At 39.4% G+C, this 137175-nt stretch overlaps 23 protein-coding genes, 1 long non-coding RNA gene and 1 other non-coding gene across 32 annotated transcripts; 11 read left to right on the forward strand and 14 right to left on the reverse strand.

Moving 5' to 3' along the window:
* The first annotated feature begins 10835 nt into the window (after positions 1–10835).
* On the forward strand, positions 10836–18031 carry Hen1 (Hen1 methyltransferase). The gene is made up of 4 exons (XM_068287922.1): positions 10836–11189; positions 11249–11296; positions 17005–17174; positions 17241–18031. Exons 1-4 carry the CDS (start codon positions 11007–11009, stop codon positions 17995–17997), a joined length of 1158 nt encoding a protein of 385 aa, XP_068144023.1. The 5' UTR covers positions 10836–11006; the 3' UTR covers positions 17998–18031.
* On the reverse strand, positions 11450–16855 carry bsd (back seat driver). Of its 3 annotated transcripts, none has more exons than XM_068287921.1 (5): positions 16705–16855; positions 15390–15963; positions 15172–15327; positions 13110–15094; positions 11450–13053 (listed from the first exon to the last, which is right to left on the reverse strand). In XM_068287921.1, exons 2-5 carry the CDS (start codon positions 15781–15783, stop codon positions 12520–12522), a joined length of 3069 nt encoding a protein of 1022 aa, XP_068144022.1. In that variant the 5' UTR covers positions 15784–15963; positions 16705–16855; the 3' UTR covers positions 11450–12519. The 3 variants fall into 3 exon arrangements, with proteins under 3 accessions (XP_068144022.1, XP_068144019.1, XP_068144020.1); XM_068287918.1 differs by having other exon boundaries at positions 13110–15097; XM_068287919.1 differs by having other exon boundaries at positions 13110–15097; positions 15390–15966.
* Positions 18032–18663: 632 nt separating the features above from the next.
* LOC137575372 (dynein axonemal light chain 4) lies at positions 18664–19579 on the forward strand. Its single transcript, XM_068287923.1, has 3 exons — positions 18664–18928; positions 19000–19083; positions 19141–19579. The coding sequence occupies exons 1-3, from the start codon at positions 18860–18862 to the stop codon at positions 19303–19305; spliced, it is 318 nt and encodes a 105-aa protein (XP_068144024.1). The 5' UTR covers positions 18664–18859; the 3' UTR covers positions 19306–19579.
* On the reverse strand, positions 19536–28412 carry Prp8 (pre-mRNA processing factor 8). The gene is made up of 12 exons (XM_068287917.1): positions 28316–28412; positions 27459–28113; positions 27190–27405; positions 26907–27119; positions 26716–26841; positions 25762–26181; positions 24429–25698; positions 24171–24363; positions 23365–23938; positions 23143–23293; positions 22905–23081; positions 19536–22848 (listed from the first exon to the last, which is right to left on the reverse strand). Exons 2-12 carry the CDS (start codon positions 28094–28096, stop codon positions 19612–19614), a joined length of 7215 nt encoding a protein of 2404 aa, XP_068144018.1. The 5' UTR covers positions 28097–28113; positions 28316–28412; the 3' UTR covers positions 19536–19611.
* On the reverse strand, positions 26292–26474 carry LOC137575639 (small Cajal body-specific RNA PsiU2-55). Its single transcript, XR_011032213.1, has one exon. It is a non-coding gene; the product is annotated as a small Cajal body-specific RNA PsiU2-55 (non-coding RNA).
* A 1086-nt stretch (positions 28413–29498) lies between the features above and the next one.
* LOC137575321 (uncharacterized) lies at positions 29499–30184 on the forward strand. The gene is made up of 3 exons (XM_068287835.1): positions 29499–29639; positions 29709–29765; positions 29835–30184. Exons 1-3 carry the CDS (start codon positions 29631–29633, stop codon positions 30057–30059), a joined length of 291 nt encoding a protein of 96 aa, XP_068143936.1. The 5' UTR covers positions 29499–29630; the 3' UTR covers positions 30060–30184.
* A 3536-nt stretch (positions 30185–33720) lies between these two features.
* Positions 33721–37722, reverse strand: Oda (Ornithine decarboxylase antizyme). Its single transcript, XM_068287607.1, is given in 4 exon segments — positions 33721–35063; positions 35138–35189; positions 35191–35374; positions 37368–37722. Coding segments are annotated over 4 exon segments (846 nt in total). The 5' UTR covers positions 37445–37722; the 3' UTR covers positions 33721–34530.
* SmD3 (small ribonucleoprotein particle protein SmD3) lies at positions 35855–36611 on the forward strand. The gene is made up of 2 exons (XM_068287608.1): positions 35855–36288; positions 36349–36611. Exons 1-2 carry the CDS (start codon positions 35970–35972, stop codon positions 36480–36482), a joined length of 453 nt encoding a protein of 150 aa, XP_068143709.1. The 5' UTR covers positions 35855–35969; the 3' UTR covers positions 36483–36611.
* Positions 37723–43038: 5316 nt separating the features above from the next.
* CCT5 (chaperonin containing TCP1 subunit 5) lies at positions 43039–45529 on the forward strand. The gene is made up of 3 exons (XM_068287590.1): positions 43039–43252; positions 43697–44678; positions 44746–45529. Exons 1-3 carry the CDS (start codon positions 43145–43147, stop codon positions 45282–45284), a joined length of 1629 nt encoding a protein of 542 aa, XP_068143691.1. The 5' UTR covers positions 43039–43144; the 3' UTR covers positions 45285–45529.
* Positions 45392–46563, reverse strand: EndoG (Endonuclease G). The gene is made up of 2 exons (XM_068287591.1): positions 46532–46563; positions 45392–46482 (listed from the first exon to the last, which is right to left on the reverse strand). Exon 2 carries the CDS (start codon positions 46475–46477, stop codon positions 45545–45547), a length of 933 nt encoding a protein of 310 aa, XP_068143692.1. The 5' UTR covers positions 46478–46482; positions 46532–46563; the 3' UTR covers positions 45392–45544.
* A 67-nt stretch (positions 46564–46630) lies between these two features.
* Positions 46631–49299, reverse strand: LOC137575170 (F-box/LRR-repeat protein 14-like). Of its 3 annotated transcripts, none has more exons than XM_068287588.1 (3): positions 48868–49299; positions 48721–48789; positions 46631–48598 (listed from the first exon to the last, which is right to left on the reverse strand). In XM_068287588.1, the coding sequence occupies exons 1-3, from the start codon at positions 48892–48894 to the stop codon at positions 47042–47044; spliced, it is 1653 nt and encodes a 550-aa protein (XP_068143689.1). In that variant the 5' UTR covers positions 48895–49299; the 3' UTR covers positions 46631–47041. The 3 variants fall into 3 exon arrangements, with proteins under 3 accessions (XP_068143689.1, XP_068143688.1, XP_068143690.1); XM_068287587.1 differs by having other exon boundaries at positions 48721–48812; XM_068287589.1 differs by having other exon boundaries at positions 48689–48812.
* Positions 49300–55250: 5951 nt separating this feature from the next.
* LOC137575173 (uncharacterized) lies at positions 55251–56775 on the reverse strand. The gene is made up of 4 exons (XR_011032125.1): positions 56136–56775; positions 56023–56076; positions 55747–55917; positions 55251–55678 (listed from the first exon to the last, which is right to left on the reverse strand). It is a non-coding gene; the product is annotated as an uncharacterized lncRNA (long non-coding RNA).
* A 4409-nt stretch (positions 56776–61184) lies between these two features.
* On the reverse strand, positions 61185–69287 carry LOC137575335 (uncharacterized). The gene is made up of 10 exons (XM_068287866.1): positions 69173–69287; positions 68095–69083; positions 67602–67658; positions 63497–64705; positions 63091–63435; positions 62709–63026; positions 62511–62658; positions 62252–62457; positions 61768–61951; positions 61185–61700 (listed from the first exon to the last, which is right to left on the reverse strand). The coding sequence occupies exons 1-10, from the start codon at positions 69277–69279 to the stop codon at positions 61403–61405; spliced, it is 3861 nt and encodes a 1286-aa protein (XP_068143967.1). The 5' UTR covers positions 69280–69287; the 3' UTR covers positions 61185–61402.
* Positions 69288–80700: 11413 nt separating this feature from the next.
* LOC137575606 (polyadenylate-binding protein 1-B) lies at positions 80701–82077 on the forward strand. Its single transcript, XM_068288217.1, has 3 exons — positions 80701–80787; positions 81165–81226; positions 81819–82077. The coding sequence occupies exons 1-3, from the start codon at positions 80767–80769 to the stop codon at positions 82075–82077; spliced, it is 342 nt and encodes a 113-aa protein (XP_068144318.1). The 5' UTR covers positions 80701–80766.
* A 492-nt stretch (positions 82078–82569) lies between these two features.
* Positions 82570–83372, reverse strand: LOC137575402 (cuticle protein 1). The gene is made up of 2 exons (XM_068287964.1): positions 83233–83372; positions 82570–83167 (listed from the first exon to the last, which is right to left on the reverse strand). The coding sequence occupies exons 1-2, from the start codon at positions 83245–83247 to the stop codon at positions 82703–82705; spliced, it is 480 nt and encodes a 159-aa protein (XP_068144065.1). The 5' UTR covers positions 83248–83372; the 3' UTR covers positions 82570–82702.
* A 2190-nt stretch (positions 83373–85562) lies between these two features.
* Lnpk (zinc-ribbon metal-binding protein lunapark) lies at positions 85563–88249 on the reverse strand. 2 transcript variants are annotated; one of them, XM_068287728.1, is made up of 6 exons: positions 88073–88249; positions 87740–87969; positions 87500–87632; positions 86272–86692; positions 86003–86203; positions 85563–85951 (listed from the first exon to the last, which is right to left on the reverse strand). In XM_068287728.1, exons 1-6 carry the CDS (start codon positions 88097–88099, stop codon positions 85722–85724), a joined length of 1242 nt encoding a protein of 413 aa, XP_068143829.1. In that variant the 5' UTR covers positions 88100–88249; the 3' UTR covers positions 85563–85721. The 2 variants fall into 2 exon arrangements, with proteins under 2 accessions (XP_068143829.1, XP_068143830.1); XM_068287729.1 differs by having other exon boundaries at positions 85563–85948; positions 88073–88247.
* A 412-nt stretch (positions 88250–88661) lies between these two features.
* On the forward strand, positions 88662–91221 carry LOC137575522 (mitochondrial intermediate peptidase). Of its 2 annotated transcripts, XM_068288107.1 has the most exons (4): positions 88662–88818; positions 88887–89311; positions 89393–89659; positions 89714–91221. In XM_068288107.1, exons 2-4 carry the CDS (start codon positions 88908–88910, stop codon positions 91146–91148), a joined length of 2106 nt encoding a protein of 701 aa, XP_068144208.1. In that variant the 5' UTR covers positions 88662–88818; positions 88887–88907; the 3' UTR covers positions 91149–91221. The 2 variants fall into 2 exon arrangements, with proteins under 2 accessions (XP_068144208.1, XP_068144209.1); XM_068288108.1 differs by lacking the exon at positions 88662–88818 and having other exon boundaries at positions 88839–89311.
* Positions 91168–91644, reverse strand: LOC137575523 (uncharacterized). Its single transcript, XM_068288109.1, has 2 exons — positions 91424–91644; positions 91168–91357 (listed from the first exon to the last, which is right to left on the reverse strand). The coding sequence occupies exons 1-2, from the start codon at positions 91483–91485 to the stop codon at positions 91261–91263; spliced, it is 159 nt and encodes a 52-aa protein (XP_068144210.1). The 5' UTR covers positions 91486–91644; the 3' UTR covers positions 91168–91260.
* Positions 91645–93638: 1994 nt separating this feature from the next.
* Cog8 (conserved oligomeric Golgi complex subunit 8) lies at positions 93639–95619 on the reverse strand. Its single transcript, XM_068288131.1, has 2 exons — positions 95014–95619; positions 93639–94944 (listed from the first exon to the last, which is right to left on the reverse strand). Exons 1-2 carry the CDS (start codon positions 95551–95553, stop codon positions 93772–93774), a joined length of 1713 nt encoding a protein of 570 aa, XP_068144232.1. The 5' UTR covers positions 95554–95619; the 3' UTR covers positions 93639–93771.
* A 129-nt stretch (positions 95620–95748) lies between these two features.
* On the forward strand, positions 95749–97296 carry l(2)09851 (WD repeat-containing protein 1 l(2)09851). Its single transcript, XM_068287680.1, has one exon. The coding sequence runs from the start codon at positions 95840–95842 to the stop codon at positions 97211–97213; it is 1374 nt and encodes a 457-aa protein (XP_068143781.1). The 5' UTR covers positions 95749–95839; the 3' UTR covers positions 97214–97296.
* On the reverse strand, positions 97288–106535 carry Pms2 (mismatch repair endonuclease PMS2). Its single transcript, XM_068287674.1, has 7 exons — positions 106143–106535; positions 105950–106093; positions 105333–105892; positions 104685–105276; positions 103898–104620; positions 103576–103829; positions 97288–97431 (listed from the first exon to the last, which is right to left on the reverse strand). The coding sequence occupies exons 1-7, from the start codon at positions 106399–106401 to the stop codon at positions 97336–97338; spliced, it is 2628 nt and encodes an 875-aa protein (XP_068143775.1). The 5' UTR covers positions 106402–106535; the 3' UTR covers positions 97288–97335.
* Positions 97520–99337, forward strand: LOC137575230 (solute carrier family 2, facilitated glucose transporter member 3-like). 2 transcript variants are annotated; one of them, XM_068287676.1, is made up of 4 exons: positions 97520–97674; positions 97732–98598; positions 98654–98866; positions 98931–99337. In XM_068287676.1, the coding sequence occupies exons 1-4, from the start codon at positions 97579–97581 to the stop codon at positions 99309–99311; spliced, it is 1557 nt and encodes a 518-aa protein (XP_068143777.1). In that variant the 5' UTR covers positions 97520–97578; the 3' UTR covers positions 99312–99337. The 2 variants fall into 2 exon arrangements, with proteins under 2 accessions (XP_068143777.1, XP_068143778.1); XM_068287677.1 differs by having other exon boundaries at positions 97564–97674; positions 97738–98598.
* On the forward strand, positions 99433–101117 carry LOC137575315 (solute carrier family 2, facilitated glucose transporter member 1-like). Its single transcript, XM_068287809.1, has 4 exons — positions 99433–99593; positions 99661–100623; positions 100684–100786; positions 100842–101117. Exons 1-4 carry the CDS (start codon positions 99453–99455, stop codon positions 101096–101098), a joined length of 1464 nt encoding a protein of 487 aa, XP_068143910.1. The 5' UTR covers positions 99433–99452; the 3' UTR covers positions 101099–101117.
* A 676-nt stretch (positions 106536–107211) lies between the features above and the next one.
* Positions 107212–111627, reverse strand: dup (double parked). The gene is made up of 3 exons (XM_068287675.1): positions 111369–111627; positions 110602–111290; positions 107212–108966 (listed from the first exon to the last, which is right to left on the reverse strand). Exons 1-3 carry the CDS (start codon positions 111447–111449, stop codon positions 107571–107573), a joined length of 2166 nt encoding a protein of 721 aa, XP_068143776.1. The 5' UTR covers positions 111450–111627; the 3' UTR covers positions 107212–107570.
* A 119-nt stretch (positions 111628–111746) lies between these two features.
* Positions 111747–117971, forward strand: SRPK (SR splicing factor protein kinase). Its single transcript, XM_068287673.1, is given in 5 exon segments — positions 111747–111898; positions 112348–112417; positions 112660–113281; positions 115058–116002; positions 116064–117971. Coding segments are annotated over 3 exon segments (3102 nt in total). The 5' UTR covers positions 111747–111898; positions 112348–112417; positions 112660–112749; the 3' UTR covers positions 117689–117971.
* The last annotated feature ends 19204 nt before the right edge of the window (positions 117972–137175 follow it).

The raw sequence follows: 137175 nt of genomic DNA on the forward strand, positions 1-137175 counted from the left end.
TGTGTGTGAGAGTGTTTGTGTGTGTGTGTGTTTGGGTGGGTGGGTTATATTGGTTGTGGATATGTGCGTGCGGGTGTGTGTGAGTGCTTAACAGTGGGGACAATGCCGAGGCTATTATCCTGCTCAACTCAACTTTGTCTCTCTTTCTCCGTCTCGTTCTCTCAATTTGGCTGGCTATACGTCTGTCTGACTGTCTGTCCGGCCTGCCTGCCAGCTGCTGATAAAGTTTTGTGTGTGCGAAGGAAGTGCAATTCAAATGAGGTCACTCAACGGCCAGGACCAACATCAGGACAATGACAATGGCGACGAGAATGAGTATGTGGATGTGGATGTGGATGTGGATGAGGATGACGATGACGATGAATGCAGGCAACGCTCGACTGCACTTCGTCCCACTCCAATGTTCGATGCATGTTTGATTAAGTGCATGCAATTTGAATGCTGACAACTCGGCAACAACAGCAACAGAAACAGCAGCAGCAACATTTGCATAATTGGATATGTATATGGATCCTATATGCTTGGAAACTCCCAACCCTCCAACCCCCAAAGAAACTTGATCTGCAAATGCAAAAGCAAAGTTTCGCCTGTCGTTGACATGTCACTACGTTTTGCATTTAATCAATATCACTTTGAACAATGCCAAAGGATGGGCGGATGACGAGGGAGAACGGCAAATGCATAGAAATTATCGAGGTCAAAGCAAAAAAGTTTTATCAAAATTTTTGAGTACCTCCCAAAAATATAAGCAAATAATTTATAAATTGAGTAGAGACTTCAACTTTTAGCAACAAACTTTTCAACTTATGCATCTATTAAATGAATAAACGGTTGCTCAAATCTTCCTCTTACTATAAGAATATGCAATCGCATTTACATATCTTTCCATACATACACACACAGGTAGTTATGCATTCTGTTTAAAGTTCAGTAAGTTGCAAAAACTTGCATAAATTATAGAAACATGAAAGTTAACTAAATAGTCTCTAAAAAAGTCATTGAAAATCATGATTAGAATGAAATACTGTTCAAGTTCTACAAATCAGAGCCCTATTTTGACGTCTAAGGCTAAAAGCGAAATCCTGTTTGGATTCCCTCCCGGTCTTTTCACTCCCTTGTTCACATGTTTGCGAATTTGGTGTAAAGGTTCAGCTTGCGTTGATCCAGACGGACGGACTTGGCTCTATGAACTCGTCTTGTTGAGCTGATTAGAAATATATACATACATATGTAAGTTACGAGTCTGGAGTACTTTATATGATTCTTCGGATACACATAGAAGAGGACACACACGACTCTTGCTTTGACCGCTAGTTTACCATGAAAATAATTACACAGAAGTTTCGATTCAACTGACATTCTTCCAGAAATCGGGGCCTCAAATATAACTCAAGAGCGCCGATCTTGAGAGTAGATCGCTCTTCCGGTGAAGTCAGGAGAAACGGGTTGGTTACAATGGAAGATAGAAAAGTGCTTATGCCATGTGATAGGAAGTTAGTATTGGGTCAGGCGTTAAAGTGTTTACTCCAGGTATAGATAGTCAGAAAGGAAAGAAGCGGATAGTTGGGGTTGAGATGGGTGGTGAGGGCAGTTGTACTACTCGGAACTCATTCAGCGGCTTCTGTGTTCCATTTAAATCTCGCTGCATTTGTTCTGTGGAAGGCATGGTATCACGGAGAGATGCTTTCTTCTAGGATAATTCCGGTCAATTCTGACCAAAATTAATGTATGTCTTTTTTGCATGGGTATAAAAAGAGCAAGGTTAATTCGCCGCCGAATTGCCTACATATCGCCGAGCTCACCTTATTATTTTTTCCTTGAATCGTTCCCTTACACACATGTACATAAGGACAAACTCAAAGTAAGTCGACTTACTGTTGCTTATTCGGAATATAGCCAACTCTTTTTCTATTTTATGGGATACTAAGGACATGGAGCCTAAGTTTTTAATAAACTAGCTCTATTTGTTGGTTCTTAGGCGTCGGTTGTAGTTAAATTTTTGTAATAAATCAAACTAAGAAATAGGAAAGAATATCTCTGCTTGTGACAGATGTTCAATGACTTTGGCCTAATGCTGATTTTTATCTCTCTTTCTAGCTCTCTCTCTGTGTGTGACGTTTGAGAATCTTGTTAGGCACAAATTGCCCGAAAAACATTCAATAAAAACTGCAATAATAGACTACATTTTTTTGTGTTTGCCAAACTTTTCCAATTAGAGAACAGCAACAACAACTGAATTATTGGTACCAACACACACAGGGAGCCACGGATCCACAATCCACCGTATCCAGACGATACCGAAGGCATGTCCTTGCTGATTATGGGGGCTAAGTGCCTTCAACTCGAATGAAACGCCGTTTTCACGCATTCGCCTCATTGCGCTTCGCCTAGCAGAGTTTTTGTGTGGAATTAAGGAGGGGAGGGAGCGGGATGTATGGGTGTGGGGACTTTTCCTACCACCACTTCAACGCCTTTTCCTTAAACCAATTAGTCGAGTCCCCTTTGCCAGAGGAGCTAGCAAAGCATTCACAAAATGTTGCTATGCCATTTTCCACTCTGTATCCATTTGGATTAAAATGTTTGTGGCTGGTAATCAAGGAGATAATGAACCTTATGATGATGATGATGCTGATGATACTTTTGGGGCTGCAGTACCAACCTTTGCTTTGAGTTTACCTGGTTTATGTGGTTTACCTTGGTTGCAGATGTTGCAGTCAGAAATGTTGTATGCACAAATTCCCATTTAGATCATTAATATTGAGCAATATTCTCTTTGTCTCTAACACACACAATGTCTTTCTCTTTCTCTCTTGGATCAGTTATCTGTCTAAAATTCTGACATTAATTTAAATGCCTATCTTATGGTCCATGCTGGACCACATAACGTATACGTGATTTGCATGTTCAACACTTTGAATTCATCATTAAATTGATTTTTCACTCAATACACACACACAACCACCCTGGGAGGCTTTAATTAAGAAAACATTCCACCATTTCCCCAACCATCTTTGCCCCCCTCCCATCCAATTCAAAACGAACTAGGCGTGAATTCTTTGAACATTTTTCGCACCCTCAAAAGAAGAGGAGGAGAAAAGAAAAAGAAATCAGAAAAGAGAAGAGAACTATGCCAAACAAAAACTTGACCTGGTTCTTCCTTTTCGGCGCCTGGCGGCCATTCATAATAACTTAATGTTCCTTCTCACACAGAAATATGTATTTATGAAGAGGCCAAAATGAATTTAATTATCTTTTGATTTCCTAACAAAAAGTTTATTTTTCAAATGCAAATCATAGCAAAGCGACAGCTGTAATTGGAACTAAACCTTCTGATTTTTCAAACTAATTCAAGACAAATTCAATTTGCATACCATTAACTGAATGCCTTAATTTGGCCAACAGACTAGATTGTCTTACACTGAAACAGAGAAAAAACTCACCTGCGATCTGCATACCTGAAATTGTTTTTTTTTTTTTCACTTTAGAGTTTAACTTTTAAACTTAGAAATATTTCACAGAGTGAAAATAGTTTTTCATAAATTCAATTAAAGTGTCAACCCAACTTCAATTTGGGCTCATGTTACACCCACACACCCACAAATAGCTATACAAATGTGTGTGTATATACATATGTATGTGTGTCGTTACCCCAAATTAAAGGAACGAATGAAGGAGAGGAATTTCATTTCGTATGCCCAGATATTTCATCCAAACATTTTATTCCACACTTTCACTAAACATCTACCATATGATCCGAGCTCTATTGTTGTTTGGCAGGTGCCAGTTTGTGCGTGTGTGTGAGCAGGTGTGCATGTGTGTGTGTCAAGTTATTAAAACCATTCAAAACGTTTACTTTAGATTCAGGAACCCCCCTCAACTCCCATTCATTGTATGCATACATAATTATGTGTGTGTGTGTGTGTGTGTGAGTGCTGGAGTCATGTATGCGTGTGGGCGTGACATTTGCATAACAGCATACACATGTTAGAAGGCACCCCACGTCTCAGACGTCTCCCAATCGGGGCCTGAACCAGATCCAGATGCTAAGCCTATTGGACACAAATAGGTGTTTAAGGAATAACCATTTCCAACCCCATCGATAGATGAGGCTTGTTCCTGACAAGGGTACACAAAATTTTCGACAAAATTACAAAACCGTTGCAAATTAGCAACAATAGAATACATATATGTACATATGTATGTATACACTCATACAATAACAAACTAACTCGCAAGAAACACCCGAAGATGGGGGAGTGGAGGAGTCACTTTTCCGAAATGATTATTGCTATTGCCTGCGGATGAGTTGCCCAAAAATGGAATAATAATCAAATCAAATTAGTAAGATAGACAAGGCTTGCTTACAAACCGACTGCCAGATACCATGTATCACAAAGTTACCTGCAACAACTGTGATTTTTAATTGTGTGGCGGATTCTATAATGTTTTGGAACTGCTCATTTTTAAGTTTAGAATGTAAAGTTTTTCGTAACCCCAGAAAAATGTCATGAAAACTCCACAAGCTAGATATGCATAATATGAATTACATATGTGTGTGTGCCGTGAAGATTTAGTTGAATCCGTCCGTATAATCAGAGCTTGCAGCTGGGATCAGAAGAAAGACAGAGAAACACAAGTCAAGTTTATGTCAAATTTTAGCCACTTCTACTTTCTCTACTCTAATCTGAAAGACTAGGGTAGTGCCCGATATAGTATCCTTTCGTGGGGTTCCCTCAAATGATATCTATATCGATCTGTAATTCGATTCTCGGCCCGACACGTCTGCTTTGACGGCAACTTGAAAGATGTTTCTTAACGAGCCGAAAATTCATGATCTTGTATTGAAAGATCGCCGACTAAAAAAACGTACGCAGGATATATATGGGTTTTATTTATTTTTAGTTTGATCTGCTTGGCTATTAAACTACTCTTTTTAATTTTAATTGAAACGTAAAGCTTAAAATTGAAACTTAAAGTTTAAAGCCGTCGTATGTCCTTCTGTCCAGTTGACATTTGTGCAAGTTCATTCGAGTTTTATGTGCTACAACTGATAAAATGGAAACGGCAACGATAAAATCCCCCACTGACCAGCATTTTTGTCCGTTTTATTAAAGATTCCATTACGTGGCCCTATTCCTTTCGTTTGCCCAATAAAATCACATATTTATGGCGGACAAAAGTTTGCTTTCATCCTTTGCTCCCTGCGGGTGGATTGCCATTTCAATTTCACCACCAGGCCACACACACACAGGTGGGTGACAGGTACCTGGCAGCTATGTACTACACTACTAGCCAACCAACTAGCACCAAGTGGGAGAGACAAAGCCAAAGCCAATGGCTTTTTTCTTTTGCCAAACTGCATGAGGGAAAAATGTGTCACGGACAAAGTTAACTTGTTGCCCCAGTCAGGAGCATACAACACGTAGGATGCATTTTTCCTTCTCGTTTCCTTTTTTCGACTCACTCGCCACGGACATGGGCATGAGCTTGGGCATGGTCACTAGGGCTCAGGCAGAGGCACAGACGGAGGGAAACGGGCAAACATGAATGTTATTTCATTTGCGTAAATGTTTTCCATACTCGCTCGTCGGGATGATGAATTGGTTTTGCGGTCTTTCCAGTCAAATGCACTTTGAATTGGTTTTTGTTTGATTTCGGGTTGTTTTATTTGCCTTCATGGTGAGTTCTGTTCTGGGTGGAGGGTCAAAGTGAAATTCATTAATACCAACATACACACACACCACATCCAGAGAGTCGGCCGGCTTACAAAACTAATTTCGTTCGGGGCTAACCCAAATGCAAATGCCTTTTGTGTGGTTTTTAGTTTAGTTTGTATCCCATTTTACTTCTCTCTGTCCCTTTCCATGGGTGCCCTTCACCTCACATAGCTTCTCTTTCCCCTTTCACAACAAATGTATGCCACACTGCATAAAAAGCACATTTGTAATTTGTTCCATTTTTTCTCGCTCGTCTTTTTTGGAAGTGAGCAAGGATAAGGATGAATGAAGTCAGCAGGGAAAGGGAAGCTGCGATTCAGATTGTGTTTGTCGCCGCCGTCGCGGCCAACGCCGCGACCGCCGCCTGCATGTCGTTGCTCCTTGCATAATTTATGCGAAATCAGCGACGTGGCTGGCAAACAACCCGCACACACCGGCACCGGGACGGGACGAGACGGGACGAGAACGACACCGTGGTACTGGCTCGAACAGCTGCCGGGAGGGCACTTTATTTGCCAGCACGTAAAATGCTTTATCCACGTTTCATTGTCACCAGCAAAAGCAACAAAAAAACCCAAAAGTAAAGATCCTATACAGATGTCGAGACTAGTAATCGACTTTCAAATACCATTTAGCAATGACGTTATTAACATAATTGATTATTGTTTTGGGACCAAGTTCAAAGATTTTCCATCCTGAGTTTCCTAATTCCATTTGATTCCTGGCAACAGCAATGCCAAAATGTATATTTCTTTCAAGTCCAAAGCCAGTTTGGAAGTTTTGAACATTTTTTAAGTTACTGGACTAACAGATTTCGTTTCAGTTTCGAGACATCTTTGTCGAGAAAGAGAGCCCATAGCAGACTCAGTAAGATGATTTCTGGTAAAGCAATCTTCCAGTAGGTAGTATGATAACGACAATTTTTACTTCGGAAAATGTCCAAGATGTAATATGAAATAGTATTATGAAACAGCTTCTAAAGTATTTTCTACCACTAACAATAAGTGAGATTCAAAATAAACTTCTTTAAGACATATATTCTTACCTAGTTACCTTACGATGTGTTAAGATCAAAGGTCATGAAAAAATCAAATGAACTTGTTTCATAACATCAAGTCTCAATTAATAACCTCATCATATTTATTACCCCGAACGTTGATAACAATCAAAATGACACACAGACTTAGGAAGAGGTCTCTTACCTGCTTTTCGACTACACAAATATTCCATTAGCACCTCCCTGGTGCAGGGTATAGCAAGCAAAGAAAAACAGAGATGCCTTATCTCCGCCCGACTACAAATTTTTGCGCAGCTAAAAATATTAACGCTTGAATCTCATACCTGTCTATCAGCGGTGAGGCTGAAAGGCTCTAGGGTTTCCAGGAGATGACAAAAACTTTGTCTTTAGTCATTCAGACTTCTATTTTTTCAGCTTTTTTGTTTCTTTTTTAATGGGGGGCGGAGTGTATGGAGATTATGGATAATCGCCCTTAAAAGAGAAAAGCACGCAGGCACAGAGGCAGACGTGAAGGCACAGGATCGTTTGTTTTTATCGCACTTTTCACTTGATTTTTTCTTTTTTCGACCCACTTCGTGTTTATTTTTGCATAATTTTCTAAGCGCCTGTGCCAAGATTTTACTACATTTTCATTTACCTGCTGCCTGTGGACATCTTTTTTTGTTTTGTCCCGCCTCCTGCTCCAGCTCCAGCACTCCGTCGTGTGCTTCTCCTCGTCCTCTTGCATGTTGCGTGTGCAACTTTTGAAGTTTCCATTTCGGGGAGAATGGGACCCTCTTTGTGTTGTTTTTTTCATTTTTTTGGGGATGGAAATGTTGAGACTTGCAAAACGTTTGCACCAGCCTTAACTTATACTCTGTCCTTGGTCTTGGGCGGTTCGACATGGCTAAACTCCAGTAAACTCCATGACGTGGACATCTTTTCATTAATATTTCTTCTAATTCTGAGGAGAAACACAAAAAATGAGACTAGATGAAAATCGAAACACTGACCTAACATAAGGAATTCGTTTCCTTTTTGTTACTCTTACTTTTTGTTTGATATCTGTCTCATTATCCAAAAGTTATGTTACGAAAAACAAAACAAAGAAACACAAAACGAAAACAATTTCATTTAACAAGAGCAACAAAAAACGGTTAACCATTTTATACCAAATTGTATTATTGCTCTTAAAAGGGAGCTGTATCTTGAGGGTCGGAGTGAGTCAAATGGGGATGGATTCATTTTCTTACTGGTGGAAAATGTTTACTTTACTTTATTTTTGCCAACTTGGCCATTGGCATTGTTATTGCTCCTGTTCAGGCGTTCAAGGCAAATGAGTTTATGAGCCCCAAAACACAAAAAAGGGAACTAACATCTTGCTAGGATGTTCGGTACTCGATGTTACATGCCTTATGCTGGGTGCTCTGGCGCCTCCTACCCAGTCATCCCTTTAATTCTGACGGCAAAAAAAAGGAAGACTTTCCAACGTAATGAGGGTCAAACAACATTTGGGCTTTGGTTTTCAGGCTCGTGCTCTTGGCTCTTGGTCGTCTTGGTTGTTGCTTCTTGTTTGTCTGGGTAAACACTGGAGCCTTTGCCCGAGGACTCAAAAAGTGGCCACAAAACAAAACACAGATTTTATGTACAGTATACATACATACATACATATGTATGTTTATACAAGCTGTACGTATGTATGTATGTAAGTACTTTTTGAAGTCAAAATTTGTTAACTTTAAAGTATCTTTAAAAATAGAATTGTGTGTGCTTTAGAGTCTTAAATTCCATGTCTAATCCCGATAGGTAGATATAGACAATCATGGTTAGAATAATAAGTAAATAAGCAAGCATTTCATTTGAAATGTCATATTTCAGAGTTGTAGTGTAATTAATTTGCGATTCCTGAGCAAAACATCACAATTTTGGTAAGAGCTCTAATCGTTTTTCCTTATAACTTAGATGGATCTAAATTTCTTTTAGATTTAGTAACAAAATAAATAAAACAAAAAACCATTTAAAAAACACAACATTTTCTCGAACATTACAGAAGGATGAAACCAAACATGTAAACTTCTTTTTTCATTATATGAGGATCTCTAAATCCCAGCGTAAATGAAATTTGGAATGATTCCTCATGGATTAACAACAGATCCTCATATATATATGTAATTAGCATGAAAAGAGATTCAGATGTTCATTTTACATAACTTTGAATTATTTCTTCCAACAAAAACAACCAATTTTCAATATTTTATTTTAATGAATAATATCTCATTCGGCATAGAATGCATTTTATTTTCATTCATAGTTCAAGAAAACAACAAAGCTACGATAATTTTATACTCTATAAATGGAGTGCACTTTACACATTCTACATATGTATGTACATTGACCTACAACATCCTCAAGGAAACAGTGAGACATCGTCAAACAATGCAATATGTTAATTTTCTTTAACATGTACATATGTACATACATATATGTATATGTATGTATGTACATAGTTACATAAAATAACGACGATGTCCTTGAATGTTGTGAATATTTATCACAGAGTGAACATGTGTAAATTGTTTATTTTAAGTAATTCATATAGGGTTTCCACAGGTGTTCCATTTCCTAATTCAAAGAGCTATTCAACTAATTCATTCAATCTATTCTGGAGGCGTAGTAGTCTTTACATCGTTATATCTTGTAAATTGTGTTCCATAATGACAGCTCAATCCTCTTTGCTATTGATATCCTAATCTGTAATGCAGGCAGTAATGCTTAAATAAACAATTTACAAATTAAGATATTATTTTAAAAATATCAAAATCTATTCTTATACCCTAAAATCATTCCAGATTTTTATAAAATTGTTTAGATGTTTGTTACGCAAAGAAGAATCCAAATTCTATGATGGTAGGCCGACATTTGGGCTCCACTCCTTCCATTTAAAAGCTACTGACAACTTTATTGTTGAAGAAAAATAAATTGTCGGAGTCAGACAAATAATTAAGTTTAACCAAATTCAATGGAAAGACATAACTATGTTACCCCAAAAATGTCATCTTTGGCATCATAAATGCAATGTATTTTAAATGCAATTCACATTTTCTTGTTTTATTCATTGGGATTAAATTTAAATTTAATAGTGGTTTTTTACCTTATAGTGGGATTTTGAGAACTTGGTAACTATCGATGGCTGGGAAACTATCGATAGTGATGTCTGGGAATTCTAACTTCAAAGCATTTTTTATTTTATATCAGCCTTACGGTTTTGCTAGGCAAGGTAAATGTTTACTACTACTACTCGGGCCCAAAACGCGCTTAAACTACATCATTTTGGTATCAAACGAAAGAGAAAAATTGCACGAGCACGACCTCAGGTGCGCCTTGGCGATTTATTTCGTAGTTTTTGAGGAATTAACAAAAGAAAATTAATATTTTTAGCGGGACTATAGCTAAAAGTAGCTTTTTCCGGCTAAAAAAAGCTGTTCAATTTTGAGATGGTGTTGCCAAATGCCGAATTTAGGATACTCGAATACGCGGGCTTTTTGAATCTTTTGTTCGCACTATTCTCAACAAACGAAAATATTGTTGAGTTTACAATATTTCTTGATTTTATAGAACAAATATAGTTTAGAATACAATATTCGGCTGCCAGAGCAGCCGAATATTCCTCGACTTTTGAGTTTAGATTAAAATATTTGGCTACCAGGTCAGTCAAACAGCGCGCCAAATAAAAAATAGCGATTGACAACACTGAAATCTAGCTTTACCCGATTTTTCCACTTTTCAACACTGAAATCTCGAGTAGTAATAGTAAACATTTACCCTAGGCAATTATAAATTATAAGCTTAAGCTGGTTTCATTTCAGTTTTTAAGTAATACATAAATATATCAGATCAATCTAAAGATACTATAGGCTAGAAATACTAAGGATCAACTCTTTCAAGAATGAGAAACAATTTTCGCTATAACCGAAAATCCTACAATTACTGATTATGATTGAAAAAATCTCTTTATTAAAAAATATTTCTGTAGAAATAAAGTAGTCTAAATAAAGAAGGCTTTGTAAGAAATTTTTCAAAAAATTCTTCTAACTATATAAAACAAAAAAATATTTGAATAACAAAAGTTTTAATGGGATTTTAAACTAACCTATCGATAGGGGCTCAGAAGTTTAACCACCGATACCTCAATAAAGCCATCGATAGTTTCCCACCACTATGTATTAATCCAGCAATAAAAACAAAACTTTTATTAAATGAAAATTGAAACAGTGACTTTCAAATATTAAAAGATGTTTTCTTACAAATTGCCTTGTGGATCTACACACACTGACACCAATATGACAGACACGGGTGTCACCTTTACACCGAGATTGTGGGAACAGCGTTATTGCACTGCTCTACAAATTTTGCAAGATCCCCGTTGGGCGCAAAAAATTAAAAGTGTTGTTGACTTTGGATGCAGCGAAATGCGGGTACTAAACTTTAGAGATTTTCGAGAGCTATTTGTAATTTTTATTTTTTTTTATTTAAGCTATTCCAATTGATGAGACGCATTGAGACTATCGAGAAAATTCTTGAGGTATGTACATATTTATGCATCCTAAATTGAAAATAGGTCCCATTATGCATTAAAAATAATCCTTAAGAAATTTTCCAAGGAAAGGTTCCTATTCTCTAAGGAATGACCGTAATATGGGTGGTAGAATTGTAAAATAAACAAAAAAAAAACCAATTGGAATCAAATTATCCATTTATTATTTTTACAATGTTTTTAAGGAAACTTTGATCGTGCCTTGATTTCAAATTTAATTTTTAATCATTTTAGTTCTTAAACATTTTTTAATGACTTCCTTTATTCGCTTTATAAAAAAATAAATCATATTAAATGATATAGGAATTGGTTACAAAAACGATTTCCAGTTATCCATGTTTATCTACTTATTTGGGAAATGAATTGAAAATGTAGTCCAAGTAAATTAAATTTTGAACATATGTATATCTGATTATTTTTTTGTCTGTTTTATTTTGTATCCGGAGTTTATGTTGCTTTTTATACATATTTATATCCTAATCTTAGACTTAAACATTTTTACGAAATAACCTTTTATCTAGTTTTTTTTTGTTAGTTTTATTAAATACTTTTTCTTCTTAAGGAGACTATGTATCCAAAGGGGATTTTGGACGAGTGTAAGTGGGTGTGTATATGCGTGAGGAAGATGCGGGAAATTGGTGGTGGTTTGCATTGTGTATGCAATATAAACCTAAAATTGCATTAAGGATTATGCAATTATTCATGTATTACCTAACAAAAAAGAGTCTAACACATTCGTTTCTTCGAAAATAATAAAATCAAAATTAAACAATTTAAACATTTGCTATCATGACGGCGATATACAAATCTAACATTATGTCCATCATAATTATACTGCTCCCGCACTCTCCCTTTCATTTTACCCAACGGAGTTGATGTAGTAGTATAGAAGCATAAGTAATAATGTATGTATGCACTTATTTGAATGATTCAACAACTCTCCTTTTCTATATTTAGCTGGGAAATCCCACTTTAACTTAAAAACAAAAATAAAAATGTTCATTCTACACATGGATTAGTTTTGTGTGGCTTTCTCTGCTCGTCCTAACTTAGCACGTAGGCGTATCTGGGTATAGGCATTTGTGTGTGTCCCCTCCTGTCACTATTAATTACTAAAAATACTTGAAAACCGATTTCCCAGTTTTCCCTCCGTTTTTTGATCCGCTCTCTGATTGGCCTCTCCTCTTGCCTCTCGATTATTGGTTATCCTATCACTTGCGACAATGTCTGGATGGCGCATGAACATTGCGCCCCTTAGCCCCATAGTTATTCTCATCATCATAATCGCCATACGCACTTTGCATAGGCAACAATTCGGAACTGTTCTCAACGTCTTGCTGTACGACACCCATTATTGCTTCAGTCTTATGTAGACAGCGACGTGGTCGCCGCTGCTTGGGTAGTAGTTGTTGTTGTTTTTGATGATGAAGATCCTCCTCCCGACGCGTTTGACTGGCCTTCAGTTTGCGCTCAGTCTCACCGGTGGCCGAGGCGGCCACCGCGTGCTCCTTTCGAGTGGCACAGCCACGTTTATTGCTGGCGACGACTGTGGATAAAGGTGTAGTCTTATCCACGGCCACAGTTGTTGATTTGCCTTTGCCGGCTGTGGCTATGCGACCAAGCTTAGTAGTTGGTTGCTTGCTTGTTGTTCGTTTACGAACCCTTCCGTGTCCACCACGTCGACCAACACGACCTTCCTCCGAGTCGGTTTCCTCAGTTGCATCTTCATCTGCATTGCTCTCATCCTTAAAAAGATGGCATTGATTAAACCAAGTTATATATTCAATAAACAATTAAATACCTCATCTTCCTCATCTTCATTGTTGTCCTCTTCATTCTGGTCTGCTTGGTTGTCATCTTCATTGTCTTCGTTGTTGTGTTCCTGCACGGTTAGCCCCTTATCCCGGCGACTCTGTTCTACGGCAAGTATCGCATATGTCGCCTTGCCCTCGTATCTCCTAGGAAGACGTGATTTTAACGGGCATATCTCCTCCTCTCGCTCAAACTCTTTCACAGCTCGTTCCCTAGCTATTTGATCTGGATCTTGTAATAGCACTTCGGCCCAGGAAAAACTTTTCTTTTTAATGTTTTTCTTCTCAGATTTTGAGCGCAGATTCTTCGGCGACACCCGATTTGTAAGCGAGTGCTCCTGAAATGGTGTGTGTAATGCAGAATTGCGAATAGCATTGCTGAAAAACTTGTTATTCACATCGAAAATATCGCATTTGTTGCTGGCAGGAGTAGCTCCTCCATCAACTTCATCTTTAATGTTAACGCAGGTGGACAAAATCTCATCACTACTCAGCCTCATCTGGTTGGGATCATGGCCAAGTCGGCGATACTCGCGCTTAAAAATATTTCGATAACGCTGATAGTTGGGACGCTCCTGGTAGGACAATTGCCCGATTAGTTTTAGAAACTCGCCTAAATATTTAGGAATCTGTTTTCCATAGAACTGACGTAGCATTTCCGAGACATCGGTCATGAACAGTTCCTTGGCCCGATGTACCTTCTCTTGCTGCTGCTGACTGGCGACTTCCTTCCAAGGCAAAAAGCCTTCAGACCAATAAAGCAGATTGTAACCCAGGCATTCCAGATCACTGCGACGGGAATGAGCACCCATATGGGCGTCCCGGGAAGTAAACTCCAAAGTGCCATCATGTGCTCGTCTCTGGTCCATAATGAATGGGCGGTGAACACCGCGGTCTTGATATTTCGAGGCTAGACCGAAGTCGATGAGGAAGACATGCTCCTCCTCCACTGGAATAAGCTGGTATTGTGGCGGATTAGTTGTGACTCGCTTGCCATCACGGCCACGGGTACTTTCTTCCGCCATCGCAATCATTTCACGATTTTTCATTATTTTCTGCTGACGTCGTGTGCCGAGACGCTTGGCAGCGGAAAAACTGGCAGAAGATTTCTTTGTTGGACGTCGAATAGAAGGTGGCAGAAACTCCTCGGACTCATTGTCCGAACTAACTGGCGATTGATCGCTGTTAGCCCCCTCCGCTTGCTGCGGCTCCTCCTTGATGGGATATCCATCCTCGTTAAACTCCTCACGATAGCTAACTCGCTTGGTAGGTCGCAGATAGTGCGACTTGACCATCTCTTCATACATAGAATTGCGCTTTTCGCGGCGACACGAGCGCACCGGATTGGAACCGCTGAACTCGACACCAGTGCGCGGCCTGGCGCGTTTCTTATTCACTGGTGTTTGGTAGCAGTCTAAGCTATTACTATTGCTGTTGTTGCTATTGGTGGTTGCGCCATCATCAAAATCCTCGTCCTCTTCCATATCGTCGTCCTTTCCCTTACCTATGTGTGCCATTCGTTTCAATGCGAACTTCTCGTTCTTTAAGAAATATTCATCGTCGTTAGTGGTCTCTTGTTCTGAACTATTCCCGCTATCCGTAGTCTGTTGTTTTTCTTCATAGTGCTTGTCTCTGGACACTGTCTGCCTCTGAAGATACTTGCACTTGGATATCATTAAATTTTGGGCCTTAATATCATTGTGGCAGTACCCCTTGTCGTGCAGATACTCCAGTACGTTAACAATATGTATGGCCAGCACTAGAAGTGACTTCTGCTGGACTCGGGAGTTCTTGATTAGTGAGTGCAGATCTCGGTCAAAGCGGGGCAAGACCAAAAATCGATAGCGACCATCACCGAAGTAATGGGTGCCAGAGGCAATGTAGCTGGGTATTCCCGATGGCGGACCTTGTGCGAGATGAGTCGACAATGGACTGATCTTTGCTTGAGCTTCCTCGTTTTCCTGACCATTGGTAACTGCTAAAGCAAAATGAAAAAAAAGAAACACGTTAAAAATCAAAATAAAATTGGTCAAAATTAATTTAATTGCTCACCTTTGGCCTGAGAAGTATGGATCAGACAATGAATTTCAACGAAAAGTGGTCCATTGGAATGTGGCTCAATTTTGACCACATATTTTGCACTCTCCGAGCTGACAGGACATACAGTTTCGTCCGATGCCAGAAATATTTCGCCGAAATTTCCCTTACCTTCAGAAAATGTTTAAATTGGCGAGAGTTTTGGAAGACATGGGATTAGACGCATCACTTACCTATAGGTCGTCCCAAGCGCCAGGGTTTCGAGAGCACATCTCTCAGGATAGTGCCATTGACTACAGAAGGTCTCAGACTATAGACGGGGCGCGGAGACTCAGTGGCCAGAGAATTGTGCTTCTCGTTGCTAGCCAAGCTTAGTAAACTGTGAGTCGCTTGCGCCTGCGGCGTCTGCACAAGAGCTGTCCCAATGCCACCTCCTGATCCCGACGATAAGGAATCCTCATCATCATTGTCATGGGACTCGTAGCCATTGACATTGTGAGTCAACCGTTGGCACTTCTCAGCTACTACGGCCTCATCGCTGTCATTATCTTCTTTAATCTCCACCCTTTTGCGTTTTCTTATACATCGGTCTGTGGGCTGGCGTTCCAAGATCAGGCGCTTGCCCATTTTAAAGTCCTCTCCCTTCTACGTCCTTCCTTCCTTGCTGTGCCACGTGAATTTCTCGGATTCAGTCTAGCATTGAATTTCGATCAACCGATAAATATTCAAGCGGTTTGTTTTTGTCTCAATTCCGTTGCGTGCGTTGCTTTTACCACCGTCTTTCTTTTTGCCTCTCATTCGCGCTGTCTGCTAGTGGGTTGGTTAGTGTAGAAAGAAGCAGAGATGATTACAAATACATATATTTAAACTTATGTTCTCACTTGTAGACAATAAGTCAATCGCGAATTCTTCTATATTATATTTAAGATGCTGATTAATTTCTAGTAATTTGTTGTTTTTTTTCTTTTTTTCTTTTTGTTCGTTTCTTTTGCCTTTTCATATCACAAAAATTCCAGTTTCACTTTGTGCCTTGGGGTCGGTCGGTACGACATGACAGTGGAACAAGTATACACATACAAATATACAAATACATGCATACACACTAGGTAGATTCAACAAAAACAAATTTAATATTTTATCCTATTCGACGAAATTATCTGTAACATGACGAACTCTACGGTTTTTTACTTTAAGCGTAACACGCGTCCCCTTTTTTTTTCTTGCACTAAACTTTACATTTGGAAACGGACGAAGCAAAAAAAAACAGACACAGACAAACAAACGTATTGTAAGGAAAATCGATTTTATTGGCCGGCATTCAGGTGCTTTGGTTTTATTTATCAACTAAATTCATGGAATATTTCATGTGTCACTACTGCTCAGTTCACTTTCGTCATTTTTTAAAAATTTCAAACACATTTAATTGTTCATAAATCAAATTGATTTTTCAGTCCCATGTCACTCTTCTTCTTTTTGTTTTCACGTTTTTCTTTTTTATTCACTAAAGAAATTTTCACCAGTCATTAAGAGCTAAACTTAAATGCTTACACTTTGCCGTAGTTCCACTTGGCTAATAATACATGTTCAGCAACTGTTGAGTAGTATTTTTATTAATTTATTTAATTAGTTTTCACAGCAATTACATATTCTATTTGTCTGCTGGCTAGCAAACAAGCCAATGTTTCATTTCCGTACTGTTCCGCCATTTTGTTACGTTTCCATAAGTAAAAAGTGCTCGCAGATGATGCTGTTAAGTTAACATTAGTGCTCGAAAATGAAGCTGTAAAATAAAACGGTTGGAAATTTGAATTGTATAATTTGTTTCTTCCCAATTTTTTCGTTTTTTAGGTGGATATTGATGAAGACGTACTGAAGAGTAATTTACTTTTTATCAGACCTTTAGTTGCAGACTTTATAAGGCAACGAAAAAATCCTTTGCATGTAGACGTTCTGCAAGGTAGCGTGGCTGAATCCTCTAAAGAATTACAAGGCATAGATGCTGTTGTCGCCCTGGAGCTGTAAGTTACTTTCTTAAAAATATTAACCAAATATTAACCCAATATTATAAAATATTTCGCATTTAGAATTGAACACGTCTATGACGATGTCCTGAACAAAATTCCATCGAATATTTTTGGGTTTATGCAGCCCAAGCTTGTAATAATCAGCACACCCAATTCCGATTATAATGTGATATTCACACGTTTCAAGCCTCTCTTATCTAATGGATTTCGGCATCATGATCACAAATTCGAATGGACTCGTGAACAGTTCAAATCCTGGTGTTTGGAAATCGTTGCCAAATACCCAAACTATATGTTTTCTCTGTTGGGTTTGGGTGATCCACCAGAGGGTTATACAACAGTGGGACATGCCACACAGATGGTCATATTTGTACGCAAGGATCTACTTGACATGCCGCTGCTGACAACACTGATTGATCAATCTGCTCAGGCGGAGACCAAGTCGTATAAGCTTTTACATTCTATAGATTTTCCGTTTTTTGTGGACAAGCGCACCAAGGAGGAGATCATTTGGGCTGAGGTCCAATTTGAGCTAAGTCGCTGGAGCATTAATGACGACACCTATGACTCAGCATTGCGTGTTTACAAGATGCCCATATCCTACCTTTTAGGTCGTACTCATCTGCTTGGAGCCACTCAGGATATTCTGGACGAATTGCTCAAAGGAAATAACAAACGCGTTGAGAATGGTTTTATACTCATCGAGGACTCCGATGATGACAGATCAATAGATGAAAATTATTGGGATAATCCAATCGAATCTGAACCTAATACAGATCATTTGTCAGATCATAGTGAATGTGAATCTTGGGACTAAATAAAAGTAATGTTTTCTATGATATAAATCAAAATAGTTTAGATGTATGTATGTATGTATGTATGTACATACAAAATTCTTTTGTGATTTCAGACTGTTAATCGTTAACTTTATTCAATCAATTGAATTACATAGATAACTCATTTTATCCCCCGATATCTCTTGACTTACACATGTGGATTTAATACTACATATGTACAGATATATGTATGTAGTAGTGTAGTGGTGGGTTTTTCCCATCTCTTACCCTTATTCGCTGTCCATAGGAAAAACATTGCAAAACTCTTAAAATTGAGGTGGTGGACGCCAAGATGACGACGTCGCCGCCGTTTCGTCTGACTCTAGCACCCGCACGGAAATTGCTTTTGTTTGCAACAACAACAACAGCAACAATTTGCAAACAAAACAGAGCTGACTAGAATTAAGGGGGATGCAGCAGGACGTAACATAAAATGTCTGCTGCGGTTGCCTGCCTGCCAAAGAAACGTTCGTACCAAACATAAATGTCCTGGCAAGGGGAACTTTTAGTTAATAGAATCGGCGCCATTGCGGAGTCAGTCAAAAAGTTAGTTGCAAGTGAACCGCTGTGCTGTGCAGGCACGAATAATTCTTGCCGCCGTCTGCCTGGCCCTGACGTGACAAATTCATAAACATTCACAAAATATCATATAAATATATAGCTTTTTATATGTATATTCATCTATATACATATGTATATACCCTTTGTTCGCCTTGAATTGTATGTCACATGTAAATAGGAATTTAACTCAATTTTTATTACATTACCCCCCCGGCGATTGGCGTGTCGTTCCGTTCGTCCTATTGTCCTAGTTATTTGATATTTCCCAGCGGGCTTAGAGACATGGCCGATGAAGGTGAAGGAGGCAAAGAAGGGGAAAAGAAGATTGTGCATGTATATCCCTTGGTGAAGGTTGGTTTAAAGGAGAGCAAACAGAATAGGATCTGAGATATACTAACTATCATTTCTTATCTTCTTCCCAGCATTCGGATATGAATGAAGAGATGCGCACTGAGGCCATTGAACTGAGTATCACCGCTTGCGAGAAATACTCATCCAACTATGAGGTATTTATTACAAGCCTAACATCTTCAATAAGATTCTGATTCTCTTTTATTTTGCAGCAAGCTGCCAAAATCATTAAAGAGACAATGGATAAGAAATTTGGCATTTATTGGCATGTAGTTGTTGGTGAAGGATTTGGATTTGAGGTCTCCTATGAGACGGAAAACATACTGTATTTGTTTTTTGCCGGCAATTTAGCCATAGTCCTATGGAAATGCTCTTAGTCGAGCAATGAAAGAAGGGGATGGGAGGAGGAGAAAACGGGTCAACCAGCAGTCAACGTATGTACCTAGAAACCGAACCACATTGCGAAACCGATACGGAACTTTTGTATTAACTGTAGTCCTATATGCATGTATATATACATAATATATATAAAAACATTTGGTTAACCTATTAATGAAACCCCCCATCCAGCCCAGTGCGGGGTCAAACATATTTCCATGGTAACAAATTTCGTTGTTGGTAAAAATTAAATGAATTTTATTACAAAAAGTATTTTAATAAGTGTTATTTGACTTGTCCAATATTTACGCATAGACATCTTCACGATCGGCACCGGCTCCGTCGCCTCCATCTTCAAGGTTGGCAAAGAGCAGGAAATGCGAAGTACGATGCAATTCGTGGTAAAACTCTTTCGGATTGGCCAATTGCAGTTCGTATTTCATGTTCGGGTCGTGTCGAACGCCCATGAAGTTGTAATTCCAACTGCCCTGCGAAGGGACCATGAAAAAGCCAAGGAACTTGTTCGATAGCAACATTTGGACACGTTCGTAGTGCGATGGCAGATAGCCCTTGGGATTGTTACCCTTGTCCGTGTTTTTGGATCCCCATTCGAAGCCCGAAGGTGTCAGTTTGTAGGCGGTTAGCGAGCAGGAGCCTGGCGTAAATGAGCAGGTTATCACAATTGTCTTCTCTCCGTCCCAATGAGCATTCTCCTGCATGATCTTGGCATGCGTCGTTATGTCCTGTGGAGATAATTGCGGCAACTCGTTGGGTTGCGTATGGATCCAGCCCAATGGTTCCATATCCTTTAGATATTGATGTGTGGGCAGGGCGTTGGGCAAATTAATCGTTTGGTGGGTGCCCCACTGGGGAGGCATAACAATGCAACGGATCTCTTTCACCTGGGGATTGTCCGGCGGACTAACTCCATACAGATAGCCTGCAATCTGTGCTCTCAGATCAGAGATGGTGACAAACTTCTTTAATATGTTCTTCGGAAGAATGTAGGTGTAGCCAGTCTCTTTGATGTCATCCGAGCTGACATATATGTGATTCGTGCGCAGATGCAGATTCGTGGCCGAGATGGCTCGGACCCGCCACTCTGTCTTGGAGCTAAAGGTTTGCGTCTCATAGTTGGAGGTCGTGGAGGTGATGATTTCGTCACCATGCTTGTTCGTCGTCCGCGTTGTAGTAGCCGTCAATTGGTTTTGCTCCTTGGTCTGCTTTTCGATTTCGGCAATTTGTTGACGTTGCGCCGATGGGGCGCTGATTTCCATACCCAGGATGATGTCACGAATCTCAGACTGGGTCAGCGAGGCCACATTTACGTTGTTCTTCTTGCCATAATCAGCCAAAATGAGATCCTTCAATTGCACCTCCACTTTGATCCATTCCTCGTCTGTCAGCGTGGGCCAGATGTGATGGGCTTCCGTTATGGTAGTCTTATCTGGCTTCAGGATGATCTTCGTCCGTTCCGTGTTGACATGCAAAGCGCGAAGAATCAAAATGAGTCGACTAAACGCCGTGTAAGAGGAGATCGTCTTCAGCCAATCGTCGTAAAGGTTAAAGAGCACCATCTGTGGTTCGGTGGCCTTAAGAATCAGATCACCAAACTTCTCCACCTTGAGGCAGGCCTGGAAGGGCAACTGCAGCTCCGAGCCCTTGATCACAATGTTGGGGAAATCAAGCAAATGAACCTCGAGGGGATCCAACATGCCCTTACGTGTGACAATGATCTGCTTGGGCTGCTCCTCCACCGGCAAGGATCGAATGAGAGCTGCAACTTCCTCGGCGGTCTTCCATTTGGCCAACTGACCCAAACGCTTTTGGCCAGCCCACACAGAGGTGTGAATGATCTTCAGGAACAGCTGACCAGTGCGCGGGTTGAAGATGAAAATAGCTCCGTTGATGGGCTTTGTTGTCAGATTGCCCTCAAAAGTCTTGTGTATGGTCACACGGTACACATTGGTATCGTCCACAAACCAAATGATCTGGTTGGAGAAGAGCTCACCGTAGTTCTGAGAGCTAAGATACGGTTCAGTGGGCTCCGATGAGTACAGTTGGAGTGCTTTGCGAATGCGTTCACGCAGCACATAGAGGGCAGGATTGGCCTTCATGATTTTGGCCATGGCTTGTTGGATAAGAGTCTTGCATCCTGGGAACCAGTTTCCATAGGCCGAGTGCAAATTGTATGCGAGGTCAATGGCAATGAGAACTCCAGTAGGTGAGGGATAAATAGACATGTTGTCCGTGGTGTAGTCAAGGAACTTCGCTCTGGCATAACGTTCCACATCGTGGGAATCGTAGTCACCCCATCGCAACTGGATGTCCAGCCAATACTTTTGTGTCGTGGTGTTGTCCATAGTGTCTTTTGTGTCTGCTAGCAGCGAAGGACGTGAAACATTCCACTTGTAGGCGGGGAACAGGAGGATGTCGGCGCAGGAAGAGTTCATTTTGTAGGATTTACGCGGATGAATGGTCTCTTTTTGCACTGTCTCAATCTCCAGGGCGTCCAGCTCTTGATCGAACACCTGACACAGATCCATCACAATAGATTCATGGATCTTTTGCCACAAATGGGCACGGAATATCTGAATGAGGGAAATTTTAAGGGTAGGAATTTTACCGTGCATGAAGATACCCGTCAGATCCAGCTGAACCTGGAAACCGACATAGACATTCGCTCGATTAATAGTCGGTGACCACCAGAGAGTAAAGCGACGATTCGGAATCTGATTGAGACCAGATCGCTGGGCATTTGTGAGCTTCTTATATTTCATGGACTCCTCGAATCCGGATGCCTTCTCCCAGAACAAACCCTCCCACGTGGGGAAGTAAGTGCCCTTAAATAATGTATGCTCTAAGATGCCCTCCACTCCGCCCAGAGCTTGAATCATGTCCGTCCGATAATTGTTTAGATTCCACAATTTGCCATCGTGACGTTGATGAGTCCACCAAAAAGGATTCTGCTTCAGCACCTGATATTGCTTGAACTCCGTGCGAATGCGCCAACCCTTGTCATAGGCCAACGTGTGTCGATCCTTTTGGAAGAGGGTATTGATCCTCGGAATGCCACGATCCCAACTGTCCTCAAGATCTTCCAGAGTGAGGCGACGATTCTGGGCATTCGCCTCCTGCCGCTTCAGTGCATATTCCGCCCACACTCGCTGAGAGTCAATAAACTCACTTTCCCAGGGTTGGATGTAACGATATAGATTCGGAATCAACTGATCCTCATCATGCGACATACCCGAACGGAAATGGGTGATGCCCACATCCGTTTGCTTGGACCAACGAAGATCTGATTGCGGAATAAGCACGTGACCCATACTCAACATTCCCAAGCCGCCCAATTCCTTTGGAGTATAAAAGACAACAGGAGGAAAACGTGACGGCATTTTTGAGTTCAAACCGATCTTGATACGGGTTTGAATCTTGTTCTCGCACTTGACCAGCAAATCTAGCAACTCCTGCGTGTTGACCACAGCCTCACGGAAATACGTCATCAGTCCAATCAATGCCGTATTCCATTTGTTCACAATCTGCAAAATATGCCAATAATTCATTTTCTTTTGGATATATTTATTTGGAAACCCACCTTGGTAAACGTCGTCGAACCGGAGGCCATTAAAATCTGTCGTACACGATTGTGGAAGCGACCCAATGACTCATCATCCACTCGCAGAAAACATTGAGCTGTACGTTCCTTGGTGATTTCGTTCTGCAAATTCCAGACACCATCACGATGAGTAAACTCTTCGTTTTGTGTGCGGCACTGGAAGAGAAATATTAACAATAATCAACTGAACTTCTACTATTATTAATTTTTGTGGAACCTTTGGAAGAATGCGACACTCAAAGCCGCTCATGTTGAACAGTAAATTGGGATTATCCTTAGAATATACAGAAACAAAGGTATTCTCCCAGCCAATTGTGGTCACCGAACGAGGCAAACGATTCTTAATGTCCCAGAAAACGGCGCGGCCCCTAAGAAAACAAAAATATTAATAAAATTCAAATTATTCAGAAAGAATAATTTTTTTTACAATGGAACCTACAAATTCACATCGTGCTTCATAAGACGCATGCGTGCATCGCGTGGCCAGCATTTTTTATTGTTGTAGCCCACAATGTTCTCATTGTTCGGGTCAGGATGCTCAGTCAAATAACGCTGGATAAGATCACGCGCCTCTTCGGCGGAAAACCTGAAGAACAAATGAATGCGATCCACATAACGGCAATAAAGACGAATGGGATGCGCAACCTCTGTGACAGCATCCTGGAATGTGAGAAAATCGTTGGGCATTTGGGGTGGACCGGCCATTTCACTCGAGCGATGCAGACCCAGGACCAGGAGATCCAGGACCAATCCATAATATTGCGTTATAAACGAGGAGAACTGTAGGCCACGAATGATACCGTAGCTGTTTGTGTGATTCATGTCCTTGTAATTGATCACCACATTGTTTTTGGCCGTCATGTAATCCGCAATGTTGTGGTCCACAATTAGACGGAGCAAACGATTGAGCAGAGTCAAATCAATTTTCTCATAAAGCTTTTCAAAGCGGGATTCCAAGAGAACGTTACATTCTCCCTCGCCAACATCCCACACATCCTGCAGATTGTTTATACCTTATTGAAGAGAAAAAAAACACAATTAAGTTGACTGGTCTATCCACACAATATTTTAAACTGATCCTGGATTTCGACTGAAGTATTTGGAGGCATCTTTCCGGCGTGAGGTTTGCAACAAGGGGATTATCAAGTACATATCACTTTGCCACAAATCACACGCCCGAAATGCCCACACTTGTTCTAACTAAGGAAGTGTGATGAATTGGGCTATTAAGAATCCCTCTACTACCTTGACACCATTTGTATGCCAAGAGTGGCGGTGGTTCTGTATCGCTGGGCTTGATCCAGGGTGGAAATAGTCGTCTTTTGTCTGCCTCATACCACAAATACTGATCCAGATAGGCATCTGTGATCTTCTCCAGAGGTTCCACCTCATATACGGGTATCAGATGACTATACAAGTCCATAAACTCAATGCCCACCTGTAAATTTATAAAAAAACAAAGCACTTAAGTTAATTGAACTTAATCAAGAAAATGTGTCGCACCTCTTTGAAAGCTCTTTGGGTTAACAAGTGACGCTTAATGCGTGACAATGCCTCGTGGGGATTATCATAGGCCTGCTCAATGAGACCCAATTCCTCTCGTTGGCTTTGATTTAGACGCGACTTTACACTGTACGCCTCCTTTAGTCGCTCCAGGGCCAGGATCAGCAGCTTTGTGTCGTGTTTGTAGGAGAGTGGAGGAAAGGGAATGGGAGCAAAGCGCCGTGATTCCAACCAATGCACTGTCGTAGTATATATGGCTACAGCTTCTTCGGGTGATATGTAAGGTCCATCCTTGAGGTAATTGTGTTGTCGTTCCTGCTCCGCCTTCAAATATAAACGCGTGAGTCGTCCCAAATTTTTCTTGCATACCGTCTTGTCCACAGTAGCACCACGACGTATGCGTTCTCGATTGTAGTGGGCCGTATTTGTCCACCAATCCGCCTTCATTTTGACATATCGCAAAATCATGTTCTCAATCGGGATAGGAAGACCAGGTACCTTCCATGGGATGTTTGCTTTCCAGCAACGCCACGCCTCCGACAAATGCTGCAGGATTGTGCGCGCCTTGTTCTGCTTTATGCCCTCGGGCATCATATCCACAATGTCGTGCATTACAGACGCTCGCAGCTCTAAATCGAAATGCGACTCGACACGCTGTTTGGTCACCGTCTTGGCTACACCCTTGGAGTGGCGACCCTCAAATTGACGCGACAAAAGATTGCCCAGCCACCGCTCCAAAAGGGGTGTGATTCCTCGCATGAAGAACAACCATACACGCCATCCCGGTGCCCAGAAACCACAACCCGGACCCTTGCCCACGGGTCCCGTGTTGAAGCGGTAGTAAATTAAGTGCTTTAAATCCTTGCACATGCGGATTTGACGCATCAATTTGTATTTGTATCGATACATTCCAGTCAGTTGTCCTACATGTGCAAAAATATACTGAAGGCCATCGGCAAGCTGGAAGGCATCTACATTGTTCAGGCGATATTGAACGTGAGAGTCTATGATTAGCTTGGTTAGGCGCAGAATTTCACGGCACAAATGAAAGGCATTGCCGAAACGAGACTTTTTACGCTCCTTGGTTGTCAAAGTTTTAACAGGCTTCAAATTGAAATTATAGTCCAAATGCAGGTAATTCAGATTCTTTCTATGAATCAGAAGATTTAGCATATTATAGCCCTGGCGACAAACCTGAAGACCAGCCTCCACCCAATCCAAAGTGGTGGTCTGAAAGAACTTCGTAGCCTTAAACGAACGGAAGAGATACCTAAATGGAAGGGTACAGCCGACAGTAAGATCGAAAACTGTTTGAATTCCAGTCAAGACTTACCTCTTCTTTTGTGGCTTGGGTTTACGATGCTTGAGGGCATTCAGGACATAATATTTGAGTAGTTTTTGGTAGCTAACCCGCACCTTGACCGGATGGCCAGGCGGGCAATGTTCCTTGTACCAGCATTTAACCAAAGGCACATCAATGGCTCGTCGAGATCGTCCTGAACGCATATTAAATGGGCGCGGTGCCCACAACAAAGCAATGCCATTAGCCGTATTGTCGGTATAGAGAGGAGTGTCCTGTAGAAAAGGTTGCACTTCATCCGGCAATGTAAAATCCTCATCATCATCGGGCAGCGGCTCTTGTACCTTTGAATTGGCATTTCGATGCGAAATGGGATTTATTAAAGGATCAAAGTAAAAAGCTGGCAAATCAGGATCTTCGGTCTTAATGTAGACCACGTTGGGGGTGTGATACCTATTAAATAAAAAAAAAACATTTCTAATGATCAGATTTGATTTGTAAAAATGTCTTATTCTGTTATGAATTAAGTACAAGTTTAATAAAAGATCTTATTGTAAGTACAAGTTTGTCTGCAACTATCAGCAGTTATGACTTAGTCTTTGCAATCATAACGAACATTTCTCATTGCATCTCCCGCACCATTATCGCTAAATTTGTAGTAAACTTGGGAGTCTTTTATTATTCTTACATGCCATTAGGCGCTGCCGGTAGACTTGTAAAGTGACAACGCATAATTTATATGTATTTATATGTGGTAACAGTTCGGGGCTTACTCATGGTTTTATAATTTATAATATGTTTATTCCCTTTCACATGAAGTTACTTTATATTTTTGTCAGCATATAAAAGCTGAAAGCTATCCAATTTTTGATATCACACAAATCAAAATGGGACTTTAATTGAATGCCCAATAATTTTACTTTCATTACATAATTTTACATTGTTGTAACAACCGAAAACAAAAATGTTTGTAATATTTTTGCTTACCAACTTAAATGCACAAAATGGGGCATATTGTTGTACAGATAGGGAAATGCAATTCTATATTCCGTACGAATCGGTTGTCGTATAATGACCTTATTAATGTCATTAAACTCGTTCCAATCCTCATCTCTGCAATGAAAAGCCGGAAAATTTAATTTACAAGGTCTAATTTTCAATGGGTTTGAAAAACCTACCCAACATTATGATCCTTGATAAGTGGTTCGAATTTGGGTCCACCCGGAATAGCCATATTTAGAGCCTTGGCCGTGAAAAAGCTCTTTGGGTCAAAGAGATAAAAGAAATTATTGTCCACGAGGTCAGTAAGCAATTGATTAGCCAATCGATAAAGCGTTGCCAATTGCGGAAGGGAAAGATTCCATTTTCGGTATGTCGAACCATTAACAAACCTAAGAATATATTTTTGTCGTTTTTTTTAACAAACTCAATGAAAAATCAGATTGTGGAAAATGTACTAACGACGTGTCTACTAGGGGCCTATGGTCATAGAACCATTTGTGTACAGCGTTGTCTTCATCGTTATCCAATTCTATTTGAATGGCTTCCAGTGGTTCCACATCTAGCACATTGTCAGCATAGTCTAGAGGCGGCTCCTCATCGTCAAATGGAGGAAACCGCATACGCTTGAAGTGCCTACGATCACGCTTTTCACGTCTCATCATAATCCACATTGTTCTAAAACAGAATTCAGGTTAATGAAATTCATCTTTAATCGCCTCCTTCCTTACCCCCATTGCGCTATGTAGACGGGCTCGATAACCCAAGGAATTTCATTGACAAAAGTGATGGCTCCAGTAATGTGGTAAAGCACTTGAACATCTCGAATCTGCTCCCAAGGCATAGGCATATTTTCCAGTAGCTTTAGCACTGCATGTGGCATATATTTAAGAGCACCCAAGTAGACACGTTTGTCATGACGATATTTGCGCGAGGTCATGTCTCCATGATCGCGTATAATCTTTCGTATGTGCTCTGGCGGCATATCCTCCTTTTGGGTGTCGATAAAACCAAACTTGCGTTTCTCTGCAAAGCGTTTTGATTGCAAGTGCTGCCACTTTAAGGCCTTCTCCTGCAGTTTCTCCTCCGTAATTATATCAGGTTTTGGTGTCGGTATTTGACCCAGTCCCGGTTGACCAGGAGTCAGCGCTTGAATGCCATTAGTTTGCCCGCCGGCTGAAGGTCCACCAACACCTCCGGGTGGAGGCAATGGTGCTCCTGGCGGTGGAATTTGCTGTATCTGGTTAGCCATTTGCTGTTGGGCATGCAGCTGCGCTTGTTGGGCATGGGCCGCCGCAAAAGCCTGCTGCTGGGCCATTAACTGAGCGGCCCAGGCATTTGGCGGTATCATATATGGTGGTATTGACATCTTTTAAGAAGTAGCATCTAGGTCAATTGATAAATGGAAAAAAAGTTGATCTTAGTAGGAGTCTCACATTTACACACACCAACTGCAGACACAGACACGTTTTGTCTGACGCCGCGCATTTAGCAATTTTCACTTCACGAAAAAGGCATTCGAATCTTTATTTTATTGAAGAATTTTATACTTAAAACATTACATCTCTGTTTTTGGCCAAACTATTACCTAATTCACAATATTTATCCGTTTTTTCGTCTTTTTCAATCAATTTTCCCGGTTTTGCAAAACGTTTACAATGCGGCAGCCATTTCTATTAGCGGTTGCAAAACAATCGATGACAGTATCGATTAATGTTGATTAATCGACATTTCGGAGCAAAATTGATCGGTTAATCGACATTATCGGAGCAAACCTATCGAAAATCGAATTTGAATTTGTGCACTTTTTTAAATTTCATTTAAAGTTGTTTTATTGATATAAAATCTTTTCATAATTTAAAATGTTACCGCCTTGTAGTGCAGATATTTGAATTTTTTACGAAATAATGACGAAAAATCGTGGCACTGACATGCAACATTTCACTATATCTTTTCAACTATAGAGGAGGATACTTTCGGACTTTATAGCATTCCTACTATTTAACATGCTTTCCAGCAGCAGCAAATCACAATTGTCAGGAAACTATAAGCTCAACTAATGTTTAATGTTAGCGATTATGTAAAGACATTGATTTGCCCTATGATAAACAAGTTAATCTCACAATCTTTTCGGTTCCTTATAGACAATTATAAAAGTTTCGTCCTGCTCTGTAGCCCGTTCTTTGGCAGACATTTGAGTTTTTAAGTCAATAGATACATCTGTTTATAATTATTTAGTTTATTATTAATAAGTTTCGCCCCAGTATCTCAGACGAACATCGGTACATCGAGTGGGCTGTTGATCGTTACCCTCCACCGACTCCTCCTCATCAACTTAAAAACCACACTCCCAAACCTGCCAAGTTTCATCAGAATAATGAATTGAAGAGAAACCCGTAAATCTAAATACATATATTATGTATGTAATCAGTAATATAATTGGAGAATTGCCAGTTATTAATTAAATTGTATCGTCATTTATTTATTTATTTATTTAAGTGATTAGATACCTTTTCTTGGTCACTGCGTCAACTCGAATCGATGCTAAACTGGTACCGAAACATGTTTTTGAAAATCTTAAATTTATAGTAATAAGATTCAAGATTTGGATTCAATGAATGTGAAAACCTGACCCTGATTCATTTTTTCTTTCAATATCCAATTTCCTTTTGCTCTCACGGTTAATGACTTTTCCAGGGCTTGATTTTGTTTGCTTTTTCAATTTGCATCATATGCAAATTCGATCTCAGCCACTATAAAAGATGTTAGGACTGTGATTCCCAATCACAGTTTACCTCACACATTGCATCTAGCTAGAACTCCGAGAACGACTCAAGGAAAGGTGTTAATTTGGCTTAAAAATATTTACAATCGTTGTGAAATTTTGCAAAACAATATTAACAATGGCTAAGGTAATCAGATGTGAACTACATTTGCTATTATAGACCATTCAATTGAATATTTATAATTTTCCATAACAGTTCTGGGTCATTTTGTTGGCTGTTATAGCGACGACTAGTGCGGGACCTATAGAGGAGGTAAGCAGCTTCTAAAATATTTTCTAACCATTGGAAACGTCTCTATTGATTCTTACTCCTTGTGCCTAGAAACGTTTAACCGCAGCCGCCGAGCCTGAGGCTGATCTAGATACGGCAGACTCTATTGGATATGGTTATTATGCAGCTCCAGCCCCAATTGCAGTGGTTCCTAGTTACTATGGGCGCTCTTCCTATGGCGGCTGGGGCGGTGGTTACAAATACAGCGGAGGCTATGGATATGGCCGGTATTATGGCGGTTATTACCGTCGTCCCATTTACCCTGTGTGGGGCTAAAAACCAAACCTAATTACATTAACCTCTTAACTCGTTTGTGACGTCATCAAAAGTGCTTTTGACCCCAAAAATTCCAACCGGCATTATCACAATTCACAATAAACATAACACACAGCACAAAATAATTTTAAATTTTTACTTCACTTGCTCCGAAACCGGATTTTGTACGACCGCTTCCAAAGAAATTTCAGCAATTATGGCTGAGACGAGGCTTAGGCCAGACATAAAGAAAATTTTAATTACCAACTTATTACGAGGTGAGCACTAGACCCAAAATAAAAGAATAAAACAGGTCATGAAAATGTTGTCAAAAATTTCGCTACATTTTCAAAAGTTTTCAAGCGTTACATAAATATGCGAATAAATATAATTTATGAATCTAGTGGCGGCGCGATGATCCAGCGTGTCGCTTCTTGGAGTGGTGCTGCTTTTCATGATGCTTATGGTTTGGCTTTGACTCTTTGCCCGAATGGGATTGCCTGGGACTCCGTTGGGATTTCAACTTATGCAGTTTATGGACGCCTCCAGCAACAAGGGGAATGGCCTTATGGGCATGTTTGTTTTCCTCAGATTTTGGTAAACGATGTACTGCGGAATGATGCTGATGCGGTTGCAAATGGTGTGGGTTCGGGCTGTTGCTTTGACGCTTGTGATGGTGGTGTTGTTGATCACGGTTCAAAGGCTGCAAGCCATAGGCCATGGCAATAAGGACAGCCACAATTAGTATCTATAGGAGAGCGGTGATAAAAATGTAAATAAACACTGAGTCAACTTCCTAGGAAACTATCAAAGTGATTAACACCCCTGGACAAAGGGGTTTTGGCTGCACTCCGATAAGATAACCACTTACACCCACTGTTTTCTTCATTTTGTTTTATAAATTTTTGTAGTTCTCCGTCTATTGTCTCTGTGGCCTGTGTAAACGCACTCGCATTCAATTGTCGACTGGTTTTTCGGAAACTCTTCCGCTGGTGTTTTTATATCGTTATCTTTTTATATGGTCGCCGCTCCACGTAAGTTCATACGAGTGTATTTCGTATGACCGAAAAACAAAGCACAAAAACAAAAAATAGTAACGAGTGGCCAGTTTTATGTGTTTAAATAATAATAGATTTAACCGATGTTGTTTGAAGCTGGGCTTGGACATAGAAAATTTAGCGTAAGCATGACTTTGTCAGTATTAATCATTAAAATTTATATTGCCCACGTGAAAGGGTAGTAAAGTCCACAGGCTACATACAATTTAAGATTTATGTTCCCTTAGAATGTAAGACCTACGTGTTCTTTCACAAAAGACTTTTCGTTGAATATTTAAAAACCATTCTTCCATTGTTCAAAAAACGCCTGACGTTTTCTAAACATTTCAGTTTTCTGGTTATTTGTTTAATTAATACTGTTTCAAAGTAAATGTGGTAAAGTTTGTGAAATGTGAAATTGTTGTCATTAAAATTTTTTACTCTTTTGTTGTGGATTAAAACTCTATTGCTCTTGTTAATTTGTTTTGTCAATTGCACAATTTTTGAAATTTGGACAATCAAATCAAAATTTGTAAATTTGTCTGTTGGAAAAAAGTTTTAAAGAAAGAAATAATGGTGTAAATCGAGAAGACAACATGAATATTCCCATTACCCAGCTGAAGATGAACTTAAGGTTTTGTTTACCAAAGATAATAAAATTATAAAGTTTATCTATTTTTTAAAATCAAAAATTAAGATGTACATACATATGTATGTATGTATGTATATAATTTGAAAGTCTTTAAACTGTGATTTTCTTTATATTTTATGCAGAAATGCCCTTTTAAGCATTAGCATTACTTTTTTATTAGCATTAAAAAGAAAAGAAAAACCAAAATGAAATGCTATTAAAAAAAATATAATTTTAATCAAAATTTTATCATTGACATTGAATAATGCTTATGAAAACACAATTTGTATTTACAAAATTTAAATTAGTTAAAATTTATTATTTAATAAATTAAATTAAAGAAAACTTTTTCTTTTAACTATAAAAACCGTTATGAAAAAAATCATTCAAAATTAAGAAAAACTATAAATACAAAAATTAAAAGTAAAAGAAAAAATAGAAAACAAATTTAAGTTTCTATTCAATTTTTCCCAATTTTTAAAAATAATAATTGTTAATGGAGTTGTGTATATTTCTTTAAAAAATAACCTAAATTAGGTATTAGCCACAAGGAAAATTTTAATTAATTCCATTTTCAATGCTAATAACAAAAGACTTCATTACAATCGATTTTTATACCCTAGCAAAAAGGGTATATTAATTTAGGTCACAAGTGTGCAACGCATAGAACGAAGCATCTCCGACCATACAAAGTATATATATTCTTGATAGTCCGTCCGTCTGGATCAACGCAAACTCCTCCTAGACCGTAAGAGCTACAGAGCTGAAATTTTGCACGTAGGCTTGTAAATACTGCAGGCGTTGTATATCTCGGATTCAGCCGGATCGGACCACTATATCATATAGCTCCCATACAAACCCCAAAGTCACGAACAGTGACTTTTCTCAATAACTTCGTTATTTTCTATGCTATTATCGTGAAACTTAATATTAAATTTGATTTGTTACGCCTAAAAACTACTGTGCCAAATTTGATCAAGATCGGATGACTATGTCGCATAGCTCCCATAGGAACGATCGGTGGAAAACAGTGACTATGATCAACATCTTCGTTATTTCCTATGATTGTAGGCCATTCTTTCGCAAACATTAGCCATTGATGGCTAATAGGTAAGGAAAGAGTTACCAAAAAAGTTGCAAGGGTACACAAACTTTGACGCGGTCGAAGTTAGCCCCGGCCCTCTGGTTTTTAACTCTAATGAATAAATAATTAATTAAAATTAAATTTTCTCAATGCCAATGAAAATAATTGAATTACAATATTTTCTTTTTCAATGGAAACGTAATAGTTCGTATTAGCAATGTTTTTTTTTTCAATGCCAATGAAATGACCAATTATTTGTTGTGCCTGTTATAAGAAAGATAGTCTCGTATTACGGTGCTTTCTTTGTTCTTGTGAAACCAAAACAACGAACACGTCAGCTAAAGAAATCAAATTTTTATCTATAGATTATTTACCCTTAAATGACTTTCATTTAGTGTTGAAAATTTAAAAATCGTTAGCATATATTTAGGATTTTCTACTTTAAATACTTGTATAAAAGTAGATATCCAGCTAAAATTGTTTTATTTTTGTTGCCACTTGTATTTACTCAATTCATTTTAGTTTGGGACTGAACATTACGAAAGATCTCAAGTCCAGTGTATTTCTCTAATAACATTTAAACCGAAGCCTTTTTTATATAGCCCTTACTGATATCAACTAAAATCCAATACGACTTATCTACTTTAGCTTTTGTATACACAAATAATATGTATGTATACCTGGTCATATATGTACATATGTATGTATAATCATGAATGTCTGGCACTCACTTGAGATCGAGATAACAGTTAGCTAGAAAATATTGCGTTTTTTATATGTAAGTGATATATTCATTTTGGCAAGATGATTGCTAACTTTCCAATCTAACGTCCATGTGGTAGAAGATCCATAGTAATTTAAGGCCCCTAAATGACGTCTGGGAGGATTGTAAAAAGAAAAAAAAATTTTATCTTTGAATTGCTTTCGTGCTTTTAGGGTGTTTTGTAATCTATTGATTTTAAAGTTTATTTATTGGATCTTTGCATAAGTGTGTGTATGTATATATATATTCTATGTTGTTAGTAGTATTGTATATAAATATATTAATGTTGTGGCTTGCGTTTTACGAATGCATTTAATCATTTGATCTTAACCAAAAGTTATTGGGATTCTTTTACTTGTGTATGTGAATGAACAAAATCAATCAAAAAAAGACACATACTAATTTCTATGTGTATATATGTAAAGAGAAAATGTAAAAAATATAATAATGGGGAAAAACATAAATAAAAAAATTGAATAATTCACAAACGTAAACTTAAAGCTAACATTTTTTTTGTTCGTTTTTTATAGTTTTTAAATTTTTTTTTGCATTTTTATATTATTATTTTTTTTTTTGTTTGTTGTGGGATTATAAGTTTTGTGTAATAGTTTACGACAGTTGCTCTTAACGTGGCTAAAACCATGGATGTTTTTTTTTTTTAATGGGCATAAAATAGAAGGACTACCGCAAAGCAAGGTTACTCCCTCGGACGATTTCGGATGTTTCGATTTTGAATTAGAATAAAGTTGAAGATTTTTATCATTGAACACATTGGGGCTCAATATGTCAGATTGTGGATTAGAGTTAATCGGGATAAAGAATGCTACAGATATTTTATATGATTTTATATGAATGTAATGTATGTAAGTGTTCCATATTGATTATTGATTTGATATTATCGGGATGTCGGTTAATTATATCTTCAATTCGTAAATCGTTCGTCTCTTCTGCCATCATTCTCGTTTATGGGGAGTCAACTACTCCTGGATGGTGTAAAGGAAATAGTAGTTCTCATTGTCATTGATGGCGGCTGGTGGTGCCTGTGGGGCCTTTCTAGACATCGGCTCAAAACCCATAAACAGAAATGCTTCAATCAAGCGTGCGCGTTCCGGTTGGTCCTTGCGCATGACCATTACAATGCCATCGACCTCCAATTTGTCCTCGGCAAACTCCAGCAATGAGATGAAGGTCTCCTTGGAGCCGGCTGGCGGTAAATCCTTGGGGAAGGCGACATACAGCATATTGTTATTTGGGTTTAAGATCGACATCCAATTGGTACTCTGGTCTTCGGTGACGTGCAACTTGATGGAAATGTGCACCGGCTGGTCATGCTGCAAGATCTGGCGCAGCACCTCTTGGCAATCATCTTCCGAGCACAACGAATGAATATCGTGTTGCATCGATGCCGACTCCAAGTCAGAGCATGATGAGGAGGTCGATGAAGATGCCCGAGAGCTGGCCTCGTACAAGCTGCCACCAGCCGAGTCGACCGAAGACTTCCGGCTGTAGCCTGGAATTGAACAACAATTAAAGGTGAAAAACAAGTTTTTTTTTTTGTTTTACAAATTATATTAATTAACTCACCCGTTAAGAGCGATGCCCTATCGTGATCTGTTCTGTGGTGGACAGGGACATCAGGACCACCACAGAGGCCCTACGCCGAGAGAGATGCGGTAGGATTCATTCGACATGTTCGTGGCGCAAGACGAAGTCGAGATGGTGCGGAATTTGCCATCGGAGGCCTTAGCTGCAGCAGCACAGGCGGCAATTCCGCTATCATTAAAATCTCTTCTAACGATACTACTACTTAAAATTGGGTCGCTGGGTGAAACAAAAAGAAAAGAAATTAAGAAAAGGATTAAACAAAGTTCCTAAATTATTTATAGCACAACGAATTATTTTTTTATCCATAGTGTCGATTTTGTAGAGCTCATTGTGTTTATTTACCAAAGCATTTTAAAGTTTTTTGGGGCAATTGATGGCTTTTTCTTGAGGCTCCTTAACGGCGCAATAGTCAACAGTTAACTAACTGCCACAGCGACAAAAAGCAAAACCAATTCGTTATCGCTTAATGGCCAAGCAAAATAATTAAATCTACATTTTGCCTTTGTTGTTTTTTATGACGCAGGAAACGTTTATGGTGTGTGTGTTTGTAAAGATAAGTTCACCAGCAGTCGCAGTCTTATCTTCCAGTTAAACAAACGCGGCGATAAAACCGATAACGATACTTTTTGGGAAAAAGCAACCCTGTACTTTTTTCACCATACAACATGGCGACGAATGGCAGCTGGCAACCCTGCACACACACTCACTCACACATACTCGCAAACGTATAGCGTGAAAATATTTTCCGGCATCGGCATTGCGAAAAAAAACTTTGTTAATTACTTAAAAGAGGAAAAAAACTGTGACAAATATGTCTATTGGTGTCCCCATCAAGGTTCTTCATGAGGCTGAAGGCCATATTATTACTTGTGAGACTATAACCGGAGAAGTGTACCGCGGCAAGCTGATCGAAGCAGAGGACAATATGAATTGCCAAATGACACAAATTACGGTCACATACCGGGATGGACGGACTGCCAATTTGGAGAATGTGTACATACGGGGCTCCAAGATACGCTTTCTCATTTTGCCCGACATGCTGAAGAACGCCCCTATGTTTAAAAAGCAGACGGGCAAGGGCCTAGGTGGAACTGCGGGTCGCGGTAAAGCGGCAATACTTAGAGCACAGGGTGAGTCAAAAAAAATTGCAACAAACACTGCGGACAGTTTTTAGACTGAATTTGTTTCAGCACGCGGACGAGGCAGAGGTGGTCCCCCAGGCGGCGGGCGTGGCGGAGGCGGTCCTCCTGGTGCTCCGGGTGGCGGTGGACGTGGAGCTTGGCAAGGTGGCCCCACTGGCGGACGTGGACGCGGCGGATTGTGAACGCAACGCCATCAACAACTGATCAATGGCATTTCTAACAATTAAGCTAAGGGAATTCTAACTATATTAAAAAGGGGGGATTATTATTTGAATATACAACCAAGAAATTTGTCGAAATGGAAAACCAAATCGAAGTTTAGTAGTTTTTTCTTTTATTTTCCCAAAGCCATTCAAGTTAGTAAAACCGTCGATTTTCGAATATTATACAAAGAGAGCAATTCCATGACAGTATTACAATTCGGATGTATTAAACTGGACTGTCGACGGATAGCTCTCTTCATTTCGCTATTCGGATGCAGTTTTGTGCAGGGGCAGGCCCAAAAAATAAGGCAAGTGAAGTTAGCTGGGAGGTTAACTAGGGGGTGGGGTTAGTTTTGTTTTGGGTTACGTCGAATATCATACAAAGAGAGCAATTCCATGACAGTTTTAAAATCGTTTAACTGGACTGTCGACGGACAGCTCTCTTTATTCACTTATTCGCTTTTTTTATAGTGTAATAAGTATTTGTATTGTTAAATTTAAAAAAATAACGAAAATGGGACTTATACGAAACACAGAAATAAGCTAAATATTTGTCTTGTTTTTCCTTTATTGATGCCAATTAGAAGGAATCACACGAAAAAAAAAATATTGCGCACTTGGCAAAAGATTTTAAATTGAGAGAGATTTACCGGCGAAACGAAAAAAAGGGGGGACAACGACAGAGACGAGAACGTGCGAGGCTGGCGGACAGAAGAGCACAATGAATACGGAACACGAGTTCGATATATGAATATGTACATATGTATGTATGTATATGTTTGCGTCCGTGCCTTAATAATAACTGCAATTTATGGCCAACCAATTGAACTCCCATTGCATGTGACACAGTTTATGGATACCCACCCCTGTTCCTCTCCTTCAGTCGACAAATCCTTCAGCCGCTCTTCCGTCTCTGACAAGAGCATAGTTGCTGCGGCCATTAAACCTAAATTCTTTTTCTCTCTTTCACTCTTTTAGTTTAAATCACAGATAAATCTACGTAGTTTTAGGCCTGTATTTGATCAGTTTATCACAGTTTTGTTGCTTGGATGAGACTTTTTTATTAGATCTTGGAAGTTTACATTGAAACGTTGTCGGTCTCTTGACGGAGATTACGTATTATTGCCTTTTGTTCTAAAAAAGCAATAAAAATCTGTGCAGCTTTTTGCTGTTTATCTCTAGGTTTGCCGTGTAGCGCGTTCTGTTAGGCGTTTGTCTAGCGACTGACGACATCTAAGTAGCAGTGGCAACATTTATGAGATTCTAGTTGGACATAATAGATACAAATGTAGATATTCAAAACAAAAAACAAGTACAGTTTCTCTGTTATAGTATACTAGTTTTGAAATATTTGACAAATTTTATGTTTAATACTATAAAAGGCCTACATTTTGCCTATAGTCCTTACATATGTACATATGTATTTATATTTTTCTTTGACTATAAATACTAAGTACTAATCGTTTAATTAGCATCAAGTGAGGTTACTTGCTATTGCCATGCTTCTAGCACAAAAACATCTCTACTAGCATTTGAGTCACAGATCCATTTAGGACCTACATATGTATTTAGATTGTGTTTTTTATTTTTTTGCGTCTGCACGTGCCCGTCATGACAGTATACATATGTATGTATATGGAAAATGGAAACAAAAAGGCAATGACAAATCAATATATGTATGTATATATGTATGTACATACATACATATATATGTACATTTATATGGATATACACATATACATATATATATGTACATACGCACATATTAAATTTAGCCAACGATATTGTAGCCGAAAACAAAAACAAATTACTTATACAGGGCGGGTGCTGCTGACTATGAAATGCCCTCAAATACACATATGTATTATTTTGCATATTCGCGTTATTGTATATAAAAAAACTGATCGAACAGCAACTATGTACGCAAATACATACATATGTACATATGTATATAATTTATAATTTCTTTCGAGGAATTCTCTGCACATTCCATTCTGAGTAACTTGACGTTTTTCTTTATTCATTAACGCACGATAAACTCCTTTTCAGGGGAATACCTACATATGTATGTACTTTTGTTGTAGTTTTGTAATAACATTTGTTGTGTTTTTTGTATATGTACATACATACAAACAAATGTACCTCTTTTCGCTTGTGTAGGGTATGCCAACGAAATGTAGAGAATATTTGCAGGAGGAATGTTGGAAGGGTGATTGGGGGCGGCGAATTTGCATACAAATATACATACATACATACGCGTGACCCATTCCCGCGCACAAACACTTCGAAACATACATACATACCGTGTTTCAAACTGGTTTCAGTTTCATATGGATTTACAGTTAAACTTATGTACATACATATATGTATATTTACATACATACATATGTACATATCTACTCACGTTTTTGCACCACGCAATGAAATTAATATGAAAGCTAAAGGCCAAAACTAAATTTAAAACAACGACCCAATCGCTCACATGAAGTTTAACAACGTTAAATTCAAAGTGCAACCTTGTGAGACAAGAACCTTTTACGAAACGTCTTAAAGAGCACGATAATCAAGATAAGATTTTATCTGGGACAAAGGCACGGTAACTTGTGTAACTTGTGATGATGAATAGGATGAAGTTGTTTGCAAAGAGATAGGGAGGCAAATTCCACATCATAATATAAACATGTCTTAAACAACGTGTAAACAACTTGTTGTAGGAGGAGGAGAAGCAGATTTAGATTTATAAGACAAGAAATGTCATATAAGATAAACACAAGCACTTTTATTGTATCATGTGTGTGTGACCATATAACAATAGAGAACTGATAAGACAAATCAGAAATCTGGCGTAGAAGAAGCTACCAGAAAAAGTTGACAATGATGCTGAATGACGATCACAAGGAGGCTGACTATGCGACCCAATATTGAGAGCATCATGATTCTCACATTCCTCTTTGTTTATCTCGCTTGCCACACACAACTTTAATGCATTGCAGCAAATGGAATTTTCCGTTGTTGCCATTGCCTGTGTGTGTGCATTTAGTCAGTGCGTTGCTTATGGTAAATGTAAAGTTTCCCCCTCTGATGGGCCAAGAAAACTCCCTTCTTGCCAATACTGGATGATGCAAGCAAGGTTTGACCCCAGTCACGTAATCCCAAAAAATTGCGCAGTAGCAGTATGTGCAAACATACATACATATGTATGTATGTATGTACATTCATCCGTTGTATATGAAACAACGATACTTAACATTTATGTAAGTTTTGAAAGTACATACATACATACATACATATGTAAGACTCTGTAAAACTTTTTACTTTTAAAACTACTACCTTTCTAGCTGAGAAACAAACAATACATACATACATATGTATGTATGTACATACATCGTATAGAAACACAGTTTACCCCAAAGTCATTGGGTCGTTCGGTTCATTGTTTACATTTTTAATAATAGGAGAGAGATAGGCAAAATATACATGTAAATAAACCATAGTCCAGTTAACAACATTGTTTAAATAACACTGTAGAACTTTTTTTTAACATTACATTTTACAGTACAGGAAGAATTCTTCTTCATGAGGAATTTCCCTGAGAAGTTACATATTTTAAGTAAACAATAATTATAAGCCGATTACTGTGTCCGTCTGAATGTACTAGAAGTCGGTCTTTGTGTTTTCGAATATATCAATTAAAATCATTAAAAACATACATACATATGTGTATTTTTATATGTACATATGTATGTACAAATGTATACGTATTAGCATACATGCATATACATTATGTATGTACAAATGTATACGTATTAGCATACATGCATACATACATATGTATGTATGTGAATGTACCCCTTAAAAAAGTGTATTAACAAGAAATGCCTGCATAAATAGCAAGTAAAGCTTTCTCTAGAATTTTCTGTAGACAGTTGCAAAAATCATATGGGTCTAATGCAATGTTGAACTAATTAAAAGCAAAACGGTATAATGAAAATAATAACAGCAAACAGACTCACACAAATACAATAAAATTAACTGTAAACACACACAATACACTCATATGGGTCGCACATATTTACATACATATGTACATAAACACAAGGGTACAGAAGAGTACCTCAATGGTGACGTTGCCATCTTGGTGAAAACGCAACCATCAATTATTACACAATTTCGTTGTGCTGTTTTATTATGACCAGTCATGCTCAAACTATAAAACAATAGACCTTGAATAAAAAATTATTAATAATTTTACGTTGACCGCCACCAAGCAATCAGAATTCTCACCCAATCAGCTCCACACATCAGAGTGTAAGCTGATGGGGTGGCAACACTGGAATATGCCTGACAAAATGGCAGCTGAGCGGATGTTGGCAACGGGGTGCAATGCAAGAGGGGGAGAAACAAAAACAACAAGTATGTAGAAAAGAACGTAAAATAAAGTAAAAAATTACATTTCAAAACTCAAACATGTTATCTAACAAACAAAACATGTGTTTGAAATTAATTTATTTACTCCACTTACGAAAAGTTTGCCCCATTGAAGGCATTTGTGTTTATTTCTCTTTGTTTATTCTTATTTGATTATGTATGACGAACACACACCTACATACACACACATCAATAAATTCATATACATGTGTATATATCAATGCATATGTATGTCTGTGCTTTTGGTTAAAAAAAAATATATTTTTACCACCACCTTAAATTCCACTTATTCTATTACACTCTACAAACCATTACAACCATAACTACTTTTTTTTCTTTTTCTTATTCGTATGCCACCAATTGGAAAATGGGGGACACTATTTTCCATTATTTTGCATTCTTTCTCTTTATCACACTACAAAATCGATTTTGCACTATTTTTTTTTTTGCTTGTACTGGCACCTGGGAGGACCATTACTTACAGTTTATTATTCATACTTGATGGCATTTTTACACTTAATGGTTGCAAATTAACGCACAAAGAGTTGAAATAAAAGATTTTTAAATCTGCTCGGAGACTTTAACAAGCTTTCACCGTTAACGTTGGCGCACTTCCTTCTTCGCTGAGAACTGGAAACAAAACAACAACACCCACACAGTAAATTCGCCAAATTCAGGCAAATACAGGTTCGCTCAAATAGGGGGGTTTGGTAGGTTCGCTCAAATAAGGGGGTAGTTTGGTATACCAACATCAGGTAAAGGAGTCGAACTCGAGCAAAGGAGTCGAACAAAAGAGTTGAACATGCAACAAACAAGTCGAACATGCAACATTGAAGTCGAAGATCGAACAAAAGAGTACATCCGTTGACCAAAAGAGAACAAACTGGCGTTGCCAGATACCAAGTGTGTAGTACAAAATTTGCGCCAATTTCAAATTAAATTGAAGAAGATTTTCGACAAAAAATGTATTTTTACGAAAGACATTTTACAGAAATTCGACAGAAAGTTGGTAGAAGGAGAACTTGGTAGTTCTTGAAATAGCAACATACAACCTGCTCATTTTTTGTTTTCTCGAAAATGACCCCGAGCCTGCTCATTCAAACGATAGAAATTGTTTTTTTTTCAAAGTGCCAAATTACTTTTATCAGATAAGTAAAGATAAAAGTTTAGGATGTTTCCAACAGATACACATTTACCTGAATAAAATAAAATAAATAAAAAATTTTTTATGCCACGAAATCATTAAGAAATCTCGTAATCTCTTTTAATCACTATCTAAATTTATAAAATGTAAACTAGTGTTTTACAATTTGAATGCTTTATTATCGAAACATTTTGATAATAAAATATGACATATGTTCATTGTAGAGGACATAACCACATGTTACATTGTTTCTTGACAAAAATTGATTATAATTTTAATTTTTATTATTATTAATGATTTCAAAGTCCTTCAGTTATTTGTTTTGTGTGTTTTTAGCATTGTCTTTTTCAATAAATTAAGTGCACATTGAAGTGAAATTTTTTATTGGCTACTTTAAAAGTCGTCGGCCTCCAAAGTGGGCCAACGATAAGAGGAAAGCCGCTGGAGGCCAGAATTACTGGATGCAGTATCCACTGAAGCTGGCGTTAGATCCAACATGGATGTAATTCTGATTGAAAAAAGTTAATCTAACACACAGTCAAATGGAGAATATTAGATTGGATTTAAGTTGATTGGTTATTAACAGAGATATTCTATACATCTTATTCCAATCACAGAGAGCAAAACGGTTATAGTCAACATTTCCCAGGTCAATTTAATTTATTATTATAATAAAAATTTGTTTCCATATTTCCTATGTTAAATCAGTATTTTAAGTTTTATCTATAGGTAATTTCACAGATAGGTTGGAAAAAAATAATTTTCTTAGCACCAGTAGAAATTAATAACATCGTTCACATTGACCAGTCAAAAAAACACGTTCAAAGTACGCGGCAAAAAACAAGATAGTCTGGCAACACCAATATAGTCCTAAGGGTGCGAGTAATAGTAAGGTGCCGCTTTTCACCTTTTACAATCCCCCTATTTTTCGATACCTTACCAGTTCGATGCATTCGATGTTACCATCTCTAATTCTGATTCGACATTCGTGGAGGCGACCAGGGCAAAAAGAAATTTTTCTAATCTTTAAAACACGTGGAAAATTTGTTAATTTTTTAACTAAAAAACCATGAGCGCCTTTCCGGGAACGTTCGCGTTCGACGAATATGGTCGGCCCTTCATTATTTTGCGCGACCAGGATCGCCAAAAGCGCATCACAGGCACAGACGCCATTAAGGTAATTAGAAACCCCAGGAAAAAAGGGTTTCAAAAGGGTATTGAAGCATCAATTATTGCAGAGTGATTGATTTGATGAAAAATTGAGCTTTAAATAAGTCCTTCATGGTGGTAACTGTTTAAAGAATGACGCATCGTGGGCGGAATGTTCCAGATGTTTTTTGCAGCCGGCTAAAATAGTGAAATATAAAACAAAAATAATTTATTATTTATCATATTTAACGCAAATTAACATTAATTTTGTGAATATTTAATCTGTTTTATTTGATTATAAATATTTACGGTAAATTAGTTGTCTATCTGACGTCACTGGTACATTTGAGGTTAAAAAGCCGGACATATGTTCCCCCTACTGCCTTCTCCCTCACTCCACCACAGCGCGGTCTGAGTCACGCGCCATGAGCAAATATTTAATATCATTTCCCCGCATTCTTTTGTTTTGCAGACGCACATCATGGCTGGACGCCAGATTGCCTCCATCCTTAAGACATCTTTAGGTCCGAAAGGTCTGGACAAAATTATGGTTAGCCCTGATGGCGACGTCACTGTGACAAACGATGGAGCCACTATTATGAAGCTGATGGAGGTGGATCACGAGATAGCCAAGCTGATGGTTCAGTTGTCGCAATCGCAGGACGATGAAATTGGCGATGGTACCACTGGAGTTGTGGTTCTAGCCGGAGCTCTATTAGAGCAGGCTGAAAGTCTTATTGACCGAGGTATTCATCCCATCCGGATAGCTGATGGCTTCGAGCTGGCCGCTCAATGTGCTATCAAACAGCTGGACGCTATTGCTCAGCCCTTCCCAGTGGATCCGAAGAATAAAGAACCCTTGATTCAAATAGCCATGACCACTCTTGGCAGTAAGATCGTCAATAAATGCCATCGCCAAATGGCAGAGATGGCTGTCGACGCCGTGTTGAATGTGGCCGACATTGAGAAGAAGGATGTAAACTTTGAGTTGATCAAGATCGAGACCAAAGTGGGTGGACGCATGGAGGACTCAATGCTGGTCAAGGGTGTTATTGTGGATAAGACATTGAGTCACTCCCAAATGCCCAAGGAACTGAAAAATGTCAAATTGGCCATTTTAACCTGCCCGTTCGAGCCACCTAAGCCCAAGACCAAGCATAAGTTGGATGTCACTTCGGCTGAGGATTATAGAGCATTGCGCGAATACGAACAGGAGAAATTCACCCAGATGGTCAAGCAGGTAAAGGATGCCGGAGCTACCCTGGCCATTTGCCAGTGGGGATTCGATGATGAGGCAAACCATTTGCTTCTGCAACAGGAATTACCGGCTGTCCGTTGGGTTGGTGGTCCCGAGATTGAGTTGATTGCTATTGCCACAGGCGGAAGGATTGTGCCTCGTTTCGAGGAGTTAACACCGGAAAAACTTGGCACCGCTGGATTAGTGAGAGAAATGGGTAAGAAAAATCATAAAACTAGTGAAGAAAAAACATAATTCATTGTTTTTATCTTTATTTTGAATAGCATTCGGCACTTCAAAGGACAAAATGCTAGTGATTGAGGAGTGCAAGAACTCAAAGGCGGTGACCATCTTTCTGCGAGGCGGCAATGCTATGATTATTGCCGAGGCCAAGCGTTCCATTCATGATGCTATCTGTGTGGTTCGATCACTGGTAAAGGATTCGCGTATTGTCTATGGCGGTGGAGCCGCCGAAATCAGTTGCTCCCTGGCAGTGGCCAAGGAAGCCGATCAGTTGTCCACATTGGAGCAGTATGCATTCCGTGCCTTCTCTGTGGCACTGGAGAGTATCCCATTGGCCCTGGCTGAAAACAGTGGCTTGCATCCAGTTGAGACTTTGTCTGAGCTTAAGGCCAGTCAGGTGTCGGAGAAATTGTCAAGTTTGGGTGTCGATTGTATGCTCACTGGGGATTCGAACATGAAGAACCATAACGTGGTCGAATCGTTGCACTCGAAGAAACAACAAATTCTCTTGTCCACCCAATTGGTTAAGATGATCCTCAAAATCGATGATGTGCGCTCCAAGAATGATGGCGGCATGTAAAATCAGATTACTTAGCGACACACAAAATCAGCATCAATCTCTTAACCTTCCCGCACACAGCTTCATCTTCTCCGCCTCGTTCACTTGCGCTCATCCTTATTTGTACATCTGTATTAATTGTTTACTTTTATTAATCAACACTTCAAGAAGAAAAAAACAACACAAGAACAAGAAAATTCTTTGGAAAAGAAGCAAAAAATTATATAAAACATGATCCTAATAATATATACAATTAACTAAACCGATTTGTAGATCTAATCTCACACTTTTCTGCCATTAATGCTGGCCAACTGCTTCTTATTTAGCTGGTCGAAGAACAGTAATCCAGCCGCCCTTTCCACGGTTTCTGGTGGCACCTGGAACACGGACAGAGGTGTGTCATTGCTTATGACCTTATTTGGCATAACATAGGCCTCCATGTGAAGTTTTTGATCCGGTGCCGACTCGCCCACTATAACCTTGTAGAAATGGGTGGGAACTGCCACAGTGTTGGCCCCAATTACTTCGTACTTTACATACATTTTGCCGTCATCCTCCTTGTGGGGTAAATAGAGAGGCCCCGTGCACACATAGACATTGGCATAGACGTTGGTCAGCTTCCGCACATGTGTCTCCAGCGTGTTCCATGCGTCCCGATTAAAGCCTTGACCCACCTGCGGTGCCATATTCGACAGCAAAAACGTCTCGTCACAGTGCTTCTGATGCAGGCGATGATTACCTGCAGCAGCCATGTGTCCACGATCGTAGCCCGATCGGCGGTAATCTGTATTCTGTGCCCGAAAGAACGGATGAATGCTTTCGTCTTGACGGAACTCTGATTTGGCTCTATCTACTGCATCGTTTTTTGCAACTGTCTGCGCCGTCAGATGCTCGAATACCCAATGAGGAACGCGATTCCTTCGATCGTACGACAAGACATAGTCCGCGTGGGACCGCACATGGTCCAGGCCCGGAAAGCCATACTTCATTATCTGCGAAATGCGTGAAGGGGTGGCACTGACGTTCGCTTCGTTTGCCGGGATAAGAGTGGCTGCCGACACGGTGCTAAAAGTGGGCAAACCAGGCAGATGCAGTTTAAGGGTGTTCTCATTGACATTATTTCCTTGCCGACGTTCGGCATAGGAACCAAGGTAGAAGGCACCAAGGGCCGTGCCACAGATTGCCAAAATGTGACGTGCTGGAATTTTATTCATTTCGACTGTTTTTAATTGATAATAAATAAATTCAATAACAAAAATATTTCTTACAGTTACACGTTTCTCTGTCAGCTGTTTTGATGTAGAATTACGCAACAACTGACAAATGACGTAACGTAAGGTATACACTTAACAAAATACTTTGTGCTGTTAATCAATATTAAGTATAATTCCGTCATAAATCGTGGCATTTAATTATCAAATTATCCAACTACATATTTACTTTTACTCGGTCTATAAAATTGCTTCTTTATGTTTCTATATATATAGTTTACCGTTAACACTAAATTTCTGGACATCAGTTAAGAATTTTAAGATTTTAAATGTGAATTTCGCTCTGCTTGCTTTGGATATCTACAATCTTACTGTTGCCCTTACTAGCTCCCTATTTTCTTCTGACCAAAAAAACATTTCCTTATGCCGGGGATTCTAAAATAAGACAACCCTTCGGTGGCATCGGGAATTATCCAGGGTCAACTTACTTTCCGACTTTCGCCACTGCACCACAGTTATCCTTAATGGGACGCTTCTTTCGAGTGTAGATAATACATTTTTATTCGTTCATAATGAATAATCGTGAATTGGCGCATCGAAGAAAATCTTAACTACGTTACTGGCTACGACGTTCGGATGTGTCTTGATAGACTCTCTGATATTCGTGGACCCCACATGAAAATGGATTGGCAAGACACGAAATTCTTCTCTGTTGTTAACTTGACGTTGCACATTGTCGACTATAATGTGGACTAGGTTTTCCGTTATCTTGGAGCATCTAGTGAGATAAACTTCTCGCAATTTCGGACAGCCAAGGATCAAATGCACCACACCAGAGTCGCTGACATGGGTACAATCCCTTAGGAAAATGTGCTCGAGCTCTTTCAGCTGGGTGAATTCCTTCAATACATCATCATTAATGTCCAGAGTCTGCCAAAAACGAAGTCTCCGCAATCCGGTTAACTTCGCTATTTGCATGAGCATCTGGTTAGTCATTTTTCTAGGATCCCAAATTTCCAATTCTTCTAATTGGCGGGCCTTTTTGGCGACTAGCTGATTGAGAAGCTTGCCCAATATAATTTCATGAGGACTGTCCGCTATCTGAATTCTCCTGAGATTCGGCAACTTTGCTATCTTCTTGTAGTCCGTTTGTTCATAAATGCTGAAACGAATAGTTTCTACGGAATTCAGATAATCATATATATACGTATGTATCGTCCGAATGCGCTGTATATTCAGTTTCTTCAGCTTTGGCAAGGCCTTCCATGCCGTGATTGAATCTTCCGACAGTATTCCTATCCCACATTCGCAAAGGTTCAGAGTCTCGATGCAAGTTGGAAGTTCGGGTAAACCGCCAGAGAGTTGGAAGTTATTAGCAAGGCTGAGCCATTTCAGATTTTTCAAATTCCTCAAAGCTCCCATACTTTCATCAGTCAGCTCGCAATTACGTAATTCTACATGCTCCAACTTGTTGGTGTTGGAAAACATTTCAAAGACATTTCTTGCACTTAGAAAAGTGTTTGAAAGCTCCAAGGACTTTAAGTTTACGCAAGACGATCCGAAAAACTCGTAAAACCGTCCGCATCGTATCGAAAGCCTTATACTACCTTTAAGACATTCAATATTTCGGCCAAAAATGAAGAAGTAGTCGCGTATATCCCAAATGGTCAACGGGTTGAATATTTCAAAGTCGACCGTCTTTTGTAAAGTGCGCGTATCCAATTGGTGTACGTCTCGAAAAGGAGTGCAATATCGTAGAAAGTGCAACTGATCGATTAGCGGCAGAAATTGTAGAATTCGGATCAAGCAATCATCAGGAATCGCTCTTATATGCGACTGCTCTGGCTCGCCATTGGCTGGCCCATAAGCCTCTGGTTGAAGCCAACTGTCGCTGGGCTTGACATGGAATCGATATTCATTTACATGGTGAATTTGACTTAGCAATACTTTGGGTGCAGCAAGGGGATTGGCAAAAAGAACGCATCCTGTTTTCAGGAGTCGCTTTCCTCTGCGTTTTTTCAGGCATGTGTTGTAGAAAGGGTTCCTTTTGATCTTGTCAGACAGTTGCAGACGAACCACACTCCCATAGCTATTGAAATAATGAAGCAATTCATGCTCCTTTAGCTGTAAACCGAATAAAGATACCAGTAGTACTTCAAAGATAAAAAAAAATGAAGCCAAAGGACGAGGCCCTCGATAATCTGACAGACAAACCTTCGACGAATGCATTTTTTGGATTGGTTTACCTCTGCTGGTATGTCGTACAGATATAACTCCTGGACTAGAATGTCGTCTTCCGTGTAACACAAGTTGTTCTTGATGTAATAAATGTGTTTAGCTGTAATAATCAAACATTCAAGTGGTTCAAATGGTTCGCAAATTTATAACCTTACACGGATCATTAATGAATTCAACATCATAGATCATTCTCTCCATTTGTCCGGTTGTTTAGTTTCTCTTGATTATTCGACTGCTTTAACGCTTAAACTAGTTGGGAACTAGTATAACTAATTCATGCATGAGAATCGCCCTTCTCTTTTAGAATTTTACTTTAATTAATTAATTAAACCCGCTGTGTATGTAAATCACTTGGCCATACAAAACAGTGATTACTCTAAATAAAAATCTAAAAATCTTACTGAATTTATTACAATCTATCATTGATTCTGACCATGGTAAGACCATTTCTTGTTGTTATTTCTATCGGTCGATCTATCGGACAAAGAAAATGAAACAATGGCCGATAAACACTGAGTTCTAAAAGTATGTCCGCATTTAAAATTTACATTTAAAAACTTAATTTAAAAATTAAAACATATTTTTGGCTCGTTTTATTAAAAGTAAAACGTATGGTAAATGTTTACTATTACTACTCGAGATTTTAGTGTTGAAAAGTGGAAAAATCGGGTAAAGCTAGATTTCAGTGTTGTCAAACGCTATTTTTTATTTGGCGCGCTGTTTGACTGCCCTGGTAGCCAAATATTTTAATCTAAACTCAAAAGTCGAGGAATATTCGGCTGCTCTGGCAGCCGAATATTGTATTCTAAACTATATTTGTTCTATAAACTCAAGAAATATTGTAAACTCAACAATATTTTCGTTTGTTGAGAATAGTGCGAACAAAAGATTCAAAAAGCCCGCGTATTCGATTATCCAAAATTCGGCATTTGGCAACACCATCTCAAAATTGAACAGCTTTTTTTAGCCGGAAAAAGCTACATTTAGCTATAGTCCCGCTAAAAATAATAATTTTCTTTTGTTAATTACTCAAAAACTACGAAATAAATCGCCAAGGCGCACCTGAGGTCGTGCTCGTGCAATTTTTCTCTTTCGTTTGATACCAAAATTATGTAGTTTAAGCGCGTTTTGGGCCCGAGTAGTAATAGTAAACATTTACCAAACGTATTTGCAAAAGAACAATTTTTATTTTTAAATTAATGTGTTTTAAAACATTATGGTTTAAACGCTTATCATGAAATATTAAAAATATAAATTTAACCAAATCTTATTTTAAATTTTATAAATTCTCAACGTCAACTTCGTTCCCTGTCATGCCCTAGGCTTTAACTATATAAATAATACTAACAGCTTAACATTTCGTAGAAAAAAAATTGTTTGAATAAAATTTACAAGTAAAACACTATCAACCATAGCCATCGGCAAAGATGATAACTAGATCCATACACAAGCCTGGGCTTTGAAATGGAATCCTCCTTGCTTAGTTTTCTTTATGACTGGGTCATTTAGTCAAGCGAGGACTGCTCTCATCTAAAGGAATTCTTATTATATAACTTGGATGCTTTTTCAGTTTATTTGCTGTTCTTACTAAAATTGTTTACAAGGAAATTAAAAAAAGTTAAAAAATAATTAAGGGATCTATCCCCATATAAGTAAATCAACCCATATATGTAAGTAAATCAATCGTAACGAGTCGCGAAAATATATAAAAAAATCAACTAACATTTCATTTAAAACTAAAACTTAACAAAATTTACACAATAAACATCTGTAACTGTCCCGAAACTTAACTAAATATACCTATAAATAAATTAAACTTTAACAATCTGATGAAAATAAATACAAAACTTCTTTTTCTGTAATCGATTCTAAATTATAAACTATTTGCTAAGAACTTAAAATATAATATATTAATATATCCGACACTCCAAACACCCTTACAAAGATCCCTCAATCTCAACTGCAATGAACATTCGCTGCGTCTCAGACTAATCAATTACGTCCTCTCAAATGAATCTAATTGCATTTTTGTTTTTTAGTTTTTAAGATATGTTTTATCACATATATTGACATAGAAATGGAATTGATAAGAATAAGATATATGTATGTATACATAAGTATATAACACCCAAAACCACGAAACTTCCACAGACTAGACTTAGCATTAAACAAATTAGACCTGGACTTTAAATTTCTCTCACCATTTGAAAAGTGGTGCCAAGTTCGTTGTCTCATAGCCTAATTTCATAGCTTCAAGATCCAGTCTAAAGAATTTCGGCAATAAACAAAGAAATTTCTCAACAAATCAGTCTAAGAATAAGCCTTTAACTCACAATCTGACCAACAGCCCTCAACAAATTACATTTGTATATTATATTGAATTTGAACAAATTCAAAAACCATTAACTTGAATTACTTTAGCAATCATTTTTAAATCAGCCAACAAGTTTTTTTCTTTCAAGGCTTACAATGAGAAAAACAAAACGCACATAAAAATGATAGCAAATGATTCTATATTTCAAAATGAGGTATATATGTAAATAGATAATGAAATGATTAATGAACCCTTTACATTTAAGGGCAAGAAAAAATAAAGCAAGAACCTTCTCCCCATATATGGGCATACACGAAGTCTTGAAATTCAGAAGATATCAAAAACACATTCATACATATGTAAAAATGTATATTTTACATATATTGAGACGCGCCTTGGTATTATACAAAGGAGAAATGTTACCACTTCCATCCGCTTCTATCCATTTGTAAATGGCAAATAAAAACGGCCGGGTTAGGGCATTGATAATTTGATTCAAAGTTGGATTCGTTAAAGAAAATATGTGCTACCAACACCAAAGATCTCTTGTATCTTATGGAATGTAAGTAATTGCGATATATAATCGATGATTTTTAAAGATTTTAGTAGAAAGAAGTGCATAACGTCCGACACAACAGATTAGAAGTCTTAAAAGAAGTCACCCACTTGACTGGTGATTCCACCCCCATTTCATGATTACCTGTTAGGATAGACCGCAATTTTGTGGTTTTTGTAAGAATTAGAAAAGATTGGGCAACCTCAAAATTGTCCTCCACTCTCCATAACGTCCGTTACAACAGTTTCGAAGCATATTTTTTGAATATAACATTAACCAATAACCAATTCATCCGAAAGGTAATTTAAAGAAAAACTCATACTTAAGTTTGATTGACATTCATCAATAAGCGTCTTTTTGACTCCCTCGCAACATACAAGATTAAGACAATAGAATTGTCTTTTAGACATTAGTTTCTAGATTAGTCCAGACAGCATACCAAGTTGACATTCTCACTTGGTTCGGAAGGCAGTCAGGTGGTTTCCTTTGGTCAAGGCATAAGCAAGTAAGAATTACACAAGCCTCACTTTGTTAAAGCTCGGCCTTGAGTAGGACATTGGACATTGTTAAAGTTGTTTAAAAGAGTTAGTTCTTAATTGAACTTAAGAACAAGAAATACATGCCTGGTAAGGTGGCTATAACAATTAAACACTAATCGAGTGAAATTATTCGAAAGTCACCCATATTAATTATCGTGAAAAGTCGAAGCCCCTTTCGATGTATGTATGTCCTTAAATAGATGCATAAAAATAATATGATAAGAAGAAACTCAAATTTATATATTTGTAAACACTAATGAAACAGGCGTATAGATCCAAGAATATAGAATATAGAAGACGATCGAGAAGCAAGAATCAATAATTTAAACCGAAGTCATCTTGTGGATAACAAATTGAGCCTTCCTTACAAGTTTCGGAAGGACAAATTGGGTCGTACTTGAAAATTGTTAACTTTTTTTATTAGTTCTCCATAAAACCCATCTGTATATGTATCTCAATCCAAATCAAAAACTATTAGGTATATCATTTACAGATCTAATAGTGTGATCTGAGAGAGATCTGATTAACTAAAATGATAATCAGCTAATAAGGGTATTTCAGAATGGCTAATTGGCCTAATGAAATGGACATGCATTTTTCAAAGAACAATGGACGAAATATTACGCGATGAAATGAGTGCAACATTAAAAGGATGTTACAAGGATAATTCAACAGCCAGAATGCTTCAAACAGGAATTGAATTCCTAAGTAGATTTGAACAATAGAAGCCATTAGTCCATATGCTATACCCAAAACAATGTTACATTATAATTATAGATAGTAAGTTTCAGGAACAATTTCAAAAACCCATAAAGTGAAAATTGAAATAGATAGTGAAGCTTCGTATTCGAGTTGCTCCCAAATACCAACTAACTACAAAGATAAATTTCGGTTGACTATGGATGCATCAAATCAAGCCTTACAAATATAAATCCTCTAACAATTTTAAATGAATTTGGAATCCAAATTTGACCACTACAAAGTTTTTTCTGGATGATGAAGGCGTAATAACAGGCCCATAGGAGTTTCAACGAGAAAATTAAACAAGTGCTAACCAGGTCTAAGAAATAAGCTACAGATTATTCGAAATCGTGATATCTGTAATATAAACATCAATCACAACGAAGCCCTCAAGAAGGGGACCCTTCTCCCACTGCGGAAAGCACAAATCTTTATGTTTACAAAAGTAGAATTCATATTTAACAAGTTCCAGAAAAACGGTTCGATATACTGCTCCGTTTCCCAAATGCTAAAGGTCAAAACAATCAAAACTAGCTAAATTAGTAAGATGTATTAACCAGGATTATAAATTATTGAACCCTATAACCGATTCATTCCTCAACAAATGACATAGAAAAGTAAATAAACAACTAAAAGCAACTAAAAGTAATAGGGAGAGCAGTTAACGTGCCCAGGTGGATTCCGATCGCGACTGGCAAAAGAATAAACTGGAAAGGGTTCTTACAAGAGTCCCTTGGTTTAGATTTCGACTTGAATAGAACACAAGATCCAGACGGTGGACTCCGATGTTCTCGTTATTGGTTCCTCTCTAACAGAGAGATGATCAATAATTAATTAAACTGAATAGTTAGTTTCTCATACCATTAGTTTAAGGACATTCAAAGTTTAGCATGATATTAGAAAATAATTTCAAAGAAACACAAAGAGCTAATACGAATAGAAAAACCAACGAATTGGTTTAATATACTAACTCCAGAAAATCTTAGATTATAGAAAAATAAATCATTGACTATTAAAAGTTCCTAATTAGAAATAAAAATCTAAAAAGAAAACGAAAGTTGGTCAAACAAATAAACTCAATAATTACCAAAAACTTTTGGTATTCATTACCGAACATCGAATAAAAATAAAGACCCCATATTTTTACCTATTCTTCGAAACAAGCATGATGGAATCGGAAAGGAATGTCTATAATATATTGAGAATAAATATACATCATCCATTTGACTAAATATTTATTATTCTTTAAATACTCCACAGGAAATAATCAAAGCTCATTCAGATTAAAATTTAAATACTTTAACCGAGGCAATAAACCCATCTAAGTTCAAAACAATAGATAATTAGAATCAATACCCAACATAATTCTAGTTTGGAATCGTCATTACATTTGCAAAAAGGAATAATTACAATTATACTTTCCAGCATTCGAAGACATTACTGATAATCTACAAGAAAATTTTCAAATCAAATTTCTAATTAAAAATCAAAGAAGCTAACATCGGCTATGCCGAAGTTTGTATACTCTTGCAGTCCTTGGTAATAATAATTTTACATGTTCAAAATTTGTTTTCTGCAACTCAATTCATCAATATACAAACAAAACAATTTTACTCTCTATTTTACAATTTGTTCTTCTTCCCTCATTCCCAAAGCAAAGCAACCCACGCATACATACACATACACTTTATGTGACGAAAGACGTAGTAGACAGCAAGCACTCGATTTTTATGAAAATGTTTCTTCTAGTTCTTCTAAAGCTATATGATATAGTGGTCCGATCCTGACGGTTTTTCATACTTTATTTTTCCCGGGTAATAAAAACCCCCGAAAAAAAATTTCAGCCCGATAGCTCTTAAGACGGCTGAGTAAAACGCGTACGCACAGACGGACGGACAGACGGACATGGCTATATCAACTCAGCTTCTCACGCTGATCAAGAATATATATACTTTATGGGGTCGGAAACGTCTCCTTCTGTGCGTTACAAACATCTGATCAATTTTATAATTGATTGCAAGAGTATAAAAACGTTATAAATGAACTTATTTTAGGATCCCACACCGGGAAAACATTGTACCCCATCCTTCAGAGGAGCTGCTTTTGATCCGTTCTTTGACTAACCTTAGATTTTGTTTTTGAACTCTATATAAATCAGATTTTTTAAATACATATGCGAATTTAAAGAGGTGATTTCAGTTGAGACAATCGTTAAAATGCTGGATGGAGATGTTGGGTAAAAAATTCATTAAACATTTTCTTTCAATAGATAAAAAAACACCAATTAATAAATTAGAAAAGTTAATCACAGAGCAATCCGAAAATCTAATTACTTTAACTGGGCAAAGACCATTTCATTAACCACCCCAGAACAGGCTATTTATTTAACGATAGGAGAGTATTCAAGTGCATTAGGAATCCAATACTTTTCAATAAACACAATTGGGACACTTGCATAAACAAACCGAAACTCAAATGTTTCCCACTAACTCCAAAGCGTGAGAATGCTTAGTCAGTCAAACAAAAGCAAAAGAAATGTTTCCCCCCTTTATACGACTCACAATAACATCCTGTAAATAAACTGTCGACATGCTTGTACTTTTGTTTTTAATATGAGTCTTAATTTTTTCTCTGATTCTCGTGGCCCCAACTCACTCTCTTCCTCCTTGTTGATAGTTTCACGTTGCACATATTCGATAACCGTCCAGATTATTCAGAATATCATCCAACTGCCAGATGCAACAGCAAAATGTAGTGTTTTTGGTTTAAGGATTTCAAACATAATCCTTAATGGGTATCCTGTAGTCTATTTAATTCTGCAATAAGATCAATTTGACATTCTAATAGAAAAGTTTACAAAGGATATGCATATTATTGGGGTTACTTGTATGTGTTAGTCATTTGTATAGTCTTCAGATTGGGCAGCTAGGCAAACGTCCAAAGACTCTCAGGAAACTTAAAGTTTTCTATATTAGCACTCAATTAGCCGTTACTGGAAAAGTCAAGGCCTTTACATTTCGGCCAATCGCCAAATTTGAAATCATTTGATTCCACTCTGTAGGACAAAAAAGATACCAAACAATCTTGTATAAAAGTGACAGTGGAATTATCTACACATCTTGGAAGGGTATACAGGTAATACAGATACGTTGTTCCTTACCTTTTCTGCTGTGTCGTATAATGATATAACTTCTTAACTAATTTTTCCCTTCAGCTGTAACGAGGAACTTCAATTCTTTTTGATTCTTATTACAGATCAAATCAATTACTTACATTTATTTCTTTAGTTACCATTCATTAAATTCGGTGGTTTTTCTAGTTGTTGTTGGTTTGTCTTTTGATTTACTTTACACTTTGATCTAATATGTTCTCTTTACTGCTCTTTTAAAGTCTTCGCTCTTTATGTAATTGGCTTTATGTTTGATTTTTCAACATTCAAATAGTTTTAGGACTTCAATTTTTCAATTTTAAAATGTATATTCACTTTATGAAAAGATATTTTGAGGTTTACACGATTTACACGATTTATCACATTACATGAAAGATTCATATAGATGCATATATATTCCTGATCGTATGCATATATCCTGATCGTATTGAGACGAGTTCATATAAATAGCCATTGCCGTCCTCTTCCAAGACTCATGTGACCTCCTAATTTGAGTGTTGGCTTGTAGACATTATGTGCCTCTGATTCGGCAGGATCGGCGGACTATGTAGTATAGCTCTTAATAGTGTCACATCAAGGTGTAGATTTCAGTTGCCGGGTACCGCAACTTAAAGGTTAAAATATCGTGTTTGGGTAAGGAAATATCACAATTTTTTTAACTTTTAAAACTTTGACTCTTGCATTTAAAGTAATTATTATTTTTTCATAGTTTTTTAATTAAATTGTTGGGGTTCGTAATGTTCACTTCACTAGATTCGTTTGACAAATGATCGCCGATTACGGGATGTCTTCATTAATATATAAAAGCTTAATGGTAAGCTTTGAAGTAGAGCTTTAGCTTGTTTAAAAAACGAAGAAAGTAACTTTAAGCGTCGACTTTGGTATACCATGTAGGTGGGCATGGGCCGAAATTTTCAACCCAACCCGACCCAGCCCAATGGCCGAAGAGGAAAATTTTACCCGTACCCGAAAGCTAAAAAAATTGTGTAACCCAAACCCAACCCGCTCGCCCGAAAAAAAAAATAAAAAAAAATTTTAATTTAATTTTAATTTAATTCCTTTGTTTTCTTCAAAACAGCACTTAAATTACATTTTTTTATAAAGGATTAATAGGTATGAAAAAATCCAAATTTAAATTACATATTTTTGTAAAGAAAAAGTAACATATCGAGATTTGCGCTTGACAATCTTGTGCGCCTTTCATTTAATATTTTCCCCGACGATGAAAATAATTTCGCTTGTGGCAGAGCTTACAGGTATGCATAATATTTGTTTGGCCACCAGTTGCAATAATTTCAAGTCAGTTGCCTGTTTCCAAAAATCTAAAATTGGCATGTTTGAACGAGTAGTTGTGGCAAAATATTTATCAATTTCTAAATCTATAGGATTTTTGTCAAGTTTCATTTTTTTTGGTTGATTTTTGTCGAAATATTCTTGAAATTTATTATTGCTATTTTTTGAGTCGTCATCTGTGTCGCTTGTGATTTCATAAATTTCATTCATCAGCCTTTTGACGGTCTCCAAAACATGATTTTTTTTCTTCAGGTTTTACCTGAATTCTTTGAATGGAGGATTTAAAAATAATCCAGCTAAATGTACTGATGTTGGCTGAAAACGCAATTCCAAAGAATTTAAAGTTTTTTTTTCTTTAATTGTTCTATAACATTTGAATCGAATATTTAAATTATACATTGTTTTTTTAGTTTTTCATACCATAAAGCATATATGTATGTATATGTATTGGTAATGATAATCGATTATCACTATCGACTATCGAAGTGTACACGAAGTTGAGAAAGAAAAATATTTAAATATCTAACGATTCCGTTTTTATGTATCCAAATTTATTTTCGGGTTTTTCGGGTTGAACGTCCTAACCCACACCCGCCCGCACCCAACCCCATGCCCACCTCTAATACCATGCATCAAATTTAGAAAATATGCCGCCAGGAATTGAACAACCAATCTGCTATGAGTAACTAGAAACTTGCCTCATCGGTATTAGTATTCCGGGTGTTAGGAGATAAACTACAGTGCTTATCATATTTATAACCCACTTTTAAGCGAAAAATATCAAAGAAGTTAAATTCGGCTATGCCGAAGTTTATATACCCTTGCAGTCCTTGACAATAATAATTTCACATGTTCAAAATTTTTTTTCTGCAACTCAATTCATTAATATACAAACAAAACAATTTTACTCTTCATACTATGTACAATTTGTTCTTCTTCTTCCCTCATTCCCTAAGCAAAGCAACGCACGCATACACATACAGTTTATGTAGCGTTGCGTCTGTGTGTGTATGCATGTGCTCTGTTAACAGATGGTGACGTAGTAGGCAGCAAGCAGAGCTGCCGGCAGCGATTGAACCGATTTATATAGACTGTAACTTGTGTTCTATTTATCCGATCAGGGTCAAATTTTGGGATCTGAGATTTTATATCAAATTCTATTATATTGGTAAATTTCATGGGGATACTCCAATTTTTGCAAAAATTTTTGTTCCAGAGCTATATGATATAGTAGTCCGATCCCAAAGATTTTCATACTTTATCTCACCCGGGTAAAAAAAAGCTCCCAAAAAAAATTTCATCCCGATAGCTCTTAAGATGGCTGAGTAAAACGCGTACGCACCGACGGACAGACGGACATGGCTATATCGACTTAGCTTCTCATGCTGATCAAGAATATATATACTTTATGGGGTCGGAAACGTCTCCTTCTCTGCGTTACAAACATCTGACCAATTTTATAATACCCTCTGCAAGGGTATAAAAACACAACGGTTGAAAATTTTTCTTTCAAACTCTTCAAAAATGAGTAGTTCAATATTTAAGTTATTAATGAAAAACAACTTTTTTACTTAAAATTCAGGATTCAATAACAATTTCTTAATAAGAAGTAAAAACAAGGAAAAAAAGCATCCATTTGCTGTATTAAAATTAAAGCCCAATTTCATGTTTTGGTCAAAAAAATCCGAAACCGTTGCGGAAATTTATTTTTAAAAAACCTTATAAATGTTGTTAAAATTGTTTCATAGTTGAAGTTTCTGGGTGGGTTGAAAATATGATAAGCACTGTTGCTGTACAACAAATGAATTCAAACAAAGTTCTTGACCAAAGTTACCAATCATTATTGTTACCAATCAATGTGTAGGTACTATAACGGTTCAAAAAATTTACAATCTTTTTAATACATTTTTTATACCCTTGCAGAGGGTATTATAAAATTGGTCAGATGTTTGTAACGCACAGAAGGAGACGTTTCCGACCCCATAAAGTATATATATTCTTGATCAGCATGAGAAGCTAAGTCGATATAGCCATGTCCGTCTGTCCGTCTGTCCGTCGGTGCGTACGCGTTTTACTCAGCCATCTTAAGAGCTATCGGGATGAAATTTTTTTTGGGAGCTTTTTTTTACCCGGGTGAGATAAAGTATGAAAATCTTTGGGATCGGACTACTATATCATATAACTCTGGAACAAAAATTTTTGCAAAAATTGGAGTATCCCCATGAAATTTACCAATATAATAGAATTTGATATAAAATCTCAGATCCCAAAATTTGACCCTGATCGGATAAATAGAACACAAGTTACAGTCTATATAAATCGGTTCAATCGCTGCCGGCAGCTCTGCTTGCTGCCTACTACGTCATCATCAAATCAACAGAGCACATGCATACACACACAGACGCAACGCTACATAAACTGTATGTGTATGCGTGCGTTGCTTTGCTTAGGGAATGAGGGAAGAAGAAGAACAAATTGTACAAAGTATGAAGAGTAAAATTGTTTTGTTTGTATATTAATGAATTGAGTTGCAGAAAACAAATTTTGAACATGTGAAATTATTATTGTCAAGGACTGCAAGGGTATATAAACTTCGGCATAGCCGAATTTAACTTCTTTGATATTTTCACTGTTAAAAATGACCAGGTTTTTGATTTTGATAACTTGCCGCTCAAAAAGGCCAATATAATACCTTTCGGTTCATTGGACATACATATGTATCTGTGTAACTTTAGTTTTTTGCCACTGCTTGACAAAGTCAATGAGTGACGGGATTTGATTTCCATGGCCCCTTTGCAGATTCGCTGCATCGGAGCGTATACATACATATATGTATTTTCGATGTACAATTTCACCAATGACCGTCCAAACATTAGATAACAATATCCAGGGAGGAAGTTATTGCTCAAGGTAATGCCAATCCTACAAAAAATAAATGTCAAAATATTATCCCTATAATCGTTTTCGGCACTCTATATATTAGTGGACGAGGTAGTTTAAAAAACATGATGGCGTTTGTAGAATGCAGTTATACAGTAAATAAGGATTAAGGTAGCCCCTAAATCTGAACCATTTCAAACATTTGGAGCTTGGATTCGAACCCAGCGCACCATAATCTTTTAGAAAAGTAAGTTAGTGAAAGGAATGAAGATTACATTTGAGCTTTCTAAAATATTTCGTTTATGTCAGGAAAAACTAACAAACATGATCCGAGATCCATTTAGAAGAAATAGAAATCTTGTTATACCTTTAACCCTTAGTCGTTGTTCTTCTAACTATGCCTTGCACGAACCTTTTAGGGTCCTCTGATCTGATTACAACCTTCTATTCCCCGTAAAGTGATCAGAGTCTTCTATAAATATACATACTTAAAACATTCCTCTCTAGGGGGGTGGGCAGCCGTTTGAAAAGATTTTGCATTAGAAGTAGCAATTTCGTTGGATATAAAGGACTTCACGAAACTCGAAAAGTTATTGACCAATTCTTCTAGCAACTGTACTAACGAAAATTCCCAAAACAGAAATCCTTTTTGACCCAAAACTATAATAATCAGATTTTAAAGTAATCTTCTAAAGTAATCTCCAGTCGGCCTGTAGGAGCTGTTATTGGACGTTGGAAACGGAACTCGCTATTATCTTCTCGTGCTTGTAATTCCCAACTAGTTGAAGCTTGTGCCGAGTGATAGTGGATCCAGTTGCAGGTAAGTAAAAATTTAAACTACTATTTAACTACTTTATTTATTTAATTCGCGTACTTATGCATTGCAATACATTTTGTACACTTGCAACTTATAGGTATTTTTTTACGATATATGTAAGTGTAAAAAAGATTGATCGCCTGCACGCGAACTGGAAGCTGTTATTAAAATTAAAGTGCCTGGAAAATTAATACTTAATAAGTTAATTAAATTTGTATTTTAATTTTACAACGACGATGACAATCTCATTGATAATCACGCTGGGAACGGAACATTGCTCGCTTCGCTTCGCCTGGGCTACATACATACATACTTAAAACTCTAATTGTAAGTGGGAGGGAATGGGTAGATGGGTACATTTTGGGGGGTGCGACGTAAATGCTAACACGATTCCTTATTGCAATCGACGAAATTACTAAACTCCGTGGCATTTGGCGGGCCCTCGCTATACAGATAAGTGACGGGCCAAAGGCGAGCGGCGGCAAAGTCACTGAGACTCTGCAGACCACCGGGTCGAGGTGGATGCTGGCTGTATTCACTGCTGGCTGCCGTGGCCGGCTGATGCGGGCGCTTCTCTTTGCTGAAGTGAGAATGGGTGGAGGACACTGTGCTATTCTTATCGGGATAATACCGATCACTGCACTTGCGCCACTGATCGGGCTCGTCTCCCACGAAGCACCTATTGCAATCGAATCAAAGTGATTAGGGCATGGCAAAAAGGTTCACTTGGAGAGTCAAATACTCACCAGGGGTAATCGAAGCCTCGACTGTAGCCACAGGGGTGATCTGCCTTACAGCAGTAGTCCCAGGAGCCCACTTCAGAGCCGTCCGTCTCGCAGGAATAGAAGCCAGTTATCAGATTCTTCTCACAGGGACTGCTGCGTCTACATGGCTTCCCGGATACTGAATAATGGCGCCAGGCTACGTCGCCTTTTTCGTTGCGAGTGTGAGAAATGGAATTTAAAACTTTGATTTGCTTGCTGGGCTCCTAATAAGGAACATGCGCCACAGAATTGTTACATACAAGAACGGTTGGGGTTCGGGTTAGTACTAGGAGGTGGGGCAAAGCCATTTGGATTCGTTTTTTGATTTGATAGGGATTAGCTGTACATGTTTAGTAATCGTTATTTACATGCTATAATTTCAATTAAAACTACGTTGGGGTAACTCCTTGCTCCCAGGCTATTTACACATGGATGGAGGTGCAACAGGTTAAGAGTTTCAGTTTACCAGGTTCCCGGAATATGTCCATGCGGCGATCGTTGTTTACGCGCGATCCACCAATCGTGTTGACTTTATCGCGGCAAGTCCAATCGAAAGGATTCCAGGCAAAGAGCCAGAAATCACGCTCCTTGGTGTGCGTGTAATGAACATCCTGTTTGAGTTCGGTCTGATCGAGATCCGAGAGTTCGCAGTTAAATGAGCTGGCATGGGATCTTAAAAAAAACCGATTAATTGAATGCTGTTAATCCGTATGATTTAATCTTACCCATAGCTAAAGGCATAGCACTTGAACGGAGTCGTCTCCCTGAAACGAATACATTCTTTTTTACACGCCATCTCCGAAGGTACGGATATGACCTTTTTAATGGCCTGAGGCAGTAATCTGGCTGGTGAACCATAGCCCAGATAGCACACTAGAAGGAAGACTTTGTAGTTAAAAGCGGGCAACTGCTATTCTACTTACACTTTTTGTGCTTCTCGTCGACAATGGGTTGAATTTCACAGCCATGTCCATAGCTGGCGCGCTCAAAGATGTCAAAGGCAGCATCTAGAATCAAGTGACGCTCCTTATCCATATCTCTGACAGGCCAATCGCTTAACTGGCAATTGTCAATGATGCCAGCGTGACGTTGTTGACCATACCGAAAGGCGAATGCGCGACACGTGAACTTCGTGGAGCGGATGCACTCCATTTCGCACTCTCCAACGTTGCGAACGGTAAGGGAATCTCTTACAATCGACTTAAAGAACCGCGTGGCATCAATGGCGCGGAAGAAGCACTCTACGGAAACGGTATATGAGGGTATGCTGAATAATTTGAAGTGACAGGTCTTCACCAGACTTACGTGCATTTCGAGGATCAGAAAGTGCCGTTGTGGTTGGGCTATGTGGTCCGTCGCTACGACGAGGTGGTGACCTGCACACGTCCATATCATCTGCCATCGAATAAATGTCATAGTCTCGATCCGGCTCTATGTCGACATAATAGTCCAACATATTGATGGGCCTGTCACAGAGCATGCAGTTATCCCGACCCGCCTGATTATAGCGATAGCTGAATGTATGGCAAATAAAACTTGGGCGTTGATCGGAGCACAGACGTTCGCATTCGGTGAGAGTGGGAACGTTGTAGGCATGCTTCACGGCGGTCTTATGCAACCGGAAACCCTCACTCGTCTTGGCCGAGCACTCTGAATTGGGTAAAAGCGGCTATAGTAACTGGACCTGAACAAACATTCGAGTGCCACTTACCATCCGGTCCTGGACGACGTGTCCATTGTTGCCTGTAGTCATTCCGCCTTCTGGGATAGTCATCTTCATACCCGGAACCAGGATAGCTCAACACCGAATTCGATTCCCGTGGTGGTTCGCGACGGGGCGGACCCAATTCAAAGTAATTGAATTCATGCTGATCCTTACGTCTTTGCGACTCACTGAGGCCCCAATAAGAGGTGTGCTTGCTGTTGCTGCCACCATAACTGCCGCCATAATGGCCCCAGTTGTCCTCACCACCAATTAAATAGGGAACAAACTTGTTTGGATTCTTGTATGGCCCAAGACCAGAGCCGGGGCCAGGTGGTGGAGCTGGACCATCGCGATCCAAGTAGTTATGAACAGGACGACTAGGCTCGGGCGGTCGATAGGGCGAGTAGTCGGCGCCAGGTCTATACGGTGGTCTATATTTGTCAATGCGATCGGTTTCGGGCCTTGGAGGTGAAGGCCTATAGGACGGCGAGCTATCATAGCCAGAGCTGCTAGGTAATGTTTCCCAGCGATCTGGTCTGTAGCGATCTGGATAATCTGGGCGAGAACCAGAAGAGTGATCCCCATAACTGCTGGGTGATGTGTGCCCAAAGTAGCCTGAACTATGCGAGGAGAACTCATAGGAAGAGGAGCTCCCAGATGCAGACGACGTGGAGCTGTGAGAGGAGAAAGGCCGATGCTCGTAAGATCCACTCGGCGGAGGGTGAGGAGGAAGACCCGGTGGACCACGATAATGATCTACGGCTGTGCTGATGGACGGGCGATATCGATCTCGCTCACGATCATGATCTCTGTCGCCGTAACCACTGGAACTCGGTCCTGGGCCATTGCTCGGCTTAAAGTATATCGCTGGGCTGCTAAGTGGTCCTTTTGAACAATCCTGACACGCATTCCTGCGGCAACTGCTTGGGGCATTGCGATCTCTTTCGTAGTAATCGTAATCTGGGTGCCTTAACAAATTTGTATCTCTACGGTTAGGACTGGAATACAGATCCATTTGCGACAATGGGATCTCGATCAATTCACAATCTCCTTGACCATGCCCTGACGGATCCAGCCGATAGTTAAAGCCCTCGCACATGAAACGCTTCTCATGACCGCACTCCCTCATACATTCCTCCACCCGCTCACAGGAGATGGAACGACGTACCCATTGGGGAGCTATGCGCTTGCCGGCCAATACTCGACGAAAGCACGCTGAAATATAGGGAAGGAGTAAAAGCAAAAGATAATGTCATGATGCTGATGATGATGATGCTGATGATGATGATGCTGATGATGATGATGATAATGACGATGATGCTGTGTGCTTTGGCAATTGCCAAAGAGAGTAAAAGAAGAAGCAACAGTGGTAAAGAAAATAAACCGAAACAAAACTCTGAAAATCACTGATGCGCAGCCAGAACCAAAGATCGGGCTGGGATTGCGGCACATCCGCTTAGTGTTTTCAGTAAATTATGTTCGAGTCATGTTTCCAGTCCAAGTACATCAGCCTTCGCCAAAAGATTATCTCGGACTGGAAAATTGCTTTGTCGTCGTAGTCAGTTCTTCTTTGCCTCAAGAACGCTTATAAAAATTATGCAAATTACTTTACACCCACGACCGAGACCAAGCGAAACCCAGTCAAAGAAAGGTATTTGACCGAATTAGGGGAGTCACCCCGTTTTCGGCACCCCACTTCTCCAAACCCCTTACCTTTGGCATCCTCCACAATGATAATTGTACTAGTTATATCACTATGTCTCGTAGGACTTACGAATTTGGCTTGAATCTGGCTGGCATTGAGGATCCAGCTTATTAAGCACATATAGAACCCCTGAAACCACATTGGAATCACCTATCACGAAAACTCAGCCAAGCACTAAATGAATGATTTTCGTTTTAATATGAATTTCACTAATTACGTAATCCGTGCACTCGATTTAAATTTGAATATTTTGAATGTCAACTTTGGAGTTTTTAGGGGGTTAGGTCATGTCATTTCAGGATTCACTATCTCTCTTTCTCTTACGGTTGAGCACGATCGCGAGAACGAATTCCGAGCCCCGACACGCTAGGTGGGCGATTCTAATGGCGAATGAATTGTGGATGTGGTCAAGCTTGCGGTTTTATACGATATTAGAAAACCGCGCGCTGTTTTCAAAGCTCTGCTTTGGCCAGAGAGCTTTTCGCTCACTTTTCTACAATTCTCCGAAGATGATGTTGTGGCTGGGGCTTGTTTCTGTTTTTGCCTTGACTGGGCATTGTTTTTATTAATGAACAATTTTTCGGCAGCAGTTCGTGCCTATCTGCGAGTATCAGGTATCGCCAACAGATTCCGAGATCGAGATGAGATGCACAAAGTTAACCAAGCGTTGCCATTCACCCAAGGATGCCATCATAACATCATAACTCGCATCATATAATTACAACGAGAGCAAGGTGTTTAATTAGCTCTCAAAAAACTATTGTCTGACTACAAGAATTCCATTTAAATGGCTAAATTAATTCAGGTTCGTGGCTTAAGTCTTTGCCCTAGTAAACTATTTTTGTTTTTCTGTTGACTGACGAGGCTAGGTCACTCAAACTAAATTGTTTTCAGAGAACTGATGACAAGTTTTAACTTAGTTTTACTCCCGAACTAAGTTGAATAAATCGGAAAGTCATTTGGAGGAAAGATAATTGACTTATTCGTACGATCTACAGGTACGATCACAAGAAATGTCAGTTGGGACCATCGATCATCTTGCACCTAACGAACTAGCTGAATGAGGAAAAACAACAGAGACTTGAGCGCATTTCCGTTTCTGAACCAATGTCACTACTGTCAGTGCATTGTGGGTGGTTTTTGCAGCATTCGTTTCTGCATCTGCTGTACGTTTTTTCGGCTATGCTAAGATTTGCATACAATGAGTGCTGCCTTCTGGGAGCGCCGCCCAGTCAAGTGCACCATCGTGTTCTGGGCTCTTGCACAATTCCATAAGAAAAAGAACAACGCAGTTGAAACCTTTGTATAACGCTTCCGCTTTGCGTATTCTTATCGTCCAAGTGTCGGTGGCAATCTGTCCCACGCCTGGTAAATCCGAAAATTACGTTAACGAACTAATCCAACTAACTAACTTACTAACTAAACAAGGTGCACACACGCCAAGTCACAAATTAATTGCGACGACAACATGAACATCATCATCAACTTCATTAACATCATCATCAACATGTCAACTGTCCCATAGTAAATCTCCGAATCTGCCAGTTGAACTTGGGATTCTTGCTGGGCTTATGTCACCTGGGGGAGTTCATGTACTCTCGTCACACTTGGAGAGCTCAAACAACAAAAGTCATATAAAAGGAAGTTGAGTCAAAATCAAAATACAAATTGCTCTTTGATGAACTAACTGGCTGGGTAATTTTTGTTTTAGAAATGTAATAAATCTTCATGTTCTTTTTCCCTTGCCTTGGGATGAGATGAGATCATGGTGAGCATGGGGCACTGGATCTACCAATGGGAAATTTATAAACTGTCAGTTTTCCGCTTCATAAAACCACCTAGCCTAATCAGTGGGTGGTTTTTCGAATTGAAAACTCCAAACTCCGTCGATTTCAATTGATTAATTGCCCAAAACACCGCATTGATAACCCAGATTTTGTTTTGATATTTGCAATTTATCAAAGCTCTGACCCCGCATTATTCTGCTTGTAATACATTATGCGAGCTTTTTAGTATTGGCCACATGCAAGCCACCCACCCACCGTACCCACGACCCACCAAACGGATGACGGGCATTATGACCAGACCCAATGGTTTTAGGTTTTAGTTTTGTTACGCAAAATCAAAAGCCAAAGAATGTGGGTCAACTGTCTGAATCGGTGTGTGTGTATGCATATTTATATGTGTGTGTGTGTGCGAGCTTGTAATGAGTTTTAATTGTGTGTCAGGTTTTTAATTCTAGATTTTAGTTATTTGTTTTTATGGCATTGTATGTAGTATGTAAACCCAAGTGACCCGTGTCATAGGCTGGTTATCGAATCCAAAGAATTAGTCAGAGGAAGAGAGGGGGAGAGATATGCAGGAGAAGGAGCAACTGGGCGAGGAGGAAAACTGTTATCTACTTACCTTTCATTTCTTCCATCGGATAACCCAGATGATCCCGATCCCGGTCGCTAGGACGCTCTGAAAGCAATAAATTTAATTTACTCTCTAAAGACTACAAATAGAGACAAAAACGGTATATTTAAACTTAGTGCCACTAACTAAACTAAAGATTTTCAATTACAATCTGAAACTTTACCAATTTTTTAACCAAAAACTTACTAAGATCGATAAGTCATTACGATGAGTCATTTATAGGACTTAGCTATAAGGAATCTAACTTTTATATAGTGTGTTTCGATGGCTAATGAATTCTCTGATATCATCTATTAAATAATCCACACTAAGTTTGGCTATGAAACCAAAATATCTTATCAACAGCCAACATAGCTCGGATTTAATCTCCATTGAGTCTAGATTTTTCTCGAGACTGAATGACAGATTTGACTCCATATAAGGATATCTTTCTCCCCTCGTAAGGACTCTTCATTCTAATTCCCATTTCATGTGTACTTACTTCTGTTGCCGTGCATATAATCATCGGGATTGAAATAGGTGGCTATCGATTTGTCATCGTCATAACCATCGCCTGGTCGCATCTCGCTGCCATTGCGACGAACATAATCGTCACGGGGCGGCATCTGAGGCAGAGGGCGTGTCATGCCATAACCGTCGCCGTGCAGAGGCGGATCGGGTCGATTGATATAGTCCGGCCTGGGTTCGTAGCTGGGACTCGGTCTTGGTCCATACGAGGTAGGTGTCGAGCTGTCGTAGGGCCTGGGCGGCGGATAATCATTGGTTGGACGGGCTGGTGGAGGATAATCATTGATAGGACGTGGCAGCGGTGGCCTGGGCGATGCATAGCTAGCTCTCTCATCCGCTGGTCGCATAGTAGTGGGGGGAGTATATCTTTCCGGGGTGCCATAACTGTAACCATTACCGTAGCCCAAACCGAAAATAGGTCGCGGAGGACTGTGTGGTGTTGGCCTGACACTTTCATCATCCAGAGGAGCAAAGTGGGGCCTGTAGCGATCTTCCACCTCGGGGGCATTGGCCGCATAGCCGCCTGGTATGTAGACATCCTCATTGGGAGCCGGATAGTTGGGCTCATAGAGCATGGGGTATTTGTAAAGTGGATAGATGTCATGCGAGAAATACAAACGATCGCCCACGCTGCCCGCTGAAGCTGGCGGCGGCGGAGGTGGGGGCAGTGAGCCGTCGGTGTGTGGAGTGGGATTCACCACCAAGACTGGGGTGTTTCCGACATCTAGCGGTCGATTGGGTAAGTTCACTGGCGTTGGTCCCGGACTAATTGGACTCGGTCCCGGATCGGGATGGGCAATCGAATTGTCGCTCAAATCAAAGCAATTCGTTTTGCGCGTGTACAAATCAAAGTCGGGATCGAAAATAACGCCACCAGGCCGCCCACTACTGCCTCCGTTGCCGTTGCCATTGCCATACTGCTCCGACGACAACTGACATGTGCCGTTTCCGCGTCGATGCACACTGTACCGAAAAGTACACAGAAGATTGTCGATTCAGTTTCGAGATTGGGTAATCGTTTGACAGCAAAAGCAACAACACCAACAACTCACCCAAAAGAGATGGACTGACACTTCTCGCCCGCCTGCAGGCACTTCTCCTTGCACATCTTCAATGAGTTGGTGTCTTCGGTGCGGAAGGTCTTCTCAAATGGCAGCATTGCCTCCAAAGCGATTCGTTCGAAGCAGTCTGCAATGAAAGAAGAAATAATCAATTTCCATATTAAATGCCAGACGAAAGATCAAACATTGCCAGCAATCAGTCTATGAAGAAGATAGGACGATGGGGGCTACTGGCTGGCTAGAATTACATCATCCCATCCATCCGAGTACCAGTTCCACTTGCACTTTCAAGGCCAACTCTCTGCCCCACAGTCTATGCCTGGGACTGGGTACGGTAGGTTAGTTTTATTAGCTCTGCACTTGCCAATTGTGTCTGTCCGTCTCTTATTTTGGCTTTGTTCTTTATTTAAATTAGAATTCTAGTTTTTTTGTACTTTTGTGTTTATTAACTTTGCGTGCCGCTGGGACGCAACTGACTGCCAATTAACCCGTGTGTGGCTCAGAGGGTTTTTGTATTTAGCCTATGAATTATTCAGAAAGGTCAACAGATGACAAAGCAAAGGTTTGTGGTGTTGCCGGTTCTGTGTTTCTGTGTTGGTGGAGTAAGTTATGCTTGATGGATTGGCTCTCGAGCACGATTATCATCAAGACGATGATGATGAATATTTGTGGATTTGCCGATCCATGATCCATTTAGAAATTCATTTCACTGTCTTCAGACTCAATAAACTTTCGCTTTTGCTTTTACTAGCTTTTATACTCAAACCAACAAAGAAATAAACAAAGAAATCTTATTTGAAACAAATAAAAAGAATTAAAAGATACAAGAACAAGTAACTATTTTTGGGAGTTCAGAAAGAACCAAACTTGGATGAGCAGTAAATCGTTAAATAAAGTACATAAACTAATCTAATATTTAATAAAATGTTCATCAAAAAATAATACAGGTAACAGATAATCAAGTAGCTTTCACTCCTTTTTAGTTAATTTTTAAATTTGAATTCAACTATTTTATAACCGAAATGATAAAATAGAAGCAATATGAAACAAAATCAAGGAATAATTATTCTAAGAATCTCATTCAGTTGAATTTTTCCATATTTATCTCTATTTATGGTTTACATTACTTAAATTATTTCATTTTTATAACAATTCCAATTATTTGGATATGCAATTAAGTCTCTGGATTGAGTCGAATCCTTATTGATCCGGAGAATCTATTTTTGGTGCCTCATGTTTAAACAGAGACTTCGAAAATGGTTTTGGATTGAGGTAGACCCTAAGGGTGGATCCTTGTAGTTTAGACTTAAAACAAGAAATTTGTATTCATCATTTTTAATGATTACTGGAACTGTCCTTAAGTCCAGAGATTGACCGATGAGCGGACACCTGAGTGCCCAAGAAGGCTGAATGACGTTTTGGAGATGATTTGGCGTGAATAATCTATAATAACAAATTTCTCTAACTAGTGACCATCTATTGATTTTGACCAAGCCAACAAATTATGTATACCTTCGCGTCCTGCAAATCAACGATCAAATTTTCTGGTTGTCCTTTGGAAAAGCTTTCTATGGCTGCATCGAAGTTTATATACCCTTGTAGAGCCAGCCATTTGAATTCCTTTAATTAATTTTTTTGAGCAACTTTCGTTTTCTAAATATTTTAAGCGGTTTGTCTACATATATTATGGGAAATTTGTCCCTAAGCCTAGCTTAATAAGATCCTTCTACATATTTCTACTGAAATTTCGTCAATAAAGTTTAATCGATGGCTTCTATGACAGCTATATGTTATATTGGTCCGATCCGATGAGTTGTTAAACTAGATAACAAAGTTAAGGGTGTAAAGTTAATATGTACAGACGAACAGAAGGAGAGAGCTATATCGACTCGGCTTCTCAAGCTGATCAAGAACTTATTGTACACTAGTTTATGGAGCTAGAAAAGTCTTCTTCTTTGACATTTAAGATATTAACAAGATCTTTTCAGAATTGTGTTTATTTTTTAAGGAGAAATGTCTAGGTTTAATTATCAAATGTGAGATCAGCTTTCAGATCGTGTCTACACACTTACCATTGCGGGCTGATACCAGCTGATTATCCACTGTTAGAGCTGCTATAGGATCGAGATCGATGATCATGTGCACTGCGCAAAGCCAGTATAAAATCCGCTGAATACGCTTTCTTTCGATTATAGCAGGCATGTTTTTGCTTGGCTTGTGATTTCCACTAGAGAAACAATTTCCTTTTTGACACTCTGTTGTAATTGCTTTCTGCTATTTCTCTATCTAATGTAATGCACTTCCCTTTCTTTTACATTTTCCGTTTACTTGCTTCTTGTGTAAGACTTGGAGTTGGAGCAACTGTTGGGATAGACGAGAGTTTGGTAACTGAACGAGAGCCGCCAATGTGAGGCGCGTAGAAACCTTCTGCTATTGGGGTATGTGGCGCCCCTTTCTTTACATTCGCATTCGCGTGCCAGTGCGCTTCATTTCTTCTTTCTTCTGTATGTTTTGTTTATTGCTACTTCTGTTTCGGTTAGCTTTTTCTTGTTGATTGCTGATGTTGTTGTTGTTGTTGCTGCTGTTGGCTTTCGCGGCGTTACGTTTCGCTACTTTTCACATTCTTTTCACCGTTAATTATATTGCCAAAATATGCAGATCATTAAGAAGCTGAGTATGGGATAAGTTCCAGCTTCTTTTAGTTTTATGCCCACACGCTGCGGAAGAAGCTAAGAAATATAGCTAGATAAACAGAGATAGAGGCAGAGAGAGAGAGAGAGAGAGAGAGATATAGAGAGAGAGAGAGGGAGATAGTGTCAATAACCTGGCCTGGGCAGCCAAGCGCGCCCTATCAACTGTCTCTTTCTCTGACTCTAACTCCAACTCCATCACTTCCTTGACTCCAGCTATGATGACGCCAGAGGGCGTCTGGGCTCCTGACCTTTTGTCCAACTATTTAACTTGGCTCAATAATTAAAAATTTATATGTATGTACAAAATTCTAATGACAAAGTGCTCAGCAATGCGTAAATCTAACAATTGGCCAACTCATTGCCAAATGTAAAATCGAAAAACCGAAAAAGCAAATTATGAAAAAAAAACAAAGCAAATATATAAAATTTTTAATTGTCTTTTAGTATGGCAATTAATTTGGGTTTTATGTCGGCTCGAGAAAGAATATTCACATTCGCATGATTAATGGCGGTTGGGATTCTTTTGAGTGAAGTCAGAAGTATTAATAAACTAGAACTTTCGTCTTTCTTAAGCTTCTTCTTCTTCGTCTCAACGCTTGGCGACTCGAGTAGCCGGGGAAAATGCCAGCTAACGGTAAATCAACAAAACGGAAGTCGTTTCGCTTTGACACTTGCGAATTCTTGTTTATTCTTTTTTCGGGGCTAATGACAAGAAAGTTCTGTCAACTATCGCTTCGCTCTCACACCTTCTCACCCACACGAATTTCACTTGATTTCTGTTGGTGCTTTTTCTTTTATTCTTTATTTTATTTTATTTTCTATTTTCGTGATTTTCGTTTTGAATTTTGTTTTTAGCTCGTTACGTCTCGTTTGGTTTCACTAGCGACTCTCTACGATCTCCGATCCGCACTCGCTAAACAATTGAAACTGAATAAAAATATTCTGATTTAGTTGTATTCGAAACTCATCGAAAGAGCAGAAAGCAACGCCGCGCCGGCGTCTGCTTTAGCGTCGGCGTTGGCGTCGGCATCAACGTTAGCATCGGCGTCGACGGCAACAAAGCATCGGCTCGAGCAGAAGCGTCAACAAAAAAGGCATCGCCACACTCCATGGCTCCATACTCCACCCTCCACCCGCCGGTTCACCTCATTTGTTTAGTGCGAGAGGCTCTGCAGATCGTCATCATCATTATCATTATCATCATTAGCATTACCCATGGTGCTGCTCCCACTTGAGACTGGAAATGGGAATGGAATGGGGATGGATTTGGAATTGGAATCGGGGGTCTCTGGCTCAGGTGATGGCGCTTACTTGCTTACTCTCTTCTTCGTCTGTGCCCCGCTATTTCCTTTAATAGGTCCGGCAATGACTCTTGAAAATTGTTTTTTGAAAAATGAAATTGTAACAAGAAATGATGAACATTTCTGACCCAACGAAGATGAAATACTCTAAGTACTTCATTCTAAAGATGTATATGTACATCCGAACTCTACTGTATTATTAACTAAAAAGTGAGATTCAAGTCTTTGAGACACGGAATAATATGCAATGTATTTTTTATGGTAATTAGCAGTCATGGACTCCAAATCTCCAAATCTGTGGTCAAAGTTTGAACAGAACCAAATGTTCTAAAAGTCGATTTTGACTTTATTTAATATTTATTTTTTAATAATAGTTACTTTCTATTATTATTAATACGAAGTGTGCTCCCAAGTTAAGATACAAAAGTGAGGAAAAACCAGTTTGTTATTTTAAAAGGTTTACCTCGATAATATTTGCTTCCATTTAAGATAGATTTCGAAAAAAATAAAATTACAAAAATCCTAAAAAGTCATCAAATCAAATAACTTTAATCTGATTTAAATGTATGTTATTTAATGAATATCTGAAAATCATATATTTCAAAAATGATTATTAAAAGAAGGCTCATTGAAAGATTGTGTCTTATTATTAGTTATTTTTGCATAAATGGAAACATTATCTAGTTATATATATGTATATATATATATATATACTGCAGTCCTCGGTAGATAAGTTGTGTAAGTGGCTCAGTCATTAAGTCAGCTGAACAACGATGATCCGGGTTCGAATCCCAGACCAGTGTATGGATGTAGTTTTCGTCTAAGCCGAAGGCCTTAGTTGCCAGTGCTTGTAAAATAAAGTTAGGTTGCTAGTATACAAAGTATATCCTATACTTATAATAATAATAATATATATACAAATTTTAAGAAGCCTTTTGGATGTTTAGAATGTTAGAAATTTTAGGAATCTGTGAATAGTTGATAAATCCTTTATCCACAAAAACGGTTGAGACGATTTTCACCTTGATCTAAGTACATCCTTTCATAGGCAATCGAAATGTTGTTATAGTTATACTAATGTCCTTATAATTCTAATGTTAACAAAAGATCGTTTAGCCCATAACGACTGCCTGAGCATAAAAAGCGTTTATATATTATTTTGTTAACTTTGTTGAATCTCTTTGTTGTATTTTTTCTCAACGTCTTTCGTTTAATTATCTTCGTATAATTACTGAACGTTTATATCACACAGAGAAGAAAATATAAGAATTACATACATTTAAAAAATAACATATTTTTAGGTGGTTGGACATCAAACTGGAATCCATGTCAGCCCAATCGTTCCCTTAAACCTACTTCAAACTATTCACTTTGAATTGACTTACATGAAGTTGGGTGAAATGCACCAACAGTGGCCAAATGAAGAACTATTTTATTGTATACAAAACATAATACATACAATTTCACATGTTCCTTTTAAGTCTGCTATAAAATCTCTTTATTTTCCATTGAAATTATTCTGATATAACATATTTATGCCTTGAAGCTGAAGCTCAGCAAGAAGTTAATGCCTCAAAATCGGTATACATAAGGAAGCCCTTTCGGATAGGGTATTGAAAAGTCAGTCTGGTCATTGGATCATTGCTGGCGCAATTAGACACGTCACTGAATTGTTCTTTGCTTATGGAACTTAGTGGAGCACTCGAATTAGAACCACCTGCAAGAAGTCTGAAGAAAGAAATGCCATAATCATACGGCTTTTACGCTTTGTTAGCCAAATGAAATTCAAAATTTAACGGACTGCACTTGAAATTTGAAATTTCGGCAGCTGCTGAAGCGTTAATTAGTGCAAGTTTTCACAAGAAACTCACAAACACATCGAAAAATCCAAAAACAGAAAAAAGAGAAGATATAAAACGAAACAAAATAGTTTGTTTAATTTAAAAGGCGGAGAGGGGAAAGGCAAAGATTCATAATTGGCGACACCTTTAAGTGCTGCGACCTTGTCATGGTTGCCAGCGTCGTCTAATTCAGGCCGGGGCTGTTCTTCTCCAGCGCCTCGGCTTGGCAGCAGCAGCAGCAGCAGTAGCAGAGGAGCACGCCAGCAGAGGCAGCTCCTCGATTCTCCAAAAACTGAGCTGATCTCATTGCCTGCCTAGTATTGGTCTTCCGCCTAATTTGCATATCAGGAATTAAGAAGAATTTATTCAAGGTGCAGCTACCTGAGAATTCGGCTCAGAATCGGACGCCACACCTGGTCGGTCCCCCTTCAAGCGAACAAAAGATTACCAAATTGCAAATGCGATTTGCCGATATTTGTTGCACAATCAAATTTTAAATGTGCGTTTGCCTTTTCGTTTGCATTTGGAGGCTGCTCCAAATTCACCCGTACACAGGTATACAAAATGCATGCCCTCGCCGCCTTTTGCTTTTTGGCCCTATCAAAAATCGCATCAAAGAAAAAATTCATTCAAAATTCACCAGACGATTGGCATTTTGGCGGACGCTTTAGGCCTGCCAAGTGGCAAAAATATTACCATCACGTTTTTCTTTGATTTTAAGTTCGATAGCGTGAAAATTTCAATATACAACGCGTGTCTAAGAAAGAAAGAAAAAACACCTTTGTATTGGTTCATACAAACATGGTATGTGTAGATCAAAGTGGGCAGATGTACGAGTAGAGGGCGTAGAGTTGTCCCCAGGAATCGTTCGTTCATCATGTAATACCCCAATCCATCGATTGGCTGAACAATCCGATATCTGTTATGCTGCATATAAATTTTCAGTCAAAGGTGATTGACAGTTTTGGGCTAGTAAGTAAGTCGGAAGCAAAGAGTAAAACACCAACTGATAACACGTAAACGACTCCATTCGAAATTCACAAAACGTTTCAAAACCCACTACTTCAATTTGTTATCCAAAAGAACATTGTTTGGACCTTCATTGAATCGAGTTCATGCGATCGGAAATCGGTACTTATCAATCAGAATGAGTCAAGGATACTTAGTATATATGACAATAGTCGGGTCGTTCCAGTCATGTCCATCATTCTGTGCGTCTATTCGACCGTCATTATGGAACACATATCGGAAACTATAAAGCTAGAGTCACCCAGTTTGGTATGTTGTATGTACGTTGACCACGCCCTCTTTCGCACCCTTTTCGCAAAACTATTATCTCCCGCAAATTTAAAGACTAATGCACTTAAATTTGGGACCCTAATACCTATTAAAATCCAAGATTAAACAATTTTCACTGTGTAATCCATGGGAGCGAAGTTTTTTTTTCCAATTTATTGTTATTTTTGATTTACCTCGGACATTTTGGAGTAAGTAAATTAACAAAATTAAAATTCTAAAAACAAAAACCACTTAACATCTACAATGAGACAAACTTAGTTTGTTTTCGATTGCATATACATATAGTCAGCCAATATAATAGGAGGTCCGTAATGAAGCTAGAATTCTATATTACATATCGCTCGATTTAGATTTTAACCTTTTTATATTAGGCAATGAAAGGTGTCAAACCTATTCAGTATGATAAATGGACAACAAGCAAATATTATCAAAGGTAAACATGACATGCTGATGGAATCCCGCGTCCGTATCTGGTCTAAATGTATGTAGATGATATCTTTCCAGACTTCTGGTCTGCAAGCTGAAGCTCCAAGAATGAATGATCATGGGTTTGTAGTCTGAAGAGGAACCGAATGTAATACGTCCCAAATCAAAGAGGTTGTTATCGAGATAAAACAGTTCAAATGTAAAAATAAAGTCAAGGCCATTCAATTGAGCGGTACAGTATTATGACATTTTCTTTTCAAACTTTGTCAATTTCTGCATAATAAATTGTTAATTTTTAACAGATTTTTTTTTGTATTTATTTACCTAAGCTTATTTTAAAATGCCACAATAATGGGAAGGGTAAGTTTTAATTTTTAAACAAGGCTGAAAATGTTTGTTTTTAATACTTTAGCTCTACTCTACTTAAAAAGCATAGATCGAAGGATCCCCTCATAAAATATGTATATATTCTTTTCTGCTTCACAGGATCCACAAGTCGAGTAATTTCTGAATAGCTTTTTTTCAACGGGATTCATTTAAAATCAAATAATGTAAATACATACATAATTTTCGCCTCATTTAAATGCATGATGGATCAGAATAAAAGTCCTCATTCGGGAGGAAAGGACGGCAACCCAAATTTGCTTGCACACTTCCTTAAGTTTATCCTGAAAGCATTAGATTGACATAGAGTAAAGGATGATATTGACTGATTTGGCAAAAATCTATTGAATCGGCTAAAAGGTTCAATTCTATTCATTCTTTTAAGCGATTCTGTAAAATATTTTGGAGTCGATTCAAGAATAACAGAAGCAATTCAATGCTGCAACCCAAAAATCATGCAATTGAACGTTGCAATCACAGCTCGACCTTGAAATTAAAGTAGGGCTGAGATCAATTCTGAAATGAAGTAAGTCTCGCCGACTTTGGTATTCCATGAACCAGGTGAAACAAATATTTTCAATTTCGAAGACCGAATGTATGTTTGTTAAAGTATTTTACATGTCTTATTATAGCATTTGCTATCTTACTCACAGCACGTGCACTCTAGCGCCGCCACTAGCCTACGGCCAACGCCTAGTGAAACACCTTTATACGTATATTTCGCGTGTTTCTAGTCCAATTTTAATAGAATTTGGTAGATCGGCAGAAACGAAAAAGACTAACTAATCTGTCGAATTTGATTTCGTTAGTCGAAAAATTGCGGGAGGCAATCGGTTTTTTTTGTAACTTTGGAGGCGGATGTGGGCGTGGCAAAAATTTTAAATAATCACAATCTACGCGGATACTAATCTGCAATACACACCGAATTCGTTGTCTCTAGCTAGTATAGTCTTTGAGAAAATTGGTTTTATATAATTTGCGGGGGCGGAAGGGGGCGTGGCAAAAATTTTTAATAAACTCGATAACTGTACGTACTACACGAGTCTACATACCAAATTCGGTGGCTCTAGCTCTTTAAGACTCCGAGATGTAATAGTTCATAAGGACGGACATGGCTAGATCTTATCGGTTGTTAATGCTGATCAAGAATATATATACTTCTGCCTGTTACATACATTTTGGCGACTTTCATATACCATTTTACCCTATTGGTGCATGGTATAAAAATCAACATAGAAGTCGAAAACTGAAAATCATTTACCAGCCTTGGATTGCGTCGAATGACAAATGGAATTTCAACGATTTTTTTCTCTTGTTAAGACAAAAATTTGTTTCTTAATCTATGACTTTTATACGAACATAAAATAAATGATGTGAATCACTCAAATGACGAGTTCTAAAAGGATTTTTGGGGATGTCCTGAATGTAACAATTTTCTTTAGTTTTCAAACGTTCTTAATATTAGTTTGATAAACTTTACCCACAAATTACACGAAATCGATAAATTTGTTAAATTTCTTCTGACAAATTGAATACAAAATTTGGGGAATTGCGTAGAAGCATTGATCATGACAGATATATTTATTTACGAGTAACTCACAACCGTGCAATATCAATCTCAGTGGAACATTACAGCAGTCTCCCACGGAAAGCCGGTTTTCCTTTCCATCATAAACGATTTCCTTCTTATCATAAACGATTTGGGTAAAACTCTTAGCGAATTGCGTTCAATCATGTTAAGTCAATTGACTCCGTCTGTGCAGATCGGCATATTATGCATAATACATATCCAGCAAAGCACTTGATGTCGTTATAGATCATTAAACACGCCCCTCACGCCTGTTTCTCCCCCTCCACCAGAGTGTCCAATCAAAATCTTTGGACCAGCTGATGCAGAGATCAGCCATCTGCATTGGAAAGCAATGTTTACCATGACGCAGACACCACAGCCCCAATGACCGAGTCCCGAAAGCTATGAATAAGGAGGAATGAGGTAAGTGAATCCATTCGGTCTGTTCCACATTCGTGGAAATCAAAACCCGCCTAGCAGGAAGTATTTGCATTCGTCGTCATCGGTTGCTTGGCAATTTCGGAATCGCTAGCCGGTGTTCATGGAAAATGAAAGTTAGTAAGTATAGTAGAAAAAAATAAATAAATAATAATCTCCAGACCAGACCCCAAAGACCGTCCCCCACAGACCCCGCGGGCTTATTGTGTTTTAGTGCTACTGGGCTGCACGCATGGGGAGCGATGTCTCCATGTTATATTTATCACAAAGCAAACAAATTAACCATTATGCAAGCCTAACCGGGCAATTTGTGGTGGGATATCCAATTGGCGAGGTTCCTAACTGAAAAATAGCTCACATATGACTGTCTTTATGAGCCAGGTTCAGGTCTGTTGGCTGAAGCTCAAGAGCTGCTGCTGCACCTGCACTTACCAGGTGGAATCTAGGCACTATTGCAACATGCCCACGTCCATGCCCGTGCCCGTGCCTGATGTTATGTCAGGGCAAACGAAGTCATCTTTGTTTCTTTTGGGTCTTTGGGAGAGCCAAACGAATCTATAACTAAAACAAATCGTGTGATGCATGTTGTGATTAGACATACATACATACATTATACATACATACGTACGTATCTACGGCAATTGTTAAGTAATTGCCCAAAATGCGTTTTATTGCAAATTTCCGTTACTTGTTTTTGGATCGTACGTGATCTGTGTTTAATGATGACCCATTTAATTGGACAGCAAACGCCACACCACGATTCAAGGTCGTTTTTGCGTCAAAGAAGTGAGATATCTACTGCCCGATATGAGAAAGGAGGCAAAACACTTAAACTTAAACTGGAACTTGAACTCAAGAAGTACGACCAGCAGGAGGAGGAGGAGGAGGAGGAGGAAGCGAGGCAATTTCGACCCTCACGTTCACTTCTTTCTTGGTTTTGGTGACAAGTCTCGTCTCTCTGAAGGCCGCCTTAGCTAAACGATCCGTTCAATAGTAATAATCATAAATAATATTAATATGTGCTACTTGATCATTCACTTGGAAATCTTCGCCTCCACCCCCCTGCCCAGCCATCATCCCACAACCACTCGACTACTCCAATAGCAACAGAAGACTCTACAAGTCGACTAAAAAGACGACAACAATTGCGATTATGAAATTTATGTCATTCGGCTATTATATTACACAAAAGACAAAACAGAAGACTTTAAAAAATCTGCACTACATTATCACCATCCGGGGTCAGTCAAAGTTCGATTGTCAGGTAAGACCTCAAAGTTGGACATTTCCAGCAACCGATGCGTGGACAGTAGTGACCATTGGACAGTGGATACCCACTCTCACGACGTCGGGGCTAACGTGATGGCAACAACAGAGAGACAGAGAGTCGTAAAACCGTTAACATTACATACATTGCCAGCATTCGAAGAGTTAACATTTCTCTCCTCTGTTGTTGTTGTTGCTATTGTGTGGCTCACGTATTGTCTGTGGTCTGCGAATTGGCTTTTGGCTACATTGGGATTGGGTATAAAACAGATGAGTCGCCAGCCTTTGATTATCAGTCAACGGTGGACAACATTGGCAGCAGAAACAAATTTCCCCTCCTTGATATCCAAAAAAAGAAAAACCAAATATGAACGCCTTGAACATTTTTGTAAGTGAATACATCAAAAGGATAATTGAAAGTGATAAACGCCGTGATCAGAATGAAGTGTGTGTGTGTATATACATATATCGGTTACTCGGTGGACTCCATTCGGTTGCAATTCGTTCAAATCGGATGACATCTTCCGAACCGAAAGGAGTCTTCTCCGTCGATCGGTTTTAATCCTGTCCAGTAGAGCCTTAAGTTGTGAAAGTGAAAGTATTACAATACAAAGGACTTACTTCTACAACGTTCTGGCCTCGAGTCTGAGATTCGCATCTGCCTTTTTGGTTGTCTTTGGGATTTTCGGCGTGTTTATCAGCCATTAGTTTTTAAGATAGAGTTGTGTCTTACGTAATATTTAATGAATCCTAATTTACTTTCAGGTATTTGTTGCTCTGTTCGCTGTGGCTTACTCCGCCCCTAGTCCTGGATTCTTTGGCAAACAGTGAGTGGTTTCTTACAGTCGTAAAGGAATACATTTCCTGTCTAGTCTGCATTATGCAAACTGCTCTATAATCTCTAACAAGCAGTCGTATGGCTTTTTTAACCGATATTGGTTTTATATTGCTGTAATACTCGTTCAATTACCAGCGAAATGAAGTAATCAAAGCACTTAAACTCAAGCCCTAACCTACGAAGCCGGCTCGACCGACTCGACTCGATTCGATTCGAGTTCAATTACCATTGAACTTACTTCGATTTGTTGGCAATGCCATGCAATGATTAGCCATAGGAATTTCACACAAGCCAACTACTTGGCGCATTGGCATTTAATTCATTTAATTTCATGTTTTTTTTTTTTTAATTGCAAAGGCCTAATTAAAAATTCCGCACATTGACGTTGTATTTGTCGTTGTGGTTGTTGTTGATGTTGTTGTCCGGGTCTGGGTCTCCTGCCAACTAACCAAACCGAACCGTCCACAGCGAGTTCAATCCGACCGATTAACTAATAGACAAACATTTTCTGCCAATTATGTGTCCTCCACTTAACTTGTTGGCAATGCTAATCTGACTTTCGTTTGCTTTCCCCTGCTTAGTGAACATCATACAATTCATGTGCCCTACAAGGTCCACACAGTGCACCATCATCATGTCCAGAAAGTCCATGTGCCAGTGGTGAAACACGTTCCCGTGCCCATTTACAAAGAGGTGCCAGTGCATCATGTCCACCACGAGGAGATCCCGGTGCCAGTTCATCATGTGCATCATGAGGAGATTCCAGTTCATCACGTCTACGAGGATCATCACGATTTCCACAAGGGCTGGAGCCATGGTCATGGACACGGCTGGCTGTAAGCATCTGACCTCCCTTCCCCCTCCACTCTGATCTGTAAATATTGTACAAAAACATAAATAAAATTAAAAAAAAACAACAACAAATATGTAAATAAAATGATTTTTCGATTGTACCACATTACGATGAAGGCAATGTCTGCCTTTCCCCATGGGTTTGGGCCATGTAATTAACCAGTCGTTTTGCGAAATTATAATTTCCAGTTGCACTTGACCTTGGCTAGACCAAAAGGCGGCAATTAAGTTGGGAGTTTTGCAAGAACGACTTTCACAAATGCTTTTGCAAATGAGGGTCAACCGCAAGTGAATGCTGGGTGTCCGCACGATGTCCACTCCTTCTTCCAAGCAGCGGAACTCGTTCGGTCTGCATTCTAGACAGAGATTCTCATTGAGCAAGTCGAACTGCAGCCAGATGAATTTGGCTACATATGACTTAGGTCCGAAACCTTTCGTTTCTAGGTGCTCCTTTGAAAATAATGTTAATAAAACGTCAAATTATTAGACCAACATTTTGCTTTTATTTGTCGCCAACAACACACAAAAAGATTGTTCAATTAATCAGCCTGCAACAGGTTCTTAAATGGGAATGGGAGAAGGAATGAATGTGGTAGTGGAGTGGTAGCCAAGCTTATTGGCAGTAGGGGAAGTTGGGGCATTGATGGGGAGAAACACCAGCAGGATAGAGACGCTCTGTCCAGCCGGGTAGTGGAGGAGCAGCAACGGGTGCACCAGCATGACCAGCATTCACATCGCAATAGGGATAATTGGGGCAAGTCTGGGGATTGATGCCAGCTGGGTACTTGTCGCCGCCAGCGGATGGAGCAGGAGCCGCATTCCAGGAAGGCTGTGGCTGCCACTGCTGTTGGGGCTGTTGCCACTGAGGCTGGGGCTGCCATTGCTGCTGAGGTTGCTGCCACTGAGGCTGCGGTTGCCATTGATTGTGCGCCTGGGGATTGTGCAAACGGTGCAAACGTGCATTATCACAGATGGGGAAGCCGGGACAGTCCTGTGGGTTCACACCAGCTGGGTACTGAGCAGCTTGCTGATGCTGTGGCTTGGCCAGAGCCAATGCCACACAGGAGACGAGCAGGAGCTGAAAACGGGACGCAAGGGTTTGTTATCCATCAGTGTGTATTAGTCCATGAGGTGTCCACTTACCAACTTGAAGAACATCTTCTTGGCTATGTGGATGTGTGTGGGTGTGAATGTTTGTTGGGGTTTTGGGTGGGTGGGTAATCCTTTGAACCGAATTGGACTATAAAGTCGTAGGCAATAAACTTCCAATTGGATTCCTGGTCAATGCTGCACTGTTTTACCATGGCTCAGTCATCAAGCTTATATAGCACCGAAGCTAGAGCTAGTGCTTAGAACCCGAGTCTCTGTCCCAGTCGAATCGGTCTCTCAGTCGGTTTCACTTTCAACGGCAACAGCAACAGCAACTCTAAGTGCATTTGTTGCTGTTGTTTTTGTTGCTGCCGCTGCTGCTGCTGACTGATCTCGCGCATATTTTTCTTGATTGGCCCAACAGATTATTATTAGACTCTAGCTCTTTGTTGTGGAGCGCGCGAACAAATAAATCGAACGGGGTTGGACATATCGGGCAAGCGGACGGACTTACATTTATACAGAGATCAAGTTACAGGTATGCCGTCATTAGCAATGAACTAAGCCCCCGACTTGCATTTTGGCCAAAACACAAAACTCAGAAACTCTAACCGAAATAAAATCTTTGTCTTTTGGCAAACGCGTTGGCGTCTTACTCCCATATGGCCATTTGTTTCCACTAGGTACTACAACCGCCGGCCGGCCCTTGCCTTCTCTTCATGAATCACTCTCGACTTTACCATACTTTTTAGTCATTGTTTTGTCCATTGCCATGCCCCATGCTCCAGGTCCAGGCCACATATCGTTGACGTTGCCATCCACGATACACGCCGCCTGCCCGGAAGGTTTTCGACCATATCAAGACCAATACCAATTCAGTCACAGCCACAGTCAAATGACAAAAGGGGAACGTCGGGCCGGGGGAAAAATTCTGAAACTGGTTTCAGTGCAGCGAACTTGCACTAGATTTCAATGCAAACATTCGAGAGGTGACTTAAGGTGCAATTCTAAAACTTCTCAAAAACTAGGGTTGCACACAGGTATTCAGTTTTTACATCATAATTTTCTCATATCTGAGATCTCAAAACGTGCTCTTTCTCCAACTGCATTACTTTTGCGATCCTTGATGGGAACCCACCTATGGACAGGGGTAATTCCAATTCCTTTCTTATCAAAGGGTCTTAATAACCATCCAGAACTGTTAGAATCCTGTGTACTGATAAATATGACAACGGAACCATTGCAAAGGATCGGGTAAATAATGTAATTCTAAAAAAATACGTTTACTTTGGATTTAAAATCAGTTCTTTATCCTTTTTACGTTTTACTCAATCAAATTCTTGAAATTTTTCTCTAATTTGAATGTTTGTGAAGTGAAAGGAAAGTTCAGTAAAGTTGTGGTGGGTTAATTTCTTTCTTTAAATTTGTTGCCATTTTCGAGTCGGCACTTTATTTATCTATTTATCCAGCCCTAGTCCCATTGTCATTAACTTGTTCAATATGGTAATATTCTAAGACTACAAAGTGAAATACCCGTTATACATACATATACCCACGTACAGCAGACTCGCTTGCACATGCACACGCATGTCAATGCCAGCCAGCACCACCTTACGCACCAACACTTCCTGGGCTGGAAGCTTGAGCTTGAGCATGAGCCTGGCCGGTTAACGGCGCCAAGACTTACGTCAGAGATCGGAGACCCCCAGAGTTATGGGTTGTGAAATTCAATTACAAGGCGAAAAGAAAAATGCCACACAAATTATGAGCTAATCAGAGCCCCCTCCGGGCCAAGCAAAAGACATAAAATGTATATGTATGTACTTATATACACATCATAGATACATATAGACAATCACACACCACACATGTGGGTAATGGAGAGACCATGCCCAATTGTTGGCAACGGTGTAACAGATTTAGTTTAATTCTTATAATTTGTGAGCCGCAGCCGCCGCCAGGCGAGGAATGTGCGCGGGCGCGGCTTTGTAGGTGGCTTTACTTTGGTCCACTCGTGCTGGTGTTGCAGCCAGATCTCGTTAGCCTTGATCAATGGCCCGGAAAATGTGTAAAGAAAAAAAAGCTAGCGAAATTGGAATTGTTGATAGTTCGAATAATGCTTCACGTTCAATCCAGCAGTCGAACAGACTGTCCGATCGGCAGGGGAGGGCAGGAGGGAATGTGTTTGTTCTCGCGCTTGTAAGCTGATCGATTTTTGTTGCCTTTTTGTTATTGTTTTTTTTGCCACAACGGCGCTATATGTTTTAAATGTTTATTATGCCATTTTGAGTTTGTTAATTATCCATTTCCTTCAACAACAGTCAGCAGTCAGTAGTCGAGGTGTGGTAAAAAGAAAGTTGTCCGAACAACAAATTATTTGCATATTTCCAGTTTACAATTCCACTCATCTGTATTTCAACAATTTTCCAAAAAACAAATTCTTGTAGATTTAAGCTAGTGAGTTAGTTCTTTTTTTTAGGGTGCCCTTACAAGATTCGGATTAAAATTTGCTTAAACTATTAAATTAAGATAAGTCGCTTTTTTTACTTAATGGCCAATTCTTCGGCTACAGCTTTGCTGATAACAGTCTCTGACTCAGGCTCTGGCTCCAACTCCGGCTCCGGTTCAGGCTTCACCTCTTCAATTTGTTCATCGATCTCCATTTCTGTAACAGTCGTTGAGTTTATTTCATTCGCCTCGGAAGCGGTTTCAGTCGTTGCTGTTGCTGGTAAGTCTGGCAGCAGGGCACGTCGTATTAGTGGCTGTTTATCTACTAGCAATGAAAAATTAGATTAACAAACTCGCTTTGCTGGACTTGACTTACCAGTACTTGTACGCTCCTCATCGGATGATGAATCACTGTCAGAACTCACATTGCGACGTGCCGACAATGGCGTTAGGGATCCTGGAGCGGCGTCAACCGTTATAAGTGGACCCACTGGTCGCTTCTTGCGTGACGGATTCAACGCATTACAAAACGCACACCGAAATGTGGTATATTCATATTCCTCTTGTGGCAGCATGCCTAATAATTGAGGCAAAAGAAGAATCCATATTGATATTCATCAGTATACCAAAACGATCAATTCTCACCATTATGGGCATGGCACTCTTTGCAGATCATGCCAAAGCGATTACTTGGTGTATCGCCCACAATAAAATCCATCAACCGATCAAGCGCACTACGCGATCGATCATCGGTTATCGGAAAAGGTGTGCGCCGGCGCAGCTCTTGGCCGGATGGCAACTGTGGGGACGAGGAAGCCAGCGACAATGCACTAGTATTTAGATTATTGTTGACGTTGCGATAGACACTGGTGTAAGGTGTTAGAGGACGCTGTGGCTGTTGCCTGGCAGCTAATGCCGCTGCCGGCTGTGGAGTGCTTGGCTTCGGGGTGCCGGGTAATGTGCGATTCAACGACTGTAAGCTCTGAGCACGTGTTTGTGTGGCCAACTGGCCAGTAAGCCGACTCTGCTTCTTGTCACCGAACCTTTCCAAGAGATTTACGGCCACCTGACATCGAAAAAGAGTTAAGAAATCAATTTATTAAATATTCACTTGCTTAAAATATAGTGATCGTTTTCGTCAACGTTCCTCATTTCACCTGTATAATCATAGTTTATTTATTGAATCTGATGTACTATTCATCTCTAAATCTACATGAGTGTATATCAAATATTTCTAAATTTTCTTTTTGCATACTATCAAATTACTCCTAAATACAAAATGACTTTAATTTGGACACTTTTAACAACAGCTAAATATCGAATCAACTGATCTATTTTAAGTATTTTTAAACTAAATTGTTCAACTTTTTCAGAAAACTAAAATCATTTGAATGGAGTTTTGAAAACTAAAGAAAAATATTCAAGAATTAGAAAACGGGATTTTTATATGAGAAGAATTCGAACTTGAGTTTATCGTTTTACAGGGATACTGAACCGCATATCATCCCTTTGAAAAATCAAGAGCCTTTTGATAAGGTTTAGAAAAAATGCTCGTTCAAGAAATCTCTTGGACATCATTTGAAAGAAGTCAATGACCTACAACGGATTCGTATTGTATTTTTGATATTTGATTGTGTATTTGATAAGATTTTATTTATGTAGTCTTAAATGCCGCGAAAGAATCGAATACGCAAAAACGGATGAACAAAGAATCCAATAAGAATGTGACGAAGTCAACTTGGTTCTCAAAATATGTTTATCTTTTTGCCCTAAGAACTTTGACAATTTTCAAAATGCCATGTTGACAAGGCTACCGATTTTCTAAATTATTTCAATATGCGATGTTCTTAGTACAAGTCAAAAATATATTTACCTTATAAGTCTCTTTGTCCATGACCTGCTCCAATATCTTGCTCTTCTTCTCCTTCAGCTGCGAGAGCTTATCGCCATTTTTGTTGAGCTTGCGCTGAAAGTACCACGTAAACATTTGCCGCAGCAATATAATGCTAAAAATTAAAACAACAACATTAGCTAGCAATCAGAATGAAAAGCGACATTTAGCCAATTTGTGACCTCATCGAACTGAATTGGATGACGCTTAAGCATTACTCACAGAACGGGGAAGAGCAGCAGCGGCACCAAGTACATAATGCGCCCCTGCGTCGTCGGCGGGAAGTAGAAGAAGTAAAACAAAGCAAAGCCGACAATGTAAGCGCCAATAGTGAAGCCAACAAAGTTGGCCACGAAGCGACGTTTCTTCTCCTGGGTGTTGATCATATGTTTCTCCAGCTCCTGGATCTGAGTCTGCAGTCCCTCCAAAATGACTTGCGTCGATTTTTCTTTCTAAAATTAGAAATTATGTACATATGTATGCAAATTTCGGCGGGGCCTCAAAAAAATTAGCTATCCAAAAATACATTCATCTATCTGTATGCATAATACTTACGCGAAATTTCGACAAGACGAACCCCATTTTAAAAACTTATTTGACGAAATAAAAAACAAAAGATTCAATCTGGCGTGTAAACATTAAAGCAAATAAACTAAACCTACTATTTAAATGTTACTTTATTTTTGTGCCGAAATTTGCTAAGAAATCTCGGCCAGTGTTACCATAGTTGGCAAGGCGAAAAATAACAACACTGGTTAGGGTGGACCAATTCGTGAAATCATGATGTGACGTAAATAATGTTTTTACTTGTGTAAACAAAAATAGGTTAATTTAAAATAATATTTCTATAAATTAAAGAAATAATGATAGTAGATTATTAAATCAATTATTATTGTCAATACATAGAAATACTATGTCTGCCATATTCTTTTAAACACGCAGTTTTTAATAAATTAACAAATACGATAATAACTTGACTGCAAATGTATTTGTTTTTAATAAATAAAACAAATGATTTTGAATCAATATTTCTTTGCGTGAATCTATCTTATATCTTTATCCTGTTTGTATATGTACATACATATGTCAAATAATTGTCATCTCGTATTAGGGTGATTATTTGTATTTTATAACTTTCAGATAGGCTTCAATAAACTTAATAGCAAAATTAAAAAGTTTGAATAAATAAATTTTGCCTTGTCCTTTTCTAATAAAATTATTTTTTTACTACCAAATTTTTGTTTTACCCTAATGAGTTAATAAAATCAGGCGGTAACGAATAAAGCGAAGCCACTGTGCAGGTGAAAGAGCAAACAGCTGATCGAATATGTAATATAAATATTAAGTTGAATCCAATTTTAATTGGTAGTTGACTGATCGATACAAAAAGATGCTGCAAATTGGCCGAAGCACGGTGAGTGCAGCGCTGCAGCATTACTTTCAACAAAAGTTGGTGTCTACATGGTCACCACTGGCCACTGCCTTCAATGCCCCGCCGGGAAAGCGAATAAATTTCACCCGTGAAGATGTGGGTCTCTTCCGCATGCCAGAGTTACGAACTTTCGACGGCTTTTACCTTTTGCGTGACAATGTGGAGCACAAGACTCAGGAACTGATAGCGGAGGCAATCTCCCCCAAAAGGCAGCGTAAAATTGTCGACATTTTTGACGAACTTTCCGACTCGTTGTGCAAAGTTGCCGATTTGGCCGAGTTCATTAGGATAGCTCATCCGAAAAACAAATATATGCAGGCTGCTGAGGAGGCGTGTATCAGTATATGCGGAGTCGTTGAGAGGTAGTGTTGAAGATGTCATCCCACTTCTCCATGTGCCAAATGAGTGTTAATCTCCTGCCTTTCTCTATCTCTTCTTTCCAGTTTGAACACACACAAACCTTTGTATCAGGCCCTAAGTAAGGTGGTTGAGCAGGGTGACATTCTACCTACAAGCGAGGTGGACAAACATGTAGCCAAGCTCTTTCTCTTTGACTTTGAACAATGCGGAATACATTTGCCCGAGGAGGAGAGACTTCGCGTCGTTCGTTTAAACGACTATATACTCCAATTGGGTCAGAAGTTTATGAATGGCGCTTCCCAACCAACCATATTGCACAGCAGACAAGTCCCAGAGTCAATAAGGAACTAGTAAGACACCAAAATTAATCTTTCGAAGCAAAACTTATTTCAATTGCTTTTCAGTTTCCCCACTTCCGGCGACAATGTCATCATCACGGGCCTTTGTACTAACGCCGAAAATGTTCAGATGAGGGAGGCAGCCTATCGTTTGTATTTACAACCTCTAGAGAGCCAAGAAGAATTGCTGAAGGATCTGTTGCTTTGTCGCCACGAGTTAGCGCGGAGCTGTGGCTTCGAGACCTATGCCCATAGGGCTCTCAATGCCAGTACCATGGAACGTCCAGAACTAGTACGTGAATTCATTGATGAGTTCTCAGACCAACTGCGTCCGCGGGCCGAAGCCGACTTTACGCTAATGACCAAAATGAAGCGTAAGGAAAGTAGACAGCCAAACGCGCTAACCGAGATTTGGGATACTCCGTATTTCACCAGTCAACTCAAGCGTCAATCTTTGGAGGAGCAAGCCAATGAGTTCCTGCCCTATTTCTCGCTAGGCGGCTGTATGGAAGGTCTGGATAATTTGCTGCAATCTTTGTATGGCGTTCGACTGGAGAATACAGAGATGGAGCCCGGTGAGTCCTGGGCTAACGACATCTACAAACTAGCTGTGGTTCACGAGAATGAAGGACTTCTGGGCTACATTTATTGCGACTTTTTCGAAAGGAGTGGAAAGCCTAATCAGGATTGCCACTTTACTATTCAAGGTGGCAAGCGACTTCCCGGCGGTGGATATCAGTTGCCCATTGTCGTTGTTATGCTGGGTTTGGCCCAGCCACGTTGGACGGGACCCACTTTGCTCTCACCTTCTCGAGTGGACAATTTATTTCACGAGATGGGCCATGCGATGCACTCTATGCTAGCACGCACAGAATTCCAACATGTTACAGGGACTCGTTGCTCTACTGACTTTGCCGAAGTGCCCTCGGTGCTAATGGAATACTTTGCCAGCGACCCTCGGGTGCTGCGCACATTTGCTCGCCATTTCCAAACCCACCAGCCCATCTCGGAAGACATGCTAAGAAGGCTGTGCGCGTCAAAGCATTTGTTTGCAGCCAGCGAGACCCAGCTCCAAGTGTTTTACTCAGCTCTGGATCAGGAATATCATGGAGAAGGGGCCGGTGCGGGACGCAACACCACAGAGATCTTAAAGGACGTGCAAAACCGCTACTATGGACTTCCATATGTAGAAAATACAGCGTGGCAGCTCCGATTCTCCCACCTAGTGGGCTATGGAGCAAAATACTATTCCTATCTCATATCCAAGACAATTGCCTCTTGGATCTGGCAAACATATTTCGAGGCCAACCCTTTCAATCGGCAAGCAGGAGAGAAATATCGCTCTGAGATTCTGGCACACGGCGGAGCCGTGCCCAGCCGCAAGTTGGTAGCAAATTTCCTGCAGCGTGAAATGACCCCGAGCATATTGGCCCACAGTCTTATCAATGAAATTGACACGGACGAGTCTAAGATTAAGGAACTCATTGTAAGCAAAATCTAAGCCGCTTTCGGCACTCAAATGTTTTTGTTTATATATATTTTTGTGATTAAAATTAGTCAACTGTCATCGCAAATCCGGAATTTGGTTATGATTATTAGGCATTTTGGCCATATTAGATAGACCCCACAGCTGGCATCAGTTCCACGCCCACGAATTCCTTTGCGACACGAACTCCCACAAAGAACATACCAAAGCTCTTCACCAACATCCTGCAAAATAAAGAATGCCGAATATTCTGATTATGTAAAATTCATGAATTACAATTAATAATTTACCACTGGAACTCATTATTGTAGATGCTGCGTAAAATATTTAGAGGATTTACAGATTTTGCCATTTTGATTGAATTTGTTTGTATGTTGCTATTGTAACTATTGCTGCTTGAAAATATTATTTACATATATCTTATATATATTTCAACACGCGGAAATGTTTGACATACAAATATTTCTATGCCTACTAGAGATGCAAGTCCATCGCATGGAGCCACTATCGATAACCAGCTACTTTCAGCAGGTTTCTTGTGTGTGTGAAAACGCTATAAATAAAAAAGCTAGACATGCCTATAATAACCAGAGGGCCGGGACTGACTTCGACTTGTATTCCCTTGCAAGTTTTTTTGCCGTCAATGTGAGAAAAGTTTCGCCTAAAAAGTCAAACGTTCGCGAAAGAACGGCCTACAATGTTAGGCTGAAGCAATACGCCGCGTGAACCTATACTTAGTCAACATACCAAATTTGGCGGCTCTACATACATATCTCTTATAGTCTCCGAGATCTACTTGTTCATACAGACGGACGGACAGACGAACATGGCTAGATCGACTCGGCTGTTGATCCTGATCAAGAATATACACATACACCAAAGCCTCGGTTCGCTTCGTTAATAAGGACTAGAGAAATGGGACGCATTTGCTCTCATTTTCAATTAGATTATCATTATCGTCAGTTGCTTGCAGAAAGATCGGCGCAGGTAGTAACTTTTAAATGTAGATATTACGTCCTGGAGATGGCATAAAAATTATTATTATTATATTTAGTTTGTAACGAAAACTACATCCATTCACTAGCCTGGGATTCGAACCCGGGTCCTCGTTGTTCAGTTGCCCAAATGACTGGGTCACTTAGACAACTCATCTACCGAGGACTGCTGGCATTAAAATTACTTTTATAAACAGTAAGCACACTTTTTGTAATATTTTTGGAATTCTTTCGGACTTTCCAATTGGTAGATTAACAAGGATTTAAATTTAACTGGTCCTGCTGCATTTCCTCCCAGTGTTAGGCGATCTTTGCTAGCTTTAGGTCCAGGGCAAGATTTTTCCGTCTTTCACGGCAACCGTTTCCGAAAAATATCTGTTTCGTCGACGTTCAAAACTTGTTTGCTAGAAGACCCACCTTCACCAATAATGGCATTTAATTCTATCTGAAACTTTTCTGAAGCTGATATATTAGCACTGGACGACTTTTTAAAGCCACATTGTGTAAATTCGCTCAAACCACCCGTTGCTAGCTTCAAATTCCTCTGCTGGGACTCCATTTAATTTAGGTCGTTAAAAATAGATAGAGCTTAATGTTTTACTAACATTTTACTTATCGGCATCCTTCGGCTGGTTTGGTTTTCTATCCACGTATAAAGAAGCGACTCCATTTTTACGCAAGTTGAGATAATTTGGCATTATCTCTTTTGGTAATAATTTTAATAGTGGTAGCTGCTAAGCCAAGACATCTGCCAAACCCGACAACTTTTTCCCATGACTTGTAACCCTTTAATATTTCCGAGATTAATAGTCTTCCTTTTGCTGCCCCTCGGTCTCAGCAGTCGATGATTGAACACCCACCCGAGGAACCTTTTTTCGGCTTTGCGTATTGATTATACTTTTGCTAATGCCATGTTTTATATGTGCTTTATTGAATTTAATCTCACGGCTTTACAGAACAAAGTTGCAACAAAATGGGAATCCCCCTGCTACGCCAATAAAGCAACAAAACTTGAACAGCAAAGGTGGAAGACGCAAAGCGAGGCTTTCGTGTATACTTTTGGGATCGAAATAGCTTCCTTTTGCCAGTTACATATACATATTTCATTCAATGGGTGCATCGTATAATTAACATACATGCGCTTTTTGCAAAGGTAAAAACAGTAAGATTTAAATACTGACTAGTGTCAGAAATATTTAATTTGTAAACTAGTTTACCAAGTTTAACTAGGCCCATATTATAAAATGAAGTTCAAAATTTGATTTAAAATACAACACAAAATCAAAAGTATGTACATATGTAATATATAATTCAATAATTGGTTCAATAGGTTGTTTTATATTTTGGTCAATTGCAAAAGATAACAAAATTTACCAAATTCTAAAAAAAGAAAACTAATAACAATTTAACTTGAAGCTCGAACTAGAGAACTAACGGTCCAAAGTGATACCGAAATGAAACCGCTTATCGGTTCCCAGAGTTATATTCCGAAGATGAAGGCATCTGGAAATCTTTTGCACTGAAGCAACTTCGCACCGTTCGAAGAAACCGTAGTATTTATTTTCATTAAACTAGCATTTAATACAATTGTTCAATTAAATTGAAAAATAATATTTGGAATAAACGAAAATGTATGTAAGGTCTCATCCTTCTGTTGCAATGGGAACAGCTACAGGCTCCTCTGTAGCAGATGATGTGGATTGCACTATCACCTTGTTGGGTAATAAATGCTTAAGGGGCTTCAAAATGTCAGCCTGTTGCAAATAGATAAGCTGCTGCTGTTCCAATTGCAGAAGACTTATACCCAGGTGAACTGTTAGGGTTTGTGGAGGAAATACACCGTGAATACAACGCTGCACGTAAGGAACAAGATCATAGGCCATACAGGAGCAAAGCTTTACGAAAGTCTCACGTTCATTGCCGGTGAAAGCCTGCTGCTCTTGACGATAGAACGCCAGGACACGTTGAGCCACCATTTCCATAGATTCTTGCAGAGTTTTAGTAACATCGGGAGCTAATGCTTGCGGGGCACATAGGCGCAACTCATTTAGGGCATTCAGATATCCATTACAGAGAGCGGCGAGGGGATAGAAATCTAATAGCGTTTCAGGTGGAGCAAATGATTCAGTTAAGGCCGCAGTTGGATCCATTTGTTTGCGTGTGTGTAACAAAGTGACCTTGTTAATAAGGGTGTATTTATCCAATTCCCGGTTGAATTGTTCATTGACCTGGGCTATGTTTGACTGGAAAGTCTTTTGGATGACACGTACAAATATTGGTGCCATCAAACCCCGAAAATCGGCTCCAACACGACTAAATGAAAGGCCAAAGTACATGCATTGCCCCAAAACTGTTTCGATGGAGCTAACGCAGCGTTGCAGATCCGTTTCGAGGGTGTACAAAAAAGCATTAATTTTTTGGTGAAGCCAGGCTTGAAAAAGGCGATCGCCGTTGCAAGAAACACCGTACAGCGGCTTGTAGTTGGCTGAAGATCTTGTGTCCTCCTGCTCTTCTTCCTGCGGAAAAATAGCCCGATACTGTGTGATAATATTAAACAGATTGATGCGCGTCAATTCAATGGTCTTAGTCAAATGTTGTTGCGCGTCTTTCACGGGTATAGCCTCTAGGCAAGCGGTAAGCCAGGAGTCACGAGCTTGTAAGAATTTCAGCTTCAGTTCATTGTCTCCGAACGCCTGCATGCGACGCAGGTAACCCACAATCTGCAAACACTTGGGTAGTTGCAGGTCCAAACGTAATTGCGCTACCAATTGGACCAGCATGGTGTGCCACAAAGCCTCAACGGATCTGACAATACTCTGAGAAATACCACGAAAAATGTCTTATGAAATGATCACTTCTAAATAAGGTGGATCTAGATATTTTACCTTCACCACATTGATGTGTCCTTGATGTTGACCCAATTTCTGTACATAGCTGGCCAGCTCTAAGGCCTCCTCGTAGCGACCCTCCCTTATGCATCGCTCCATTAATTGTGGCAATTCCAAAATCTCCAGTAATTGGGAATTCTTTTGTAATGTAATAGAATTTAAACGTCGCTCTTCATTCAAATCCGCCGAATCTAGGAGAAACTGTTCGCACTTGCCACTGAAAGCGGGCAACTTGTCAATCAAAGTACCCACTTGCTCCTCTGTCTTTTGGAACTCATTAAAAATTGAACGGGAATTTTCCGCCGTTGTAATGAAGGTTTTGTAGTTTGAAATGGCCAAGTCTTGGGTTTTTTCCAAAATACTCTTGGTCTCCTCGGCAAGACGAGTTTGCTCCTTCTTAAGCTGCTCAATCTTGTAAGTGCCAAGTTGACTCAAATAGTTGTCCAACTCTGGATTGCCCCGCAAATTCTCTGGAACGCCATCGGGAAATATTAATTTCAGTACTCTTTCGTTCTCCAAATCCATTTTATCACACATAATACGTGGGCAAGTCCTCTCCGAATTCTTGTTTATTTATAAATGGCACGTAAACAGTAAACAGCTGTTAAGCCGCCATCTTTAAAAAGGCCAGATCTGTTGAAAAAAGTCAAAATGACAACACTGAATTAAATTGTAAAACCTATCGATAAGCTTCTATCGATGTATTGAATAAAGTTCAATCGAAACTATCGATAGACTCGTTGATAGTATCGATAGTGGCTCGCACGTGCTGTTTCAAAACAAAAAGTTTTGCACGAATTTAAGACTGCAGAAGTAAATCAAAATGGATACAAATGAGGATAACGAAGAGCTAACCATGGAAGTGATAGAGCCTGAAGATGCCGAGAGTGACATGGAGCCGGAGAGCGATGATGAGGGTGAATCAAAACAAGCCAAAGAAGTATATCTACCGGGTCAAAAGCTTGCCGAAGATGAAGAGTTGGTTTGTGATGAAAGCGCATATGTGATGCTTCATCAGGCATCGACAGGTGCGCCATGTCTGAGCTTTGACATCATACCAGATGAATTGGGCAAGGGAAGGGAATCATTTCCCTTGACCGCTTACATAGTGGCTGGAACACAGGCGGCTCGTACCCATGTCAATAATCTGATTGTCATGAAGATGAGTAATTTGCACAAGACACAGGAAGATGATGACGACGACGAGGATGAGGACGAGCTGGAGGACGATCAAGACGAAGTGGCCAACAAGGAGGAGCTTAAAAAACCCCAGATGACATGTGCCCTTATAAAGCACCAAGGATGCGTTAACAGGGTACGAGCCCGCCGCTTGGGCAACACTGTCTTTGCCGCTTCCTGGAGCGAATTGGGGCGCGTGAATATTTGGAATCTTACGCAGCCGCTTCAGGCTGTGGAAGATGCCCAATTGTTGAAACAATACGAGCAGAGTGAGGCATTGCGTCCTGCATTCACATTCAGTGGCCATCAGCAAGAGGGTTACGCCGTTGATTGGAGTTCCTGTGCCGACGGTGTTTTGGCAACCGGCGACTGCCGTCGCGATATTCATATCTGGAGTCCGTTAGAAGATGGAACCAGCTGGAAAGTGGATCAGCGTCCCCTGGTTGGTCACACACAGTCTGTCGAGGATTTGCAGTGGAGTCCCAATGAGCGTAGTGTGTTGGCCTCCTGCTCTGTTGATAAAAGCATACGCATCTGGGATTGCCGAGCGGCTCCCCAAAAGGCCTGCATGTTGACCTGTGCGGATGCCCATGAGAGTGACATCAATGTAATTTCATGGAATCACACGGAACCATTTATAGCTAGTGGTGGCGATGATGGATACCTGCACATATGGGATCTCAGACAGTTCCAGAGTCAAAAACCGATTGCTACATTCAAGCACCATACGGATCACATAACCACAGTAGAATGGAGTCCCAGTGAGGCCACCGTCTTGGCCTCAGGCGGTGATGACGATCAAATAGCTCTGTGGGATTTGGCGGTGGAGAAGGATGCCGATCAAGAGCAGGCCAACACCGATAACGAGAATGACATCAACAAACTGCCGCCGCAGCTGCTATTCATCCATCAGGGGCAGAAGGAGATTAAAGAGCTGCACTGGCATGCCCAAATGCCGGGCGTTCTGCTATCGACAGCCCACAGCGGTTTCAATATCTTCCGCACTATCAGTGTCTAAATAACGAGATGATAATGGGCCGATGCACGTGTGTAGGCGTGCCCCCTCAACTTAAGCTAAATAAAAGTAAACTCTTTGTTAAATACTTTTTTATTGAGGGGGATTTAATTTTCGTGTAGCTTCTACTTTTGTTCATTTGGTTGCGGTTCCTCATCCTCATCCATCAACATCGTGACATTGATTAGATGACGCATGGTGGGGCGACCGTGCGGGCAATTCTGTAAAGAGAGAGAATTGAAAGAGAATGATATGAAATCTAAGATTTTGACATTGGTAGCGGTTATTCCCGGTTAATCCCGAAATGATATACAATCGCGGCAGCCGCACACACAAAAAGACGTGTACCGATTCGCCTCCTTACAGCTATGGAGAAGCCACCAAAAGCAAGCGACACACTCGACAACCAAGCATTGTTTCTTGCGGAGGCACCACTGATGGCACATTACAAAGAGAAGCAACAGGTGAGACCCAGAATCCCATTCAGGAACATTACATCCTAGAACGGACTTTTTCTATAGGAGCAGCCCAAATGGAGCTGGCATTTGAATTTGGCGGGCTTTGGCTCAACCATTGGAGCTGCTGTTCCAGTGGGTTACTGCACAGGAGTGATGAATAGTCCAGCTGTGCACATGCGTTCATGGTGCAACGAAACGTTGATTTCGCGCTATGATCTTCATCTGACCCCATCGAGCCTGGAGCTACTGTGGTCGGCGGCCGTTTCTCTTTTCCTAGTTGGCGGAGCTTTGGGTTCCGTAACAGGCGCTTCGATGGCCACTAGATTTGGTCGCCGTGGATGCTTCTATATTTGTGGCATCCTGTTAGCCATCGGCTCCATATGTTTCTATGCCTGCCGCTTGCTCAGCTCTGTGGAGTTGCTCCTCCTTGGCCGCTTATTAGTTGGACTGGCGGGTGGCCTCATCACAGCGTTCATGCCCATGTATCATAGTGAGTTGGCGGCTCTGCAGCAGAGGAGTACTCTGGCGCCGCTGTGTCCCATGGGTTTCACTGTGGGCGTGGTCATTGCCCAAATCTGTAGTCTGCAAACAGTGTTCGGTAGCTCAGAGGATTGGCACATCGCTCTGTCCTGCTATGGTCTATTGGTGATCATTTGCTATGCCCCACTCCATTACTATCCAGAGAGTCCTAAATGGCTGTATATTGTGAAAGGCCGGAAGGAACAGGCACAGCTGCAATTGCAAAAGCTGCGTGGCTATACCGCGGACAGTCTAGCACTGCAGGCTGAAATGGATGACATGGAGATGGAGGCCACATCCAAAGACACGGCCAGTGGTTTCTTGGAAGTCCTGAGAAATCCTCGACTCCGACTGCCATTGATCATAACCTGCGCGTTTTTGGGTGGACAGCAACTATCGGGAATCAATGCGGTCAGTAGATAGACGAATAATTTATGTCCAGTTTTGATTTTATTGCCTGCTTCAGATCTTCTACTACTCCGTGTCCATTTTCCGGAAGGCAGGCTTGTCCACTCAAGCCTCGGAGTGGGCCAATTTGGGAGCTGGTTGCCTTAATCTGTTTACCTCCCTACTGGGTCCAGTGCTAATGGAGCGAGTCAACCGAAGGCCACTGATGCTCTTCTCCACATTTTTCTGCACAATTTTTCTCTTTCTGTTTGCCATGATGCTGCAGTTTATAGTGAGTGATACGAGGAGCGCCAAATGAAGACACATCTTATGGGTACTATTATTATAATTTCTAGGATAGCTTCAGCTGGTTTGCAATGGGCTGCATTGCCTGCATCTTTCTATACATATTCTTCTTCCAATTCGGCCTGGGCCCCATGCCCTTTTTCATAGGAGCCGAACTCTTTGAGGTTGCTCCCCGTCCAGCTGCCATGGCCATGGGCAGTGTCGTCTATTGGATGTGCAATCTAATCATTGGAATGGCTTTTCCCACGCTACAAAATGCCTGGGGAGCGCTGGTCTTTCTGCCCTTCTCGATTACCTGTTTGCTACTGTTTGGTTTGACGAAATGGTATTTGCCCGAGACCCGTGGCCGCGATCCATCCGAAGTGGCGCCGCTGGTAGCAAGAGGCTTTAAATCAAAAGTTTCAGCAGCAGCCGTATCCACCCAATCTTAATGTCTAATAAATAAATGTCCAAAAGAGCTTATCCTCTCATAAATCCAAAAAAAAGAAAAACCCAGTCTTCTTTGGCGCCGTCACTTGCTGTCTCCAGACAGTTTTTTCTAAGCTATGGAGGCAGAAAGTGCGGGTTTTTTAATGGAATTAAAGTCGAGAAATGAACCAGCCAACAGAGCCACTCGGTGGACCCCGCTCTTGGTTTGGAGCGCCATCGGCAGCACTGTAGGCTCGGCTGTTCCCTGTGGCTATTGCATGGGAGTGATAAACGCCCCGGCTGTGGTAAGACACCACAGACAGAATCCTTAACCAAAGTCCTTATCGTGACGTTTTTTTTGCTTTTGATCAGCACATGCGCTCTTGGTGCCAACAAACGTTGCTGGCAAACTATGGCGTCTCTCTTTCTGATGCCACATTGGATACATTGTGGGCATTGATTGTGGCCATCTATTTGATTGGTGGGGTCTTTGGATCAGCCTGCGCTGGATGGGCGGCAAACCGTTTTGGCAGACGCGGCTGCTTTCTGCTCAGTGGGGTCCTTCTGCTTCTGGGTTCCTTTATGTTCGTCAGCTGCCGATGGCTGCATTCGGTCGAACTCCTATTAATTGGCCGCATTGTTGTGGGCTTGGGCGGAGGACTGGTCAGCACCTGCCTGCCCATGTATCACAGTGAGATTGCAGCCATTTCGCAGAGGGGAACTCTGGGAGTCGGCTGTGCTGTTGGCTTCTCGGTTGGCCTCGTCATATCGCAGATTTTTACATTGGAGTCGGTATTCGGAGGAGAGGAAACTTGGCATTACGGCTTGAGTTCCTACATTATTTTTATGGCCATATGCTATGCCCCATTCTGCTACTACGCCGAGAGTCCCAAATGGTTGTATATAGTGAAGCAGAGGCGTGACGAGGCTCGTCAAATGTTAATCCATTTGCGGGGCACGGATTATGGAATTGATCAGGAAATAGATGCTATGGCCGCTGAGGCCTCTCATAAGGTCACCACTAGAGGGCTAGGCGATGTGGTGACCGATCCAAAGTTGATGCTGCCTCTGTTACTGTTATGTTCTTATCAAGGTGGCCAACAACTTTCCGGTTGCTCCGCTATCTTCTATTACTCCGTTTCCATTTTCCGAAACGGAGGTCTCTCCTCAAGTACCGCTGCCGTGATGTCCCTCTGTGCCGGGAATGTAAATCTGGCCATCTCCCTAATGAGTCCTCTGCTGATGGCCAAGTTTAATAGGCGCACCCTAATGCTGATGTCCTCAGGATTCTGTGGTCTTGTCATGTTCTCCTTCGCATGGATGGTGGAATATACGGTAAATTTCATAGTAAACATTCTTAAGTGTTCTCTCATGCAATCCTTCTCTTATTTAAAGGATAAAGTGCCTTGGTTCTCGTATGGCACTATGGCATGCATTTTTCTATACCTCATTGCGTTTCAACTGGCGTTGGGTCCAATGCCCTCGTTCATTGGTGCAGGTTTGCCCTGTGATATAATCTTTAATGCATTTAATCCCAGCTAATCTCTTTGCAGAGCTTTTCGAGGTTCCATCTCGCTCCGTGGCCCTATCTATTGGCAATCAAGTGGGCTGGGGCTGCAATTTTGTGGTGGGCTTCCTCTTTCCATCTATGCACTCCTGGCTAGGCTCATGGGTATTCCTAGTCTTCTCCATGTTTGCTGGGCTAGTCTTTGTTCTGACTAAGCTGTACTTGCCGGAGACGCGCGGGGTTGAGGTCACAACAGTCGCCGATTTAGTTTCAAAGGGTTTCAGGAGCAAGGTTATTAAATAAAGAACTAACTATAAGCACGTTTAACTATGATTTGATTTCGATGGATTTGCATGTTTCAGTACTTTTCCGTTCTACACTATATGGGTAGCTAGCAAACCCGTAAATCAATGCTTAATAAGAAGTCTGTACTTGACTAAGAATCCCTTTAAGATAGACCAGATAAGCTAATCTCGGCGTACGACGCAGGAAAGTGACGTTGAAAATGCATTTATCTAGCATAAAAATGTGTTCAGACATTTTTTCATGACAGCCATAAAAAGAGATTGTGGTGTAGCCTATTCAAAATCTGCCGAAGTGATGGAGCAGGGGTTGAGGTTGGGACTATTTTCTTATCACATTATTTTAGGCAACTTGACAATCTTAACTCTCTGCCTCTCTCTTACACGACATATCCGACAAAATAATGGAAAAATTAAGGCTATTAAAATTCGAGTGCGCGTTTTTGGATACGACGTTTTTGAACAAATCTTAGGAAAACTAGTTAAGGAGGTTATTCTAATTGACACGAATTCAGAAAACATAAATAAGGCTATCTAACATATAGAAAAAACCTGAGGGTCGGGGCTAACTTCGAACGCATCAAGCATAGCAAATAACGAAGTTATTGATGAATGTCACTGTTTCCAACCGATTGTTCATATGGTAGCTATTTGATATAGTCGCCCGATCTTGATCAAAGCACCATGCACCAAAAAGTATATTTAAGTCGCCAAAATGGATGAAACAGGCAGAAGAAAGCTTCTCCGACCCCATAAAGTGTATATATTCTTGATCAGCATCAAATGCCGAGTCGATCTAGCCATGTCCGTCTGTCTGTATGAGACTGTAAAAGCTAGAGCCACCAAATTTGGTATGTAGACTGCCATATTTAGTGTGTATATTTGCTTAATAAATGCGCAGAATTTGTATGTTTAAAAATACCTCCACGCCCCCCTTCCGCCACCGTAATTTAAGTAAACTTGATTATCTGCCGTAAATTTCCACCTTATGCCATCCAAATTGGCACACCTAAATTTGATATTAACAACATACCAAATTGTATGCGAATCATACAAAAAATAGCCACGTTATGCATATAAACATTTTCCCACAAGTCCGGAGTTTGCCGTTAGCTGGTGGGGGCGCTAGTGTGCGCTTATGCTTGAATGAGTGACATACAGAGTTATGCTTGTAAAAAGCATTTGAAGAGAATTTTATTAGGAAAACATAAATGGATTTGTTGAAGTTTTTCAAAAAAGTCACTATTCGTGACTCTGCCGGTTGTATGGGAATCCGAGATGTACAACCTGTGCAGTATATACAAGCCTACGGTCTACGAAGAGTTTGCGTTGATCCAGACGGACAGACAGACAAACGGATGGCTATATGAACTCTCTCGTCGTCCTGATCAAGATGGCAAGATGGTCGGAAATGCTTCCTTTTATGCGTTGCACACTTCTGACCAAAATGAATTTACCCTTTTTGCAAGGGTATAAATGTTGTTCGCAAATCCACGATATACCCGACGGACAACAAAAACTCATCTTTGTAGGGGGTTTGAAACCGATAACAACAGGAATGAAGACTATGCAAGTTAACCTAGTTCGGTGACTGTCGCCGATGAACAAAACAAGATCTTCTGACCAAAATAGTTTGTTTGGCAGATCCTTTCTATACGAGCTAGATATATGTATCTATATGCCACCTAATGCAAAAGAATTTTGGCACAGTTATTAAAATGTTAATTTAACCTCTGCTCTATTAGCACCATGCTGATCAAGAATACATATGTTCAAAAATTGTAAACGAAATAAGTGTGAAGGAGTCAGTCCCTCGGAAATCTCTTTTAGATGGTTGTGTTTTAGAGGATTTGTTTTTTAAATGGATTCCTGTTATTATATGGATCTTGTCTCCTAGCTGTTGCAGTCTTGTTTTATTTTCGATCTATTAAAGAAACACAATTTCTTATATAAATTTTAATCATGTTATGAAAAGAATTCAGAAGTAAGGACCCTTTACCCTAAGGAGGAGATACATAAATAGAAATCGACTATAACGCGAGTTGCATTTCATCGAAAATATTATCTTAAAGATACTTCAACAAAAACTCAAATTAAAATTAAATGAATTATTTGGAAAAAAAGTATCACATAAGATTTCCCAACGCGTCGAGGAATCCAATTCAGTTAACCCGTAATAAAATTGTGTCATCAATTGATATTTTGGATACTGCGACTTGGATAAGTCTAATTGTAAGTTTATCGACCAAACAAGGCCTACCATTAGATCTTATCTATCATTAGCCTTATCTCATATATCCTTCATATTTTTCTACAATCATTTAATGACATGAATTTTGACGGAATCAGTTGATGAAAGTGATTTGCCGTCCCCGACATTCCAATCGGCATGATATAGGTGATAAGAAAATATTTATAATGGGGTATCAGGAACCCATAATTTTACTTGCACATATGATTTATATTGTAAGGACTTACCCAAGGCTGTTCTATTTCTCCCATTTGTGTGATGAGTCTTTTCATAGTTGTCTTTCGGTTGAGAGCTTTTCCAATCATTACAGATTTGCGGCAAGCCCGCGAAGCAAACATTGCCCGAATACGGGAGGGTCTACATATAGTTCCCTCCGGGGCATCCTGCAGCATGAAAATCAACTCATCAATGTCTTCCTTGCCGAATTCCCAATTGCGGCTATAAGGTTTACCCAGCAGGCGGACCCTTTTAGTAGCTGGAGCTGAAGAGACGAGTTTAAAAATTACTATCCCACAATCAATGAATATTAAAAAATGATTCATTTCTTACCGTCTGCATCGATTTGAAACTTAAAGCCGTTCTTTTCAAACACTGGCAGATGATCCATCAAGATCATCTCGTTTATGGCCGTCAGTTCCAAAGATTGTGGCACGGCCAAACGTTGGTACTCCAATTGGGTGCATTTTTGTAAAGTCTCGAAATTATATTTCTCATCTGCCGCATGCTGATCCACAATAAAGAGATCATCCTCTAATTTTACAATGATGAAGCCCAGATTGAACTGCCCTATGATCTCCATACGAGCGAAATCCTCCTTAGCAATTTCCTTTTGAAGTTCGGCTTCAGCCTTAACGTTTTGGCTTGGATTAATTTCAGTTTTGAATCGCAGGCGCTGCAACTTGGCGCGAGCTCTATTTTTTGATTGTCGTAACTCTTGGGCCTTTAACCCAGCAGAGATTTTCTCCAGTGATGTGCACATTTCCCCGCTGCACACGTTAAGGGCAGCCGATTCATCCTCATCCGCACTGTTCCCATCAAATTCAATGCGTTTTGGCATTTCAATGTGGTCCTCATCTTGATCATCCTCAGCGTTCGGTGATCTTGTGGTGTTTTCATTTGGTTTGCTGTTCACAGGCTTCTCTAGTGGGACGAATTCCTTTGCCTTGGAATTTGGTTTTATCGACGGCTTTGATTCGGCTATAGACAGTCGAGTTTTTATGGGAGTCAAAACCTTGCAATCAATGCGGGATGGCTGCGTCACCTCATCATAGGCTGTAAGAAATCGAAATATGAAATATGCAATAAACCTAAATCTATCTATCGATAATCAAATTACCCAAGGATTCGGTTTGAATCTGTTTTAAATTGAGAAAACTCTCATTGAGCTTGGATTGTTCCTCCGCCTGTTCAACTTCATCTACTGCTGTTAAACTTGTTGGTTTATCTTTGGGTAGCTCTTGGCTAAGAAAGCTCTGAATCTTTTGCAGCTTCATGGAGCGGGCTGCGATTTCATCGGTTTCAGAGCAACGACGCTTAACTGAAGATTGTGGAGCTGTGCCTTTGGTGTCGCCAGTGCGCCGCCATTGGGTAAGCACATCCATAAATCGCTGCGAAGAGGTAGCGGGAACTTCCTCAATTTCCGTGCTAGTGTCATCTAGCTGAGATTCTTCTTTGGCGACTTTTGGTTCTAGCATGCTGACGAGAGTTGTGTTCTGCATTTGGAATGTGGATGGCATAGACCCAAATGTGTTCAGCAAAGATTTTTTGAGTGCCAATATTAAGATTTTCTCATTGTTAAGCAAAAGTTGACGCTTATCTGGAGTTAGATTCACATCGACATCCGCACGGGCAGTCACAACGTTTAGATAGATGAATGGCTGCTGTTGTGCATTGAAACGGTGGTAGACATCATTCATGACCTTGGATATCTAAGGGAAAGTACTTTAAGTGAGTTTAAAATTTCGATGACTGAATGAATACTAACATTTTTAGGATCACATGGACGAGAGTTGACAAAGAAAAACTGACGATCTCTAGTGGAACGGCCTGCTCCATGACGACAGCTGGATATAAAACCTTCCATTTGAAATTCATTGCGATTCAACTGCTCCACATCCTGGGCAGTGAACTGTGTTGTTGTAGTATCGCCTGATGATTCCAATTCATTCCTTAAGTCTGTCTCACTCAGTTCACCCTTCGCAAAGGGCGATTTAAGTGTCACTAAATCGGCTACTTGGCGTTGTCCAAAAACCGCCGAAATATTGGCCAACACGTCATCTGCCCCATGCGTTTGGAGAACTACAGATTTAGCACCCTTGGCCGTTTGATTGCTACATATCAGGCGAACCCCTTTGGAGACCAGGCAATAGGCTTGTAAGATTTGGCACATTTTACTGAATTCCTTTTTGATGTTGCGGGTAAAATCACGTCGACGCACCGGGAGTGTAGAAAACAAATTGGAAAGGATGACAGTGGTCCCGATTCCACGGGCACAGGGCATTCTCTTTTTGATCTTGCCTTCGTGATCGAGTTCAATTTTTACAGCTGTAGGAAGGCAAATGAAATTGTTTTACAATAACAGATGTCCGCTCCAGAACTCACCCACATCAGTGGAATTGTGACGGGTCTGTATGGTCATATCGGAAAGCGCACATAGAGAGCTCAATGCCTCGCCACGAAATCCAAACGTTTCAACTTCCAATAGGTCAATGAATTCGCGTATTTTGGATGTGTGATACTTGGCAGCTGTAGAAGAAATCATTTTATTTGGGTCTGGCCTTACTCAATCACATACTCATTGCCTCTAAATTGGTCTCTTCCACTCCACTGCCATTGTCGCTGACCTCCACGCCCTGCAGACCCTGATCCTTGAGCTTAATCTCTACAAGTGTGGCTCCCGCATCTATAGAATTTTCAACCAACTCCTTAACGGCCACAGCTAAACTCAGAACAACCTGGCCAGAGCATATCTTGTGAACCGTATCCTTAGCTATGGCTTTGATTTCTCCCGATGGAGCTGAAGTGGGCTGGGCAGTATTATCATCTTCATCCATTTTGTTTGTCCTTTACTTAATGTAAATAAACAAAACAAATTTCTTTCTTTTAAATTACTTCTGAACAATTAATGCTAACACGATTTCTGTTGCTTTTGCAAATTGAACAGGATAACGCCATAACAGCTGATCGTCTGATGATTGCTTATCGTGAGTCACGAGTAAACTTATACTGGGATCGTATTACCTTATACTGGTTTCCTTTCCTTATACTGGTTTTAGCGAGACATCAACATATGCGGAATTTTCGTTGTTCTTATTTTGTTTTTAATATTTATGTATGTTTCTAGACAAAAAAAAGTTTGGTTTTTGTATATAAATTCGAATGTCAACTAACCAATCAATACAAAGTATGGTATTGTCCACTTTATAGATCTGATTCGCGAGACGAATGTGATTAATCCTAATCCAAAACGTTCGATGTAATCAATTCTTAAGTCTACTCTCGATGGATGTGACTCTCGTGGCAAATGGGGATGAAGTGGTCTATGAGAAATATTAATGAGTTACTTGAACAAAGATATCTTTTTGCATTTGAAAATTTGACTGTCAGAATGAATTTAAAAAATTTTTGACACCAATTATTCGCCGGCTGAAGATGGTAATCCTTAACCCCACCCCTCTGGTTTTTAAATTGAAATAAATATTTATATTATAAATATTTATATACGAAATTGATACAAATAATATTTGTAAGTTTATAAATTACATACCATCAAAGATCTTTTTGTTTATAATCAATAGTATTGCAGTGGATTTTGATGAACCTATTTGACTTTAGTTATATTAGAAATAAATTGTTTCTTGAAATTTCCAGCCAAAAAAAATTAACATTTATTTATTTCAACGTTTTACAAAAAATAATGACAATAATCTTATGTGATATAAAAACTAATTTATTGTGTATAAAGACTCGATGTCGATTAAATAATCATATTATGAAAGAATTGTGGAAATGTGATGAAACAAAATGATGATGATGTCAAATATTATAGTATTATATGTCAAAATAACAAGATATATATTATGTATTGTGTAATATTGCTAAGATAAAGTTTTCCTTATTATAGGTATATGATAATATTTAGCTGGATGTAGCCACAGGGTCTGGGATATTAACCGTAATTATGTCTTCTTTTCTGGTCCCGGGGGGTTTTTTGTTTTTGGTTTTATTTACTTTTCTCATTTGCCATTGTCTCCAGTTTTTCAATGATTTTGTTCATGTCCATGTCTTTGGCAATCTTAAGATACATAGTCCTTCTAACCTCGAGGAAAGACAGCCATTGGGGCAACTCCTTGGCCAGCAGCTTAAGATGCGCCTCAATATCCTGGGGTGTTAGGCTTGTCCGGTAGCTATTTTGAATCTTTTCAATAATGAACTCAAGAGTGCGAGTGCTTCTGGGGGGTTTGGTGATGAATGCATGGTGCAAATGTCGCGCCAGTTCCGGCAGTCGCGTATACTTGGTGGCCTCCTGATCCTGTGATGGACGTCGTGTCATCGCATCTAAAGCTTTGGCTGCCTGTTTGGCTCGTATTTTCTCTATAAGAGATTTGGGCAGACCCTTTAGAAGATTGGGAGTTTCATCAGATGGAGCAGCACATGCTTTTACTGTGGGCGTGGCTGTGCTTGTCTCCTGTAGTGCAGTTGTTGATGTGGCATTTGGGGTTTTCGAAGTTGAGGTGGCCACCTCCGCTTCTGCCCTGTCCTTCTCCAATTTAGCCTCATACCGATCCATGGCCCGTTCCATGGGCGTTGCACAATTAAAAAGATTTCGAGCCGTGGACAGTATATCTTTGGCCGAAGAGTACTTTTCCACATTTGGCGGTTGAGGCAGTGCACCCAGTTCCACCTCTGGGCAGCTCTCCAAATCGAACTGCGGATGCCAGCGTGTCAAGGCCTTGTCAATGACAATAGGTGGGTCTAGCGATTGGACAAAACTCTTATGCGTTTCCATGACACGCCCGAGGAGCAACTGGTGAAAACGCTGAATGCGAGCCGTCATGACATGTGGATTCATAGACGTCGACTGGGCCGACGCGAGCACATCGTCCTCATCGATCTTATTCATGCGCTGCTGTTCCGGCAGCTGCTCAACGTTCGGACTGATGACCAGTTGAAAATAATCAGTCTTTGACACCGATCCAAAATTTCGCATCTTCATCTGGCTAAAGATGTAAGCATCCGGATAAACGTGTTTAATTTGGGCCAAGTGCGATTCGGTAAAATTTTTGCGCAACATTCGCTGCACGGCTGGCTTCAGCTTCTTAAATGTGATGCATTCCTTGCGGTTGTGGAACATGGCCACCACCGAGTCTAGGCCCTTGAATATATCTAGCAAATGCCGATACTTAAATGGCAATGGCAGTTGTCCCGCCTTGCTGGTCTCCACAAGGCTGGCAAAGCGTTTATAAGCCGGCGGCTCCACCAACTTGACAGGTGAGCCATTCTTGGCGGGACTAAAGAGCAAGCGCTTCGATACATCCGTGTGCCGTGAGGACATAAGTTCATTTTTGCCAGGTGTGGGTGGTGGCAGTTTTGTGGGTGTTTTGAATTGTTTAAGAGGGCTGCAAATAAAATAAAAAAGAAAAATGTTTAAGAAAATTGATCAAATACTTAATCGAAATTTAACAGGCTAACACTAAAACGAAACAAATATATTTCTCCATCAAATTGTGTATTCAAAGGATACCGTTTTCCTGTTATGAGCCTAACCACAAAATGTCGTCAAATTATACAAAATTCGCATTTTTTCGACGATTACAAACTTTACCTAAATCTGAACTAAACCCTTGAGAAACATTTAGAAAGATAATAACTACTATTTTACTACTAGTTTTAACGTAAATTTCCTTAAACAGACTCAAACTTGAATATGTTAAAATTTTCATGATTAATATCTATCCCCATTCTCAACTGTGCAACTTTCTTTGAATCTTTGTTGAAGAAAGTCAAAAAAAAGACTTCTTCGAAAACAATTACAATATTGATGAAAAACTTCTACAATAAATTTGATTATTTAAGTCCATATTGAGTATTAAATAAGACGCCAGCAACCTGAAATTTTAGGATGCGCTTGTTCAAATATCTAAACAATTTTTACATACCCTCTGCTAACCGTATATGATTCACCTCTAAAAGTCGAAGTTTGTTAGGCATTTTTAAAATAATAATTTGAAATAAATTACAACCCAATACCCTTAAGTCTGGTGTTAAAGAACCATTTGTACTCGAAACTTATTTAATTTGAGTAGATAGTTAAGCAAGTGAAAGCAATTGCAATCTAACTATGAGTCATGTTATTCGTTTTAAACTTATAGATGGGTGAAGTGAATCTCAATTTTAATGTGCTGATATGAATCAATGGAGCATCTTTTTGTTAATGCAGATCCTACATTTAAGTCCTTATCTTACACTTAACCATCAGAAAGTTGTAAATGTAGACATGTACACATGTATGTATATATGGGCGTATCCTTGTTTTGGAAATCTTCTAATTTTCTTCATATGTACTTACATATATGTACATACATATGTACATATACATATATACATATAATTTCTTTTCAAAACAAAAAATTCCATAGCATAGTTCTGATTCCAACAGGAACCTCTAGTATAAAGGAATTTCTGTTAATGGCTGTGAGATAAGGATAACAACCCCAGACAAAAAAAGCCGTTACAAAGTCATTTCCACTACCTGAGTTTCACACATTCCAATGCAAGGGATCAATTGGAAAAATCAACCCCCGAAACGCAAGGGAATGGAATGGACAGCAGGGAAGGTCAGGCATACGAGAAAACTCTATGCGAAGGGTAAACATTGCGCTACAACACACACACACACACATACAGACAAACACACACATATTGAAACCTCTATTTAAGAAGCAATGCAACATAAATTCAAGTACATGTAAATTTTTCATAAAACGTCACGAACAACAAGTACAACAAGCAGAAGAATCGCAAGTTGGTTCGTTTGGTGAAAATGCGGCATCAGCAATTGGACGCTTGAATAATAACCGAGGCGAGGCGACCCGCCATACTCAGACGCGGACGACCTCGATATATGTATATATATACATTTATATATGTATAAAATAAAATGATGTTACCCGGTTTTTTTGCTAGCTCTACTCTATGTTTCTGTTTACGATAATTCTAGGCCAAGAATAGGGTATGAGGTTTTGTTGTCTCACCTTGTGAGCACCTCCAGCTCAATGGTATCAAACTCCTTCAGCTGTACTCCCATTTGCGATGCCTTTGAGGGGGATGGACCGGCCTCACGAAGACGTCGATTGCGCTCCTCTTGTTCCTTTCGCTTCTTCTCTAGGGCAGCTTTACGAGCCAACACAGCCTTTAATTCCTGCAGCTTGGCACTGCGGCTGATCTTGGTCTTGACCTCATCAAAGGTCAGTTGACGCTTGAGATCATTGCCAGACGTCACTTTGATGGGTGAGGCATCCTTTAGGATTTGTTTGGTTGGCGTTCGCATTCCTCGCTGAACATTATCGGCATTTTGCTTGCATACGAATGCCAAATTGGTTTTGGGCGTCTGTTCATTAGTTTTTTGGGAATAAACTGAAATATCCTCTTCATCGATCTTGCTGGGAGTGGGCGGCTGCTTGCGAGGTGAGAGATTTCCCTTACGGATGAACTGTACCAGTTTGGGCTGTTTAATGTGTGCCTCAATTTTGCTAATGGGCTTCTTTTTGTTCGCCGACTCTTGAGGAGTAGAGGCAATAAGTTTGACTTGGCGGCCAGAACGGGTGCGTATACCACTGGCCATCGCCTTGAGACTATCAATATCAGCATCTTGGCCTGTGGGAGTTGATGCTAGTCCAGATATATTTTGGGGGGCAGCGATTTCAGCGGGTTCCGCCAGACGCTGGAAAAAGAGGCACGCATAAGCAAAATGGCCGCAGGATAAGCCACATACACAAGCACACACAAAGGCTGCACTTACCCTATTCTTAATTGTGGTGGCATCATCAACGGCTGCCCGTTTGCGATTACTAAAGAATGCAGCTACCGATGGCTGAGCCATTTTTAATTATTTATTTCTTATGCAAAGTAATTGATAGCAGTGGTTAATTATGTGCTTATTCGAAAATATCACTCTGACCAGGTACGAATTTTATCTAAATTATCTGTCCGAGTCGTGCCACACTAATGATCAAATTTCAACTGGCCACGATTTTACTTTGCTTCCAAAAATTTTCCCTCCAAAATGAATTTAACGCGCCAAAACAACAGTGATGGAAAACAGAAAATTCGTCGATTTGAAACAGCTGTTATCTATGCATTGCGAAACACTGCTTGTGATTGTAGGGTTGCAATTAACATAGGCTGGCTAAAACTTAACAGAGCTCTGCTAACATTTTGGGGCGAGAGTAAATTTGCACGTTTTGTTGTTGGCTGCATTTTTAAGCGTTTCCCTGCGAAATGCGCAACGTTACTGTTTAACGATTATCATGTTAAACCACTATAAGCCATGTGAGTATTGGGTTGATTAGAAAATAGAAATTTAGGCCAATATCTAAACGCTGCGTATGAAAGTAAAGTCTAGATGAAAACTAACGCAGTGGGTGCGAAAGAGTTCGCATTCGCCACCACTTGTGCGAAAGAAACAGAACTAGTGACGGGCTCCGATTGTCGATAGGCTGATGTCATCGATAGCTGCACAAGATTCTATTGTAACTGATTGCCATCTCGCTTACACTCACTTTTTATTTAAAAAACAGTTCGAAAAACAGGCGTAGAGTAATTTTTACTCGGTAGCACAGTTGATGAAATAGTAGCACAGTTTATCTGCGAAACGCGAAAATAGAGCAAAACAAACAAACAAAACGGCAAGTGCTAGTAGCATTAGTTGGTCACAAAAGTCGAATTGTGGACAAATATAAAAGTTAACATTGATGCACATTTTCAATTTCGTTTCACAGAAACAGTTGCGGAAGAGCAGCAGCAATCTTTTTGGGAACAACTGTAAGCCAGCAAAGCCCGTCTCCCGAGGTAAGTAGCAATAGAAAGCCCCTGCACTTCCCTCAATACCATTTGGCAAGGCGTGCGCATACACCTAAATGTACAAATACACGCAAATATTCACACATATGTATATGAATGTATGTGTATGGGTACGTATTTGTAAAACTTTGTACATTGCCTTATTGAGATTTGTGCACGTTGTTTTTCTCTATTCCCCCCACTGCCACAACCACCTCTTCCATCATGATATCTCTTGCGCTATAGAACAGCTGTTACACCAAGAGAAGAACAGTTAGGCGAGTGACAGCGACGACACCAAAAGCAACAGCAGTAGCAACAAAAACAAGAACAACAACAAAATGAATTCAAAAGCTGACGTCAACCGACGCGTTTTGGCCATTCAAGCGAAGAAGAAACGTCATAAGAATAACAAGAAAAGAGGCAAGCAACAAAATGGAAATGGATCAAATCCCTTGCAGGAACATCAACAGCAATCCCAGTCCCAGTCCCAAAATGTGCCAGCAGCGGCGGAAAATTCTAATAATAGCCAGCTACAAAGCGAATTGCTTTTAGATTCGAACGTTGTCAAGGCGTCATCCTTAAACAATGCCACCGCATCCACCTCAAGCGGGGAATCGGGCAATACACCAGACACTCTCAATCATTATCATTATCAGCCGCCGTCAGCTGCAGCAGCGGCAGTAGCCGCCCAGTCCAAGTCAAATTCGAATTCGAATAAAAATCAGATCATGCACAATCAACAGCCACCGCGCAGCTCTTCCAATGATTCGGATGAATCTGAAATGAATAGCGAGAATGAGGAGCAGGAGCTTAAAGAGGACTATTGCAAGGGCGGTTATCATCCCGTTAACATTGGCGACCTGTTTCAGGGTAAGATATATAGCGAGATATCACCTGTTTGCACCTCACCCCATTCATTAACCATAAAAATATTAAATTTTCGTTTGTTTATTTCGCTCGTTCATTGGTAACCGAACCCGAAACGCAATCCACCCACCGAAGGTAGCCATATTGGTATTTCCAAACCCCGTCCATCTTATCCTCCCACCAAACACAACAACAACAGGTTGTCCATGGTTGACAAAGTGGAAGCTTACAAACGCCCCCCTCCACACAAACATTCTATAGATACGAAATTGAAAATACAATGTATATATGTATATGTATATAAATATACACATATTTGTGTGTGTGCAGTTCGCTTAACGCAAGGGTTGCTTTTGGGTGGATTGAATGCCACCTTTTGGTTTTTTTTTTTTGGCCAGCTTCTACCCCATTCGGAGCGGCTGCTTTAAGCTTTTTCTTACTAAATTTATGAAGCGTTCTCTGTTTCAATATTGCACAGCTTGTCCAAACATCAATGTGCCATCATGTAGCAGTCAGCCAGCTGCTTTTCCAGGTTTTCACAATAAAAGGAAATTCAAGCCTCGGCCTTATGAAGAATTTGCGTTTGATGCGATAAGAATTCTTGATAACGTCGTCTGACGCACTGCAAATCGTTTGGATCTCTATTTTGTTTTGCTATTCAATATATAGGACTGCTTGTCTATACATACCTTCGGGTTGATGCATATTTTTCTGTCATGTTTGAGTACCTAATGAAACGTTAGATAAGACCATGAATGCTTTAGGAAAATGTCAGCTTTACAGTAACAAAAAGACTGACTTTTCACAGCTTGAATTCGCAATTTTTGCTTTTGTTTGAGGATATATTCTTCTTTAAATTTCATTTTGATTTATCAGTTCTAATCTTATCGTGTTAATTTAGTAATTAATATTTAAAGTACCCCCCACTTTAAGAATGTCATGTTTATGCAATAATTGGGGGCATTTTGAAACTAAAGAAGTGGATTAATTCACAATGTATTATTTGGTTATCCGAGTGTTATCATTAAACACTCGACAATTAAAACAGGTTTGTTTTTAAGTTAATTCGATAAAAGAAGACCCAAACTATTAAAATAGTCCTAATTTTTGCAATTTACATTTACATGTCCCAAGCAATAGTTTCTATAATTAGTTTATAATATTAGAATTGATTCTTTAACAAGACAAGAGTGTATATAAATGCAACAAATAATATAATAATATCCTCTCCCGATTCCTTTGTAAAATCGAAAGGATTAAATCAGTGCAATGATAAATTTATTTGTTCTTGAAAAGTTTTTTCATTCATTTAGAAAGTTGTGTCAAGTTTTACGCACAGATTGTCCGTATATACAGTGAAAAGTCCAAACTGTCCGTCGCCAAAAGCAACACAATAGCAACGCGAACAGCAAATAATGATCGCAAGGAAATTGTCGGCAATGATGGTGTCTGAAGTGAGGATTGACTGTAAAATGTAACAATACATGCGTACATGCTCTTCACTCTTTGCAAGTAAAGGCTGCGGCCGACCCCAATGGTGGTCAGTAAGCGCTGCATTTAATTAAATTGCCGACAACGATGACAAGTGAACAGATTTGCTCGCCTCTTGCTACGGTCTGGTCATTCAGTGTCGTTTAAAGCGATTAAAATGGATTTATTGCCGTCAAAGGCTAACATTTGTGATTTCATTTTTTTGAGTGGTTCGTTTGGTGCACTTTTTGAACTTTTGTGAACAACCTTTGATTACATTTATGTGTTTTTGTTTCGTTTTTTGCACAGGACGATACCATGTTATCCGGAAATTGGGATGGGGTCATTTTTCCACCGTATGGCTTTGCTGGGATTTGCAGGAGAAGAGCTATGTGGCCATTAAGATTGTGAAATCGGCTCCACATTTCGCTGAGACAGCTAAGGATGAAATCAAGATACTTAGAACGGTGCGTGAAACGGATCCGTCGAATCCACGTCGACAGAAAACCGTCCAAATGTTGGATGACTTTAAAATTACGGGTGTAAATGGGACACACATTTGCATGGTATTCGAGGTGCTTGGTGACAATCTTCTGAAGCTTATACGCAAATCAAACTATCGTGGCATTCCATTGGAGAATGTGAAGGCAATAACTCGTCAAATTTTGGAGGGCTTGGATTATTTGCATAGCTGCTGTAAGATTATCCATACGGATATTAAGCCGGAGAATGTCTTGCTCTGTGTGGATGAGCCCCATGTGCGCTCTTTGGCAACCGAGGCAACCCAGTTATATTGCATGAACTCCAAGATGTATCCTTCGTTGGTTAGTCGGGCACCCAAGGAATATCGAGAACCTCCAATTACTGGCAAGATGAGCAAGAACAGGAAGAAGAAGTTAAAGAAAAAGGCCAAGAAACGCATGGAGTTATTTAAGAAGCAGCGAGATTATTTGGAACAGTCTGGGCAGCCGGCACCTGGTGAAGAAATTACTGAGCAATCGGAATCATTAGGTAATCATAATGCAGTGCAGAATGGTGATGCTGAGGTCACTGACGTGGAAGACGATGTGGCGGCGGCAGAGCTAGAAGTTAGTGTGAAAAAAGAGACGAAGTCGCAACCAGATGAGGCCAATGGGGATGGTGATGTTGGCATTCATACTGCAGCTGCTGGGCAGCACGCAGTTAAACTAGAACCCAGTCAGCTAGTGGAAAACAATGAGAAGTCTAAAAAGAAGAAAAAGAAGAAGAACAAAAGTAAGTAGTGGCGATTTATTTTCCGTTCAATCCTAATCTTTGCTTTTGTCGTCTTCCTTAGTTAAATCAAACCAGCAACAACAGCAATCTCAACATCCCCAACAGCTGGAAAATTCAACTAGTAGCGGAGACAGCAATCAATTGAAAACATCCTCAAGTCAAGCTCAGACGAATGGCAGTAGCACCAACTCCAACTCCACCAGCACATTGAAGGGACAATCAAATGGCTCGCTCTCAAAGAAGGCTTCAAGAGCGCCCAAGCAGGAGCAACAGCAGCAGCAACAACATCGATTGAATAACAACAACTTTAATTCGAAAACGAATTCAAACTCGAACTCGAATAGCAATTCGAAAATCTCAAGCATCTCCTCGTCGGCGACGACAACAACAAATGGGCCATATTCAGAGCCCATTTTGCCACCGCCACCTCCTCCTCCGCTGGCCAAGCATCGGCCCAAACGCGATCCTGCGCTGGAAGAGTGCAATGATGTTTATGTGAAGATTGCCGACTTGGGCAACGCCTGCTGGGTAGACAGGCATTTCACTGAGGACATTCAGACACGACAATATCGATCGCTGGAAGTAATTTTGGGGGCCGGATATGACACATCCGCCGATATTTGGAGCACTGCCTGCATGGTGTTTGAGCTAGCGACCGGCGATTATCTCTTCGAGCCGCATTCGGGTGATACTTACTCGAGGGATGAGGATCATATAGCCCATATCATAGAGCTCTTGGGTCCCATACCCCGTCACATTGTGTTCCGTGGCACTTATGCCCAGCAAACTTTTAACAGGAATGGTGAACTGCGTAATATAACAGGATTGAAGCCCTGGGGTCTAATGGATGTTCTGGTAGAAAAGTATGAGTGGTCCGATCCCGAAGCAGAGGCGTTTGCGGCCTTCTTGAAACCCATGCTTGAATTCGATCCGGCCAAGCGGGCTACCGCCGCGGAATGTCTAGAGCATCCGTGGCTTAGATAAGATACGATGCAACCTGGTTGTTGGCTGCGGGCCAGTAAGCCAGCAGAAGTAGACGTAGGAGCAACGGAAGCATCAGCAAAATCAGCAGGAGCAGCAGCCTATGTTCAATCATCTGCATCTGTGGCCACTTTGGCCTCCATCTCATCAATTGCATCAACTTCGGCAGCGGCTATGGCAGCTCTGCGATCTCGTCCTTATATAGAGGCACCATTTGTAGCCACTGCTTCGGCGCCGCCCACACCCCAGCCACATTTAGTCCAGAATTCAGGATCCACTACACGCACCGCCCCAGCCACGCCAACACAACGTCGCACTGTTAATCCCATGGCCGATGATTTTGGTTTAGCCATGGCCAATTCATCGCTTCGTTCAGCAGATCGAGAGCAAGTAGTAGCTGCCACATCATCTTCTTCACATGTCAAGCCCAAGTCTCAGCGTTTATTTTGGCGCAAAGCTTTGCGTCGCGTTTTTCAGCGTCGGAAGTGACGCCAGCTGCGACGTCGACGGCAGGACTTGCCCCGTTGGCGTCCCACACGTCGCTGCCGGAGACGCCAACTGGCCGAACGAGTGCGCCGGATCTGCGCATGCTGCACCTACGGCCAGGTGCTAATTCGGGCGGCACGCGTTGCTCTGCTCAGTTGTATCCGTTGGCGTACGCGTGGTCACATTCAAAACAATAACTTTTACTTCAGTAACCACTAGGGTGTCCAAACCTGTCTCTGCTTGCCGCTGCTGCTCCAGCTCCAGGTATCCCCCATTGCAACAGTGCGACCTTCCTGTTCCCAATCCGAAATGAAATCCTTAAACTTAATCAGCGATATCGAGATATTTTTGGTTTACGTAGATCTTAATAATTATTAATTCAAGGCACTTAATTTATTTCCACTGTGTTTTACACCGATTAGACAATTTTCCGTTGCTACTACTACATATGAAATTATATGATGAATCGTATTACCACCTAAATATACATATAACTAAATGACCCATATAGTTTTTATAAATAACTAATCCTGTACATAGAGGGCAAGCGAAATATGTGCTTCTGTTGTATGGGCTTTCGTTTTAGTTGTAAATCCCTCCGCTCTGCTCCCCCATGCTGCCTTCTCCACCCATGACCCCATTCATCTGAAACATTTCAATTAAAACTACGAAAAGAATTTAAAAATAATAAAAAAATCGGCTGCCTAGATTTGTTATTGTATATTTAGCCAAGAGGCGAGATCAGCATATAAATTATATACATAAATAATTATAGGATATAGTTAACTATTGTATTTCATTTCATGTGAGATCCAACAATTGAATCAGTTTTTTTTTTTTCGAAATGTGAATTTGTTTTTTTTATGTGAAATGTAAATGAAAATATATATGCACATATATCTTGAGCTGAACAAAACAATAATGAAGAAGAAAAATAGACAAGAAGATGATAATGGAGCAAAGTGGTAGTTAAAGTTAGTTTATTCTCCAACACAATTAAATAATTGACTTAAATAAGCAAACACAAAAGCACTAAGAACAGCAACAAAAATAAAGAATTTTTAAAATTAAGCCCTCAAAATAGAAACAAGAGGGGAAAGGAAAAAACTAAAAGAGAAAACGCTAAACAATGCAATATTCTACATGACTACCAATTAGAGCAAAATAATTACAAAGAAACACAACAAAAGATTCTAAAAATTATAGAAATTAGTGGAAATGCATATACACACTCATTCACTTACACTCACACTCACACACACACACACACTTAGACACTCCTATTAAGGAAATATATCTTTAAAGTTAATACCAATATAACAATACATTATAAAGGCCACTTTTAAGTTAAGGGTACATTGGATCGCAGTGGATTTGTTCGATGTGTGGCGCCGGATTATCAGAAATGCAGAAATGTTAATTGCCCATGGAGAACGAAGATAGACAAAACAGTTTGGAACCGTCTAAATTGAAGAATATATAAAGATATAGGTATATTATTATTGGATAAGTGGCCTTATTATTCGGTTCTCTGCACTACACACACACAGACACACCCAAAAACACACACACACACACAACACAGTATCAACTTAACTATCCAAATTTAAAGCTACATAAACGATAATGGCAAAAGCTTCAACTTGAAATTGTTCACATACGAAAAACACAACACCAATCTGACGAAATTAAACACTATCGTATGACTTAAACAAATATCAAGAGTAAAAACTAGAAAAAGAAACCAGAAGCTAAAGCAACAAGTTGAAACAGGAAATATATATATGTATGTTTAGTAGTAAACCCGAAACAAATTAACTACAATTAAATCATAATTAAAGCCATTCTTCGGCCATGTCGAAGTGGAAGCTGTCACGCCCCTTCTTTCTTGTCCTCCCCCTCTCAAGTAATATATACATACATATGAAGTATGCTCTTTGAAATTCAATTCCATATGAATAACAAACCCCACAGAACGGATCAGAATCCATAAGCTTTAACTTGTGTGCATGGAGAGATGCGTAAGGTCGAGGTGCATTGTCCAGCTGGCAATGCAATGCGAATTCCAATAACTATCCTAAATGTGTCCTGCTTCCTGTATCCCATAACCCGTAACCTCTCACTTTCGCTTTCAAAGAGTATAATTATGAATTATACTGATACATAATTTATTGATGTAGTTATAAATAAAAGCAACAAAAATATATAAAATAAAATACAACAAAAGAAAAGTAAAATGAAAAGAAAAGCAAATTACACAAATTGGAAAACAAATTGACAACCGAATGCATATTTCTTTATTTGGACTTTATGTTTGGGTTGGTGTGGGGGTGGGTGGGGATTTGCCATTCATTGTACGTTGAATTTATAGCTGTGATATAAAAATCACAAAAGGCAGTCAAGCTGAAATTGAAAATGGACAGAAAAGGACATTTGAGCTGTGTGACCTTCGACCACTGTGTACAATAAGTACATGCTTACCTTTTGGCAACGTGTCACGTTTGTTTGCCCAAAGCTAAAGCTGCAAAATTGAATTTTATTTAGCCTGGCCGGAGGAGTGATGCTTCCATGTCAACGATGTATGTTTGTCAGTGCTTATGTGGGAATTGTGTGGATGGATTTCCAGTATCTGCCGTTTCTCTATTGGACAAGTGCAATTCCCTTACCGAAATCAACTCGGAACAAAAACTTTTCTTTCGCTGCAATCGAGAAAAAGTTAAGACGAAGTTTACCTTTTGGACAAACGTAGCCACTCCCCACAGAGAAGACTCCCTGACACAAGTGCAGACCTCTGGCCAAAGACCATGGATCTGTTGGTTGTTTGCTCAAAGTTAGCAAAAGTATGCAAAGCTTATAGCCAAAGGAAGAATGTAAACGAAATGGAATTAGTGAAAATATACACAGATATATACACCCATGTACAAACATACATAAGTATGTATGTATAGAGAATGGAATCACTGTCTCATTTTCACGTTTTATCTTAGGCGCTGCGTTACGATAAGGTCCGACTATCGACAAGATTAATTAAATGGTAAATTTGTGCCATCGACTTTGGTACACTCTGCACAATTTACATCAAGTGCCTTGGTTATCTGCACCTTTTCTGACCTCAGACAGGATCGACTCTAAAGAGGTTTATACGGAAGGGAATCAAAATATTCACACACATTTACTACATAGTTATTGCGGTAATAAAACAAAATCTATTGACCAACAGCTTGGGATTGCTGCAGAAGGTAAAAACGGCTCAGCTTTTCACTGCTGATCCACTTGATAAAGCCACGATCATCATATAAATAGCTAAAATCCAATGCCAACTTGTCCTGTTGATCTTGTTCTCCATCCTTTTCCAGATGAAACTCAAATCGATTTGCAAACATTTTACGAGTCCCTTAAATTTGATTTTATGAATATATTGAATGAATAAGAATTAGAATCGCGTGAATTTAGAGTCCTTGACACTTAAGATCGTTTCTTCAAGACCAATGCAATTGTTAGACAATATACACGATTTGTAACAGGTCAAAAAAAGCGCTTTGAAGTAGACTGAACAGCTGACAATGATTGGTAAAATTAAACTTTCAGTCCCATAATTGGAACCCTATATTAGTAATCCTAACATTACTTTTACTTAAGTCGCGATAATTGGACAATTTGTTTATATCAAATGGCGGAGGCCTCCATTTGACATAGCGAAGTCAATATCAGAATAAAGCAGATTTCAAAAAAGGAATTCAATTCTCAACATATGTACATACATATATAAATTCATAAGCAGTTTCATTGCAATCTTATGATATGGAAGCCATCTATACATTATATCAGCGAGTATAGTTCTTTGAAAAAGACACTCGATAGACAGAGAACCCGACTTACCTGACCTGGCGTTTCTCTATTCAGACTTTGAACCATAGCTCTAATTGGCTTCTGAGCCCAACCAGGCAATAAAAATCTTTGATGTATTTTCTCTGCAACTTGAATCCCTCAAAGTTAAGTTTTAACATCTTTGGGGGATAAGATACAAATAGCGAGGATGCAGGTGTGTTCTCTTGAGGACATTTGGTTTTTAACGAACAATTTGGAGGGTCCAAAGACAAGATTTAAGTTGATTGCTTTCAATATTCCGATGGTGTACATTAGCACTCTGTAGGCGGAAATCACAGAACTCTCGGGGGCTGGGGGGAATGAAGAAGGTCAGCTTTACCCGTGTTGTTGCTTCTGGTTGTGATTCTTCTTGTTCTGGAACCGACTCGGGTAATGCAATTGCAATTTCAGCTTGTCATATTCCCCCACTTCTTCGATTACAGCTGGAATTTAACAAAAGAAAAGGTGAAAACAAGTCAAACTATTCCAGGTGTGTCACTAAGACCTTATTCAGAACACATATACATTTATGTAAATCATTCTCCAAAAATGGCCTTATGCGGTGAAGACAAGAAAAAATATAAAATTTTGTTAGGTTTCTCATTGTGCGATGATTGCTTGTTGGGTTTAAATGATGAAGACAACTTGCTCAAGAGATTTCCATTTATATTCAACCTACATTTTAATTTGATTTTAATGAAGTATTAAGCAGATAGATCGAAGTAAGCCAAGGGGTTTTGGATAAAGATCTTAGTTTCTACTAGAAACTTTCTAGTCTCCTAGATCTGAATAGGTCTTTAATTGGATGGTAAAACTGTCTTTACCCGTTCGGACCACAGTTTAACACAGTTCAATTCATACCTTTCAGCCGTCTTGGATGTATTATGAGAAGCCGCGGAAACTGCAATGGGTCGGCTAATTTCTCAAGAGAGGAATGTGGCTCATATCTTTTATGATGGAGAACCAGAATGCAGGGTTACATATATACTTACCACTGCTTAGTTATCACCCTAATTCAGGGCTTGATTAGAGTAAGGGGAAACAAAACAACCACTTGCTATTACAAGTGGGATTCTTAATTTTAAAATCCTCTTTATATTCAACAGAAATGAAACCTAAAAATTCTTGAAATTTTAGCTGCGACCTTGCAGGTCGATTGTTTTAACTGTTGTTTTAACTGTTAGAGTGCCAACAGTGCGTATGAATGATTTCTGCATTAAGTTTCAAGTTTCAATTAAAATACTTTCATAATTAATCCCTAATTGTGTGCTCCTTGCTTCCGTTTATGCCGCCTCTATCCTTATCTACTTGGATTGGCCCCCCTTCCTTTAAACTTGGGAAGACAGAGTTTTTACACTTGAATTCAAGTGCTTAAGGTTCCATTTGAATTTGATTTAGTTAAAAGTTGAGCACAAAGGAGACCAGCAGACCCGCTTCAATGTGTTGTATGAAACCCGGATTTGCTTATAAATGTCCAACAAATGACAAACTTGACAAGTAACAACAACATCAACATCAACAACAAGGACAAGAACAAGAACAAGAACAGCAAACAAATGGAGCAAAGTTTTGCATGCTTAGTATCCCTTCCTAAAAAAAGAGTCACACACACACACACACACACACACACACACACACACACACACACACACACAATAAACCAGAAAGGACACAACGAAAACAAAATAAAAAAAAAAAAAAGTGGCAAAAAAGTGAGAATAAAATTTGATTCAGACAAAAACTCGGTCAGAAGTTTCCCGATGCGTTAGCCGAGGAAGAGTATAAAACCCAAACAGTTGTGATCGATATTTGTCACATTTGCGTTGCTTTTGCTTTGTCGCAAAAGTTTTAAAAGGTCCGTTTTTCGAATGCGACGAAGCGCAAACGATTATTCAATTTGTTGTCCTGAGAACATTTAATGTCCTTCTCAGTTCGCCGTCGCCGTCTCACTCGAACTCTTGCTAACAAATCCAAAAATCGTTGTGCACTTTGGCAATGTCCTCGTTTATGTCCTTGTTAGAAAATGCCAGCGAGTGGCACACTGATGACATTAAGTAGCTGTCGGGATGCTCTGGATTAGATAGCAAAAGTGCCTGATGTTAGTTTAAAGTAGATAAACAAAAGCGGTTTCTGAAACCCCTTCAACCACCCCATACCCCACCACAACAGCCCACCCGCTAGCCGATGCCTTTCGCAGGGTCTCGGCCTGCCATATCCACTTCTGAGCAAATGTGTTTGTGTCTGCGGTTCCATGTGGAAACGTGAATGTGGATGTGAATGTGGGTTTCATCTTTTCAGTAACATTTTGTCAACCGCACATCATCTCGGTTCACGGTCAAAGAAGGATTAATCGTACCTTTTGGCTTACCTCAAGAATATTGTTTCGGGAGTTGACTTGAGTTCAACTCGATGAGAGTTTTGTCGTGTTGAACGACCTACATAAAGTCGGATGGAACTTAATTGGCAACCAAAGTAAGTACTACATTCTTAAGACTTCAACTCTTTGATGTATGTACATTTGCTTATCTATCACTCATACGACATGATGTTCAAAAGTTTTGCTTGAATCGTATCCTAATCATGGATAGATATAAGCAATTCGTACGATTCGAGGCTCAACCACTTGTGGGTCAAATTCAAAGCCTATTTCAGTTTCGGACTAAACTCCGAATATTTAGCATTGTAAGAGAGTGTTCTCTTTTGAGTTCGTCCACTTGTCTCTTTGTTCTCTCCCTTCCTCACTCTTTTGTTTTTTTGTTTTAGCTACTTAATAGAAGTTTGTTTTACTTTATTTTTAGTAGAAGCATTGCATTTGTTTGTGTAAACAGAAACTGAAGTGGAACTTTAAAGGTTAAGCAAAGTTTTTCCACCAACAGATTTAAATTTTCCAGGTTCTTCTTCTGCTTCTGGTGTTTTCATTTTGCTTAGACAAAGTTTTGTATATAATATAATTTTTAGTAAATATTAAATATGAAAAAGGCTCAAATTAATTAAAATGTATGAGCCTTGTTTTTGCTTTTCGTTTTTTTTTTTTCTTGGGATTCTCTTTAATGTTTTGCTTGACACGGTTTTTGGGTGTTTGTGTATGTTCACTGGGTGTCTGTGTTGTTGTTTTTGTTGTTGATATGCTTGTTGTTGTGTGGCTTTCCCCCATTATAAACAGGCAGCTTAAATAAACCTCTTTGGGGCAAACAAAGAAAATGCCAAAGGAAATTCCGAACTCATAAAAGACAAAAACGCCCGTCCACCTCCATTTCGAATCTTCCATTTGCGAGGTACGTTCCATTACATAATCATAATGATACAGTGTCTAATATATTTGGATATGATATGGCTTAGGACATCATGTTTAATTGTTTAAGGTAGATGGAACATTAAGGATCAATTAGCAGATAAATGTGAAATTTTCGATTCAGATTGAATGTAACTCGACATTAACGAATGTTGAATAATAATTTTTAATAACTTTACTAGGGATTTAAAGTAAGACTATTGCCAGGATCTTACTCTCGACCACAACAACAAACGATTTGTTTCACACTCTGATCGATTTACGGGAGAATTTTAAACTTTTATAACCCACCCTCGCAATCATTTGAGTGAAAAGGTATGTGGAAAAGAACGATGAGAAATTTTCCAATACAAACACAACAGAATAAAGACGACATTCATATTTATTACCATTCAATCCCTAAGGAAATATTTTATTCGTCTTCCTGTCGGTCCTTGCTGTCCAATAGTTCAGTGTGTGCGTGTGTGAATGTGTGTGGCCCATCATAAATTGTGCAATGCATTTACAAAGCGGTCAATAATTGTGGAGAAACAAAAAACAAACACAGAACCAAATATATATAGAGATAATGAAATCGTCAGCCAATTGAATTTGTAGAAATGAAAAGGAAATAAAAGCGATAGCCACTTGATTAGATTTATGCTTCTGTCATTGACTGGGGAGTTTGATTTTGTCTTTTTTTCTATTTTTTTTATTTGTTTTTATTTGCAAGGAGGGAGGAAGGAGCCCCAGATATGTGTCACAATCAGCTGCCACTTTAACGTGACTGGCCTCGCATCGACTAAAGTTCTTTAATTTTGGATAAACTCAATATTTGCTTTAACTGTGTCTCTGGGCGTGGCAGTCAAGTTGAGCCGCCACTGTGGGCATCGCCATGGTCCTAAGCAAACAAAACTTGTTCTATTTGAGCAACGTTGTAGGACTTTAAAGTGGACTATAATGAGTTTGCTCCCTTTTCCCTTTAAAAGCCATCAAAACCAGTTGTGGTCTAGAGATCTCCTTCACACCAACAAACCATAATTTCCACTCATTTAGTTACGCAAAACATTGAGAGTAAATTACCTCACATAAACAAGAGGGCGAAATAAATAATTCAGGTCAATATATGTGTAAGTTAACTCTTAATATCTCCAGTTTGAACAGTCGACTCTATCTAAGAAATGCTCTTTTATACCATGTAACCACCTGCCAAAATGGATGCCCTAGGGAGAAGGTCCTCTAAGTACGAAGGATCCGAAAGTAAAAAACAAAATTTGTGAAAATTGTACTCTCTCAGGTTCAAGGATAACCTAAGGACTATATTTTATAAACAGCTTCTTTTATTATGAAATCGTAGTAAGATTAAAACTTAAATACTTTTTTCTTTGTAGTTCCTTTGTATAAACTTAAGTTTCTTTCCCTTTGTATTTGAGACCCTTTATAATAGTTACATATGGGGAGAATCAATATTCAACAGCTTCAGAAGGAGCACATAGCAGGACAGATATTCGTTGAGTCCTGCGGGTAAACACCGAGACCTTGCTTAAAACTGTTTTACCACTTTTGTAACACTAACTAGGCTTTCCAAGTTAGCTGGTTTAGTTGGAGTGGAAGTAATATAGTTAGTCACTGGTTAATTCGATGATAAAACGATGCATAAATGTTGATACATTTATGATCGATTCTAAATCCACATGTTTAAGAAATTTGAAGATAGATGACTTATGAAAATAATTAGCCTTGATAACCAGCTCGTCATTGTCTGCTGAAATGGTAAAATTCGACCAACAAAAGGATTTCATTAACAACACGAAGGTTTCTAAAAACTTAACCTCCCTTTTAAGTGAGGGCCTAAGTACAAGTACTTTGTTCTTACCGAAATTAACATTAAATCATTTCATATCGCATACAAAAATTATTTATAATTTTCATTTTTGAACATTTTTTATATGAGTGGTAGACTAGAAGTGGCAGTATCCGATTCAATACCCCGTAGGGTAGATGTTACTTACCGACGTCGCGACGTCGTGAGGAGGACCATAAATGGAAAATTGTTTGAAATGATTTTAAACAGATATGCACAATACGGTCAAAAGAGAATTTCGTTGGTCTTTTTTTATTCTATCAAAAGACTATATAATCGCTAAAATAGTTTTCATTTAAAAAATTGATAAAAAAGAAGCCAGAAGGCATAGCTAATTCGTCGTGACCTGAAAGTTTTTTCTGTTTTTCTATTTTCATTTCTCACATTTTATGTAAAATTTCACAAATGAACAGCCTACAAATTAAAAATTGTGCAGTTCGTTCGACCATGAGCTTAGATTACGTCCTTAAGTTGAAAGTTTGGTAATAATCGCAAGAGAGAAGACAAAACCATTTGTGACCAAACGATTATTCGGTCCGAAAGTTGGCGTATTATATTATGTAGTGATCCTTTCTTTATGAATCGGTCGGTAGAATTTCGTGACTAAGAAAGACAAAATATGATAACGTAGTTTTAATTATAGAGTATCCTTAAAAAAATCCTCAAAAAGCACAATGTGAAGGATAGATAGATGTGGTTCATCAATATGTTATATTTTGTAGGAGAAAGTTGTACATATTTTTAAGTTGGTATTCAACTGTTCATATGATGCACTCAGTTTCTTTTGTATTAAAGTCCCCAACCACATATATTTACATACATCCGTGCCTATCTCATCTCCTATCCCAGTCATTTTGCAGTTTTCTTCTTCAATATGAATTAGAAGTTTAAAATTTATTAAAATCTGATTGAAAGTGGGCAAACTTTTTCAGTAGGTCGAGTGAAATATGTGTGTATGTGTGTGTGTATGTATCATACATTGTATCTAAATAAGTATAGACAAATTTCGGTTATAAATTTGGTCTATGCACCAGCACTAAAGTGACATACATACATAATGCATAACCAACTGAAATAATTTCGACTATTTAATAGAAGTGAAATTCTATTCAATTACCTACATAAACCTGGGATACTCTATGAAATGGATTAATTGTGTTTTAATTGACAAAACTTGTTGTTCTCGTTTTTGTTTTTCTGATATGGACACAAAAGTTAACCACCTATTCCACACTGCATCCGGCCACATAGCCAGGAGCCATCTTCAGAGCGAGCTTCCAATCATGTGCCTGGATGCACTTGTCTGATTCGGAACTGTTGGACTGTCCAACTGTCTGCCTTGTTGTCGCAATGCCCTAATCCCCCAATGACCTTCAAAACTTGATGTAGATGTATACATATGAATACACAAACATAACGATTTCAAATGCGGTCTCGGCTGCCTTACCAATGCGTTTGCCCCCCCACCTCTCCGTTTCTGTCTCTGTCATGGTCTGCTCCGTATGTTCTGTCCTTCTATTTGACTGTTTGCATTTGACATTTTCAATTTGCATGACAGTTTCCACTATGGACACAACACGCGCCCTTGCCTCAGCTTCAGCTCCAGCCACTCCCCAATCCCCAGCTCCACCTGTTCCCGTCCCGATTCAAACGTCACATCAATATGTCACGTCGATGTGAAGGGGGAAGAAAATGGGTCTGTGACATGCTTGATTTGGGTGGAGAGGCGGAGAACATGAGTCTGTGGGATGAAATTGTAACAGATTTTTGGTTTACATTTCACGTAGCACGCGCTTCTTACCTCCTGGTGTAACATTCTATTGCATACTTTTGGGTATATTCACTCAAGATTTTGTGTTGCAAAACTTTCTACGTCTGGGTTTTAATTACTGATTGTAAGATGAATTCTTTGCCCTGCCGTCTTCTCCTTGTTTTACTTAATTAACCTAATAAAATAAAATGTCTTTCTAAATATCTTCTACTTTCTCCTTCTCTTCCTTTGCATCAATCTCTATCTGCATGCCAAAACACAAACTTTCAATCTTCTTAGTGGAATTTGAGTTGAATAAACTTTTTGGCCACCGCAGCGGCTAATTGAGTAGGTGGCCCTTATCGGAGACTTATCCTCTTAACAAAAAACAAGAAAGAAAACAAATACTTAACAATTTTGGGACCTAATTCAATTGTAGAAATTTTCAAAGGAAAATGCTCTCTCTTTCTTCAAGTTGTTTGATAGTTTAAGCTCTTAATGGACAAATCGTGTTTTTCTTTTCGTTTCTCGTTATTTTGTGTTTCGGTTGGCCAAATTATGATATATAAAGGCGCCGCAACGTCATCATCATCTGTTAGTACCCTCAGTTCCTCATCGTTTGCCGTTTTATGACCGTCTCGCATTCACTTTTTCTTTTCTGTTTTTTTCGTTTTTGTCCGGAAATTGCCGGAACTCAATGCCGACACCTGACAATTATAGCCGCAAAGGCATAAAGGTAAATGTATATCTTCAAAAATGTGCCAGCAATTATTTTCTACCGCTGTCCGTGACTTTTATATCAGTCTGAACCCCCTTGCCCCCCTAGTCTGGTGGATATTAAGGGAATGAGAAGCCATAAATTAATAGTGAAAATTGATTTTTCTTTTTCTTTCTACTCTGATAGATAATTGAAAATATGTTGTTGGTCCCAATCGAAGACAAGACCATCAAAATTGTGTACGACAAAAACTAATGCAAGTCTTTGTTCGTGTTAGATACACTCACCAAATTTAAAGAGAATTTAACTATAAAAGGGTAAACACAAATGGAAACTCTCCATTTCATTTATATTTTAGGTTTAAATCAACAGCGAAAGGCTCAAAAGTCTTAAGGGGGTATCCTTGTTTAGCTGCCCCTCTTTTGAAACTTAAGAAAAAAATCATTTGGAATTCTAATTTTCTTTTAATTAAGGACAATTTGAAGTTACAAAAACAACTTTTACTGGCTGTATCTCTTCAGCCAGTTCAAAAATAACAGTTCTGATAAAAAGTTTAAAATTTGAAGTTTGCTATGACGCGAATATTGCCTTACAAAATACTTTGTATCTCTAAAAGTATTTCAAAAACATTTATAAGCATTCAAATGTTTCCCAACCAAGAAAGGCGACTAAAGATAAAAAGGTCGTACCACTGAAATAGTAATTTTAAAATGGTTTCTAGGTTTGTATACGGTTAACAAATGTGTTTAAAGAACTATCTTATCGTTATCATTACTCATCTTCTAAAAACCTAAAAAATAAGGAATCTAATTTCTTTTACTTTCATGTTTAATATTCTGGACTTTTTTTGGTCTCTAAGTTTGACAATCAGATTAAATAACGATGGAGTGCCAAAGGTGTTATTAGAGATTCAGTCTTGACCTGTAAAAGTGACTAACGATTGATCAAATAGTCTAAAAAATTGAGTCAGCAACTTTAATAAACTCTTTCACCATCACAAGTCGTCGCTTAAAGATTGTTGCCATCGATTTTGATGTGTTATTCAACTTTAACTATACATAAAGAGCAATTTTTAGAAATTCAAGTGACTAAGAAATGTAGTAAATTTATTTGGCGGTTGTGAATTTCTCTAAATTTAAATATTAAAAAGGATACCAAAGCCTTTTTCCTCAGAGGACATAGAATATTCATACAGTGCGATGTTCAATTTGAGTTAAAAACATTCAAATAAAGGACGACTCTTCTAACCGCTGGCAGGAAACTGTCCAGTTTGACACAATTTCACACTTTGACACATTTATTTAAAAATATCTTTTTAAGCTCAATGGCAATCTATTAAATATGGCTCTAAATCTAACTAAACGACAAAACGAGGTGTTGAAGCGACGACTGCAGGATACAAAGCGACACAACTTGGCAATTGTTTTTTGTGAAATCATGCCAAGCTTGTTTAAGCCTGGGTAAGATGAAGACTCCCCCGTTAAGCGGGGTCAGGCGGGGTCATCGTAAAAGATATGGACATGTGTCTGTTTTTAAAACGGTCAAAAACTAATGCCTGAGTGGTGATTTCCAATGACAAAATGGACCATATCAGCAATTCTTCTTTCTTTCTTTCAGTGTAAACTTCCAAGCTACAACAGATTGAGCCCAATATATCACAAATGTATTTGCTGCGGCCTAAACTCCTCCACATTTGCTAGAATTTATATCTCATTGATGTTTATTTGCCAGTTTTGTCGGTCGCTGCAGTTGCTATAAGTCATTGCACCATTACGAATTCCTTTTACAAACAATCGATTTCTATTGTCGGGCATAGCTCGAGTGCCAGGGTCTTTCCTTTTGTTGCTTTGTCCTTTTATGTGCATTTTACAAAAAAAAGGCTTGCCATTTGTATGTCATCCCAAAAAGCATTATAATTTTCCTGAACATTCTGTGGCGCACAAAAGAAAGCCTTCCCGTTGGCATACATTCAATGGCATGTGCATAAGGTGATCAGTTAGCTGCCCAGGATCAGTGAATGACCAGCCGACTCGAGGTCAATCTTCAAACGAAGAATATTTCTATTATTGGAAATAGGTTAAAGCTATTTCAAGTTCTATCTGCTAAAGAACTCCATAATTTGAAAGCCCATTCCATGTCTTTAGCTCTAAAACTAGTTGGGAATTGCAACCAAATGAATGACTTGACATACCTATATTCTAAACATTTCTAAGCTTTTCAAATACTTGTCCAGCAAACAGATAAGATTCTGAATTCTTATACCTTTCTGTGTGATAATTCACATTTATTTTTCAACATCACGAACCGCAATTCGAAATAATCTATGAACTTAAAGGGCATTTCAACGTCGTTCTCTTTTCTCTGCACTTGTGTATTTTCTTATTATTATTGCGGGCCAAAGTGGATTTATGGGGAAATACTTTTTCAAATGCCTTCGCATGATTATTACAGTGAGTGAGTGGGTGAGAGGGTGAGTAGATGGTGCAACTGAATGCCTGAGTGGCGAGTGTGTGTGTGGATGTGGGTCCACCCCTGTCGGCGGGCTTTCATGAGGATTGCTTCAACGCTTTGACTTGTTGCAGGCACTCCTTGGCTTAACTTGGTTGACTTTTGCAGTTGCACTTTTCCTTTCCGTTTTCCGTTTAACCAGGCTCCATTGACAACCTCTCCACCCACCTAGCTCTATCCGCTATTTGCCTTTTTCTATTTACTTTTGGCAAATGGCAAACAATTTCCGTTTGATGTACCTTGTCTACTAGCCAAACTAATTGAGATAGCAAAGCATGGCAAAAGAAATTCCATACCCCAACAATCCACCCACCAACCCAGCACTTCGAATCCACTTACCCACAAACCTACCGCCAAAAAATAAGAAGAAAGAACGGAAAACAACATTGGCCCAACCGCAGACATCAAAAATGTAAATACCTAATATCCAAAGACTTGTGCAAGGCGGCGATGGCGATGGCGATGGCGATGGCGGTGTCGGTGTCGACGGCAAAGGGCTCCTCCTAGTTGACTTGTCAGACATCCTCCAGCTTGTCGTTGTCGTCATCGTCGTCGTCGTAGCCGTCCTTTCTTTCTTTATGTTGGCTTTCCTAGAAATAGAAGACAGCTATAAGCTGGGGCTGGAGCTGGAACTAGGGCTGGGGAACAGTTGAAGTGGAGCGCCAATGAATTAAATATAACCCATTCTAAAATGTATACGCCACAAGCTTTTCGCTTGATTGCGATTGCCCTAGCCCAGCCCGCAGCAGAAGCGGGAGCAGAAGCCATAGCTGGTTGTCCTTGTCGAATGGAACTTCGATTTACATTTAAACTGCACAAGGCATAGCGTGACGTAAGCGTTTCTCCTCCACCCATACGAATGTATCTGTATCTGAATATGTATCTGTACTGTATTCGTATCTGTATCTGTATCTGTGCTTGTAAATACTCACATACATACATATGCTTATGCAGGGGACTACAACAAAATATTGACTGGTTTTGGGGCCTAAATGGTGTGGCTGGTGGAGCGTGGGCGTTAATAATTTACCCACAATAAAATGACATATTCTTATACAATGTGCATTTCCTTGGCGCTTTTCCGATGCTTCAAGTGGAAGAGAAAACGCGATGAACTCGGTTTGTTCGCTGCCAAAGTTAGTAATTGAAAAATTATATACAAAAAGATAATGAAATTTAAACAGCAAGGATAGCTATTTGAGTCTATTTCAGAATTGATAAAGTTCTATCATTTGCTGTCTTGGGGTAGAAGTCTCAACATCAAAATCATTTTGGACAAGATTGGTCTCATCTTATAGACCAACTGGTTTGATTTCGGTTTGATTTGATTTTAAATACATTAATTGATAAGGATAGAGTTCAATAGAGTTAGCAGTAGAGTGTTAATTGCCAAGCCACAGAGCTCACAGATTGCTCTTCTTACATCTAGTCTGATCGTCAGTTAATCTGGACATCCGTTTTAACTGATATGTTTCAGTATCATTTATCCATAGGTGAATTTTGTCAGCAACGCATTTTTGCCATTTTCACCAAGACAGGTTATTAACTTACCCACTTACCCTTACCCACTCATGATATGTACATTTCCCAAAGAGAATGTCATGTAAGGATATACAAGCTTCGGAACGGTCAAGATCAGCTCAACACTCTGTCTTTATTCGATCTTGACGGTTATATAAAACTGATTATGAAATGTTAAAAAATTAAACAACAATTGAATGTTTCGCCCAAGGTTCTCATTCCAATTCCTTTATGGCAAATCAAAATAAATAAAATTTACCCATTTTTGGCATTGCAAATCTATAATCTTTTCAAATATAAGTAGTATATACATTGTCCTTTCATTTTCCCGCAATTCTCCCCTTTTAAATGAATATTGTTTTAAAATTGCCGGGCAATTGTTTAGAGGCTCCTTATTTAAATTCACAATTTCAACTGCAAATAAGTTTTCATCCAAATATTTATTGTATTTTAATTGTAGTTTTGGTAAATTAGTACGATTTGCAGCTAGTATCATTGTTGAAGCGAATGCAAATAGAATTCGTACAATTGGTTTCTCATCCTTCGAGCCTTCGAGTCTGCCCCACTTTGGCCTCGCCATGGTAAGTTATTTGCTAATTGTTGTACATAATATTTGTATGTGCGTATATTGCAAATGTGTATCTACATAATAGCAACTAAACCTATGACATTTGTGGTAGAGGTAGTGAATGGTTTTTGTGTATGCCTGACCTGTTTGTTGGACCAGTGACTATTTGAATTTCCACTTCTGCCCGCTCGGGTCCTTCAGCGGGGTATTCAATTCCAATGCTTTTGGCTGGTCCTGCATATTAAAAGAGTCGCGTAAATAAATAAGCATATTCAATTTTGATGAAACGTGAATGGTATCGAAATGTTTAACATAACTGGATACGTGACCGTAGAGAGCATTACATGTGGAATTTCGGAGTAAAGATATTGGATACAGATATGGAAATGGAAATAGAGAGGCCATGGAGTGGAAGGAAGCATTAAGTGGCTTAACCACCAACCGAAGCGGCGGCTGCTGCATTGCAGACAGACCAGAAGGACAATTGGCAGGCGATTACGATATACATTTGCTAATTCACTTAATTGGCCCCTCAAGTGACTGCCATGGAGCAGAAAGGCATAAAGAATCTAAGACCAAAATATCAAATGTCACAATGGAGGTAAATAACAATACGGGAACCGCATAACATACAAAAGGCAAACTGTCGAAACCACAAAACACATTGGGGCCAAAAGGAAGCCATGGGAAGGGTGGTCGACCAGTTGACATTGAACTGAGCTTCTGCTCTCGAATGAATTCGAATTTCCAATTTACATTCGTATAACCAATATTGTTGATTGCCAAACAAGACACTAACAAATATACAAACGACCAGACACTCATGAATTGATCAACCGACCCATAGAAGAAATTATGATTGGCCCACAGCAGTGTGGCCAACTATAATGTAATCAGCATGCAAATTTGCAGGGCCGCAATTGAAAAGGCATTGAAGCCTCTGTAATGAACTAACCCAGTGTCCACAACTCCTCAGGCTGGCATATATGGACATACATAGGTTTTCATTTTAATTAGGCCCATCGTTTACCACGATACTTTTTGGCAAAAAGACTACCAGGCCGAGGACCATTATCGATAAGATATTGTTGAAGTTGCGTTGACAATGACCGATTTTAAGTTGAAACCCGAGTGACAAAATACAAAGCAGAAGAAGAGCCACTTATTATTCTTCATATCCGACTTAGAGATACCCTGCAACAAGTCATCTACTGTATATTTACAAATCATGAGTAGTTTATACTATCTTGGATCTCTCATTCTTTGGCTTTGTATTTCCTAGTTCCCATTTCCACCTGAAAGTCAGGTGAGTTCAGTAGAGGTTTTCAGTACCATTCGTTTCTGCGGCTAACTTGATTCCAGTCCGAGTTAAAACAATCTGTCCTGTTTCAATGATAAATAGATAGGATGCTAAGACCCTGAAGATAAACCCATTTGATTTATTTGCAACCTTTTTCTCTTTGAATTGCAGTTGTCAGTTGTCCTGTCTTTTTTTGTGTGTCATAAATATACCCCTGAACCATTGAGCTGCAGGGTATTTCAAACAAACTCATGGGGAGTTTTTCTTTGTCAAGGGTATTAGCGTTTTTTTTTATGGTTCCTGCTCCACACTGACTTCCTTTTGTTGACCCACTTACTTACCTTATGCCCTCTGTTTTGTTGAACGCTTTTGATAAGTTTTCCTTTCTCCTTAGGTTTTCCCTCATTTTACCAACCGCCCCCAAACATTTCTATTTATACCAAAAGTTTGTTGTCGACGTGCTTTTAAAATTTTAAACTTTTTCGTCCATTTGAATTTGATGTGAAAGTCTGTTGCAGCTTAACCTTGAACCTGCTACAGTTTCTAATTCTATTTTCAGTTCATTAAGCGAGATTCTCAGCACATTATTTGCGCCAGTTCCTGGCACTGCGTAGTTTCCAAGGATTAACTTTTCAGGCCCCGATTCCAATTGTAAGTTGGTTAGCGAAACGTAAGCAGCTGCAACCGTTGAGCTGTTGACTAAACTGTACTTAATCGGCACGTGCAGCAAAGCGAGAGACATCGTCCTCATTCCCGCCGACAGCAATGCAGATGAAGATGAAGATGGGCAGAAGAGTGGATGAGAGATTCATGCTCATTTAACTTTTCCAAGTGGAAAAGTCATGTTTATGTTCCAGCATATGCTGTCCTTGTACATTGTTGGATATAGTTTGTCTGTTTGCAATTTGCACGATAATGACTCAACTTGATTGTTGAAACTTAACTTAAGTTTAACTGGAACACACTATAATTTTGAAGAAGTCTTGAACTGGAATCTCTCCCCTCAAAAGTTGAACCTCGAACTGTAAAAGGTGTGATTTTGATGAATGAAGTGCCTTAATTTGTAATCACTGTTAAGATTAGCTAAATTTAATGCTTGGATTACGTCGACCCAACTTTTTTCTATGGGCGTCTGATAAGATCTTTGTTCACTAAGTCATTAACTTAAATTATGTAGATATCGGAGTGGAAATAGGATGAAGAAGATTTTCAGTGAATGATGAGCTATAATAGTTGCAAAGGCTTAAATGGTACCTATTGGGTGGACTTCTTAAGAACAGTCCCAGATCGTTTACCAAATAGCTTCCTTTTACACTCCCTTGACTATATAGACGGTAATTTATCAAATTGCAGAGGAGTAGGTACTCTCATATATACATATTAGGAACAATCCTTTTACATTCGTCGCATTCATCTAAAATCAGGATAAAAGTTTTTATTTAGCGTGTATGTGTACGGGATGCATCATCGGACTGGGATAACTTTCTTTTTGTTTCTCATTTAACTAGAACATAGAATGTAAATTAGTCAAGTCAAAATGCCATTTACTAAATAACAATACCAGCTACAGAATTATGGCTTCCTGTTGGTAATTTAATGAAATTTTAACAAAGGCAAATGTAACATGTAAAAGCTTATCTTTGGGTTAATCGAAATTTCACTGCCACAGGCCATACAAAAACTACACACAGACACGCACGGATTATGAAAGACGCACACAGATACACTCAGGAAGAGAAGGTAGGGGAGTGGGAGGGACTTGTACATTTGTCACACACACAAACACATACATTTGTTTATACTTTTGTGTTGTTCAATTGTTTGTGCCGACAGCCTAAACAATGGGAGGCAGCAGACAAACCCTCCTACCCACCGACTCTCAGCCCCTCACGAAAATGGGGAAAAGCTTCTGTCGCATAACATTAGCATGCAAATTGCTAAATTGAAATTGTCATCCACATTTCCCGATGCTTGAGTTGCTTTTTTTATGTACATATGTACATACATATGTGTGAAGGAACAGCTATTTTTCGTTGGGTTTTGTTTGCCCGATCATCGATCGAATTTAACACGTCAACGGACTAGGGTTTACCTTTGTCAGAATCTGAAATCCTGATTACACTTACCATAAATGTCAGTAATTAGTCTAACAAAAATCGATATGACCAACAAGAAAGGCAAAACCCAAAAATAAACTCAAATTACAGCGTCGCAAATTGATTGATGGCTTGGCCCACCTGTCCACCTACCCATCGCACTCATCCTGACTGCTTGGACGGTTGGCTGGCTGACTGACTGACTGACTTACTGATAGACAGACAGACAGGAAGACAGTCCTA

This window comes from Drosophila tropicalis, unplaced genomic scaffold, assembly GCF_018151085.1.
Source record: "Drosophila tropicalis isolate 14030-0801.00 unplaced genomic scaffold, ASM1815108v1 contig_573, whole genome shotgun sequence".
Classification (NCBI taxonomy): domain Eukaryota; kingdom Metazoa; phylum Arthropoda; class Insecta; order Diptera; family Drosophilidae; genus Drosophila; species Drosophila tropicalis.

What these genes read in the sequence shown, in the direction of transcription:
- Hen1 (XM_068287922.1), top strand. Translation starts at nt 11,007, where the DNA reads ATGTTTTCTTACAAATTGCCTTGTGGATCTACACACACTGACACCAAT. An exon ending in TTGGATGCAGCGAAATGCGG is followed by an intron (nt 11,190 to 11,248) that starts GTACTAAACTTT and finishes TTTTTATTTAAG; the next exon opens with CTATTCCAATTGATGAGACG. An exon ending in CTATCGAGAAAATTCTTGAG is followed by an intron (nt 11,297 to 17,004) that starts GTATGTACATAT and finishes TTCGTTTTTTAG; the next exon opens with GTGGATATTGATGAAGACGT.
- bsd (XM_068287918.1), bottom strand. Translation starts at nt 15,783, where the DNA reads ATGGGCAAGCGCCTGATCTTGGAACGCCAGCCCACAGACCGATGTATA. An exon ending in GCGCTTGGGACGACCTATAG is followed by an intron (nt 15,328 to 15,389) that starts GTAAGTGATGCG and finishes CATTTTCTGAAG; the next exon opens with GTAAGGGAAATTTCGGCGAA. An exon ending in CCATACTTCTCAGGCCAAAG is followed by an intron (nt 15,098 to 15,171) that starts GTGAGCAATTAA and finishes ATTTTGCTTTAG; the next exon opens with CAGTTACCAATGGTCAGGAA.
- LOC137575372 (XM_068287923.1), top strand. Translation starts at nt 18,860, where the DNA reads ATGGCCGATGAAGGTGAAGGAGGCAAAGAAGGGGAAAAGAAGATTGTG. An exon ending in ATGTATATCCCTTGGTGAAG is followed by an intron (nt 18,929 to 18,999) that starts GTTGGTTTAAAG and finishes TCTTCTTCCCAG; the next exon opens with CATTCGGATATGAATGAAGA. An exon ending in AATACTCATCCAACTATGAG is followed by an intron (nt 19,084 to 19,140) that starts GTATTTATTACA and finishes TTTATTTTGCAG; the next exon opens with CAAGCTGCCAAAATCATTAA.
- Prp8 (XM_068287917.1), bottom strand. Translation starts at nt 28,096, where the DNA reads ATGTCAATACCACCATATATGATACCGCCAAATGCCTGGGCCGCTCAG. An exon ending in GTCTACATAGCGCAATGGGG is followed by an intron (nt 27,406 to 27,458) that starts GTAAGGAAGGAG and finishes ATTCTGTTTTAG; the next exon opens with AACAATGTGGATTATGATGA. An exon ending in AGTGTCGCATTCTTCCAAAG is followed by an intron (nt 23,082 to 23,142) that starts GTTCCACAAAAA and finishes TTTCTCTTCCAG; the next exon opens with TGCCGCACACAAAACGAAGA.
- LOC137575321 (XM_068287835.1), top strand. An exon ending in GTGCGGGACCTATAGAGGAG is followed by an intron (nt 29,766 to 29,834) that starts GTAAGCAGCTTC and finishes CCTTGTGCCTAG; the next exon opens with AAACGTTTAACCGCAGCCGC.
- SmD3 (XM_068287608.1), top strand. Translation starts at nt 35,970, where the DNA reads ATGTCTATTGGTGTCCCCATCAAGGTTCTTCATGAGGCTGAAGGCCAT. An exon ending in GGCAATACTTAGAGCACAGG is followed by an intron (nt 36,289 to 36,348) that starts GTGAGTCAAAAA and finishes AATTTGTTTCAG; the next exon opens with CACGCGGACGAGGCAGAGGT.
- CCT5 (XM_068287590.1), top strand. Translation starts at nt 43,145, where the DNA reads ATGAGCGCCTTTCCGGGAACGTTCGCGTTCGACGAATATGGTCGGCCC. An exon ending in CAGGCACAGACGCCATTAAG is followed by an intron (nt 43,253 to 43,696) that starts GTAATTAGAAAC and finishes TTTGTTTTGCAG; the next exon opens with ACGCACATCATGGCTGGACG. An exon ending in TGGATTAGTGAGAGAAATGG is followed by an intron (nt 44,679 to 44,745) that starts GTAAGAAAAATC and finishes TATTTTGAATAG; the next exon opens with CATTCGGCACTTCAAAGGAC.
- EndoG (XM_068287591.1), bottom strand. Translation starts at nt 46,477, where the DNA reads ATGAATAAAATTCCAGCACGTCACATTTTGGCAATCTGTGGCACGGCC.
- LOC137575170 (XM_068287587.1), bottom strand. Translation starts at nt 48,910, where the DNA reads ATGGAGAGAATGATCTATGATGTTGAATTCATTAATGATCCGT. An exon ending in TGAATTCATTAATGATCCGT is followed by an intron (nt 48,813 to 48,867) that starts GTAAGGTTATAA and finishes TGATTATTACAG; the next exon opens with CTAAACACATTTATTACATC. An exon ending in TGTACGACATACCAGCAGAG is followed by an intron (nt 48,599 to 48,720) that starts GTAAACCAATCC and finishes TTCGGTTTACAG; the next exon opens with CTAAAGGAGCATGAATTGCT.
- LOC137575335 (XM_068287866.1), bottom strand. Translation starts at nt 69,279, where the DNA reads ATGCTGCCATTTGAGAAGACCTTCCGCACCGAAGACACCAACTCATTG. An exon ending in TTATATGCACGGCAACAGAA is followed by an intron (nt 67,659 to 68,094) that starts GTAAGTACACAT and finishes TATTGCTTTCAG; the next exon opens with AGCGTCCTAGCGACCGGGAT. An exon ending in CGACGAGAAGCACAAAAAGT is followed by an intron (nt 62,659 to 62,708) that starts GTAAGTAGAATA and finishes TCTTCCTTCTAG; the next exon opens with TGTGCTATCTGGGCTATGGT.
- LOC137575606 (XM_068288217.1), top strand. Translation starts at nt 80,767, where the DNA reads ATGAACGCCTTGAACATTTTT. An exon ending in TGAACGCCTTGAACATTTTT is followed by an intron (nt 80,788 to 81,164) that starts GTAAGTGAATAC and finishes ATTTACTTTCAG; the next exon opens with GTATTTGTTGCTCTGTTCGC. An exon ending in CCTGGATTCTTTGGCAAACA is followed by an intron (nt 81,227 to 81,818) that starts GTGAGTGGTTTC and finishes TCCCCTGCTTAG; the next exon opens with TGAACATCATACAATTCATG.
- Lnpk (XM_068287728.1), bottom strand. Translation starts at nt 88,099, where the DNA reads ATGGGGTTCGTCTTGTCGAAATTTCGC. An exon ending in CTGCTGCTCTTCCCCGTTCT is followed by an intron (nt 87,633 to 87,739) that starts GTGAGTAATGCT and finishes TTTAATTTTTAG; the next exon opens with CATTATATTGCTGCGGCAAA. An exon ending in TGGACAAAGAGACTTATAAG is followed by an intron (nt 86,693 to 87,499) that starts GTAAATATATTT and finishes TTTCGATGTCAG; the next exon opens with GTGGCCGTAAATCTCTTGGA.
- LOC137575522 (XM_068288107.1), top strand. Translation starts at nt 88,908, where the DNA reads ATGCTGCAAATTGGCCGAAGCACGGTGAGTGCAGCGCTGCAGCATTAC. An exon ending in ATATGCGGAGTCGTTGAGAG is followed by an intron (nt 89,312 to 89,392) that starts GTAGTGTTGAAG and finishes TCTTCTTTCCAG; the next exon opens with TTTGAACACACACAAACCTT. An exon ending in CCAGAGTCAATAAGGAACTA is followed by an intron (nt 89,660 to 89,713) that starts GTAAGACACCAA and finishes ATTGCTTTTCAG; the next exon opens with TTTCCCCACTTCCGGCGACA.
- LOC137575523 (XM_068288109.1), bottom strand. Translation starts at nt 91,485, where the DNA reads ATGGCAAAATCTGTAAATCCTCTAAATATTTTACGCAGCATCTACAAT. An exon ending in TACAATAATGAGTTCCAGTG is followed by an intron (nt 91,358 to 91,423) that starts GTAAATTATTAA and finishes TTTATTTTGCAG; the next exon opens with GATGTTGGTGAAGAGCTTTG.
- Cog8 (XM_068288131.1), bottom strand. Translation starts at nt 95,553, where the DNA reads ATGTGTGATAAAATGGATTTGGAGAACGAAAGAGTACTGAAATTAATA. An exon ending in GACACATCAATGTGGTGAAG is followed by an intron (nt 94,945 to 95,013) that starts GTAAAATATCTA and finishes GGTATTTCTCAG; the next exon opens with AGTATTGTCAGATCCGTTGA.
- LOC137575230 (XM_068287676.1), top strand. Translation starts at nt 97,579, where the DNA reads ATGGAGAAGCCACCAAAAGCAAGCGACACACTCGACAACCAAGCATTG. An exon ending in ATTACAAAGAGAAGCAACAG is followed by an intron (nt 97,675 to 97,731) that starts GTGAGACCCAGA and finishes CTTTTTCTATAG; the next exon opens with GAGCAGCCCAAATGGAGCTG. An exon ending in CCATGATGCTGCAGTTTATA is followed by an intron (nt 98,867 to 98,930) that starts GTGAGTGATACG and finishes TATAATTTCTAG; the next exon opens with GATAGCTTCAGCTGGTTTGC.
- LOC137575315 (XM_068287809.1), top strand. Translation starts at nt 99,453, where the DNA reads ATGGAATTAAAGTCGAGAAATGAACCAGCCAACAGAGCCACTCGGTGG. An exon ending in CATGGATGGTGGAATATACG is followed by an intron (nt 100,624 to 100,683) that starts GTAAATTTCATA and finishes TCTTATTTAAAG; the next exon opens with GATAAAGTGCCTTGGTTCTC. An exon ending in GCCCTCGTTCATTGGTGCAG is followed by an intron (nt 100,787 to 100,841) that starts GTTTGCCCTGTG and finishes ATCTCTTTGCAG; the next exon opens with AGCTTTTCGAGGTTCCATCT.
- Pms2 (XM_068287674.1), bottom strand. Translation starts at nt 106,401, where the DNA reads ATGGATGAAGATGATAATACTGCCCAGCCCACTTCAGCTCCATCGGGA. An exon ending in GATTCAAACCGAATCCTTGG is followed by an intron (nt 104,621 to 104,684) that starts GTAATTTGATTA and finishes GATTTCTTACAG; the next exon opens with CCTATGATGAGGTGACGCAG. An exon ending in GTTTCAAATCGATGCAGACG is followed by an intron (nt 103,830 to 103,897) that starts GTAAGAAATGAA and finishes TCGTCTCTTCAG; the next exon opens with CTCCAGCTACTAAAAGGGTC.
- dup (XM_068287675.1), bottom strand. Translation starts at nt 111,449, where the DNA reads ATGGCTCAGCCATCGGTAGCTGCATTCTTTAGTAATCGCAAACGGGCA. An exon ending in CCACCACAATTAAGAATAGG is followed by an intron (nt 111,291 to 111,368) that starts GTAAGTGCAGCC and finishes CTCTTTTTCCAG; the next exon opens with CGTCTGGCGGAACCCGCTGA. An exon ending in GAGCTGGAGGTGCTCACAAG is followed by an intron (nt 108,967 to 110,601) that starts GTGAGACAACAA and finishes TTTTATTTGCAG; the next exon opens with CCCTCTTAAACAATTCAAAA.